Source organism: Portunus trituberculatus, chromosome 22, assembly GCF_017591435.1.
Source record: "Portunus trituberculatus isolate SZX2019 chromosome 22, ASM1759143v1, whole genome shotgun sequence".
NCBI lineage: Eukaryota > Metazoa > Arthropoda > Malacostraca > Decapoda > Portunidae > Portunus > Portunus trituberculatus.
This window is the reverse complement of record NC_059276.1, coordinates 6,920,276-7,027,775: the sequence shown is the minus strand read 5'-3', so window position 1 is coordinate 7,027,775 and position 107,500 is coordinate 6,920,276. Positions and strand designations below refer to the sequence as shown.

The window sequence follows — 107,500 nt, the reverse complement described above, 5'->3', positions numbered from 1 at the left end:
ATGGTGTGGTGGTGGTGGTGGTGGTGGTGGTAGCGGCGGCGGTGTGCGTGCCAGGAACAACTCTCCGTGGCTGGTAATTACAGATTCCCTGGTGCCCGACCCGCCTCCGCCTGGACCGGTCCGCAGCCTTCCTACCGACACAGCCGCGGCTCCGGCAGGCTGCTCCAGGCCGCCCGCCGCTGCGGTAATGTGGTCGTGTCGGGAGGGAGGGGCGGCCACGCTAATGTCGGAGGGCGTGCGGGAGGCAGGGAGGGCGCGGGCGTGCTTGCAGGGCGGGCCCGGGAGCCAGGTCGTGCGCGTGGGCGGGGAGGGCGTGCAGGTCTGGACTGGAGAGTAAATCCAGTAGCCGGCGTGCATTCCTCCCACGGGGCGGGTGTATTTATCCCCGCCATGGCAGCGCCCCGCGTCCCTCGCCCTCGCCCCTCGCCCCGCCGCCCCCCAATCTTCCTGGGACACTCAGCGTCCACCTGACGCCCGACTCTCAGGTTCTCGCAGGAATGAAAACAGCAATTACATTTTCCAGCACAGGCGATGACGCTTCTTGCCCTCGCAGCCTCAAAACTCTCGCGTGCTTCAATACTTCATTTCCATTCAACTTTTTTTTTTTTTTTTTTTTTACTTGATGCGCCAGTACTCGTGCTGCGGCGGTGGCTGGAAGGCTAGGTGGCTGGACGCGTGCCAGCCTATCGCGCCGTGTGTCGTGCTGAGGACGTTGAGTGAAAGTTAGTTCCAATCGACGACGCTGCGCAAAGAAATGTCGTAAAAAATCAATTGCCTGTAAGGAATAACACTGGTACTGCAACCTCACACATCACAGGAACATCTGCCGCGCGGCGCAGGGACGAGGCGACACACGGCGGCAGATGAAGCAAGGGAGGGAGAGTGAGAAGAGAGGAGAGGGAAGTGGAGATGAAAGCGGAGAGGTGTCAAAGTAATAACACGACAGCACCATGAAATGAACGAGGTGACACAGAAAGAGAGAAGGAAAGAAGAGAAAATTTCAAAATAATAAATAAAAAATAAATAAATAAACCCAACAAACTGACACTACGAAGGAAGAAGAGATAAGGAGAAGAAAAAGCAAAATAAAGGAGGAAAAGTCGGAGAGAAAGAGAACCACATTACAAGACAGAAAGAGACACACGGATGAAAAAAAAAAATGGAAAGTTACTGAAAAAAAAAAAACAAGGAAAAAGGAAAATGAGAAAGAAAGGAGTAGAAAAAAAACGGAAAATACGAGAAGGCAAAAGAGGAAATAAAAACACCGACAAGAAAAACGAAAGAGAAAACACAAAAAGAGAAGAATAAAAAAAAAACTGAAAAAAGTAGAGAAGGAGGAAAGAGAGCGAGAGAAGTGAAAAAAAGACCAACAACAACAGCAACTCAAAAAGCAACACAAGAAGAAAAGAAGAAAAAAAAACAGGAAAAAGAAGACGAGGAAAGAGAGAAGAGGAAAAAAAGACGAACACAGCAACAACTCAAAAAAGAAACAAGAAGAGAAGAAGAAGGATAAAAAGCTGAAAAAAGAGGCGAAGGAAAAAGAGAAATGGAAAAAAGAGAACACAAAAACTCAAAAAGAAACACAGAAAAAGAAGAATGGAAAAAGAAGTGGAGAAAAGAGAGAAGTGAAAGAACAACGACACCGCCTGAGAGTGTCGGCGCCCTGGTGTCGTGGCGTCGTGTGCAAAACTCCAGCGGGACAATCTTTCGAGTCATCGCAAAACTGACCCTTTGACTCCCGCCCCGGACACAGAGATAATGGAGTCTGGGCCAAAAGAGGAGCGAAATTACAAGGGTAGAGCCACAGTTACCAGTGACCATCATTACTCTCTGCAAGAACCCAAGGACCAGGGGTGACTCAGGTGCTGGTGAGGACTACATATTAACCTGAGGGTGTGAGGTATGATGCCTGACGGAGGTAGCCTGGAATAGATGTGTGTGTGTGTGTGTGTGTGTGTGTGTGTGTGTGTGTGTGTGTGTGTGTGTGTGTGTGTGTGTGTGTGTGTGTGTGTTTGCAGGTTCGGGAAGGTGTAGGTGTGAAAAGTGTGAGTAGACTGGGAGATGATAATTAGAAAGGTGTTAAAATCTCTCTCTCTCTCTCTCTCTCTCTCTCTCTCTCTCTCTCTCTCTCTCTCTCTCTCTCTCTATTGCCAAGACAAGCCAGCATCACCCTTCCTACACACACACACACACACACACACACATATAAAAAATTCTCTCTCTCTCTCTCTCTCTCTCTCTCTCTCTCTCTCTCTCTCTCTCTCTCTCTCTCTCTACTGCCAAGACAAGCCAGCATCGCCCTTCCTACACACACACACACACACACACACACACACACACACACACACACACACACACACACACACACACACACACACACACACACCGGGGGGAAGGAACAGCAGGACAAGAGGGAAGCAACAAGGACACATAAGTACTGACTCACTCTACACAGCGGACATGAAGCCCCGTGTCCATCAGATCTCCTCCTCTCCCCTCCCCTCTCTCTCTCTCCCTCTCTCTCTCGCCCTCTCCCTCTTACGTGCTAAGTGGTGTGGCGGGTATCACTTTATTGTATTGCTGCGTGAAGTGTGTGTCTCCTCGCGTTGCCTCAGACGGGATGACTTTTTACGTTTCTGATTTAGAGCTGTATTCTGGAGCACTTCACCACAAACGTCACTACTTTCCTTGGGTGTAGAGGTGATGCAGGTTCCTTAGTGCTTTCTTACGGTTCCAGTGAAAGGTTAACAAGATTTCTACATAATGAACGCGAGAAATGTATATTCAGAAACTCCTTCCCTTCTCACCACGACTATTTTCCAAGGCCACAGACATCTAGCTGAGTTTTCAAGACAGTTCCTTCTTATGATAAACTAGAACTCTTGCCAATCCATCACCATAACCATAAAAATACCTTTAAAAACACGAGTATCTTCAACTGGAAAATTGAAAAGTAGTGATGGTGACAGCAAAGCGTTTCAGAATACAGGCCATAGTCTTGAGAGCGTGGTTAAGGCCATCTGTGGTTTTTAAAATAGTCGTAGCGAGAGGCTGTTTTCTTATGGTTCTAGTGGAAGGTTAGCAAGATTTCTACGTTATGAACACGAGAAATAGTCTTGAGAAAGTGGTTAATGTTATCTGTGTGTTTTTTAAATAGTCGTAGCGAGAGAGCAAAGTGTTCAGTGACGTGGGTGTGTTTTTATTATGGTTCTAGTGGAAGATTAACAAGATTTCTACGTTATGAATAGGATAAATAGTTTTGGGAACGTGGTTAGCTCTGTATGAGAGCAAAATGTTTAATACTACACAAGACGTGACTCGGGTTTCTTTGTGTGTTTAAATACTGCTCTAGTGACAGGTTAACAAGATTTATATGTCATGAACCGGGTAAATTGTTTTGAAAATGTGGTTAGCTCTTCATGTGGTCTTTGAAAACAGTCGTAACGAGACAGCAAAGCGTTTAGGGGCAGATAAGTGACGCAGGTTTCTTAGTGTTTTCTTATGGTTCTAGTGACAAGATTTCCTCGTTATAAACTTGAGAAATAGTTTTGAGGACGTGGTTAGCTCTGTATGTGGCCTTCGAAAATAATCGCAGCGAGAGAGTGAAGCGTTTAGAGAGCAATATCTGTAGTGACGCGGGTTCCTTAGTGTTTTCTTATGGTTCTAGTGGAAGGTTAACAAGATTTCTACGTTATGAACAGGAGAAATAGTCTTGAGAACGTGGTAAGCCTCTCTGTGGCTTTTGAAAATAGTCGTAACGAGACAGCAAGGTGTTTAGGAGCACATAACTGACGTAGGTGTTTCTTAATGTGATTTCTTATGGTTCTAGTGACACGTTAATAAGATTTCTACGTCATGAACAGGAGAAATAGTCTTGAGAACGTGGTAAGCCTCTCTGTGGCTCTTCAAAACAGTCGTAACGAGACAGCAAAGTGTTTAGGAGCACATAAGTATCGCAGGTTTTTTAATGTGTTTCTACGTCATGAACAGGGAAATAATCTTGAGAACGTGGTTAGCCATCTATGCATTTCAAGTGGGCCTTCTTTTTTTTTTCTGTTGTCCTTACCTAGTTTCCCTCTTGCATAAAAAAAAATGTAGCCTTTGAAAATAGTAGTAGCGAGAGAGCAAACCGTTTATGAGCACACGTGTCATAATCACTCAAAACAAAGTACAGTGAAGTAATGGTAGTGATAATGTAACTTTTCCCATAATTCCTCACTTTTTTTAGGCAGCAAAATTTTAGAGAGAGAAAATACATATTCCTTGATGCTTTTTGAAATATACAGTAGCATTTTCAGGAATATCAAGAGTACTATTAGGTTTTTTTCCCCCTTTTTTTTATTCTATCAACTCTGTATATCTTTCTGCAGTTTTACAAAGTCCCGTTCACTCGCATTTTTATAACAAACAATGGACGAGAATCTTAACTTTAGACAGAAAGTGTAAAAAAGAATGAAAAATTGAAAGAATAGCGGAGTAATATCAGCAATCTTCTGTCGTGGATCTTGTTGCATAAATACTTCATTCTTTTCAATCTCTCTCTCTCTCTCTCTCTCTCTCTCTCTCTCTCTCTCTCTCTCTCTCTCTCTCTCTCTCTCTCTTGTTTTGCTGTGGCGGTATAACTCATTCATCAAGTTCCGTTATTCATTCTGTCCTTGTGATTCATCTCTACAACACTCGCAGTAAAACATGTACACGAGAATCTCAACTCTTAATCCATTCAATCCTGGGACACATTTTTACCTTGAGAGTTGTGTACGATTGGACCATTTCATTGACATTAGGAAGGTCTATGGATGTCAGAAGATTAATGGTCCAGATTCTTCACTATTTCAATCCCCACATAAGTGCCTGAAGCTGTATAAAATTGCCAAATAGTAAGCAGAATGAATATGGAAACGCGTCATGGTACTGAAGGGGGTTAAACAGCACGTGTACAAAAATTAATAAAAAAAACTAAGAAAAGCGAGGTGATTCTTCTGACGTGAATCTTGTTGCGTAAACACTTCTTTTCAATTTCCTAAGCTACGTCCAGTTCTCCACCTCCACTCAACACCACACTAAAACTTGAAACACTAAACGATATGAACAACAAAGCAAAAGTGACGCAACATTACTCATCTCGACTCAAGCACTGTTCTTATTGCATCCTTTTTAATCGTTGTTTCCTTTGCCTTCATTTCTTGCGTTCTTTTAACACTAGAATAAGGTAAAGATGATGTAGAGAATAGCGGTGTAATATTAGCAATCTTGTCTCTCCTGTTGCATCAAGTATATATATTTTTGTCACTTCACTACCTCGTGTTCATACGCACTGTACCAAAACTTGAATTCTTGAGGGAATGAAAACGAAGCAAAAATGAGAAGCAGTATTGATAATTCAGTCTCGCAGATCTTGTTAGACATTTTTTTCCCCTTCACTTGCTCTCATACAAAACACGAAAACTCAAATTCTACACGGTATATAAGAAAAAGAAGATCATAGTAATATTAGTAATCTTACCTCTCAAATCTTGCTGCAAAATTACCCTCTACATATATATTTACCACTGGCATTCATAGAGCAAAAGAAAATGTGAAAGTCTAGATGGTAAAGAGTATAGGAGAGGAAGTCAAGCAATATCACTGGTACCCTCTGAACTCCCCACTTGCTTCTGTATTTCTAACTTCCTATGACTTGACTTCATCCCTTTCAGTACTGGGACGCATTTTTACCTTGAGTTTTGGGTGTGATTAGACGATTTTATTGACATTACGAAGGGTCTATGGAGGTCAGAATATTAATGGCCAGAGTCTTCACTATTCAAATCCCACACATGAGTTTCTAAAGCTGTATAAAATCACCAAATAGCAAACAGAATGAATATGAAAACACGTCATGGTACTGAAGACGTTAAAGGGAAGTTTCAAAACATTCTATCTCTATTTTTCTGGCTCTTGGACCTGCAAGGGAACTGGAAACTAAGTGGGCATTTTTTTTTTCCCTTCAATATTGCCCTTTGCCAGTTTTTCCCCTCTTACAAAAAAAAAAAGAACAGAGTGTCCTTCGCGGGTCTCGTAGCACATAACACTTCATAACAACTCACTGCTGCTCTTCACTCCAGCAGCTGCAGGCGGGAACTCTAAACCCTAAGACAATATTAACCCTTACGCTGTCCTGGTCGCCTCTACGTAACATTCAGAGTGTGATTTGCACATGCACAGAGGAAGAGTATTAGGTTGATCTTCCGTTTTTCTATGCTGCAGAACTGAATGATATAGTGAACCTTTAGAATGAAAAAAAAAATGGCTGATACTGAAAGGGTTAAAAGGAGGAAAGTAGAAAAGATCTGTATATAAATTCTATTGCAGGATTCTTCTTTTTTTTTATCAATTTTCTTCGTTTCATTCACATTTATTCAGCACCAAACGGGAACTTTAGACTCTATATTACGAAAAGAAGCAAGAAAGATATCAGAAAGCTTTGTATGACTTAGTTTTATGATATTCCACACTTTCCACGCTTTTCACCCGCTGGCAAACACTAACCAACGAAACCAAAGATGAGAGAACACTAACGATAACAAAGTGATTAAAGCAATTATAAAGATAAAGAAAACTAGCAAAGAAAGAGGTAACAAACTTCACTGTTCTATCCGGATTCAGAAACGCTTTTGCTCTCTCACCACTATTATTTTCAACGGCCATAGAGATGATCAGCGGGGTTTTCAAGAGTATTTATCTAGTTAATAATGTAGATATTTTGTCAATCTGCCTCTAGAACCATAAAAACACCTTAAAAAACGCGTGTAAATTTAGATAAAGCTTTTTGAAACGATGGAGGTGGAGCACAGATTCTAATGTTTGAGAATACCAGCTAAAATGAACCTGTACTCTGAAACTCTTTGCTCACTCACCATCACTGCTTTCCAGGAGCTGCAGTTAAAGATACTCGTGTTTTTTAAGAGTACTTTTATGATTCATGTGATAGATTGGCAAGATTTCTAGTTTGTTTAAGGTAGATACTGTCTTGAAAACCCTGTGGCCTTGGAAAATTGTCTTGGTGAGAAGGGAAGGCTTTTTGGAATAGCGTATCTTTCTCTTTCTCACACACACACACTCACTCTCTCCCCAAGCTCTCCGCACTTCATTCAAGCATCCCCTGGCAGGACGCTCGGCCCCGCTAAGCCCCGGACAGGAGAGTATCAGAGTAATATTAGCAGGAGTAATAACAATTGTTCCTCTGACGGCAGCCTATCTCCCTGTCTATCACTTGAACCTGTTCCCGCGCTTCTTGTCAGCCTGGAAGGGTCGTGATAAGGAGCCCACGGTTACTCCTTCAGAAATAATCTCTATAATAACGCGAGATTGAGGAGAACCGGAAAGGAGAATGGACGGAGGGAGGAGATAGGAGAAAGAGATAAATAGATAAGAATTGTACGTCATATGTTGCTCTTAATTGTGATGGGAAGGAGAAGTAAAGGTAATAATTGAGTCTAGCCTTGAAATTAAAGAGGGAAAATGGGAAACGTCTGCGGTATTAGCTGAGGGAAAAACGTGAATGTCTTTATTGTAATTACTCACATTGTTTGTTTCCTTGGCAGATCTTCTCAAAATATAATAAAAAATAAATAAGAGGGAAAGAAAATTAGATAAAGCAAACAGGAAATACTAGATATGGATGGATGAACAAAAAAAAAAAAGAAGAAAAGCGAGTGAAGAAAACGAAATAAAACAAAATATGAGTGAAGGAAACGGAAAAATAAGAATGGAGTGAGTAAAAACGAAAAAAAAAGAAAGGAAACGAAGAAAAAAGATAAAGGTCAGGATAAGCAAAAAAAAAATATAAGAAATGTAAAGAAAATGAGAAATGTAAAGAAATGTAAAATATAAAAACAATATTAAAAAAGGAAGAGAAAATAGAAAAAAAAGGAAAAGGAGCAGTTATGACACAAATCCTTATCCTCGACAAAGAAAATGAGAAAAAGCAAAAAAAAAACAAGTACAAAATATAAAAGTGATATGGAGCAAAGAAAATGGGCAAAAATGCAGTTATGAAAAAGAAAATGGAAAAGGAAATGAGAGAAAGTAGAAAATAAATGTAAAATATAAAACAAGATAATACGAAGCAAAGAAAATGGAAAAAACGAAAAAATGAAGTTATGAGACAAAGAAAATGGGAAATTAAATGAGAGAAAGTAGGAAAATAAATGTGAATATATAAAAATGATAACACGAAGCAAAGAAAATAAAAAAAAAATAGGAAAAACACGAAAAAAAAAGGCAGCAATGAAAGATACTTATCCTTCAACATCAAATCCGAACAAATGAAAGTAGCAGTATTAATCAACATGAATTTTTCGGTATCTGAATGAATATATTTATCACTAAACCACCCCCGAGGTCACGCCACCATAGTTTGACCTTAATCACCCCTCACCCCTCTCCGTCACCTCACCCCGACACCTGCTACTTAACAGAGGACGTCACCTGTAATTAACGAGATGAAAAGACCAGGTGTTATTTCCTACCTGTTAAGCCACGAAATAAATCACGGTATCATTAATTTACACCTTCTAAAAGACTCCACACGGTATTGAAGTCTGATAGATTAAATGTTTATATTAGTACAATACTTTTTTTTTTTCTTTTTCATGTGGGTACGGTTTTTTTTTTATATTTTGTGGTGTTCCGGTTGATGTACGATAATTAACTTCCTATATACAATTCCTTGTGTTTTCTTTCTATTAGATTAGATGTTTATATTAGTACGATACCATTTTTGTCTCTATTTTCATGTGGGTACGATGTTTTTTTTTACATTCGGTGGTGTTCCGGTATACGTACGATAATTAAGTGCCTATCTAGAATTGCGTGTGTTTTTCTTGTAGATGTACGATAATTGTGTTCCTTTCTAGAATTACGTGTTTTCCTTCTAGTCAGACAGTCATTATTTCAATCTTTAAATATTTATCTACATTCGTTCAGTGTCAAATCATCCAGCCAGTCAGATAGTATATAGTTTAAACAGTCAGTCACCGAAACAGTCATCCGGTCAGTCAGTCAGTCAGTCACCTAGTCACATTCACATACTTCACCCACACCACCAGACAGTCAGCCAGTAAAGACACACTCACTTAACCAACCATCTACCCAGCCAGTCACATTACCACACAGTCACGTATAACCGCACTGTTCGCTACCTAGCCGCTGCCCAACTGTCACCTTAAGTTTTCTCCCACTTAGGCAAAATATTCCAAAACGCTTCACTCTCTCGCCACGACTATACGAAGGCCATGGAGACGATTAGCCGGGTTTCCAAGTGCGTTTCTCCTATCAATATTGCAGGAATAGTGTCTACCTGTCGCTGTAATCATAAAAACCACCTTTAAAAATCCATGCACGTATTCTAAAACGCTTATCTCTTCACGACAATTTACGAAGGCCATAGGGATGAATAACCGAGTTTCCAAATGCTTATCTCGTGTTAATATTGCAGGAATAGTGTCTACCTGTCACTGTAATCATAAAACCACCTTTAAAAATCTATGCACGTATTCTAAAACGTTTCTCTCTCTCTCGCCACCACTATTTACGAAGGCCACAGAGATGAATAACCAGGTTTCCAAGTGTATTTCTCGTGTCAATAGTGCAGCAATAGTGTCCGACTGTCGCTGCAACCATAAAAACCACCTTTAAAAATCTATGCACTATTAAAGTATTCTAAAACGCTTCACTTTCTCGCCATGAGTATTTACGAAGGCCATAAAGATGATTAGCCGGGTTTTCAAATGCGTTTCTTGTATCAAAAGTGCGGGAATACTGTCTATCTGTCACTGTAATCATAAAAAACAGCTTTAGAAAACCGTGCAGCTTCAACTAGATCACTTTTTTTAATGTAGTGAAGATGTGGCACGCTAGCCTTCACGATAAGGTTCCAAACGCTTTCAACTTTCATCGCCAGAGTGAAAAACGCGACAGAAAAATTAATTACAGTAAAAGGTGTCAACCCTGTGTCCGTGCGTCCGTGCGTCCGTGTGTCCCTTTCCCCCTTTATCCCTCCTTTCCTCTCTCAATCTCAATCTCCCTCTCCCTCTCTCTCTCTCTCTCTCTCTCTCTCTCTCTCTCTTACAGTGAATCAGCCTAAAAGGAAAACGTGAAATTAAGAGACATTAAGAGAGAGAGAGAGAGAGAGAGAGAGAGAGAGAGAGAGAGAGAGAGAGAGAGAGAGAGAGAGAGAGAGAGAGAGAGAGAGAGAGAGAGAGAGAGAGAGAGAGACGAGGCAATAAAGAAATCAGAAAAAAAAAACGTAACAAAAGAATTAAAAAAAAGATGCGAGAAAAGAAAAGAATAATAACTTGGGCTTTATCATCACTGTGTGTGTGTGTGTGTGTGTGTGTGTGTGTGTGTGTGTGTGTGTGTGTGTGTGTGTGTGTGTGTGTGTGTGTGTGTGTGTAATAACCTGCGTAATGTTACACGCTGAGTGGCCAGAGGGTCGGTACACGCCGCAGCGGAAACACTCCAACATTTAATATCTGTCAACACCCCGAGGCGAGACCAGCTGCGTGTTGGGTGTCATAGGCTGCCTGTCTGTCCCTCTCTTCCTCTGTCCCTCCCTCTGTCTGTCCGTCTGTCTGTCTGTCTGTCCGTCTGTCTGTCCGTCTACCTCCTGTTTGTCTTTATCTAGCTATCTGTCTCTTTTCTAATCTCTCTCTCTCTCTCTCTCTCTCTCTCTCTCTCTCTCTACATATTTATCTATCTATCTATCTGTTTACCTCAAGTCTAATTAATACGTCTTTTATTTTCGTCTATCTGTCTGTATTCCTGTCTCATATTTTGACTTTCTTCTATAAGTCTAACTACCTCTCCATCTTTCCCTTATAATCAATCTCTGTCTGTCTGTGAGTCTTTCTGTCTGTGAGTCCGTCTATCTCCCTGTCTGCCCTTATTTCCGTCTACCATCATGTATTCAGCCTATCTGTTTCTGTCTTGCCTCCCTGTCTGCTTCTATTAAGACTTCCTCTCTTTCCTGTCTCTGTAAGGAAGGAATGGTTTATCAATCTGTCTGTCTATAATGTCTATCTGTCTATATGTGTCTCCATCTACACGCTATCGTCGATTTTATTGTCAATCTGTCTATGTTTTAATCTAGAATGAGTTTATATCTGCCTATCTACCTGTAGCTGTCTATTGTCTGTCTGTCTGTCTATCTATCTGTCTGTTTGTCTGAGTTCCTTTCATCACTATCCGTTGTTCTTTTAATTCACTGCCTCGCTCATTTAATTTTCACCCAAGGGAGAGCAAAACAAAAAGGTTCGCTAGATTAAGGTGTTACGTTGTACTGCATCATATTAATCTCTCTCTCTCTCTCTCTCTCTCTCTCTCTCTCTCTCTCTCTCTCATAACTGTGCACCCAGACAAGTTTACATTAACACACACAAGCTGCTCCTGTTTTTCCCCTCCCACTTAGCTTTTTCTTCCCCTTCAGTTGTAATCTAATGGCAGGAAGGTTTCTCGAGCTGACACATTCGAAAGTGAAGGAAAAAATAAATAAATAAATAAATAAACAATAATAATAATGATAATAATAATAATAATAATAATAATAATGGTGATGGAAGGAAGAAGACAATGGTTGCTACGTTAATGGCAAAGAAAATGGGATATAAATCACTATTATAATGAATGTTAAATGGCTGACCCAACGCCTTATGGGAGGAGGAGGAGGAGGAGGAGGAGGAGGAGGAGGAGGAGGAGGAGGAGGAGGAGGAGCCAGGTAGGTGGGGTAGAAGAGACCAGATGCTATTACTCGCTTCCCACCTGTTGTGTGTGTGTGTGTGTGTGTGTGTGTGTGTGTGTGTGTGTGTGTGTGTGTGTGTGTGTGTGTGTGTTAATCTCGCTCAAACATTTAATCCTCACGTGGCTCTTTTAAAATATTAACACATCTACTAACTGAGAGCACACACACACACACACACACACACACACACACACACACACACACACACACACACACACACACACACATACAGTAACATTACCAATAACAGCATTTTCACGGTATTTACAACCACAAATACTTAAAAAATAACTCAATAAATAAACAAAACTCATTCAAACATTTCTAAACACATTCCTATACACACATTCACTCATTCCTCAGTTTCTTCAAAGGTTAAGTGTCCACCAACATTCCTTTCACTTCCCACCGCTTTACATTCCCTCCCGCCACTCTACGGTAGATTAACCCCTTCAGTACTGGGACGCATTTTTACCTGAGTTTTGGGTGTGATTAAACGATTTTATTTACATTATGAACCGTCTATGGAGGTCAGAAGATTAATGGCCACAGTCTTCACTATTTTAATCCCCCACACAAGTTTCTCAAGCTGTATAAAGTCATCAAATAGTATAAGCAATAGGAAACACGTCATGGGATTATAAGAGCACCAACCTCAAAACAGAGTACACTAAAACGTTGTCAATATTCCATTTCATACTGTCATTCCGTATATAGCAATACAGGTTTTCTCTTAGAAGTGTTGGTGTTTTTAGCAAGTGGAATATTGAAAAGATAAATGTTTTAGTGTTTTTAGTAAGTGGAATATTATAACGATAAAGAAGAAAGGAATTTTTTTGTGTGTGTTAAATTTGATAATGTAACTGAAAGATGAAGGAAAATATTCATTGAAACTTGAATGCAACTTTTCAATAAACTTAGAAGTGTTAGTGTTTTTAGTAAGTGGAATACTGTAACGATAAATGTTAACTAGAATATATTAGATGGAAGAAAGGAATTATGCTTTGTGTTAAATTTCATAATGTAAGTGAAAGGTGAAGGAAAATATTTATTGAAACTCTAATGCAACTTTTCAATAAACACAAGAATGGAAGAGAAAAGAATATATCAAGATTTTTTTTTTTTTTTATTATCAAGAGGGAAAAGATGTCCAAGGCAACATCAAATTAATAAAAATATGACCATTTTGTTACCAGTTCCCTTGATCTGATTATCTTTGTTTATATTACTCTTATTTCTACACTTTTTTTCCATTTTCTATCAATATTTCTCATGCAAACTGAAAACATGACATTTTTTTTCATCTACACACACTAATGAACGCTAAAACACTCCTATTACGCCAAACTAGGCCTAAAACATCAACCATTATTCTATTTCTACACTCGCATTTCTATATATTCTTCACGTAGGACTAAACTTTCAAATTATTATCAACTCATCCCTATTTTCTTTTTCATCTACGCACTCTAAACACTAACACACTCCAATAAAATCAGATTAGACAAAGAACATCAACCATTTATTCCATTTGTACACTTCCTTGCATTTCTTATCTTCGCGTACGACTAAACAACCTTTAAATTATTATCAACTAACCTTTTTTTTTCATTTACATACACTAATGAACGCTAAAATACTCAATCAAACCAAACTATACAAAGAAACATTAATTATTAGTCCATTTCTACACTTCCTTGCATTCTCTATCTTCATTCTTCTTGTAGGACTAAACAATCTTTATTCTTTTATTAATTCACACACTGATAAAACACTAAAACACTCCAATTATATCAAACTAGACAAAGGGCATCAACCATTACTCCATTTCTACATTTCTTTGAGTTTCCTATCTTCACGTGCGACTAAACCTTTATTTTGCACATCCAGTGAAGCTTCCCTTTTCCTGACCGTCATTGTTTTGTTTTCCAGGCGAGGCTATCCACCTGGCGCGGGACTTTGGCTATGTGTGCGAGACTGAGTTCCCAGCACGTCAGATTGCCGAGTACCTCTGCCGCCAGCACTCAGACCCCGCCGAGCAGTACAGACGCAAGGACCTCATTCTTGCCACGAAGTAAGTCACACACACACACACACACACACACACACACACACACACACACACACACACACACACAGTCATGATGGTCAAAGTTATTGTTTTTTTTTTCTTTTCTTGCATCTTTTCTTGTCATTTTCAAGTGTTTAATTTTCTGTTTTCTCTATTGTTCCTTGTACCTCTCTCTCTCTCTCTCTCTCTCTCTCTCTCTCTCTCTCTCTCTCTCTCTCTCTCTCTCTCTCTCTCTCTCTCTCTCTCTCTTCTGACCATAAGCTCCACTCCTTATGACCTCGTCCTGCTCCTCCTCCTCCTCTTCCTCTTTCTGACCCTCTCTTCCCTCTCACTCCCCCATCATTTCCCTCCCCCTTCGTATTAACTTCCACCTTTCTCCCCTAACACAGACCTTCACCTCCCCTGTTTATCCTCCTCCTCCTCCTCCTCCTCCTGTTCCTTCCATCGCATTATCTCCACCTCCTCCCCTTACAACGTCCCTTCCTCGCATCCTACACCCTCTCCCGCTCACCCCACCGACGTCCTACTCATGGCAACCGTTCTTCTCCTGCAGACAAATCACCAAAGAGCTAATGGACCTTCTGAACCAGGACCGGTCGCCTCTGTGCAACACGCGGCCGCAGATTATCCTGGAGCCTTCCATCCAACGACACCTCACCCACTTCTCTCTCATCACCCACGGCTTCGGCTCCCCCGCTATCGTCGCAGCCCTCACAGCCATCCAGGTGAGTCTGTACCCCAGCTCAGCACGCGTTCACTCATGCCCGTCTGTTATTCGTCCATGTTTTCTGAGACACACCCAAGCCGAGTCTCACCTCCCGTTTTCTCTCCCCAGAACTTCTTGACGGAGTCGCTGAAGCATCTCGAGAAGTCCTTCCCTTCTTCTAATTCCCACCTCACCGTCACGCCCTCCATAGACCTCAAGAACAAGGAGATGGAGAAGAAATAACGGCGTGGCCCACCGTCTTTCTCCCTCCCTCCCCCCGCACCCGCACCCGGACGGCCAGCCCCCCTGAGCCGCCGCGAGGGAGCGCCGCGCCCTCACCCCTGCGAGGATGACGCCCGCGCGGTCTTCAATGCCTCACTTCAGTGTCCGAGACTCATATCATATGGAGACCCCGGGCAGGCGGCGGCTCCTGCTCCTGCTGGACCAGCTTTCTCCAGCCCGGCCTGACGCTGCTCCCCTTCTGTACATAGACCCTTGGATAGCCCCTAAGGTTACTGCATGGCCGCCGCGCCGTGCCCTGATGGCAGACAAGTGCAATAGCGCACGGGAATTAGCGCAGAATACTCGGCTTTGTGGGAACGAAACGTAACGAAAGAGACAATAGAAGTGATTTCTGGGAAATTTATTTAAATATCCTCACCTCTTAGTTCTAAGAGGCTTAATGAATCTCACAATCAGTAGAACATTGTAAGTGTAGTTTGCTAAGGTTTGTACAAATGCCATATTGCCATATTTTGATCTTTAAGGATATAAAAGCTCCTTATCCACAGCTTACATAGTTTGCGACCACCAAGACGCGTCGCGCAGCAAAGATACAACATAGATTTGGATACATAGCGAGGCAGTGTTGACGAAGCTTCTCATGTGCCACTCATCATGGTAACCACCAGGAAAGATCAATGATATTGTGATGATATCTACTACCATTTAACAGTATTGTCTACGTACGGAATACGTTGTTTTGTATCTAGCGAGTAGCCAAACTTTGTACGTTATAGTAGTGTTATGGCGGAGGCCCCGTGCCGGTCGCCGCCACCCAAACATATCTGCCAAAACCATGTACCAAGTGCAATCTCTTGGCGATGTGATGTATCGATTAGACAGCCCGGCGGGCGCCCGGGCACCGCTGCGGTGACGGGGCGAGGGCGCCCCCAGCCCTCACAGTTGTAATATTTAGCCACCAGCAGGTGTCCGGGCCGCCCCGCCTCTTGTACAGTGTAGAAAGGACCTACAAACTTTATCTCTCTCTGGACGGGATTCTCTCACCTAACCTCCTGGCTGGGAGTAGCGTAGTGTTAATCTTACCTAGGTGATAGGAGCCACCCTCTCACTCAGGCGCCAAGTGTCAGGCGTCCTCCAGGCATGACAGAAACAAAACAATATTGCATACCACAATTTCCCACTTGCAATTTGAACATATCTTACTGTTAGTCTCTCTAATCTCTCTCTCTCTCTCTCTCTCTCTCTCTCTCTCTCTCTCTCTCTCTCTCCTCGTTACGTCTCCTCAAACGTTTTCATTACCTTGCAAGTCTTCCCTTCACTACGTTTTGCATATCAACTTCTTCTATAACCTTCCTCTTCTACTCTGTTCCTCTACTTACTCACTCGCCTCCCCGTCTCCCCTATTTCCCCTGTCTCTCCTGTCTCCCCCTGTCTCTCCGCTCAGTCGTTGCCTTTCGTTGTCCCATCATTGTGATCCTCGTAGTGTGCGATCTCTCTAAAGTGATCTGTACCTTCCCACAAGTACAATCAAGGGCGTGATTACCTTGCTCGCCTCTATTTATATAAGCTGCTTCTGTATATGTATCTCTCTCTCTCTCTCTCTCTCTCTCTCTCTCTCTCTCTCTCTCTCTCTCTCTCTCTCTCATTCAGCATATCACTGCTTGGTATCAGTATTTTTTTCATCTAGCTAGTCTTGCATTCACTCTGTATTTCCTCGGTAAGTGTATGGAAATTCTCTCTCTCTCTCTCTCTCTCTCTCTCTCTCTCTCTCTCTCTCTCTCTATGCAACAGCTAATAAGTTGCAAAAACTTCCTAACAAAGTCTCTCTCTCTCTCTCTCTCTCTCTCTCTCTCTCTCTCTCTCTCTCTCTCTCTTCTGCTCTCTCTCCTCACGTCCAGGAGGCGCCAGCAGTCCCCCCTTCACCCCCTCTGTGATCCTGCGGGACTTCCTTCAGTGGTCGTCTAACTCACCCCCTCAAGACTATCAAACTACTATTTTTCTATCATTATTATTTTATTATTGTGAACATAATGAGCAATGTGATGTATGTGATTAGTTGGTCTGATGTGAGATAAACATGATGTGACAATGGGTGTGAAGAAGCTGGGATGTGCGCACCGGCCATTTTCTTTCTTTTTTTAAGCTTCGGGAGGTTTATATAAGTTTTTTTTCGTATTTAACCAAGGGTAGGGGGCGATGCTCCCCTCCGAGGCTTTCCCGCCGGCGCGCGCATCCCACCGCTCCCCTTTGGACTTTGTTGTGAGGGACCCGCGCTAAGTTTTCGGCACGGTCCTGATGTCTTGTTGATTTTTCTCTCTTATTTTTTTATACCTTTTGCTTGTAAGACTCCGATTCTCAGTAAAGACAGCTGGGGCTCTGTTTGAGACGCAGCCGCCCCCCCAACTCCTGCGCCCTTGTCTCAGCCTCACTCTGGCACACTGATTCTCTCGCCTCGTTCTCACCTCCTTACTTGACACGCACTCATCACCCTCACACCAAACACTCACAAACACCGCACCGCCTCAGCTCATTTTTACTCATCTTTCTATCTTTTCCTCATGTTTCCCACATCCACATTCTCTCACTAACTTCTTCGTCATCCATTTCATTTATTTTCTTTCTTTCATTCAATCGAGACTTCTTTTTTTTTTTTTTTTCCTTCATGCCATTTGTCTATCATTCTCTACTCTCTTCCCTGTCACGGCTACACACAACACTTCATTAGTGTGGCCTCGTGGCTCTTTGGTTCAACACTCGACTCGCGGTCTGAAGGTTGCGAGTTCCATTCTGCCTCACGGTGACTGGTTTGGCTGAAGTAACTCGCTCTTTTCTGTCATAAAATATATATCTCTCTATCTCCTGTTTTGCTGTGGTGGTATAACTCATTCATTCATCATGTTCCCTTATTCATTCTGTCCTGTAATTCATCTCTACAACACTCACAGTAACACACGTACACTGACACACACTGATACACCACAACACACCACACCACACTCCGACACTGTCCCCTTGCCCTTCCAAATCTCTGCAATTAAGGCGTTGCTCAGACACCTTTATTTTCTGCAAAGGAAAGACTCTTTTTTGTTGCCCAATTCCAATGTAATGTTATATTATTAAATAAGGTATTTTATACTGTGTTTCCCCGCCACTTGGACGGGCGTGGTTGTTTTTTGTGTGTTCCTCCATAATGGAAGGTACCAACGTGTTGTATAGTTTATCTGTCAACTTGAAATAATTTTAATGCTAAAGGATGCCATATGTAGATTAATAATAAAAATCTTAACAAGACTCATTACTGGTCTTCTTCATCTTCGTGTGTGTGTGTGTGTGTGTGTGTGTGTGTGTGTGTGTGTGTGTGTGTGTGTGTGTGTGTGTGTGCAGTTCACGTATCACCTCCAAGGCTATAAGATCGCCATACCTACATACTAAAAGACGAGGTTATACTATTTAATGCCTCGCCACACAATAGACTGGTAAGTGAGGTGATCCAGTACAAGAGTTGAGACAGCCTGGACACTGATCACGCATACGAGGGTAACTGACGCACATCCTTATTGCTTCTCCAATGACATTAACCCTTCAGTACCATGGCGCCTTTCATTCTGCTTACTATTTGGTGATTTTATACAGCTCCAGAAACTTTTATGGGGGGATTGAAATACTAGTGAAGTCTGACCATTAATCTTCTGACCTCCATACACACTTCCTAATGTCAATAAAATGGTCTAATCGTAAACAAATCTCAAGGTAAAAATGTGTCCTAGTATTGAAGAGGTTAAACTCCACTTAAACTGCGTACGTAAGAGGCACCAGTGAGACGCGTGCCAGGCCAACACACCCCCTTAAACCCCTCAGTACCATAACATATCTTTATATTAATCTATTTACTATTTGACGATTTTATACAGCTTCAGAAACTCATGTGATCAAACTAGTGAAGACTCTGGACTATTAATTTCCAGAACTCCATCCTTGCTAATGTAAATAGAATCGTCTAATCGCATCCAAACTCATAGTAAAAATATGACCCAGTATTGAAGGGGTTAATCACCACCGCTAACCAGTAACCACATCCCGTTAATTGCACTCACACCACACACTATACCTGCATTTATTCTTCAGAGAGCAGCTAAAGGAATACCAATGGTAGAAAGAAAAACTGCCACATGTTAATAGCCGTGGTACAGCTGAACCATGCGTGCTTTGGGGTCCGAGGGATCTCCAAGCACACGGGTTCGAATCCTGTCCACGGTCCGAGTGTAGGTTGGGCTTCCTCACTCGGGGCAACGGTTTCCTAGCGGGTGGGCTTTGAGATAGGAGGTACCTCAAAAAAGTACCCCTTTTAGCCCATAAATTCCCGTGAAAACCTCACATAGTATAAATAAAAAATGAAAATAAAAAAAAAATCGTCAATCCATAAGAAGCTGCCGAGCGTGTACGTGTGAGTTGCTCTGCCTGGGAAAACTACTATCATTTCTCAGTTTCCTCCTTTCGCGTTAAAATAAGCACAAATATCAGGTAACAAGTACTAATATGCACCGGTGTAAGGAGGATATACAATCGCCACCCCCAGTGTTCGTTGATTGGTTTCTGACAGACTTTATAAAACTAATAGTTGTGGGAGGTGTCACGTGAGTAGTCTTGGCTGCACTTCCCCGCTCTGCCTCGCGTCATGATGCACGTAACTTCAATAAACTTTCTTCCCTCTTAGTATTCACGTATCACATCAATCTACCAAATATTTTCAAGAAGTAGCAAAGAAAATACACAAATACACATGGATCAGCTTCACTCGTCCTATGCACAAGCTAAGAGAAATGTCAGTCACCAAAATTTAATGTCCTGCAGTTCCCCGCCAGCCCAGCTCCTCGTGGCCCGCCTCTGAATACCACCCCGTGTTTGTTAATCGTGGAAATATCAGCACATCCTACCCCGAACACCCTACACACTCCTGCACAGTAAAGCTACATCACTCAGATACACGTGAAGCAAGAGGGAATATCATGATAGCAACGTAATCAATAAATAAAATGAGTTTAAATAAGGTGACATTTCGTGAACTGATGTTAATATGAGTTACCTTTCTCTCTCGTCTCCTGTCCGTACCTTCAAGCTTTTCAATGTTTTCCTTCTCTCCTTCACACGTGCACTCTTCTGTAACGCACCAAGTCAATATTACTGAACGAGAGTCTCAGGTGTCTTAAAAGTGCTTGAGAAAAGATTACGTAGAGAAGGCGGTAAGTGGTGACGACTCTGACTCACTCTCTCTCTCTCTCTCAGGAGTGTCAGTTTTGATCTTTACGGGTTATAGGAAACGCGGAAGAATTGGCATTGTCGTGATTGTAATCTGAACCAAAAGCTCAGTTTAATTCCCTCTAGTTATAGTGTACTCGACAACGGCTTTGTTTTCAATTATATATATATTTTAGCAGTAATCCGTATGCTTAACCAGGATTATGATGTTTGAGTACGATAATTATGACACGGATATCAACTCCTCATTAAAGTATTGTGATTTTAGCGCTATGGATAATGCCTCAGTAATAAGTGATTTTTTTTTTCTTTTAATTATAACTGTATATGCGTTTTCTGAGCACCAATAATGATTTACTAGAATATTTAGTACATTAAACGATAGTTATTGATTGCATCTCTCCTTCATTCCCTCACTCTCCCTTTCCGGTGCTTCATGGGCAGTGTTTCGAGGCGTGAGTGAGGCAGACACGAAGCTTCATCCCTAACTAGTGATTAAATTAAAAAAGTGGAGTTATTCTTTCCTCTAACCACTAATGATTCACAACGTCTTTTGTTGCCTAACCTTCCTGTAGTCTGTGAATCAAAGGGAATAGCGCCTCAAATACAGAAGAATGAAGCATACCCACATCTCAAACTATGCTTCGAATATTCACTGTTTTGTTTCAAGCAGGAATCCTTGACTCGACTCACTCCTATAAATCTTTGCTATAATTCTCTCAATATCAATTTTAAGTTACACACTGCCCTCTTCTGCCTTCACTCTAGTCTGTCTACTCTAAACTGGTGTGAGGAAGTGGACAATTGGGTTACTGATCAAAATATAATGTAGCTTTTTGATGTAGTTCATAATAATTGTTTTCAAGACATAACAACAGGCATTTTCATTCCACACTAAAACCCAGCAGCCAGTTTAGAACACAGACTATATATATATATATATATATATATATATATATATATATATATATATATATATATATATATATATATATATATATATTTCCTTATTTTCACATAATAAGGGCAGGTTTCTTTCGTCTTTAGTCTCTCTCTCTCTCTCTCTCTCTCTCTGCAGTGAGCTAGAACATACCAGACAAGCTGCTGACCACACGCCAGCAGGTCCCCGGGTAGAACATGATGAAATAAACCAAACAATTCCTTTACCTGTGATATTTATAATTGCATTTTACCTAAAAAAATTTTTACAAAAAAGTTGTACAGAGACAATACCCTGAATACTGACTCGTCCATGTCTTCTTCATGTGCTGCGTGTCTGTCACTACACCTTTGTTTATATGAACAGACTTGATGGTTAGTACTATATGTATGTACACATCAGGTATGTATAAATAGTTAACACTCGTGCCTCTACATACACATCAGGTATGTATAAATAGTCAACACTAGTGCCTCTACACTCTCCATAGTGCAAGACTGCATAACAATAAAAGACTAGAAAAGAAATGACAGCACAATCAAATAATTTCTTGTCCGAGCAATGAGGGATGAGACAGGAGGTAGGTTTACGACTGAAAGATTAAGATACAGACAGAACTCGACGAAATACTTTCATTACCACTTAACTCCTCAAATAAATTAATAAAACTGTAGAAATCACTTCATAACAGAAAAGAAATAATGATACTGTCAACAAGAGTTACTTCACACTGAATTGGTTATAATATCTCTCCGTAGGGATAATTAAGTTAGACTATGCCATGAAGGAGCAGAGCATTGAGTGTACACCGGGTGACACTTTCCACTCACACAGCAGCAAGACAACAGAGGGAATGAAAGCCTCAATATACACGAGTACAAGTTGACTAATAACATAACATGCATAACACTAAGATGGAATGAGCTGAACTGGAATGAATAAAAGACGTAGAATATGAAAAGTTAAACAAAGAACCTGTAAAACTCCCTCTCAAGAAGCACACTAATAAGAGCACTGCCAAACAAGATGAGGACGGTAACGACTGATTCATGATTATTGCCCCGTTAATAGAGACAAGATTTTTGCTACTCGATCATTATTCTAGTCCCTTACTAGTGTCACCCCATAATTTCATCTACCCTATTTTGTTTTCCTTTATTTTTCCTCAATAAAATCACACAATATTCAACATCCCCCTGAGTTTTCATAATCTTTCACAGCATCCCCTCTTTTTTTTTATGTTAGAGAAGCACCGGCCAACAGCAACTGAATAGCAATATACAAAAAGGCCCACTGAGGTGCCGGTCCCCAAACAGAATCAAAAGCCAAGTCAAAAATTACACAAAAACTTTTTACTTTCATAAGCCTCTGATTTTTATTTCTATTTTTTTTCTTATTATTTTCAGAATTACTCTGTATAAAGTGTATGGTACCCAAAAATTCTAAAGCACTGCATCTCCTTACTATGATGTCTTTCTTTTCTGAAAAGATTTCCCAGAATTCTAGGATCCCATTCTTGTCTTTTAGAATTCGACAACATATCCCCAAGCTCTAATAATCTCTTGATTTCTTGACATAAATAGTTTCTTTTCCTGAATATGAATATCCCCTTTGCTCATTAGCTGCCAAGTCTTCACATCCTGATCCTCCCTCTGCTCTGTGTTCCCTGCCACAGCATCACTGCCTGACACCATCACTTAAGCACTGAGGCAGGTGGGGAAGTGTTTGATTCAGAGCACACCAGAGAGGTGGAAGCCACTTCTGGATAACAATCAGCACATCTTTCACTCATACAACATTGCTGGTGGTGAGAAGCCTGTTTCTTCTTCCCTCTTAATCCAAATACTCAGCAAAATAGTTAACATAAAAAATGCAATAAGAAATTAACCAATCATCTGGATAAAACTCATTCGCACACATTCAAGAGACTAGATTTCAACAGAACACACTATAATTTATCAACATTTAACTAGGATCAGGTATCAATTGCACTTGATAAATATATACATCAGTGTCAACAATAACAAGCTGGTGGGTGAGTGTGGGTGTGGCAGGGACTACTCATAGTCATTAACAAGGAAGTGGTGGATAAAAATCTGCTTCTTTCTATCAATGGCTTCACTGGAGATGCGTCTATCAATGGGCTGATTGGGCGGCTTCCTCAGCAAGATACTTCCAAACACAAGTGCTGCGGTGGAAGAATTAAACATTGAACCATACATAGCAGAAACAAAGACTTACACTTAACCAATACCCATATGGATCAAACCAAATCAAATTCAACAGTCTAACCAGCAAACAAAAGTGACCAATCTTCAATGTGACTATCCCCTCCATAAGAGGATTACAGACTTCAGGCATCCTGAGGCTCCAGAAAGGTAACCAGGTTTCACATGGGTTACCAATCCCCTCACTCCATCCTTCTGGTGGCCTTTGGTAGTGTGCACCATACTCATGGGTTCAGGCAGTGGGCCTGGAACCCCCACCACACCCCAGCATTCACCATGTGATGCAGAGTGGTCTGTTCCTTTCTCTACCTTTGACACACTCAGTCACTGGTGACTGGTACACATTCGAGGCTGATTGAACCAATGACTGGACAACCACCTGAGAAAAATTTGACCAGTAAATCTGGTTTTGAGCCTAGAACTTCTCTACCTTAAAGGCAGATGTACTGTCAGCTCAATCATGTTAGTTTCTTTACACAAGGAATACAGAGCCAGTGTTCCCTCAAAGTGGCCATGTGGTATGCAGCCCAATAGATGGTACTCCCTTTACACAGGGAATACAGAGACAGTGCTGTCTCAAAGTGGCCATGCAGTAAGCAGCCAGGCTGCCTCACTTCCCATAAGAACAAATAGCAATGAAAAAATCACCAATCAATTGATTCTTTTCAAAATATAAGATGAAATATAAAATGAAAAGTAACAGAAAAAAATAATATAATCAATAAAATATGTATGTCATGATAATGAGCAATGAATTAGGTAACAATATAATGCATATGCCAGCACCTTATGCACGGATAATTGCATTTGAAGTCATACTCTTGTGTTTCATGATGGTTTATAAAAATTTCTATTATCACAAAAAAGTTAATAATCATAGTTTTCAGAATACAGAGCAAAAAGAAACAAAGGAAACCCAACATGGCCACATACCGAGTGTCTTGGCGTCCAGCTCATTCTGTGCCGAGTGGTTGAGGAGCTCCTTGAGGAAGGCCATCAGGTAGGTGAACACTGTGCGGTGGTGGTCTGGCAGCTTGGACACAATCTGCAGGCAAGACTCAGGCAATAACAACTAACTAAAGAATATGTCACACAATCTAAATTTTCAGATCCAATACCATGACAATCTGATCCTCTAATGTAAATACACTAAATTAAATACACTAAATTACTGTCTGTTATGTTACTAAATGCAACATTGATAAATTAATAAGTAAAATGTTTTACCTTTTCAAAAAATATACGAGATAATAAGCAAAAAGTAGGATGTATTGAAACACACATAAATAGGTATAAAAACTTAAAGAGTAGCTTAGGCCCTGTATACTACTGGGTAAACATATCTACACACACAAACAGTTCCCCATCTCACCTCCTTGCACAGAGAGAAGTTAGGAGTGGCTTCCAGAGCTGCTTGGTACAGGCTGTAAGGGATGACAGGTTCTGGTAAAGCCTCCAGGAAGAGAAGCAATGCCTCCGCCACCGAGTGCACACTTCCTGGCAGCACATCATTCAGCACTCCTTCATCCAGGCTGGTTCTGGGGGACACAAGATGCCACGTCACCAGTAACACAACTGCTGCTGACACTAGGACACTTGTTACTTCAGTGACCAGAAATAGAAGTACAGCCACTGAGAAGTTTGCACTCTTTAGTCACTTTTTGTTGTAAATTGTTTCTTTCAAAATTGTATTCTCAACTTGCACCACAATACTGTATCATTATCATTCATGTGTTGTTTTTCCTTGTCTGTGTGAGGAGCACCATACAAAGAAGGTTCCCAGTACCCTCAATGTAGGCTGGTATTTAAATAAGACATTAGATAGATCTTTTCAGCAGATCATTACATATCAAGAGTCAAGGTTCATTGTGAGAGTGGAGAGTGAATGGTACTGGTAATGATAATGAATGCCTCAACTCCTACCTGATTTCAATGATTTCCTTCTGAAGGCCACGGTAGTTGAAGATTCCCTTTACTTCGAGAGCATGGGAATGGAGGTGGTTCACGAGGTACCACAACTCCTTGGGGACGGCATAAGGCATCTCACTCAGCTCCTTGGGGTAGGTGCTCTCCTATGTACAAAAATACACAATATTAAAATAACACTCAGCTACCTACTAAGAAATTACCTCATACACCTCACTGCTCAAAATACAGTTAGATTCTCCTACTGATACTACTGATACACAAGTAAATACATCGCCTTGTACACAAAACTGTTTCTTTTACTAGCACTGTCAACATTACCTTGCTGATCTAACAGGTAAAAAACATCACGTCATACTTAAGCTACTGCTGAAGAAAAAGCTGGCTATTACCTAGAGCATTGACAAGGAAAAGGTTACCTGTCCACAAGTTGGCTGAAATGAGCACAGGATAACAATGTAAACAATAAGACATGACGTCACTGAGTCTAGAAACACACAAAGTATTCCAGTAACCATGATCTACAATGAGACCCTGGCATTACTGGACTTCTCAGGTAACTCTATAAAATATATCAGAACTGAACACAACGATGACACAGAGGAGAAACATTACAAGAATTACAACACCAATGAAGTTTAAGAGAGTGGTATGAATGAGTGAAGGTAAAAACTGTGTGCCTTGTCTTAATTAGCCACTCTTTATGCAAGCAATACCCTTGTTATATGTGTATGCACAATTCTGCAGCTGACATTTGCTATGTGTGAGTGTGATGTATCTCAGCATGTGTGGTGTGTCCCAGCAAGACAGTGACACAACTCACCAGGTCAATGAGTCTGGCCACCGGCACCTCCTTGAAGGGCTTGTTCATGTGCACCAGAGCATTGATGGACGACCCAAAGCAGCTCCTCTCATATGTTCCTGTAGGATGAACAACTTCCTTACATCTTGAATCCCTCCACTCAGTTCAGGAAAACAAATTTTCTATCCTCCCTTTAAGGTTCATTGATAAATCCCTCCCAGCTGAGAAAAGCAAATAATACATAAATATACTGGTATACACACATATACAAAGAGCTGTACAGACCTGTGACAGTAATGAACAGGTCCTTGCCACCATCCAGATGCAGCACCAGGATGTCATACAGCTTGTCAGCACCAGAGTTGAGCAGCGAGGCCGTCTGCTTGTCCACCAGCACCTCAAGGGACACATCACACTTGTCACCTGGAACAATGCACCAGCTTGTCACTCCTGTTCTACCATACAAACCTCTGCACTGCTACATCATCATCATTAGTAATAAGAACAGTAATGAATGAAACTATGAAGGCAGGCACTACAAGTCGTCACGGAACAAGCATCAGCAACACAAAAGATCCAGCCAGCAACAGCCATTCCTCACCTGGCACAATGAAGCCCATGTACGGCCTCACTGTGAGCCATGGTTTGCAGTAACTCTGGTCATTAAGCTTCTTGATGAACTCAAATTCAACAGGCACCTGCAGGCACAACCATCACCATTAGGAACAAATGATAACAATTACAAAGGCCTCTAGAGACAAAAACATATGTAATATATAAACAAAGGTTACTATTTCACACATGAAACATACAGCACAAAAAACTGGCACATGCAAATTGATAAAAATTCCATATTTCTGAAAACCTCTTTCAGTAACAATAATTCAATCTGACTGACTTTCTCCTTGATGAGGAAATACAAAAGAGAAATCCATATCCCTTTAGCTTCTTCCCTTTTACAACACACAAAGAATGCACCAGCAGTGTTCTTCCAACCAAGCCATGTCAATACATATAAAGCCTCAGAGACTGACAACTGAATCACTTGGACAGAAAGAAACAAGCTGCCTCACCTGCCCAGTATTAGCGATGGTCAGGTACTTGGTTTGTGGCTGAAGGAACTTGACAGAACCAAATATGATTTCAGTGGTGTCGATGGTGACCTGCGGCAGGAACTCATTCTCAAGCTTGTCTAGTTTCTTCATCACATCCTCATAGATACGGCGATATCTCCTGGTGTCAATTACCTTAACCTGCAGGGAAAGACTGACTTGTGACTCAAACCACCAGAATGCACAAAGCAGCAGAGACAAGCCAGACTAACAACACACTCGGGAAGATGAACTCATTAACCAAACCCTCGTTATTTAAACCACCAGAAAGTACAAAGCAGCAGAGAAAAGTCAGACTGACCACACACTCACCCCAGCCGTGAACAAGGCACTGACAGGCTTGTGGTCACTGATCTGCAGCTCCTGGTGGGACCGGTACACGTGCTGCGTGATGCCCTCCCCAAACCACAGAATTCTGTCACACCACGCCGGCTGCCGTGCTTTCTCACTATAAACAAAACATTCAACTTACTACAAACCTTCCTCTGTTCATAAAAATGCCTTCTCATTGAAAAAATAAACATAGATCCTGCCATGACGATGAAAATTACTTAACATTGTTTCAGTGCAATATATGAATCTTTTAAACATGACTATCAGAATTCAATATTTCACACACATAATCACTATATACAAAAACCCAAACTACAACACTGATAGACAAATTGTGCAGAAAGAACATCATTACTTCATCCCAGATTTACCATTAACTCCTGGCACAATTAACACATACACCAGCAAAGAGAACACATCACCGGTTGACTGACCTTGAATCCCACTCGTCGCTGTCCACATCATACTTGAAGGTGGGCTTGAAGGTGATGTCTCCCTCCTTGAATTTGTGGAAGATTCGTTTCTGCTTCTTCTGCTGAGTGAGCTGGTCATACTCCAGGAGAGTCTTGAAGTCTGCACTGCTGGCCACCTCTCGGATATTCATGTCACAAGGGTTTATCCTGTAGTTCATGTCTCCCAGGAAGTAAATGTGACTGAAATGAAGTTTACAATCAAATACTTTATAAATACACAGACTGAAAGAACATGATCTAGCTTCTCTTAATGTCTTTGTCTGTACATACAAAGAGAAGCCTGTAAGTATAGAAATGTATACTAAATGAGCCTTTACTAGTTTCTCAATACCCATAAAAAGAAAAAAAATACAATTATAGTTTGCAGAATCATCAATAAATCTCTAGTCAGTTTAATTGAACACTGTGATCTTACTCTAATCTAACTCATATTACATAACAAGAATGGCTCACTCCTCTACATCCTCCACCTGTCACTCACTCATGGTCCCGGATGGCCTTGGGTGGACTGTTGACATTCATGTTCATCTGGAAGCAAGTTCGCTGGAATATGCAGTCGTGGTCTTCATTGCGTCGCTCCAGCTCCTCCTGGTGTGCTGCCAGATGGGCGTTGACGAAGCAGATGGAGGTGCTGTGCAGGTCCAGCCTCACTGACACTGCCCCCTTGTTGCCCTATCAAGATGCAGTACAAGTCACATCACACTGCTGCTGTTCCATGACTTGTTAACTACTAGAAGAGAGAGTTAAGTCTGGACTGTCAACTATCCATTACATTTAGTTTTATTTTTAAGCATATCCTTGAAGTAACCCACAACAGCAGAAGGGAACATTACCATTGGTAGCTGCCTTTCTGTCAGTCTGCTATTCATTGCCACATATGTGCGAATGTTACAAATGTTTATTTAATGTTGCATACATTTTGAATAGATGGCTGTTCCACAGAGCAATGTTTTAAACTTTTAACAAATTCTACATGAACCATTTTAAGTACACCATTATCATGAACATTACAATCTATCACTCATCATCAACCTATAAGAGTCAACACAGCAAACTGTCATGTCTCCTGCTGTGCCTCACACAAGACCTGGCTCAATCACAAGCAGACTGTCCCTCTAAGCCAGTCCTCACCATCTTGTTCATGATGCCGGTGCCCACAGTGTCCACAGCAACATTCCGGACATATGCCAGGTGCTTCTCCTGCACCAGCACCAGCAGCATCATGCCCACCAGACGCACCAGCCGCACCTTCTGGTACTTGGCCTTGGGGTGGATCCCATTCAGCACAGCATTTCTGGGTAAATCAAAAGAGGAGAGTGTCTGTCTGTATGCTGCACTAACTTCACCAAGGAGTGTAGCCATAATAAAGCCTCAACAGTGACACTTCTAATTTTAGATAACATTTCTGACTTTGCTTTTGGGACTGTTGCCTCCATTTGTTCTCCTAAACCAGTGCCCCCCTTGTATAAAAATTAATAAAAACTAAAAAAACATCACACTCACCATGGAGACTCCTTTACAATATATGGAAGTGAAAGGCAAGACATAAAATAAAAATAAAAACAAAAATAAGCCTAATCAGCTATCATGACTGTCAGGAGGTGCACTCACAGCCACTCCATCTCCTTGGGTGTGTTGTTGAAGAGAAAGGCCTCCGTGTTCAGGTCAAGCTCCTGGAAGCCAATGCCATACACGTCTGGCGGTTCCTCGTCCACTGAGAGCCACTGCGCCAACCCCACTACTGGCGACCTGCCATTCACATTCCAGGTCCCCACAAACACCCTGAAAGAAAACACTTGCTACAGCACCACCACCACCACTCACTTCCTTGCACCATGTCCCTAGTGGCAGGAGTTGGTGCCATGCAAGACAATCCTCCACTTACTCCCATCCATTGCATCTCCTATCACACACATTGTTATTTCTATCTCCTCCATTTCCCTCAGTCTTCTAAGTGATCTCCAAATTCTTTACACAAATTTCTCATTTTCTCCAATATTTATAACCAATCATAATCTCAAGACTATCTATCCATGAATGACTCCCTGGTAAGCATATGAATAAACCGATGACATTACTTACATTCTCCTGACAAAATAACAGATGGCATTTAAAACAAAAGATCAAGACAATAACACTCAAATAAACATATCCACCTATCTATCGTCAACATATACACAAACACACAAACACACAACTACATAAATCAACTAGGTAAAAACACACACAGTTTCCATGCAGCTAAATAAAAATCCAGCTTCAACACCCAGACATGAAAAGCTTCCCGTTGGAGTTTAAGTGACATACGAAAAGTCATTGATGTCCGTGTAGCTGTCCTCCCTCAGGATCATGTGGTGCTTGATGTGGCTCTCCCGGGCAGCGATGGGTGTTGGGGACAGTCCTGTGGCGATGCTGTGCCGGTTGACTCCCAGCTCAGGGCTCTTCTCATCCTCATTCTGAAAGGATGTGTGGTGATAAAGGCACTCTCACTCTCACTCTCTATCTCTCTCTCTCACAGCTAATTTATATCGTAAAAGAAACATTTCAGCATAAAAGACAAGATCTGATAAATTTGCAATACAGATATGTCTTTGCAGTGTTCAAAATCACTGAATGGGGAAGTTATGTTCTCTAAAGGGAATTCAGTTTGATTTGTTAAATATCTCTTACTGTGGACATTTATTTTAAAGAGATCACAAAAAATACTTTCACAACAATCTCTTAGTGTGAACATATATTCTAAAGAGATTACTAAAAAAACTTTTGTAACAATCTCATCTTCCTTCCATTTCAATTTACAATCCAATACTCTGACAATGCCTCGTAAGTTTACAGTGTGGCAGAACAGATGTCAGTGGAGAATGCGACTTCCAAATACAGAGCTGTTATATTTAGCAACACAAATGTTCCAGTAATAAGTAAACTTTGGACATTATTAGGGAGGGAATAGTGTGAGAGTTCCAATGCTGAGGGAGGGTTATGACATAAAGCAAGGCAAGTTAGTCACAGAGAGTCCACAGAGACCAAGGGAGGGTGAGGTGCCTAGAAGTGTTATCAAAGGAGGTGCAATGATCCTCTATCACAACTAGGGGGAAGTAATAGAATAAAGCAATATCAACAGATCAAGTTTCCTATCAAGAGCCAACTGTGCCTGCAGGAATGCTTGTGCAGGGTTGGATGACTGGTCGCCAGGCTTATACGTATAATCTTCCTTATCATAGCTATCAATACTTGCTGTAAACAAACTGTATCTAATAAACTGTGAACATTTAGATTACAGAATACTAATGGAGTACTTGTTAAAAATCTATAAAAACACTTGTCTATTATGTGAGTTTAGGATTAGCATTAAATTAAAATGTTACAAGAAAATGTAAAACAGCTGACAGTATCTACCACCTTGTACTGAAACTCTGCTGGTTACTTTGTTAATTACAAGAAAAATGTAGCATGCAAGGCAACGTACATGCAGACTACTGGTCTCTGCATTACTGACAGCAGGGTGAGGGGAAGGTGAGGGTGGGGTCTGGGCTACATCCACACTAACATCACCCAGGCTGTGGGAATCGGGAGCCAGGCTGTCCACATCACCCGCCAGCACCGTGGAGGCCGTGCTGCAGGTGTCCTTCTCCTGCTGGGGGCCGTTGCTGCAGCTCTTCTGGTATGGCTGTAGCCACGTGAACTCAGGGGGAGGTCCGCGCCGCTTGCCTATCACTGCACAGGTGACAGAGTGGTTAATGCTTGGCACCACAGCACTGCCATGTGGTAACACTAACAATGGGAAACAATAATGCAATCACAAGTGAATGGGTGGAATAATTCTACCATAGACCACTCATACCACTGGTTTTCCTAGAGAGCTTCAATAAATCAGTCCAAACTCAATAACATACAGAACATTTCTTTCACATTCCTTTTCCATCCCCAGCAACATCTTAAGTTCACAGCTCATGACTCACTCACACATTCACAGTTAGCATTTTCTTCAGCTTTCTCACAAATTAGGAAGCACTGACATTCGTACCTTCCGCGGCTCTCAGGATATCCGAGACAAAGCCGTTAGTTTTCTGGCTGAAGGGCATTTCAAACAGAATCCGAAGCTTGCCAGACGTGATATTCACCAGGACATCAGTGTCCACGTCTGTGCTCGACGTGTCTGGAAGCAGAGTCTAGTAAGGCTCTGAGGAGACTTCATAAGCACAGCTTTATGCATCACATTGCAGCTTTACACACAAAACATGTAAACATCTTTCTATTCAACTTACCTAACTTGCATGCTACATTACAAGCAGTATTATGGAATCTGTACTGGTTTACATTTAACTAATAGGTAACTTCATAAGCTGAGTACATGAGCTATTCAGGGGAAGGCATTATACAAAGCACTGTCTGGTATCTAAATCATTTTTCTTTAGAATACACCAGTGGTTCTCAGACTGGAGTATGCAAATTTCTCAAAAATGGTTTTCTTGTAGTAATGCAAAACCTCGTATAAAAATTTCATAATGCTTTATTCAAATTTATCAGAAAAGAAAAAATGGACAAAAGAAAAAAATGGTTATTTCTATCAAGTTTAAAGAGTGGAGGTGGCTGTGGGACAAGTAAAGATGTCTCAAAATTATTAGTAATTAAGAAAAGATGTAATGAATAGTAGGCAACAGGATAATCCATACCAAAGCAAATCAACATGAAAAGTGATAGTTACCCTATTACTCAGGATTCAAGGTCACATCAGTTGAGGAAAACCTTTTACTGGTGCAGCAGAGCAACACACCGCTCACCTCCACCACATTCACTATTTTTCCTCAGTATCAAGTCCTCTAATCATGTACCAAGTTATATAAGGACTAGACAAAGGAAAAAAAACTAAGACCATATAAGTGAGAGCAGGTAACTAAACTCTTGGTCATGAGTGTACATAGGTATTAGACAGTTGAGAACCACTGACAGAAGCATAACTAGCACATCCACTCAGCACCTCAACACAAGCCTAACTATTCCTCCTAAATGGCAACATCTGTCTATCTCCCAACACAGGAAGCCTTGCAAGTGTCATAATCTCCTCAGACTCCTCCTCCTCTGTTATCCTGAGCCAGTGAAGCACGTGTGGCATTGCATCACGCTCTACTGACCTACTATGTCAACTCAAATCTTTCATATCACACATATCACCTCTTGCTTTATCACTGTGGTCTTTCACTTAAAAAATGTTTGGATATATACAAAGCTACTCTTGCAAATATTAAAGTACTGTAAAATTTGACCTTTCAAGAGTACTTTTATCAAGGTGGACTTCTAAGATCAAATATACTAGCACAAGTAAGGACATGTAGCTACGTTTACACAAATATTTAAGTCTTCTATGAGGTGAGGACTTTACACACTTCAAACTCTTGCAAATATTAAAGTATGTACTGTAATATTTTACCTTTCATAGCGAGTACTTTTATCAAGATGGACTTCTAGAATCAAGATATATTAGTACAAGTAAGGACATGTAGCTACGTTTACAAATATTCAGGTCTTCTATGAGGTGAGGACTTTACATACTTCAAACTGCTACACTGCAAATTCACGTCTACTCACCAGTTTTCACATTTGAGATTAAGAATTTAGAGTAAACACATTAATACAAGTGACAATATACAAATCCTTCACAATCATCAATAGTCTTGTATGAGAGGGGCAATTAACAAAGAGAGGAGTTAACAGGTATCACATTGACACACTCGACACTCTACTCACCAATTTCACATTTGAGATTAGTGTCAATGGGAATGATCTGCTCAATACTGAGATCTATTGAACTGTGTACAGGGACCCGCGCTGTTTGGAAGATAAGGAGAGCCTGTTCCCCGCCTTGCTTGCACTCACTGGCTGCCACCTCAATCAGCGCTATCACCCGAGTCGTCTTAATAAACTCCTCCACCAAACCTGCTTCCACAACCTGAGATTTGGGGTTAAGGACTCACTTTGTTTGGTTTTCTTATGTAAGACGGGAAATCTGGCCAAGGGAAACAAAGACCATTACACAAAAAGACCCCACTTAGATGTCAGTTCCCCGAGCAGATCTGAGAGTTAGCCAAAAGAATGGGATAAATGTCTTGAAACCTCCCTCTTAGATTAGTTCATGTCATGCTATTCCAATCAAAGGGTGTTACTACCTGTGCCATAATACACCAATATACCTGTACATCTAACTACCTTAGCAATAAACAATGAGCATACAGACAAGACACAAAGATAAGGGACAAGGCCTTCAATGAACAAGCCTCTAGCAATGATCATCTACTTGCTACCCCTCCACTATTAACCCCTTCAATACTGAGACACATTTTTACCATGATTTTTTGGGTACAATTAGACAATTTTATTTACATTATGAACAGTCTATGGAGGTCAGAATATTAATGGCCTGAGTCTTCACTATTCTAATCCCTACATAAGTTCCTGAAACTGTATAAAATTGCCAAATAGTAACCAAAATGAGAATGAAAATGCATCATAGCTCTGAAGGGGTTAAAGGCCTCCACCACTAAAGATCCTACGCTACTCATTTCCTACACCTTCATTTGGCTTTGTAACTATAAAATGAAGGGGATTATGAATTGTTTGGGTGGTGGTACTGCAATGAGGTTCTCTAGATGGAATTAAATGTTCTCTTTCACTTTTTTTCTCCTTATAATGATCCAAAATACACTGCTCATGGGTTAATTTGTGTGTGTGTGAATAAGAAATAGACAAAATTCCAGCTGTTCTTTTCTTTTTTAATAAATACACTTCAGATTCCACTTTTTTCCCTTAATGACTTAAAATGATCCAAAATATACTGTCTATGGGTTAATTTGTGTGTATGTGAGTGTGTGAATAAGAAATAGACAAAATTCCAGCTGTTGTTTTCTTTTTTGAATGAATACACTTAAGATTTTTAACTATGGCACTAAAGACAAGTTCTCAAGCTAAATAAAGTCCCCCAGCACCTAATACAGAATATATACTATCATTTATTTGCTGTTAACCAAAACTGGCATCATTAAACATTCAAAAGCATCAAAGAAAAACTACAAGAATATAAAAAAAAGCAATGGTGCAATTTTTTATAGCTAAAACAAAATAAAATCATGAAAATAATCTGCAACACAAATGGAAAACTAGAGAACACAACAAACCAAAGTAAATAAGACCAGGGTAAGCAGTGTCGTGACCACCATGACCTGCAACACAACACTAACACAACACAACAAGAGCAAGGTGCGGCGGTGCATAATAAGGATACATCTGTGAGTTTGTGTCCGGGGAGGAGCTTTTCCTGCACAAAGGGGTAAAGCTCCATGCTGGTGGTGGTGAGATGCAACACTGACCACTCCTTTACATCTGACAGGGAAAGGAAAAAAAGTAAGCTCAGTGAGTAATTCCATGACTAGTGATACATAAAAACATGACTCGCTTTCCTTTGTGGTCAGTCAGTGGTGGTGTGAAGGGATAATGAGCTGTGATGCATCCTCCTTTCATATAATACTGAGTTCACTGGTTATTTTTGTGTCCATAAGAAAGATACATCAAATAGAGTAGGTTTGGAGAAAGGGATTGTCAGTGTCTAAATGAATGCTTAACTAAAAGTACCCATATTGTTTTCCTATCAAATTGTTCGCTGTTTTCATGTTCCATCAGAAAAGCATGATCAAATAGAGAAGTGTTTGAATGAATTTTTTAAAGTAGTACCCCCATGTTGTTTCCTGATCACATAAGGGTTAGTTTGAAGAAAGAGAGTGCCAGTGTCTAAATGAATGCATTATTAAAGCACCCATTTTGTTTTCTGACCATCAAATTGTACACTGTTTTCACTTTTCATCATAAAGGCACTGCCAAATAGAGAAGGTTTGGAGAAAGAAATTGTCTCTGTTTGAACTAAATTATTAAAGTACCAGCATGTTGTTTTCTGCCATCAAAGTGTATGTTGTTTTCACATCCCTTGAGAATATCCTGCCAAGTGAACAGGAGATGGGAGGCACAGGAAGTATAAGAGATTGATATTGTGAAAATTCTCTAATAAATTCTGTTACTTTACATAATACCAATAGTGACAAATGTTTAACTATGTGACTGAATATGTGGTTCTCTTTACAATGCAATAACATTAATGAATCTAAAGGTTTTATTTATTTAATTTACTTATATTCATTTATTATATATATGAGGCTATCTGACCGAGTTACAGGGAAATATTGAGGTTTAAAGATATATTAAGAACTGTTATTATACTTTTCCACTAGTGTGCCTCCCATAACACCAGCAACATACATGAAAGAAGGAGCAAGCACCAAAGCAGTACTTGAGTCAGATGTGTGTGTGTTTGGTTGTCACTGAAGTGTTTGTGTCACATCTCAGGTGCAGCCTTGGCAGGTGCATCATTACCTTGCTGACTTATCAATCTTTGTCTTACTATACATGACATCCGTCCCTTGCTGACTCTTTCCTGGTAAGTAACTGTGTCTTTCCTCTTACTACTATTTTTGAAGAACAAGGCACAATAGTTATTTACCGGAAAGCATGTCAATCAACAAATTAATCTCTACTTACTACATGTGACATCCATTCTTTGTTATATCATTCCTGGCAAGTAACTGTGTCTTTCCTGTTGCTAGTATTTTTAGAAGACAAGACACAAGAGTTATTTACCAGAAAACATGTGATTCAGTAAATTAATCTCTACCGACTACATGTGACATCCACCCTTTGCTGAATCTTTCCTGCTAAGCAACTCTGTGTCTTTCCTCTTACTAGTATTTTTAGAGGACGAGCCACGTGAGTTATTTACCAGAAAGCAAGTCATTCAGTTAATTAATCTCTACCTACATACCAGGCTAACATCCTTCACATAGGAGTAGCCTGGATAAGACATATACATACATACTTACATATACTTACTCTCCAATGCTGAAACACTCATGCACTATTGTACTGTAAAAAATACACCACCACTGTTTTCTCTACCACATGACCAGTACACCACTAGAATCAACCGTACAGTACAAGTAGCAAAATTCAGGTTCTCTTTTTAGTACAAGTAGCAAATTTCAGGTTCTTTTTTACTATCTTGTATTCTCTCTCATCATTTTGTCCTCTTATGAGCTGACAATCCTAGAGGCCCTAACTGACAGACTTTGTGCTATATGAAAGCCTAAAAACTCAGGAAAAACACTAAAAATATTATTGATTACTTGACTACCAAAATGAACACAAAACAAGAGGAAGGTAGACAACCAGGCTGATTAGAGAGACACACACAGACACGCCGACATACAGACGCCTACAATAACAGGAATTAAGGTTATCAACACCATGCTGTGATAGTCTCAGACCGAACACAACAAGTAACAAAACAGAAGTATATTTTTGGTACTTTACTAATTTTAGAATGAATGCATATTTCCTTATTCCAGTCTAGTATATTCTGATATCCTTTCAATTGATCTCACTAGTTATACATTATTTTTTATTCAATTTATTCTTCAACCCCTTCAGTACTGAGACACATTTTTACCAAGAGTTTTGGTACAATTAGGCGATTTAATATACATTAGGAAGCATCTATGGAGGTCAGAAGATTAATGACCAGAGTCTTTACTATCTTAATCTCCACAAAGTATCTGAAGCTGTATAAAAGTGCCAAATAGTAAGCAGAATGAACACGGCATGGTACTGAAAGGGTTAATGATGGAGAACCTAACATCAATGCACCACACATACACACAGTTCTTGCTGGGGCTTCACTCGGCTAAATTTTTGCTAAACACTGACGATTTACAAGCTGGAGTGAAAACCTTTGTTCTATCAATTGTAATATATCAGCACATTCACAAATATTTTGCATCAAGGAATAAAGAGAGAGAATAGGAAGTCTTTTGGACCATAGTGGGTGCAGCGGCAACATTCTGTGGTGGCTGGTGGGAGTTTGCGGGGTGGCTAAATGAGTCTTATTATTGAAAGACACAACAAAGGGTGAAAACAGGAAATCACAGCCAGCAACCGTAATGCACTGCTATCAAAGGTTCAAGCAATGAGAAGCATATCAAGAGTAAAGGTCCAGTGAACGAAGTTAGTTTAACCCAATCAGTATCATGATACGTTCTCATACTCATTCTGCTTACTATTTGGTCATTTTATACAGCTTCAGAAACTTATGTAGGGGATTAAAATAGTGAAGACTCTGGGCATTAATCTTTTAACTTCTAAGCACCCTTCCTAATGTAAATAAAATTGTATAATCATGCCCAAAACTCAAGGTAAAAATATGTTCCAGTACTGAAGACCTTCACCTTACGAAGAGATTAATAATTTTCACTGTATTACAATGGCCAATGTAAATGTTAGGCCACTTATATATCACACAACAGAGAGAGAACGTCAAGCGCATGCCATTACAGACACACCCACCTGCCACGCCTCTCTCTCACACACACACACCAGATAATTATAAATGCACACCTACCCACACAGGCACACACCAGAACCAAAAAAATAAACACACACACACACACAACAGAAAATTATAAATGCATGATGTTGATAATTTTCTGGTGGCATAGTGGATAAGGTGGTGAGCGTGGGATTGCACACACACCAAAGCAAACCAGAAACACACACACACACACACACACACACCAGAACAAGCCAAAAAATCATAAACCACTCTCAATATTTTCAGGTTCCGTTGATGAAAGACACATAGAACCAGTTAGTAACCATCATCTGGGGACTAACGAACCTTCCCTTCCCGTGCCCTACCAGGTGAGGCGAGTGTCACTTACCCACACTGCACCAAGAATCGTGAAACATGACACCTTTACACTCTGACACACCCAGCAACCACGCCCCCCCCGGATAACCAACACACACACACACACACACACTAGAATACCTCTTATCATATAAATCTAACTACTAATACCTTAATACTACAAAAAAAAAAAACGATTCACACTTACTACACTCCCTGATACACCGAGATAATGACACGACACACACACCTCACTACACTAGGTTTTGACACTCTGAGCACCACACATAACACTGTCTTGCACCCCCACGACAAACTGGCACCGTGTCTGTAAATCTTGGTATAATTAACTGCCTACTAACTGTTTAAATAGGAGAGCCAGTCATTAAGTAAACAAACTGTAATTAAGTGACTTCTCTCCCTCTCACACTCTCTCTTCTCCCTCCAGACACTCTCCCACGGTAATAGTAAGTGTTCTATAAGCGTGTCTAGTGTGTGGTGTGGTAAATAAGTATGGTTTCTTACTTAAATGAGGGAAATATTTGCTGGTGTGTCTGAGGCTTTCCTTCTCTCGCCGCTATGACAACACCGGCGCTGCTCTCACTCTCTCTCTCTCTCTCTCTCTCTCTCTCTCTCTCTCTGCCACGGTCACGCCCTCTCCTAACGCATAAGCAGCAAAAATAACTCTAAATGACTCTCCCTCACGCTCTTTCTCTCTTTCTTTAACTTGTCACTGTTCTCTAACACACATAAATAATGAAAATAGCTCTCTCTCTCTCTCTCTCTCTCTCTCTCTCTCTCTCTCTCTCTCTCTCTCTCTCTCTCTCTCTCTCTCTCTCTCTCTCTCTCTCTCTCTCTCTCTCTCTCTCTTTAATTTGGCACTATTCTCTCTATAAAGGCAGCAAAAGTAATTCTAAAAGATTCTCTCTCTCTCTCTCTCTCTCTCTCTCTCTCTCTCTCTCTCTCTCTCTCTCTCTCTCTCTCTTTAATTTGGCACTATTCTCTCTGTAAAGGCAGCAAAAGTAACTCTAAAGATTCTCTCACTCTCTTTCTATCTTTAATTTGGCCTATTCTCTCTCCCAGACACTTTCTAACGCTCTTTTTCTCTCCAATCAGCTGATTGTAGCTCTCTCTCTCTCTCTCTCTCTCTCTCTCTCTCTCTCTCTCTCTCTCTCTCTCTCTCTCTCTCTCTCTCTATCTATCTATCTATCTATCTATCTATCTCTCTCTCTCTCTCTCTTCCTTAGATTTGACACTATTCTCTCTCTCCCATGCACTCTCTTCTGCTCTCTTTCTCTGCCATCGTGACTGTAACCCGTCTATTTAATTGTTTCTACTGGCACGTACGCACACCAGAATGGCAAAAATACTTAAGAATCTTGTGTAACGCTTTGCTCTCTCACCACGAATATTTTGCAAGGCCACAGAGATTATTAGCGTTGTTTTCAAGTATTTCTCCAGTTAATAATGTAGAAATTTTGTCACTCTGCCTCTAGAACCGTAAAAAAAACACCTTAAAAAGACTCGTGTAAATTGAAATAAAGCCTTTTGAAATAGTGGAGGTGAAGCATAGAAGTACAAATGTTGCTAATCTATCACTATATAGCGAGTGTATTCAAAGTCCTTGGAATGAATGAATAAAATGCGCAAATTTCTCTTGTTATTTATTGTTGCCCACTCTACGACAAAGGAGTGAATTGGACAGATCTCTTTAACAATACTTAATTAATTCACAAGAGAAACTGAACATGTAGCAAAACACAAATAAAATAACATGCAAAAATACAAAAACAATACAACACTTACTACCTTCTACAGTGTGTTAGTGTTTACTTATCCCAGACACTCGTGATGATGATGATGACGATGATGAAGGTGCGATAATGATGGGTATGATGGCGCTTAGTCCCGTGTCACCGCCTCACTCACTGCTGGTTGAGGAAGAACACCCTGACACAGCCATCAGTGATCGAGGCGTACGGCAGATCCTCACTCGGGGGATACACGGGAAGCGAGTTAGTTTCCTCTGAGTGATGGTTGTGCACTGGTTTGTAGGTGCGCTGCAGGCTGGCGGGTTGGCTGTCGTGCACCAGGATGGAAGGAGAGGACTTGAGCAGGCCATTGGAGCCATTGGAGCGGCGTAGAGTTTCGTGCTGCACCGGGGCGACCTTCATCTCGTTGTAGCCGAGGTGCGTTACTTTGCATCCATTCTGCGGGTTGTAATGCGAGGCGTCGGCGTGGTGTGGCTGGCCCGGCTCGTCAGGGGCGTCAGGCTGCTTATCTTTGCGGTGAGTACGGGCGGCGATCTCCTCCAGTGACGCGCCTCGAGTTTCCCGCAGCGCAAGGCCGCCAAGGACGGCCAGGATGAAGTTGAAGACGCTGTACAGCCAGAAGACGCCGTGCTGGCCCAGGGCGGCCACCACGTGGAAGTAAGTCTGCATGGCGAGGAAGGAACCCACGAAAAAAAGGCAGGACAGGAAGCTCACTGCTGTAGAGCGCACGGACGTGGATAGAATCTCCTCCCGCAGCAGCTCCAGCACGGACAAGCCACTGTTTGAGAAGAAGGAGTAGGTAGCGAGGGAGGCGAGAGGTAGCCAGGACTGCAGCGGGAGGTTTGAGGTGTGCGCCTGGTCGTATAGGGACGAGCCGAGCAGCGCCATGGTCCCAGAACACAGCAGGAAGGCGCCAATCAACAGAAACTTTCGGCTGAGGTGCTCCACTACGATGAGGTGGAACACTGCCCCCATGAGGCGTATGGCGCTCACCACCACGGCGCTCAGGCCCGGGCTCAGCTCACCCTTGGCGTAATGGAAGATCTGCAGGCTGTACAGACTCGTCACAAAGCTGCCTGAGAACTGTGACGCCATGACGAGGAAGGTGAACAGCAGCATGAAGCACAGCACCTCGGGCTTCTCCAAGGCGCGGAGCTGATCCCGCGGCGTCACCCTCCTCTTGTCCAGCTGCTCCATGACGCCCGCCAGCTCCTGCCGTGACTCGTACCTCGGTCCCCTGAACACCATCATGGACTTGAGAGCCTCGGTGTGCCTGTCCCTGGAGGCAAGCCAGCGCGGGGAGTCTGGGAGGAGGATAAGGCCGATGAAGGGAAGGATAGTGGCCAGACAGCCGCACACCAGCACTGCCACACGCCAGGACACGCCCCAGTACCCCGTGGCGTACATAAACAGGTACCCAAGCTGCTGAGCAACATTAACCCCGGCGAACAGGACTCCACGGAGGTTGGTGTGCGCCAGCTCCACCAGATAGTTGCTGGAGGGCCCCACGATGAAGCCCAAGGTGAGGCCCTGCACTGCCCTGGCGGCGATGAGGACCCACACGCTGTGCGAGGTGGCCAGCAGGACCCACGCGGCCAGGGCCAGTGGAAGGCTCAGCAGCAGAGTCACGCGTTGACCCACCCACACCTGAGGCGGCCCTGTCCCTGCGCTCCCCACGGCGGCCCCGAGGACTACCATGTTCTCTGCAACGATACATTAGGATCACGTAACGAGCAGGAAAAGTATAGTGATAAGTAGTAGTAGTAGTAGTAGTAGTAGTGAGGATGACAACTTTTGCAAGGAAGTAACATGATCAATTCACAGAGAGAGTCATCGTTCCTTGAGGCAGTGGTGGCAGTCAGCGGGCCTGGCTGTGACTGTGCTTGTGAGAGCGGCCTTCACGCTGTCCCTGAGTCCCTGAGCCACTGACGCGTATGATGCTTCACTGGACCTGAAGACTGACACACTCAAGTGGCGCCGTGTGTCCCGAATCTAGCAACCCTCTTCCTCCTCCTGACGCGGATGGAACCTGACAGAGTGAGAAACCATAACGCCAGGCAGGTCCTTTCTATCACGCCTTCAGGAGGAATCTCGATCAGGGGGTCCTCATCCTGCCCCGAGAGGTAGTCCTGTAAAGAGCCTGGGACGCCTCTGCCCCAATGGTCTCCCGTCCTATAGCTTGGTCTCTATTGGGCAGCTCTGGAGAAGGAGGACCCCCCATCCCACCAGGTTTCCTACATTCAGGAAAGCCTGCCCTCGAGAGAGAGAGAGAGAGAGAGAGAGAGAGAGAGAGAGAGAGAGAGAGAGAGAGAGAGAGAGAGAGAGAGAGAGAGAGAGAGAGAGAGAGAGAGAGAGAGAGAGAGAGAGAGAGAGAGAGAGAGAGAGAGAGAGAAAACAATAACAATAACTATAATTACTACTACTATTACTACTACTACTACTACGTGCCTCTACTACTACTACTACTACTACGTGCTTCTACTACTACTACTACTACTACTACTACTATTGCTGCTGCTGCTGCTAATGCAAGAGCTACACACAACATATCAAGTAGTGAGTTGCATAGGGCACGCGGGAAGTCAAGGGCAAGGGGTGAGGGGGTGAGGGGGTGAGGGGGCGACGGGGAACCTTACCAAACATCGTGGCGTAGAAAGGATCCGTGAAGAGATCGTCACCCGGTGCTGGATGTGTTCGGTTCGGCAGCATCACTCCTGACACCCCGAAGGCACAGCCGACGCCCAGGTGTGTGGCAGCGACTGTCACGCCCGCCACCACCTGCAGACAGGCACACCACGTCACCACACTGCACTTCCACCCAGATATATTCAAACCCGGTATTGGAGGACAGTGTTCTATCATACAACGAAATTTTTTATAAGGTATAGAGATTAGTAGAGTTTTCATTGGTCTCTCTCTCTCTCTCTCTCTCTCTCTCTCTCTCTCTCTCTCTCTCTCTCTCTCTCATGTACATTCCATTGCAGTTTAAGCTTGGCAGCGATCAAGTGCAATCATGAAGCGATTACTCAAATGTCAAGGATTATATTAAAGGGTGAAACTTGTAAATTCCTTGGCTCTTTAGATATTCAATTGTAGCTCTTTTTTTTTCCCTCAGTGTTGGCTCAGGAAATCTCTACGTTACTTATTCATTTTTTTTTCTTCTTTTTTATTATCATGGTAGTGAAGACAAACACACTACCGTAAACTCCTTTCCTGGACAGCACAATACACGGCCATGAAGGAAACAATCTGGCGGTAATTGGCCGGAACAATTACGTGAATAACACCCAATAATGGTAATGACACACACAAGAGAGAGAGAGAGAGAGAGAGAGTGTGTAGTGAGTGTATATGTGGTGTAACTGTAAAGTGTGTCGCAGCAACGCACCACACTACACCACACCATCATACACTACACCCAGCCTCGCCAACACATACCAAACATCGTCAACACACACCACATGTCGTTAGCACATACCACACCTCACCAACACACACTACCGCGCCACCAAACACCACCACACACGCTACCACACACACTACCATAACATACCACCACAAACTACCACAACACACTACCACACACCACTAAGCTACTACGGCACACCACCACACACCACCACGCACCACACCACATTACCACACACCACAACGCATCACCACACCATCACTCACCGCTACACCCCACTACACCACAACACACACCATACACCACCACACACCAAGAGACAGCGAGACTCACCTGAAACAGTCTGCGAGGCTTCACTTCCTGTTCGAAAAGCTCACTGAATCTTTTCCTCGCTTCATCTGAGACCTGCTGCTGGCGGGGTTCTTCTGCCTCGCCTCCCTTCCTGACATCAGCGCTATTGCCCTCCACGCCATCCATCTCCGGGGGGCATGCTGGTGGGGTAGGGGTCGTCGTGTCGTAGCTCCCATCGTCCTCGTCCTCGTCATCAAGCGGGGGCGGCGGCGGGAAATCATCAGGGTCGTGCTGCGGTTCCTCGTCGCCAAACACAACACTCTGTCCCTCCTCGTCCTCCTTCGACCACTCCGGCTTGAGGAACCACTTCTTCATGGTGATGCGAAAGCTGCTTCAGGACATGTTCACGAGGAGCGCGGCCATCACAATTAGTCTTTTCACCGTGTTACTTCTTCGCTTGGCTTTCACGATTCATTGGGTGGGTTTTCCAAGTCACCACACACGAAGGTTCCGTAGTCCCTTTCGTCTTCGTTACGTGGCTCCTCGTACACACAGCCCCTCAACAGCTACACTTTACAACGTGTTCCTGACTCTGTTTTCAAGATGTATTGGAATTTCCCCTATCACGAGACACGCTTGTCCTTTGGTTTATTTCTATTTCTTTAACTTCACTCCAGCACTCGCTCGCTCTGACTCTATTCTCACAACACACTGGACTTTTTTCTTCAAGCTCTAAGGCACGAAGGAGATTCTCTAGTTTATTTCTACTTCGTCAGGTTGTTCCTCATAAGCATCACGAATCCCTTAAAGAGTTTCCCGTCTGAGTTCGTGGCGTGATGGAGAACGTGAGTTTCTTAGATCACGAAACTCAAAGAAAGTCCTCTAGTTCTTTTCTTCGTCACCAGAAGGCCAGACATAAGCACCATAAGACCTATTTATCTCTTCAAAGTCTATCTAAGTCTTCTCTTCGAGGTGCGATTGAGAGTATGTGAGTTCATCTGATTAAAAACACGAAGAAAGCCCTAGAGTCCTTTTCTTCTTCAAGAGGTTCCTCGGCATCACAAGTTCTAGACGGACACTTTCCCTTCCGAGGCGTTATGGAGGGAGACAAGAAGACGCGAAGAAAGTCTGAGTACCTTTCTTCTACAAGTGTGTTCTCGCCATCACAAATCCAAAGGCGCTTTCCCTTCCTTCTTCAGGTGGTTCCTCGCCATCACAAGAGATACAGAAGTGCTGCCCCTTTCGAGACACAAATGGAGGAAGATAAGAACACAAGAATAAACTCCTAATATCCCTTCTTCAAGCAATTCCTCTAACGATGTAGCGAGGAGGGAGAAGAACACACGAGTAACATTCTCCTGCTTCTTCTTCAGGCGGCTCCTCTCAAGTTCCAGCGAGAAGAAACACAGGAATGCACAAATAACCTCAAGTTCCTTCTTCAGGTAGTTCCTCTCAAGTCCTGGCGGGGAGAGAGAAAAGAGCACACGAGTAATCTCCACCAGCTCCTTCTTCAGGCAGTTCCTCTCAAGTTCCAGAGCACACAAGTAACCTCCACCAGTTCCTTCTTCAGGCAGTTCCTCTCAAGTCTCGGCAAGGTGCTTCCCCGTTGGAGGCGCAGGAGTGAATGTGCAGGAAGGAATCCGAGCCACCTTGGGCCGGTGCCGCAATTAGAAGGCAAATTACCTGTCATCTTTGCTATCCTTCCTGTGAGAGACAATGATGGTGCCAAGGTCTGACGTCATTATCACCACCAATCCTGCATCCTCGCCGCGTGTCGACACCAAGTATTGTCAGTCCAGATTCAAAGGAGATGTTGATGGTGTTTATATATAGAGAGACACACACAGAGAGAGAGAGAGAAAGAGAGTATAGACTGTCTTTTGTTGTGGAGTGAAAGACGCAAGAGAGAGAGAGAGAGAGAGAGAGAGAGAGAGAGAGAGAGAGAGAGAGAGAGAGAGAGAGAGAGAGAGAGAGAGAGAGAGAGAGAGAATTAGGATAGAACAATACATCTTCTTTCTCTTCCTTTCCTCCACCCTCCTTTAGAACTTCCCTTCCGTAATATATCCTCCTCCCCCTCCTCCTCCTCCTCCTCCTCCTCCTACGTGACACAAGAATTTGAGCAGCGTCGCCTAATTAACAGGTACTGACCACTAATATTGTTCACCTGTCCAGCTTCAAAACAAGGAGTGAATACTGTTTTGAGTGTAAAGGATTATGATTAAGAATGAATAAAAGTACTATTTAAAATGTAAAAAAAAATGTAAAAAGAAGAAAGAAAAAAGATTATGATGAAGAATGAGTAAAATGTAAAAGATTGTGATGAAGAATGATTAAAATGTAAAAGATTGTGAAGAATGAGTAAGATGTAAAAGATTATAATGAAGAATACGATGATACAGTGGAGTAAATGTAAGGATTAATATGAACAAAGATACAATAGAAAGATAATGACGGGGATGAGGAAACGACTCTCTCTCTCTCTCTCTCTCTCTCTCTCTCTCTCTCTCTCTCTCTCTCTCTCTCTCTCTCTCATTTACGCTTCAGCTATTAGAGAAAGGAAGAGAATCGCCACGTGTGTGTGTGTGTGTGTGTGTGTGTGTGTGTGTGTGTGTGTGTGTGTGTGTGGAGATGATTTATAACCTAATATAACGTATATGTTATTCCCTTAGACATTTCTATTTATTCTTCTCTCTCTCCCTCCTTCCCTCCCTTTCCCCATCCCTTTCTCCTTCCCTCCCTGCCATTCTCCATCCTTCCCTCCCTACCTCCCATTCTCCATCCTTCCCTCCTTCCCTCCCTGCCATTCTCTATCCTTCCCTCCCTCCCTGCCATTCTCCATCCTTCCCTCCCTCCCTTCCTCCCATTCTCCACCCCTCCCCTTCTCTCCCTCCTCACAGCGAAGACACGAATCAATATCTTTCATTTCTTTCCGCTGTGATTCCGTTTGTCTTCATTACACTACTGGTTTGTTTGATGGCCAGTACTCGATGAATATTCTACAGCACTGATAAATTTAACTCCTTCTGTACCGTGACGCGTTTTCATATTCATTCCGCTTACTGTTTAGTGACTGCAGCTTCGGAAACTCATGTTGGGATTAGAATAGTAAAGACTTTAGCCATTAATCTTCTGACCTCCATAGACCCTTCTTAGTCTAAATAAAATCGTCCAATCATACCCAAAACTCATGGTAAAAAAATGCGTTCCGGTACTGAAGGGGTTAAGGTACAGTTGAGGTGAGAAATAACACTTCCTTCCATCTTCAGCTTGGACTTTCACTCTCCCTTGATCTCCCACATTCAGTTACGTAAAACAGTGTGGTATGTGTTGATCTTGGTATTGGCAGTCTCAGTTGATAGGAAAGCTATTATTTTTTCTCACGTAAGAGGGAAAAACAGGCCAAAGGCAACAAAAAGGATTAAACAAAAATACCCACGGAGAAGCCAGCAAAGAGTCAAGAGCGTTAGCCAAAAGAACGTAATGTCTTGAAATAGTCCTCTTAAATGAGTTCAAGTCATAGAAAGATGCAGAAGCAAACAGTGAGTCACAGAGTTCACCAGAGAAAGGGATGAATGACATAGAGTACAGTGGAACCATGCGTGGTTTGGGCTCCGAGGGGTCTCCAAGCGCACGGGTTCGAATCCTGTCCACGGTCCGAGTGTAGGTTGGGCTTCCTCACTCGGGGCAACGGTTTCCTAGCGGATGGGCTTTGAGATAGGAGGTACCTCAAAAAGTATCCCCTTTAGCCCATAAATTCCCGTGAAAAGCCACATGGTATAAATAAAAAAAATAAAAAAAAAAGATGGAGAGGGCACATCAACAAAGCCACCTAACTTCACCTTTTTAACGCCTTCATAACGCACTTTTTTATCTTGAGTTTTGGGCAAGACTAGACGATTTTATTGACATTAGGAATGGTCTATGGGGTCAGAAGATTAATGAGCTAAGTCTTCACTATTTTTACCCTCCACGTAAGTTTCTGAAGGTGTATAAAATCACCAAATAGTAACCAGAATTAGTGTGAAAACGCGTCATGGTAGTGAAGGGGTTAATCATGATCGTTCCTCAACAAAAATAGTAGAAAAATAAACCAGATGAAAATAAAGGTAAATGAATTAATAATAGCCAATAATAATGAATGCAAGAGAAGATTGTTCATTTCATCAGCCATAACGGGGAAACAAAAAACATTAAATGAAAACCAAATGCAACGTAGTAAACAAAATCAAAATAGAACGAAAATAGATGACATAAACTAATAAGTGATAATAAAGATAATGAATGCGAGGGAAGATTATCCACTCCAGATAAAGCGACGAAAACAATGAATGACAAAACAAAAAACAGCGTAATAAACAAAATAAAAATAGAACGAAAATAAATGTATATAAGCTAATAAGTGATAACAGAAATAATCAATGCGAGGGAAGATTATCCACTCCAGTTGAAGCGACAAAAACAATGAATGACAAAACAAAAGCATCGAATCCCGTTCAGTGCCAGAAACAGGAAAGGGAAATGACGAGAGAGAGAGAGAGAGAGAGAGAGAGAGAGAGAGAGAGAGAGAGAGAGAGAGAGAGAGAGAGAACAAACGAAAAAAAAAACCAGCTAACAGGTAAACAATATAAAACAACACACAATTGTAAACACCATGATAAGAATAAAGACTTGAATATTATAAACGTGTGAAATGAAGAAGTGGAGGAAATTAATCTCTTCCTGCTCAACCTCCCGCCAAAGTCCCGCCCCAGTGTTTGTTTAGCGGTCTGTAAAGCCAGCCAGTCAGTCATTAACCCCTTCAATTGCATATCGCGTTTTCGTATTAATTCTGGTTATTATTTGGTGATTTTATACAACTTCAGAAACTTGTGTAGGGATTGAAATAGTGTAGACTGTGGCTATTAATCTTCTGACCTCCATAGACTCTTCCCAATGTTTTCATATTCATTCTGATTACTATTTGTGATTTTATACAACTTCATAAACTTGTATGGGGATTAAAATAGTGAAGACTGTGGTCATTATTCTTCTGACATCCATAGACCCTTCCTAAAGTTAATAAAATGGCCTAATCGTACATAAATTTGAACTCTCAAGGTAGAAATGCGTCCCAGTACTGAAGGGATTAAGCTTGGTGAAGTTATGTATTGCTAATCTAAATAAAGGTACAACTGTTACTCATGATAAACATTCAGTGCTACTCTACACGAATTAAAGAAGAAAAGACCAAATGAATGAGATCTTAATGAATGTGAGTTACGTATTGTTAATCTAAGTAAAGGTACAATTGTTACTCTACACGAATTAAAAAAGACCAAATGAATGCTATCTTAATGAAAGTGGGTTACGTATTGTTAATCTAAGTAAAAATATAACTGTTGCTCATGATAAATATTTAAAACTACTGTACAAGAATTAAAGAAGAAAAAAGAGCACATCAATGACAAAATCTTACTAAAAAAAATCATTTACGTATTGTTGATAACGCTACACCACTATCGTCATGTTCATCTCAATTAACGCGTCTCGGGAATCACTTATGTGTCACTTCAATGAGTCAAACGTCATTACGGCAGACTCGTGCGTGGCGGCGGAAACAACAGAGCGCAAGAACACGCCGCGGTAATCCCAAGGTTGCAGCGAGGTCGTGTGGTTATGAAGGTTAATCCATGCTCGCTCGCTCTCCTTGCCCTCCCTCTCCTCCACTCCCTTCCTCCAGCCAGTTACCTCGTTTTCTTTGCTGGCTCTCCCTTCACTTGCTTGCTTGCTCTCTCTCTCTCTCTCTCTCTCTCTCTCTCTCTCTCCCTTTCATTTGCTGCTCTCAATCTTCTCATTTCCCTCCCTTATTCTTCATCAGACATCTCTACATTTCTCTTTCTCCCTTTCATTTGCTCCTCTTAATCTTCTCATTTCTCTCCCTTATTCTTCATTAAACACATACTCCTTCTCTCTCTCCCTCTCCCCATAGTCACCCGTTCACTCTTCATCGCCCCGTGCCACCATCATCACAAGCGCGTAGTGAACCCCACACAGTCACGATCACCAGTCCCGCCAGCCAGCATGTTCCCGCGAGGTTCACAGTGGCACCTTCTGCTTCCACTCACCCTGTGCTGCCTTGCCTCGCCTGCCTCACAAATCACTGGTAGCTTGTTTGAAAAGGTATATTGCGTTGAGGGATGGGGAAGTAGAGAGGTTAACTGAATTAGACGTAGTAGTTTATGTTTTCTGAAGGTAATAAGGAGTTGATTGCTAGATTATGCCTATCTTATGTGGTAAAAAGATGGAGAGACACTAATTCATGTTTCCTGGAATGTTTTAAAGGTGAAGTTTAGTTGAGCGATCGTTTAACTCACTCCCTGCAACACGAAACAATCAGTAATACCAGAAGCAATGCGTGAAGTCTCTGTTATCACGAAAGAAGAAAAACACAAGTGATGAAAAATAGATATAGCATTTTTTTTCAAAGTTTAAAGATGGAATGTGGCTGTAGAACAAGTAAAGATGCCCCAGTGATAGGTAAGAAAGGTGTACCAGGTGGCAATCAAAGGGTTAACTAATAAAGCGATCAAGGAAACTCAAAATAATACTCGCTTTTAATGTTTATGTAATAGAAGAGCACGTGGTTAGACAAGCTTTATTTTCTTCATCGTTTTCATCTTACTCTTGCTTCGATGCTTCCAAGTTCACCCTCGTCACGTCACCTCTGCTCTTTCATAGATGGACTTGCCAGCTGAGGTGCTAAACAACTGCCTCCTGACCGTCGTGCCTCAGATCCCAGCCTCGCAACACTCCAGCACCTACTTTTGCGCCATCCAGTGCCTTCACGAACCCAACTGCACCACCTTCTGCATCTCAGGTGAATGTTGAGGGAGCTTTGGCCACGCTAGTATAAAATGACCATCTCCATCGTGTGTGTAATGTCTGAAGCGATTTCTTTAGCGACACCAGTTTTTTTGAGGTACTAGCAACTGTTCAGCGGTGTTTTGTATTTGTTCAGCATTTCCTCCTTTTCTGTCAAGCAGTTGTGATGTTTCTTCACCTCTATTTGAATGTAATGATGTTTTTGTCAGCGGTAACTATTTTGTACGTTTTCAGCGGTACAGCCATCTCTTCAGTGAGCAGTGACGCTCTTTTAGGATATTTTCATCTCAGTTACTCTTTCAATTACGTACAATGGTAAAACATATGACTAGACAACATTCTGCCACGTTGAATTATAAAGATCATAATTAACCACTTTAGTACTGAGACACATTTTCACCTTGAGATTTGCATACAATTAGACTATTTCATTGACATTAGGAAGGATCTATGGAGATCAGAAAATTAACCCCTTCAGTACCATGACTCGTTTCCATATTCGTTCTGCTTACTATTTGATGATCTTATAACAGCTTCAGAAATAGTGAAGACTGTGGCCATTAATTTTCTGACCTCCATAGACTTGCTAATGTCAATAAAATCGTCTAATCTTACCCAAAATATCGTGGTAAAAATGCGTCTCAGTATTGAAGGGGTTAACGGCCAGTCTTCACTATTTCAACCCTGACATAAGTTTCTGAAGGTGTAGAGAATCATCAACTAGTAACCAGAATGAATATGGAAACGCGTCATGGTTCTTAAGGGATTAATAATATTTTCGAATCTAAAGACGGAGATTTTAAAAGACACCTCGCTTTCCTTCCAGACAACACCACACAGTCAGGCGGCGCTGCGTGTGAGCTGGTGAACGCCACGGTAGTGCCCAGCGGATCAAGGGCACAACAGGCAAATGGTTCCTGCTTCGCTCGCTTCCGCTCACCTTGGCCACGGGGCGCTGATCTGGCAAGGGGCAAGGCGGTGAAGGTGCCCGGGGCCTGGGATGACTACGCTGACAAGCAGACGGTGGTGAGGAGGAGGAGGAGGAGGAGGAGGAGGAGGAGGAGGAGGAGGAGGAGGAGGAGGCGAAGAAGAAGAAGAAGAAAAAAAAAAAAAAAAAAGAGGAGGAAGAGGAGGTAGAGGAGGAGGATTCTGCTTAACTTTTTATTTTCAAGTTAAGGATGTTTTTAAAAGTGCCTTATTGACATACTAACAAGACCTGTACTTATCAACAGGTGAAACGCTCTTGACAACCCAAAAACACAGGTGGCGAGAGATGAGAGCGTTTCAGAATAGGGAAGCACTGTCAGTATGAATAAACACACACGCCTCACAGCTGCTGCTTCCCACGTCCTCACCAATGCCCGTGATATATTGCCACCACCACCACCACCACTCCATTGCCGCCTCACAATTAATAACCCTCGCTATATATTATTCCCCCAGCCACACGTCTTACTATTATGAGCTCCTGGTGGTTGAGTGTTATATTTCACTGGGTCCCAATTGTGGTGCGTGGCAGGCGTTAATTCCCTACAGTGGGGTTCTCAAGGGTTCTCAAGGGTTTGCAAGGGCTTCCAAGGGTTCACAAAGGCTCCTAAGGGCTCAAGGGTTTCAAGGTGCGCTACACGTTTATAGTTCATGAAGGTATTTATAAGAGACGAATAGTTACGATGAATCAAGTGTCGCGCCTGGCTAATCTTTATTCTATTGACAGTGTTAAGTTTATTGAGCTGTTTATTCCTTTGTTTAACCCTAAAGCCACAAAATCACTCTTGAAAACTCAGGTTGATAGAATTTTTACTAGTTCTCATAAGGAAATATCTCGCTCTAATGGTACTGATCTTTTTTTCACTGAGTTACATTTATCGATCTATTTATTCCTTTGTTAAACTCTACGACCAAAAAATCACTCTTGAAAAACCCCGATGAATAAAGTTTTTACTATTTCACACCAGGAAACGTCTCACTATAATGGAGCTAATATTTATTTCACCGAGTTACATTTACCAACCTATTTATTCCTTTGTTAAACTCTAAAACCACAAAATCATTCTTGAAAACCCCGATGGATAGAATTTTTACTATTTCACCCCAGGAAAGGTCTCACTATAATGGCGCTAATCTTCATTTCACTGAGTTACATTTACCAACCTATTTATTCCTCTAAAACCACAAAACCACTCTTGAAAAACCCCGAGGAATAGAATTTTTTACTAGTTGTCAATAAGGAAACGCCCCATATTACGATACCAGACAACTTAGAAGTATTGCAACACCACTTTCTGCAGCCTCTTAGATTCTTTCACAAGGCTTTCCCCGACTTTCACTCACACACGGCAGCTGCTCCTTTACCCGCTAACACTATGGCATCAAGTACCACCCCTCTGTTATGGGAATAATTAACTTGCTATTATTTAAACTAGGAATTGCATATGTTCTTACACCATCCACTTATACGTTGTTAAAATCCTCTCTCTATCTCTCTCTGCATCATATTTTCTCTTCTAATCCACATATCTTTTATTTTTCTTCTTTTTTTCATCATTATACCTTCTCTTCTTATTATTGTACATTTTATTCCCTTTATTTTTCATCCTCGTATATTATCTTTTCTCATTCTATCTTCTCTTCCCTTTTTCAACATTATCTTCTCTCCCTTCTCTTTTCCTCTTCATCTCAGCATTATCTTCCTTTCCCTTTCTCATCCCCCTACATGGCCTGTATTCTGAAACGCTTTGCTCTTTTACTATCACTGCTTTCCAAAGGTACCACTTGAAGATACTCGTGTTTTTAAGTGTATTTTATGGTTCTGGTGATAGATCGGCAAGATTTCTAGTTTATTAAAAAGAGAAACTGTCTTGAAAACCCAGTTAGTTGTCTCTGTGGCTTCGGGAAATTGTCTTAGTGAGAGGGAAAGGCGTTTTTTTAATACGGGCAATCTCTCACTGCATGTTCTTTCCCGCCCTTTTGCAGGTAAGCGGCTACAAATGTGAGGTCTCCCAGTATGACTGCTTTTGCTCCTCCTTCAAACTCATCTCCTCTTCCTATTTCACGGTGGATTTGGGTGCCAGTCAGCCAGTCGGCGCCGTGGTCGTCACTGTGTCATCCTACTTCCCAGAATACTTCAAGAACGTTGAAATCAGAGTGAGGATTAGAAGTATAAGGATGTTTTGAAGCGTGTGGGTATTTAGAAACGTGGTGGATGACTTTTGAAGCGTGAGAATGAGTTTGGAAGCGTGATAGATGTGTTTGGAAGCGTTAGGATGAGTTTCGAAGCGTGAGGATGAGTTTTGAAGCGTAATGGAAGTGTCTAGAAGCGTGATGGGGTGTTTGAAAGCGTGTGGGTGGGTTTTGAAGCGTGACGATGTGTTTGGAAGCGTTTGGGTGTGTTTTGAAGTGTGTGTGTGTGTGTGTGTGTGTGTGTGTGTGTGTGTGTGTGTGTGTGTGTGTGTGTGTGTTTTGAAGCGTTTGGGTGCGTTTTGAAACGTAAGGATGTGTTTGGAAGCGTGATGGATGTATTTGGAAGCGTGTTGGTATGTTTTGAAGCGTGTGGGTGTGTTAGGAAGTGTGGGAATGTGTTTGGAAGAGACGGGATATGTTTTGAAGCGTGATGGAAGTGTTTGGAAGCGTGAGGACGTGTTTGGAAGTGTGAAAATGTGTTTGTAAGATGCAGGATACGTTTTGAAGCGTGATGGATGTTCTGAAGAGTCAGGATGTGTTATGAAGAGTGAAGATGTGTTTGCAAGTGTGTAATTCCTCCTTATTGTTTCTAAAGGGCACTGGGATAATATGTTCGGGTGTTCATTGATATATTTTGCAAGCTGTTATGCAGAATCGTTACTTCACTATCATGACGACCATTAAACTCTTTGAAACCAACAACTTTCACTAGAACATGTTAGTTGTCAATTTCATTCATAGTTCCTTTATCATCATTACAATCGTCAGAGCTCCTGGACACTAACAACTTCCATTAAGGCCTGTTAGAAGTGAATTTTAGACCAAAGACGTTTAAAAACAACACTTTGAAACGTTTAAAAGTAAAAACACTACTTTGATTTCTTGTCTTATTTCGCGTCGTATGTCTTCATTTATTTAATCTGTGTTGTGTGTTTATTCCACCTAATTTGTATGAGTGTGCTCTAATTGCCACTCTGAAAGCTGAATAACCTAACTTTCATCTCTCTATAGGTTGGTGATAGGGGCGATGGTGATGACCCCTGTTTGACGAGTACTATGAAACACCATACAGCGGGGAGGTTATCGTGTTTGAGGGGGACTCCACACTCACTGGCCGCTACGTATCGCTTATCAGGAGGGACTACAGCCTGTGTCTCTGCCTCCTTCATGTGTACAGCTGGCAAGGATGCTGCAACTCTACCAGTGGCCTGTACACCTAAACGTTTCTGGTTCTCATTAAGGTTGTTTTCAAAGGCTACAGAAGTGGTTAGTGTGTGATTTCTTTCCCGTATGATACTGAATTCTGAAATGTGTGAGTTTAAGTTCGAGTCAAGCCAAGACTATTTAACCTCCGCACTTTTAAACGCTTCTGGCTTTCACTCTGACTGTTTTCAAGGACTAGAGGTGCTTAGTGTTATGTCATTTGCTTTTCCGTATGCTTAATTTTGAAATGCGTGAGTATAGATTAGAGTCAAGCCAAGATACTTAAGCCCCGCACTTTTAAACGCTTCTGGCTCTCACTAAGACTGTTTTCAAGGACTACAGAAGTATAATATCTTTTAAAGCACTGCCACCACCATAAAAAACATCCTTGGAACCCTCAAATGGCGCCATGAAGCTGAAGCGTTAAGGAAAAGTGTCACAAGGCTATAATTATTCTCTCCACTGTCCTGTCAATCTCATCAGTGTGGAGTGTAGCCAGACTGTCAAGAGGAGGCTTAGGTCTGCTGCTGCTCATCCTGTCTCTCCGTACGTAGCATGGCGCAATCAAGGCCATGGTATTATACGCAAGGTCTTATCTCATCCTGCTGGAGTGAATTATGAGACAATAGTTGTTTACGTCCATTCCTATTATCACAGTTTATATTTTCGTCATCATAAAGGCTCCTCCGTCGATACACAAGTGCAGTGAACTTTATTACAAGTCAGCAGGGTTGCCGCATTGACTGTATACAATAAAAAGTGCAGCCAGTTCCTCATTGTTTATTCATCCTTCTAAAACTAAAGCTCTATTATAATGCGCACAGAAGGAGACATTAGCGCCATCTGTGACTAACTTGAGATACCAAGTCTGAAAGGCAAGGGAAACCTAACAGTAGCGCGTTTGTATTTCCCGACTATGCAAGATTTGAAGTAGACACGTACAGTGCTTGCAACACTATTGAGGAGGAGACTGTAAGGGAGATACATGTAAACAGAGGAAGGAAAAGATAACAGAAATAAAGTGAGAGCGGCGACTGATATGAAGGCGGCGGGCAGGACGGAGGAGTGGGAGGGGAGGGGTGAGCGTGCCCGTCTCAGTCTGAGAGGGAACAGAGTAGCGCCACACCTCGCAGCACCCAGTGGTCCTCGCTGAGGTGTGTGGGCAAGCTGACGGAGATGACATAGTTGGTGCAGTGGCCCGTGGTGGTGAGGTTGCCGCGTCTCTCACTCGTCTTGTACACGGGGCATGAGTAACTCTGCTCCTTCGGGATTTCACTGCGCGCCATCGGCCGCAGCCAGATCTGTCAACACACCGACAGTAGCCGCACGTTATCATATCATTACAGAATTATTACTGATATAGTTACGGTGTAAAAACATGCTCTTATAACAACTACTTTATCCAGAGGAAACAGAATAATCCGTGTACCGGCGACATGTTCTCGTGCAGCCTCCTGGGCAGAGCCTCCTCCAGGCGGTCGTTTGCGGCGTCCCAGCGAGCCCCCTCAAGGTACAGGCCCCGGATGTATGTGCCAGCCTCAGGGACGGGGCTGTCCTCGTCCACGTCCATCACCTGCGGCGGGAGGCTGTCACCAGGCACGATTACACCACACCACGCACCAGGTGGTCTGAACTGCCTGGTTTATTCAGACGATAGGTAGCATTGTGACACAGTGCTTCATGTCATTGCCGATCAAGTTTTGTACTGCACTGCACTGATCTCTTTCATGCAGGGATGAGTGTGCTGGGAGGAAAGTGAAAACAATGAAGTGACATGCAGATCAACGACCTTCCATCCACACCAACAACACCTGGATGGTTGTATACAGACCGTGTCATCAGTCATCTGCGGGAGTACTGGAGCCATATTGAATAAATCCCCATGCACTGGAGTCTTGTTTGTGATGGTGAATATTGGCGTAGTAATGATACGCCACCTGATGGACGCGTCCTGACCACACCACACCACACGCCACACATCACGCACCACGCACCACGCACCACACACCACACAGCCGCACGCCTTCCCTCATACACACACACACACACACACACACACAAGACCAACAATCACTTCCTCAGACATACTCGTACATTTTCCATTCTGAAGCGGCCCCATAAAGCATCACCCAATGGAGACGGTGCGACACTCCAGCAGGATAATCAGCAGCCTAACTATGTGCTGCGCGACACACTCATCCCTCACCACGGCCGCTGCTCATGCCAAAGCCTTGCCGAGCCGCGCCAAAACACACGGGGCTACACCATCACGCCACACCCACTAAATCAACACAAATACAAGCCCTCACTACTCTTTATACCGCGGGGAAGGTGTTTGATAGTCCAGTATACCTAGAAAACATTAATCTTTGTATAATGAAAGGGAAGCGTGGTTAAAGAAGCTTGAATGAAAGGATAACTAATAATATTCTGTCTGGTGATTTTAAAGGTATTATCTAAACTATCACAGCAACGTATTAATGAAAGCAGACACCAGTAACAGTTAATAGAAAGTGCTACCTCTCCCACTTAGAAAAACACCTTGAGCCATCATTAAACCTTTGCCATGAGCACTACACCACTTCATCGTGACAGTCCTGTAACATACTAAACAAAACTGTACCAGAAACAAGTCTTAGCCCCTTCCATACTAGGACACACTTTTCTTGAGACTTGTGTACAATTAGACCATCTTACTAACATTAGGAAGAGTCTATGGAGGTGTCAAAAGATTAATAACCACAGTCTTCACAATTTTAACCCCCCACATAAGTTTCTAAAGCTTCATAAAATCACCAAATAGTAACCAGAATATGAAAATACTGAAGGGGTTAAGGAAACAAGGTAGTGGAAGACAGAGCAAGATATTCCACCCAACACCAAAACTACAAGAAATTAGCCACACAGAAAACAAGTGTTGGGTGTGCACGTACTCTGAAGTGAAAGGCGAGCTGGTCAATGGCAAGAGAGTGTGCCCTGGCGTGGTTCTGCAGCACCGCCGTCAGGAAGGACTGTGTGAAGAAGAACCCGCTCAGCCAGAACACTTTGGGCTGCCCCTTGTCATACCAGCCCTGAGGAGTGAGAAAGATAGGTGTTATGTGATTAGAGTGTGATTTATGCCTCAGTGAGTACAAAGAGAAGATTATAGATTGAGTACTTAGAAAAAACTGTTGAAGAAATATAAGAAAATAGAGAGAGAGAGAGAGAGAGAGAGAGAGAGAGAGAGAGAGAGAGAGAGAGAGAGAGAGAGAGAGAGAGAGAGAGAGAGAGAGAGAGAGAGAGAGAGAGAGAGAGAGAGAGAGAGAGGAGTCATATTTTTAAGAGGATCAATTATACACAACGGACCTTCTTATTCCATGACCTCACTGTAAATACTAAATGAAAAACTAGACTGAGAAATCAACACAACTAAGGATTTGAACATGAGAGGCTAATTGAACAAGCCTTACCCAACCATAAAGCACCTCTTGTATACTCCTCCTTCACCTTGTTTCCACACACTGTCACAGCAACACTCCCCACCCACTCATACATACACCTACAATAAGGAAAACTATGACACCACTGTACCTGGAGAAACTGTAGTCGCTGTAAGAGGTCCGTGATGTAGGAGCCAAGTCCCTTAAGGGTTGGATAAGACTTTGCACGCCAGATTGAAGGGACGCGGCCTGTTCTCACCCCAACCAGCACCTCCTCCACCTCCTCAGTCAACCTCTCCGTCCCTGGAATACATCAGTTACCCATGGAATCCCACCAAACCCAATAATTGAGATCTCTATTCTGAAATGCTTTACTCTCTCACCACCTCTGCTTTCCAAAGGCTTTATTTGAAGATACTCTTGTTTTTAAGGATATTTTTATGGTTCTGGTGATGGATTGGCAAGATTTCTCATTGATTGAAAGGAGAAACTGTCTTAAAAGTATGGTTAGTTACGTCTGTGGCCTTGGAAAGTTGTTGTAGTGAGAGAGGAAGGCGTTTCTTCTTAAATACGAGCATTGAAGTCCAGTGTCTATATTTGAAACATATTATAAGCCTCTGAAACCTACAGTGACTCACCTTCTATAGCTCTGAGGACAGCATGCAATGTGGTGGTAATGGTGGTGATGAGGGTGTTGTAGCGACTCATCTCCTGCACCAGCACTGTGTTGAGGCTCTGCTCCCGCCGTGTTGGGTATTTGGCAAGGGCAGCATCCACGTGGAAGGGAGGTGGTATGCGTCCCAGGATCTCCTCACAGGTTCTGCCCACTGTCTCCCCCTCCCCACTCCCGCCCTCACCGCCTGATAGTGAGGTTGCCTGAGAATGTTCAAGAGTTAATATAAAAGACAGATTGCTTCAGTATTCCCTTGCAAAGAAACAGATATTTACTATAGGGAAGAGTGAAGCAGACTAAGAGTATTCCAGTAAAATATTGCAAGGGTAAAGACAGAATATGGAAACAAATTAATTATGGTAAGAAACTATGTACTCAAGTGTTCTGTCTGTGTCCCTCCATAACTTCCCTTGTAATGGGTTAAAATAAAGAATAAAAAGAGAAAATGAAAGAACATGCTTACTTCAGAGAAAACAAGACTCAATAAAGACTACAACAAATACAAAATAAGACATTGCTTGACTGAATGAACAGAACAGCAATATATAATATAAAAAAAAAAAAAAATAAGGCAAAGAAAAGAGGACACAAGGTTCAACACTGCTTACCTGAGTGAGAAGAACAGCAGCAAAGAGTTTGTTGGTCTCCGCCTGGTCCTTGTTAATACTTGCATTGCTGTTCATGCCAAACACGTAAGGAGGAGCATCACGGGGCAGCTCAGAGATGTGCTCCAGGAAGTGGCCGTGGTCCCCATCAGAGGGTGTGGTATATACTCCTGCAGGGGAGCAGAGGAAGAATCAGGGGCAGTGGTGTGACTAGCATTTACATTTATTTTTTCTTTTCTTTTTTTAAAGCTAAATCAAATTAGCTGATTTTTTTCTATTTATTTGAATAAAGAAGCCTCTATTGTGAGTATCAAGAATATGGGACTAGGCCACTACATAAAACTACATAAAAAAGTCTTCTGAAAGTATGTAGAATTGAGGTGGTGCAGTCTTCTGCTTAGTGTAGTGGTTAGCACACTCGGCTCACAACCAAGAGGGTCTGGGTTTGAATCCAGGGAAGAGGCAAGGCAAATGGGCAAGCCTCTTATAATGTGTAGCCCCTGTTCACCTAACAGTAAATAAGTACAGGATGTAACTCGAGAGGCTGTGGCCTTGCTTCTCCAGTGTGTGTAGTGTGTGATGGTCCCTCCGCCCTCCCTTAGTTACGTCACTTGGAAAAGAGTTTAGAAATTTAGATCCTTTAGGTGCCAAAAGAATACAGTGAAATGGATTTATGTACTGTCCCTCACAAAAGTGTATGTAGTGACAAACATATCATTGAAGGGTTTTATTATAAAGAAGAACAGGAGGAAATTAATAAAAAAAAAAAAAAAAGGAAGAAAAAAAGTCATGAAAGAACAATGTACATATTGAAATGTTAATCAGAGACACTTGTAAGAAGAAAAAGAGTTTACTAAGATGGAAGAACGAAACAAAGTACAGAAGGGGAGATCATGAAGCACTGAAGCAAAACATGAACAACATACCATGAGGATCAAAGGCATGAGGGTCTTCTTTCACCACCTCAGGGTTGTAGAAGAGCCTTAGAATGGTGCTAAGGGTCCTTCTGTCTCGCTCATCAGTCACCTTCCCACCGTAGTTGCACTCTGCTGTGAGGTAGTGCAGGGCCTCCCAGGGGATCTCCTGCAGGGGGTGGGTCAGGATGGGGAGCAGGAGGTGGCAGGGAGTGTGTGAAGGCAGGGAGGGGGGGAGAGGAAATATTGATAGTATGGAGGGTAAAGGAGAGGATAGTTGAGAAGAGAGGTTGGTGGTGGTGTGAAAGGGGAGTGAGGACAGGCCAAGAGGTGTGGAGGGAAGATGTTGAAGGAAGGGAAAGAGAAAAAGGTATATGTTAGATAACTGACACAGGATGCATTACCACTGCCGTCTCTAATCATTGGTATCAACAGTTTATTATTTTATTATTTAACAATTGGTTTATCTTCATATTTAAAAGTTATTTATATTTAAATGATTAGCTGCAACATTTAGTATTAATTAACAACATAATTAATTACTTTTGTTTTTTATTTATTCATGATATAATTGATTTACTTATATACACAGTAGTATTGTTTAATAGAATAGTGAGCCTTACTTAACAATTACAGTAACAGGGATGAAAGTAATAAGAGAAAGAGAGGATAACAAGAAATATAGAAAGCTTGAAGTGACCCACCCATGGCCTGCAGGACCACAGCCGTCCCGCCACACACTCACCACTGTGGTCCTCAGGGGGGCAGGAACAATGCGGATTGTTGTATTCAAATCCGTATTAGCGAAAGACAGACAAACCAAGACAGTTGCTCTTGTATGGTATCTTACAAAAAAACAAGAAACAAAAAGAGTAGTACAGTAAATCCAAGGAGTTACTGATCCAGGTCAGACTCTCAGACTCAGCTACACGGAGAGCTGTACAGGTAACATATGACAGAAACTTGAGATGGACATGGAAGTAAGCAAGAGACTAAAGCCCAGAGACATGCTGAGGGCACGTTGCAAGGATCCAACAGGAGACACACAGCATCACCACTCTCTGCCAGTCCACCGAGTCACTGGAGGAGTCTGAGAAGCAAGCCACACACGACTCATGGCCAAAGGGGATTGTGCTCACCATCGCGGGAATGGTCCGGCAGGGAGGCGAGAGTAGACCGGGTTATTAAGCGAGTTTTCACAAGAAATGGAAAGCGATTACACACTGGATGTTGCTGTGAGAAGCTGCTGGTGTGTTGTGGCAAAGATGAATCCTAAAACCCTGTTCCATTCTAACATGACATGAGAAAGGTCATAAGTGTTAAGCCTCCAGGCAGTCCACTTCCACTGAAATGTATCTTTAAAGCCTGTTGCATCTTATGAGTGGAGAAAAGAACCAAGAAAAGCTAATGTCTGCCAGCAAACCAATAAACCAATAAAATGTTATATAAGCTCTGGTGTAAAATGTGTACAAATGTGTTGTCAAAATTCAATACTGCTTGGTGATACTAAGAGTGTTCTATACATAATATTGTAGGAAATGTGTTGAAATATATAAGCTGTGGTGTAAAAGTATGACAATATACATATATATATATATATATACATAGTATAGTATACTATATACTGTAAATTAAACTATCACCTAGTTCACAGGAAAAAAGGAATGAGTGTAAAGTGATAAAAATGTGAATGTTATTGTCTTCCTATCTAGTTTGATGGCTGGTCCTGGGAGCTTCCTGCATGATGTGACCATGGCTTCAACTCTTTCATCAGTCAAGTTTCAAGACACATCCTGTTTTTCATCTTTCTATCTGACATCTCAATGGGAACTGACATTAACCAGACATTTTTTTTTTCACTCCAAGTTTTTGTTGCCCTTGGACAGTAGTCCTCTTACAATAAATAAATAAATAAACAAGACAATTTCTCCATTCCCTTCCAGCATGAATGAAGGATCTGTATGAGCAGCACACTGAGCACTGACATGTTTCTGCCACGGCCACCCTATGCATGAGCCTCCCACAGAAGACTAGCACATCAGAAATATGTAATATGGATACTGTACATCTCTGAAAAAAATACTTATATAGTCATTCATGGAAACACTAAATTAGGTATTACTTATCAACAGCTAAACTTGGATATGAATTCAATATATACAAGTATTTCCAATGTGTATTTCACCAAACGCCATGAGAACTTTCACTCACCACATAGTTATCGAGGAGGTTCCGGAGCTGCTGTGCCGATATCCTCAGGTCAGTGTCGGAGAAGGAGTAAGGGACATTCCAGCCCAGCGGACCAAAGAGGCGACGCTCCTGCACGACAGCGTGGAAGAAACACAAGGAGAAAAGCATGCGGCGGAACCTTTCTGAAGAGCCCGACCCCAGCAGGAAGTCTTGCTCAGAGAGTGGGTCAGCAAGGTACAGGCTGGAGGAACAGTAGGTTTTTATAAGCACATACATAATTAAGATGCCTGTCACTGCCTCATATACTGCCACTTTCTTTACATTATCCCTCTTTTTCTATTCCATTTTCCATCTCATTCACCATCTCTGTCTCCAAACTTATTGCTTTTCTTCTTAAATTCTTTCACTTTTTCAGACTCTTCTTGTTAATTTTTACCTACAACCTGTTTTCTTCATTCTCTATACCTCTCTCTTTTCTTTGTCTATTTTATTTACTGCCTCTGTTCTCCTCTGCTTCTCCACCCCTCTCCTTAACATCACTTATCTGTTACATCTTATTTCTTTCTACAGTCCCTCTCTTTCTCTATACCTCTCCATCCTTTTTCTTGTCTATTTCATCTACTGCCTCTATTCTCCTCTGCTTCTCCACCCGTCTCTTTCACATCATTTATCTGTTGCCCCTTATCACTTTCTACAGTTCTTCTATTTCTCTTCTTCAACCCACAACCTTTACTATCCCCCACCACATACTACCCCCTCACCGCTTCAGGTTAGCTCTGAGTCCCTTGGGAGGCTCTGTGACCATCTTGATGCTGGATTGAAGGACAGAGACTGGGAAGTGAGCCGATGGGTAGCTGGTGAGCCACAGCCGGAAATCAGAGTGAGTTGCTTCAGGGTTCAGATCTTCACACAGCTGTTCAGAAAAGTGTGCAAGGTTGTCAAGCACTTTAACCCCTTCAGGACCATGACGTGTTTTCATATTCATCCTGCTTACTATTCTGGAGATTTTATACAGCTTCAGAAACTTTTGTGTGGATTAAAATAGTGAAGACTGTGTACATTTATCTTCTGACCTCCATAGGCCCTTTCTAATATATATGAAATTGTCTAATCATACCCAAAACTCATAGTAAAATAGTTAAAGCTAACCTAACCCAACAGAACTAGTATACTAATTAAGCAGTAAAACACTTCAGAAAAATGTCCAGGAGTGTCAAGATCAGGAATTAGAGAGGAAATGGATCTGAATGCACAGTTTGGTGCAACATAATGAACTGGGGATTCCTTTTCCTTCATCACAGAAATATTGTGAAGGAGTTGAAATATCATTGAGGAACTAAAATTAGATGAAAAAATATAGTGAAAACTCTGTTAATGTTCTCAAAAGGCACAAAGAAACTTAAACCAGCAATATATAAAACAAGGATACAAGATAAAATATAGAACACAAGCAGACAGAATTAGTCCATTAAACTTTACAAACACATCCAGTATCCTTGTCTTACCTTCTCCAGGGACGGCATGAAGGACTTAGCCAGGTGACAGTTCTGCAGCAAGACCCACGTGCCGGTGCGAGCCCCTTCCTCTATCAGCTTCCTGGCCACTGGTCCCTGGCCCTGCCCAAGTGACACACTCTGCAGGCGATCTCCTCCCATACCCTGTCAGGATTAACAATGGGATCTGTGAAGGATTCTGAGCTCTTCCTGTCCTTGTCTTCTTGGTACCAACAGGGCTATCAACCTAACTGAATCTAACTTAACCTAACCTAACCTAACCTAACTGTAATCTAACTTAATCTAAACTAACCTAACCTAACCAAACCAATATATGCAAACAGTAAACCAAACTGAATATACCTCTACTTACAGTGCACAAAACACCCACCTGGTCCTCTGCAAACTTGAGAAGCAGATTGGTCGGGTCAGCACCGGGTGTGAGGAGGAAGATGAGAGGAAGGCAGCAGTTGGAGTCAGCAAAGGTGCGTGCCAGGTCAAAGGGAGGTGGCTCAATGTATGCCTTCCCCAGCAGGTCTATTCAGGATTCAATAATAAAGTCAATATCTCAGTTATTGTTAGCTTTTTATCAGTACTGGATGTTGCCTATAGCTATTATTGTTTGCCTTCCCCAGCTGGTCTATTCAGGATTCAGTAGTCAGTGTCTCAGTTACTGTTAGTTTCTTAATCAGTACTGGATGTTGACTATTATATATGTTTATCTCACAACACACCTGCTACATAGTCCTGCACTGCTGCCACCACCTTGTCTGGCCGCAGGCACCTCAGGACACACAGCAGCTGCATGCGGGTCAGCTCCTCGTCCTCTCCTGTTGGAATGGTCTCCTTCTGGGGGTCCTCTGACTCAAACACAGTGCGCCACTCCTGAATATGGTCCGAGAAGAGGTCCAACCAGGTACTGCAGGGAGGAGGTGGCATGACAGTAGGAATGAGAAACAGCATACAGAAATATTGTATTGTTTAGTGATGTATTGCATCCAGTATTATGATCACTCATGAAAACTTCTTCAGTTAGATGCAAGAAGCTCCTCACTTACTTTGTTAATTTCTCTCTTTCAACTTCATTTAATTCAAGTGTTTAACATGCTGTACTGAAAATACAATTCCTGCTGTATTATCCCCATATGCTATTAAATGCATAAATTGTCATTAATTCAAAGGTGCAGAAAATCAACTAATACAAATTCAATTACACTGACAACTCTTCAAATGGAGTGAACTCATATCTTACATAATAAACAAATGGAGAGAGAGAAAAAAAACCTTCATCTTTTAGGAAACTGTTAACAAAGAAATACCTTGAGTGACGCCAGACAGGAAAGCCGCTGGAACTGCACCCAGGTGGTCTCTGGCAGCCAGTCAGGGGCAGGGTTGGGGGTCGCGTTGCTGGCCAGTGCCACACCCCCCGTCAGGAGGAACAGCCACTCAGCATCCACGATCTTGTTCTCAGACCGCTGCAGGTTGACACACACCAAGAAGGAAAACACCAACTTGTCCTGCGGCAAAGAGAAAGACAAATGAAACAAAGGATACACACATTGTTAACTTCACCTTGAATATCTGAAGAAAACAGCACACTACATTGCACCATTACTCAACATACAGAGACCACTTTAAGAAATTGGCAACCTCATGAGGAATTACATACAGGAATCAAATATCAAATTCTATCCTTATTCCCTGACTTTCATGCTTTCAAAATTACTTTAACAAATATATCTTCAAATCTTACCATTACAAGTAGAACCATTACTCAAACTTACATTAAATAAAACACAAAATTTCCTTAACATTATAAACATAAAATAATAACCCCTTCCAAAACATGAGACAGCCAGACACTAAACCTCAAGAACAGAAATCTAACACACTACCAATTAAACCTGGAAAATCACCAAGACCACAGTGGATTTGGTTAACCTATCCATCCTTCCCTGACATACACACTTACAAAGGAAACAGAGAGGGAAGCTACCTTTTCAAACAGACCAGTGCAGACATTGTTGTACAGACTGAGAGTGAAGTGGTTCCTCAGTGCACTCAGGCGGTCAGGAGCTCACTGGCCTTCTCAGAGTTGTCAATGGAGTTAGAGAACAGATTGACAAACCAGTTAAGGGAGAATTGATACATGGGGTCCAGCGCTGCCAGGTCTCGCAGGGTGAAGAAGAGGATGGAGGCAGTGACGGCAACAGGACGGTAGCCAAGACGAGTGGTGTTGATCTAGAATACATTGATGCAGATAAGAGGAAATACCAAGATGATGAATCACATACTACTATAAGTCAAGAATGAGATGACAAGGCAGAATAAAGAGAGGAGATGGAGAGAAAGATAAAAAGAAAAGGAAAAGAAATGAGGAATTCATTCAAAAAGATAGAAGGAAGTACCAAGAGTAATGGGAATACTTGATGAATTGAATACTACTATAAGTAAATCAAGAGATGACAAGGTACAATAAAGAAGAAAGTGAAGAAAAGAAGATTAAAAAGAGGTGGAAATGAAGAAAGAGGAGTTGGTAAACAAGACTATTCCATAATTTCAGACATTTCAGAACCAATCCATAAAACAAACATTAGACCACAAGGGTGTATATAAGTTCCAAGATACAATATAAACACTTTGGCACCAATAACTTGATGAAGAAAAGGAAAGATAGTCCATTTATTTCCCCATCCATTTGTTTTGTCTTTCATCTCTTTGTGTACTCATCATTGTGTCTGCCTCACCTTCTTCTCTGTCTCCTCAGCAATGGTCTGCTTCTCTTGGGTCTCCTTCACCAGTCTGTTGGCGTCACTCAAGATGTTGATTGCCGTCTCATCCTCAAGAATGCTTCCCTTCGAGGAGGAAAGAGTTGACAGGATCCGATCTTCCAACTCCTTCAGGTTCCTGCAACAGTAAATCTTGTCAAATATTTTTAATACTTACATCAATGTTTTTGGTTATATATTATCTAACAACTGAATTTTGAAGATGAGTCAAGAGGTTCTGATCTTCCAATTTCAGAGTCAAATAAGACTTGCTTTTTGTTCTGTGCTGTCTGAAGCATGAGTGTGACCCTCTCCTCCTCCAGCTCAGGCTTCTCATGTGCCACCACCAGCGCCAGCAGCTGGTCCTCCAGCCCAGCGCCAGTCAGGGCAAAGTTGACGAGGGTGACCTTCACAGACACTTCAGGCACATAGTTTGGGTTGCTCAGCTTGGTGGTCAGGTACATGCTGGCAAGGGGGACTTTGCTGACACATTGTTCCTGTTATGCTTAGGGTTATATTTTTCAAGAATTTATGGAGTTTCTACATGTATCACTGTCAGCTTTTCTCTTATTTTATTGTTTTATTTCAGAAATTATAATCTTATAGTAAAAACTTTATATCTGCTACAGAATCTCAAGATATCAATATCCTTAAAAACATTTCTTCCTTACCGGAAGTCAGCCGAGTACTCAATGGTAGCATCGCCAAGCTTGATGCAGGTGGAGCCACTCTGCTTGAAGGTTTGCTTCAGCAGGAGAGGCTCAAGGATTGGATCCAGCTCCTCACCAACATTCTCAAGCAAAACCTGAGCCACACACAGACACATATATATCAATAATCTTGAAGCTAATATCAATACTGCATCTTATACAATATAACTTAAAATCACTACATGATAATACTCTCTCCCACTCTCTCTCTTGCATTAAGGATGGATACTGACTGGCTGGCCAAACTGGATGCAGTTTTCCAATGTTCTGATGAAGTCTGGGTCTGAGAGCTTCACCACCTGGAGGGAGTTGTCCTTCTCCATGTTCCTGATCCACTTGTTGGCCTGGCCCTGCGGATCAATGAGCAGCGGCCACCGGGTGGTGTTGCTGCAGGCCACAAGAAAAGTTAAGGAAACTTGCACACCAATTTAATGTTCTCATGACCTTATATCAATAAAGAAGTATTTACCTCCACTGTAAAACTTGGAATTAGCATCTATTTCTAAATACATATTCAATAGTTACCCTTACATGGTACCTGGACTGTACTTTCCTTAATCCTTTCCAAATACAAACATTATTAGTCCTACAAAACAAACAGAACAAAAGTATATGCTTATATACATTCTCAAATATTTTCATGATAAGAAATGAAAAGCAACATCACTTTAGGTGAAACTGTTTGGTACCTGATGATGACACCATTATCAATGCTGAATGGATCTGTGGGGAGGCCATTGAGTGTCCAGTCCCTGATGGTGAGAGGGTCTCCAAGCACCTGCATGAAGAAACAATATGTGCAATGAAAGTTAACAGAAAGAAAACACTCCAGCCAGCTGCTGTTCCAGCAACATGTCATTCATACTTCTAAACAGAGACAATGAGTAAGATTCCTTCCCCAATGTCTGGCAGCTCAGCACCAGAGGGGAACTCACTGAGGCCAGAAGGAACTCCCCTGAACAAGGGACACCTCTCTCCCGACATTCCTGCTGCCACCTGGCCGTCTGCTCAGCACGGTACTCTGGTGTGAAGGCCCCCAGGTAGGCAATGACACCTGCTGCCAGCAACATGTCTCCTGTTGGTGTAAGACTGAAGGTTAATGACAATGTTCCTTCCAGGCAAGAATCCTATGCCACACACATGTACCTACACACAAGTAGTAACAAAATGGTCAAGCTGGCCAGTGTGCTTGTAAGGTCACCTGTCAGGTATATGTAGACCTGTGCCAGGTGGTGGGCATTGTCAGTCCAGCGGCTCTTCTCACCACCAAGAGCAGCCAAGAGTTGCTCAGCGCGGTCTTTCTTGATGCTGCACAGCTCCACCTGGTGACACAAACACAACACTTCACTCATCATGGGACCTTATGTACTATACACTTATATTTGGTCTATCTATATGCAAGGAAGTAAAGTAACTACACAAACACTTCATCTCACACTCAGCAGCTCACCGTCTGTTCAAGTTCAAGCTTTTCCTTCTTGACAGTGTCAAGCTCTGCCTGCAGGCCAGCCAGCTCCTCTTGAACACCTCTCAGTGCCTCCTGCTTCTTCCGCAGTTCCCCCATCAGACCCTGGTACTGCTGGTCTGCACGCTGCAATGCCTCACGCTTTGGTGCCACCTTGCGGTCCACCTCCTCGTACCGCTCCATGGCCAGTACCCATTTGCACAGACCTGGTGAGTGAAGCAGCCTTGTAACCAGTATTGCTGGATATGCTACCAACACACACACTGCTAACCAAACTTTAATAATAATTACTTGAATATGCCACCTAGAACATAACAGAGGCAGAGGTGGTGAGAAACACATGGAGACCCTTTGCAATCAGTGGCACTGAATATAGTAAATCCTAGACATTCTTCTATCAGAGGATATGAAGTGCTGACAACAAATACAGAGACAGCCTCCTTAGTTACAGTGATCCATGTCTGCCACAACAGTAACTTGTTGCCACCTACTCTCTGCAGCTTTGGACGCCACCATGATCTTCTCCGGCTTGAACTCCTGGTTGTCCCGGTACTTGGAGCGGATGGTCTGGATGGCCTTCTGACTTATGTTCTCCTTGTCAAAGTTCAGCAAGTTTTCCTGGTGAATGAGATGACGAATCAGTAACAAAGGTGTCAGATCACTTCTCATCTACACGAGACATGTAGTAAGAGAACACAAGAGAAACAATGAAAATTTTGGTATATAATTACAACTACTAGAAATGAATGCCAGACTGACCTTGAATTTAATGTCACCAAGGAGCCTCTTGCTGACAGACCAGTACTCCTCCACCATCTTGCCGGTGCCTTGAGGATCCGGCACTCGGTCTGGCTTCTCCCCCTGTGGAAGTTCAACAGAAGTAAGGAGTTTTCAGCTAGGAAGAAAAGAGTTTAGTCAGATAGTAGGACAGAGGCAAAAGGTCTGTGATAGTAATAGTAATTGTTACAGTATTTCTCACCAGCAGCACACACACAGCCTCCATCACCAGCTTAACACCAGCAGGAGGATTCTTCATAGCTTTGATGAACACAATGTCATCCTGCTTGATGGTGTTGAGTGCAGCAGTGGCCTCCTCCAGCAGTGGCAGTGCCAAGTTCAGCTCAGCTTCACACTCCTTTCTGATCCCATTGGCAGCCTCGGCAGCCTCATTGGCCACCTCCTCGTCCTGCCGCACCACTCGCTCCACCTGGTGATGTGGCAGTGTTAACGCTTCAAGGATGAGAAGATTGCTTCGTATATCATTAAAGAATACCGAACTCAAAATTGCAGTAAGATCAAAATACCTCAAGAATTAACACATTTAGATTTTAACATCCACAAAGCAGCAAATGTACAAATACTTTCTTCCTAAAATACACTTTGTCTTCTATTTCAGTTAAAAGTCATGCAAAACACTCAACCTTAAAATTTTCAGGAATAATAAGATGGGAATCACACACTTTCTTCCACACCTCACCCATATCAACTTTAAAACACTAATCTATCTACCAATCTATGTATAAACCAAGCCACCAATCCCTTACAAAGTGACCCACACAAACCACCCACACACACACACACATACATCATTCACACCATTATAAATTTCTGACACTCTCTCTCATACCTCAGCCACTTCCTGCCTGCGCTTCTCCACAACAGCCATTTTCTCCTCCACCTCACGAGTCTTGGTGAGGAGGATTGGCTGGAGGTTGAGAAGCTCCTGTTGCATGGCCAGGACAGAAGTCTCCGCCTCCTCCAGCCTAGCCAGACCCGTGGTATAGCGACATTCCAACTTCTTCACCTCACTGCCACCACACAAAGCCACATGTTTTTAGTAATTGTATTCTTTCTATGGCCCGTATTCTGAAACGCTTTGTTCTCTCACCATCACTGCTTTCCAAGGACTCCAGTTGAAGATACTTGTGCTTTCAAGAGTATTTTTATGGCTCTAGTGATAGATTGGCAAAATTTCTAGTTTATTAAAAGGTGACACTGTCTTGAAAACCCAGCTAGTTGTCTCTATGGCCTTGGAAAATTGTTATAGTGAGAGGGAGAGGCATTTCTGAATACAAGTGTATGTGCTATTAGTCTATTTACTTAAGCATATGCTAAGCCAGCAGTCACATGTTGGTATTTGCTTCAATTTTAGTAGTGGTATTTAGTACTTTTAGTTTGTAAATCTAGTAAAATACCATACATCATAATTATCACATATATTTGGTGTTTATATTTCTGCTCATCATTTATCACTATTCACTGAGACACAAACTATATAATAAAGCTTCCTCTATTTGAAGCATGACACACTGCTTTCCTGCCAGTGACACTATATTATACTTTCACAATAGAGTAATACATTCCCTCCCTTGCTCCTAATCACAAGTCAACACACTGACCCTCGGCGCCGCTCCAGGATGACCATGTAGGTGTGGAGGAGCTGCAGGTACGAGGTGGGCGTCACATAGTTGTAACGTCGGAGATGCTTCAGAAACCTGCCAAAATTAAGAACCTCTAACTATATACACAAAAATCACAGTAAACAAAGCCACAGTATTTAAATGGCAACTTTTATTCTTGTAAAAAATACTTTGGAACCACTAAAGTATACAGTTAAAGCACATGAACACAAATTACAAAGAATAGTACCATGGAAAGAAATTGTTTGATGACACCTTAACCCTTTCATTACCATGACATGTTTTCATATTCATTCTGCTTACTAACTGGTGATTTTATACAGCTTTAAAAATTTATGTGGAGATTAAAACAGTGAAGACTCTGGCCATTAACCTTCTGACCTCCATAGACCCTTCCTAATGTAAATAAAATTGTCTAATCACACCAAAAATTATGATAAAAATGCATTCCAGTACTGAAGGGGTTAACAGAAACACTCACCTGTCAGAGAGTTCCTGTGTGGAGGTGTGGAAGTACTGGCACAGGGAGACACATCCTTTCAGGGTCTCCTCAGGCAACTCCACACCCTGAAGTAACCGCAAAGCCACTGCCTCTAACGCATCCTCGGGCCAGGCCTGAGGGACGGAGAAACAACTAAAACTCAGTACTATATTTCAAACACAAAGAAAAGGTGAAAGGCACTAGAAATTGTTCCTCTGTATTCATGTTGCTGTAATAAGAAAAAGCTAAATATCTCAATTCAAATGGATATCTCATTGTGTTATATATGTAGACAGACCCAGATGAAGAACAAAGATCCATGAAAATAAAAAAAAAAGGTGAAGGGCACTAGAAACTTCCTTTGTATCTATATTGCTGTAATGAGAAAAGGCAAAATACCTCAGTTGTAATGGGTATCTCACTCTGTTATGTAAGTAGATAAACCCATCACATGAAGAACAAAGGTTGAATAGGTAGAGTCCATGAGAAATAAAAAAAAAAAAGGTAAAGGATAATAGAAACTGTTCTTATGTATTTATATTGACATTATGAGAGAAAGCACAATGTCTCAGTTCTAATGGGAATCTCACACTGTTATACTGATAGCCAGACAGATCAGATGAAGAATAAAGACTGAATAAGGCCAATGAAAATAAAAATGGCAAAAGGGCTTGAAATAAAGAAAAGTAAGAGAAATGGAAAGGCAGCTGATGAGTACCTGGAACCAATCAATAGTGCAGCAGGAGAGCAGTGCCGGGAACTTCCTGAGTCTGTTCCTGAAGGCCTCGCCACATGGGGAGAAGGCAAGTACCACATGGAGTTGCTCCCTCACTCGCTCCACAAACAACATCCACAAAGCTGCAGGACTGCCATCCGTCTACACAGAAAAAACTAAATCTGCATCAAAACTCTTGGAATATATAACCAAATATAAACAGTTTAAAGATCATCCCCTTTTCAATGCCATTTATATATATTTTTTTTTTATTAATTTCTTATTCATCTCCACTGCCATAATTTTCAAGAGTATCATTATCTTTCCTAAACCTTCATTTTCATCCACTGACCTGTTTACTCTTACCTCTATGCCTGTCAATGTTCCCCATCTGGTCACATTTATTTACTATTATCTTTTATCAGCTTCTAATTCATCTCCACTTACACAATTATCAAAATCATTATTATCTTTCCTAAACCTTCATCCACTGACCTGTTTACTTTTGTCTCTCTGCCTGTCAATGTTCCTCATCTTGTCACAAATGGTGTGCTTCTCATCTGAGGGGAACAGACCCGGGATCTCCCCCAGACTCAGAATGCTGCTGATGGCCTCAAGGAAGATTTCATCCTTAATCTGAAGAAGACAAAATGCATCACTTAGCCACTAGTCACACAACCACTGAAGAGTCTCATGCTACAGAAAATGAGTTACACCTGACTTGGATACTTTATGAAGCTCTTGAGATCATCACATGAGATAATATGTAGGTTTTATCTAATTAAATTTGTTACTGCACCATTTCTTAGTGATTTTGTTAATAGAGGGTTTACATTATATCATGAAGACTCAAACTACACTTTACAAACACTGATACTCTAAGTACACTTGCAAACACACAAGCATCCATGCCTGAGACAACAAAATAAAGCAGCATATGTATAAGTGACTTCAACAAGAAAGGGAGGCAAAGACAACCTGAGTGTCACTGAAGAGGAAGACAATGTGTTGCTCCCCTGCCCCTGCCTTCTTCAGTATGGTCTTCAGATCTTCACGCCACTCAGTGATGCCATAGCTACGACTCATTTCAACCTACAGGAGGAAGATTACTGCTTCATCCCAATATCACTTAAACAACTAAGTAAATATACTGTAGATTCGTCTCACTAGTAGAACACGTCATTTCATGCTTTTTTTAGATGAGATTATTTTCCTATACACTTTCACTGATTTGAAATAATATCCCTTGTATTTTTACTTCCTTATCTACCTTTTCTCTCCAACAGTTAACATTTACAGCAACTCGACAAATTGTTCTTTTTTCTTCACCTCGCAAAAACTCAATTCCTCTCTTTCGTTCATCTCACCTCAAACAGCTCATAGTCGGTGATATGGGCAGCAAGGCGTGTGAGGGAGTGCCTGCCACTGCCACCCACTCCAACCAGCATGGCGTGTCCTCTGGGCTGCCGCAGCACTCGGCATATCCTGGCCAGGTGCTCAAGGGCAAACCTAAAACGATGAAGGTTTAAAAATTAGAAAAGGTGATGACGAATGTGACACAGAATTAAGAGAACATATTGTATTGCTTCAGCCTGTTTTCCTGCTATCTCTCTCGGAAAATTACTTGTACCATTGTATTCATTATCATCATTTCTCTGCATTTCTCTTTCCATCTGTTGGTCTTACTTGAACATGACTAGATTCATGGGTTTCTTGCTCATGTTGTTGAATTCATGCAGGTAACCTTCCACAACAGAACGCAGCCCTTCCAAATTGTCCACCTGCAAGATTTAAAAGGTTAAAAGGATGAGAACACATAATAGGTCTAAAATAACATTCCACCATAAACAAATGAAAATTAACCCTTATAAATTTTCCACCAGTGACACTGAAAAGAAGAGCAAAAGATAAAAGCAAAATAAGCACAAGATATTACACCAACATGACCACAGAAAGTTTCCGGATCTTGGCATAGGTTGGTAAGATTTTACTACCTTATCATCTTATCAGCCATGTAGAATCCATCACATACCATTCTTCACACTCACCTGTACATAATGTCGACTCTCACTCTTGGGATCAGCAAAGTCACAGTACACAAGGTTCCTCAGATCTCCCTCTGACACCTGAAGGAGAATGATTTGATAAAGTAAACACTGATCATAACGCCTCTCCAATTATGTCAATCAGTGTCAATAAGAAATAAAAGATCAATGTCCTTATTTTCTATCTAAGTCAAATATCTAAGTCAACACACCTCTTCCTGTCTCACTTCCCCATCTCCATTCTGTCAAGCATTCCTTTCCACTAATGTCAATGAATGTAAATAAGAAATACAAGAAAGATCAATGTCCTTGTTTTTAATCCCTGACTCACCTCCCCATCCCAATCTGGTCCCAATACACCTCTCTGTGACTCACCTCCCCATCCCCATTCTGGTCCAGTTCACCCATCAGCTGGTTGAAGTCTTCATTGAGGTGGTTGGTGCAGGAAGCTGAGATGCGATCCAGCAGCCACTTGCGGTCATTGGCGTCCACCAGGCGGTCATAGAACACTCTCAAGATCTCATGGACCCACAACTTCTTCATGGAGCGTAGATCTTCCATGGTCTCCGGCACAGACAGCAGCACACCCTACCACCACCATATCACCCATAGATACTATATATTTCCAATTCAATCCTAAAAAATTACAACTATGTAGATAATCATTTTTCTGTATTTTTATAGAATTTGTATTTTTTTGGTCAATAAACTATTACAGTTATTACTTTATCATCAATATCAACTAGTTCTTAAAATGAGCCAGGTGTGATTGTATAATGTTATGAGAAAATAAATCAATGACAGTCCAACAGACCAAGACCTCTAAGAATAATCCAAATATGTAAGTATAGAGAGGTAGACAAACACACAAGACTGGCCATCACTTCCACACACAAAGGTGAAGCCACACTTGCCTGGATCACCCTGAAGAAGTCCCTCAGATTAAAGATGTAGTGGGAGCGTGAGGGAGTTGGGCGCAGGTGAATGGCTGCTGAGCGATACACCTCCAGTGTTCCTGCCACTATCTCCCCAATGCACGGATCAAACATCTTGCTGAAGCCCCGAGTGTCCAGGTGCCATAGCAGAATCTGTTCAGGAAAAATGCTGGACTGATCAAAGGTTCAAGAAATGTCCAAGTGTGTAGTAGAAGCAATGTTTTCCTTTTCTTATCAGCCACAAACACTGCAGGTAAGACAACAAAACACACACCTTTGAGAATATGGAGTGGATGGTGGTGTCGTCAAAGTCATTGATGGCCACCACATTGAAGTGGCGCAGCAAGCGAGGGGTGAGGGTTGTCCTGCCACTCTCGCGCAGACTCATTGTTGATACCAGCTGATAGAAAGCAGCTAAATTGATTCAACCTGACAGTTTAATGTATCAAAATATTTACTTCATGATCTGGATATAGTAGTAGAGGATCAAAAGATGCTTCAAAATGCATCTGCATGAAATTAAATATGTTCAACCAAATAACAAAAATAGTATTACAGTACTTATCCCTGACCTGCATGTCTTCCAGCCGTATTGGCTCCACTTCCTTCCTGGTGTCATACCAGGTGGCGTGATCCACAAGCTGACGCAGCAACTCAAGGGGTGGGTGTGTGCCAAAGGCATCTGTCTGTGGCAGGTTGAGGTCATCTACAAAAAGTACACAGCGTTTCCCCACCGGCGGCCCGTACACACCTGCAGGACACAAAGCTTCTGTGACTTCCTTTTAACAACAAGTATCAAATATTTCCTAATTATTTTTCTGCTGGTTCAACAACAACAATGACCACAAAGGTAAAGCATACAGGATGAGTCAACCAACCCTTCTTGCGCTTGTCCAGGCTACCCATGACCAAGTCCTGCACATGAGTGGTGGTGGTGTGTGCTGAGAAGTTAAGGAACATGGGTTTGTACACGTCACTCTTTAACTTGTTACGAAGAAAATCCTGCAAATCAAAGACAAAACACTCAGGAAGTTGGATAAATTATATCATCTCACTGTACTTTGAAGAATACTGGCCACATAACATAAATTTTCAAAAGACTCTTGTTTCAGTCATACGTTATTTTCAAAGGTAATTTGATGGTTCTATTAACAGACTGACATGATATCTACTTTGTGAGCAGAATAAAACCTGTTAGGAAAAAGGTTTCTCATCTCTGTGGACTTTCAAACATAGTGGTCACCCAACCTATATTTCTAAAAAGTTCTTGTTTCACTTACACTGGTTTTAAAGGGTAGTTTGCTAGTTGTATTGACAATTTAAGGTGATTTCTACTTCATATTTAGGAATAACACTCATACGAACTAAGCTCCTCATATCTGTAGACTTTGAAAATTGTGGCAACCTAAGGTATATTCTAAAAAGACTCTTGTTTCATTCACACGCGTTTTTAAGAGAAGTGTGATGGTTCTATTTACAGATTAAATTGATATATACCTAATCAAAAGCAAAAACTCTTTTATGAACAAAGCTCCTCATAACTTGTTTCAGTAACATGGTTTTTTAAGGGTAGTTTCATGGTTCCATTGACAGATTAACATGATTTCTACCTTATTAATAGTAAAAACCCTGCTATGGGTAAATTTTATCATCTCTCTGTACCTTGAAGAATAGTGGCCACATAAAATATACTTTCACAAGACTCTTATTTCAGTCATACGTTTTTGTAAAGGTAATTTGATGGTTCTATTGACAGATTGACATGATATCTACTTTATGAACAGCATAAAACTTCTTAGGAAAAAGGTTTCTCATCTTTGTGGACTTTCAAAAATAGTGTCACCCAACCTATATTTTCAAAAGATTCTTGTTTCAGTTAGACAGGTTTTTAAGGGTAGCTTGATAGCTGTATTGACAATTTAATGTGATTTCTACTTTACATTTAGGAAGAACACTCATATGAACCAAGCTCCTCATATCTGTACACTTTGAAAATTGTGGCAACCTAACGTATATTTTAAAAAGACTCTTGTTTCATTCACACATGTTTTTAAGGGAAGTGTGATGGTTCTATTTACAGATTAAATTGATATATACCTTATCAAATGTAAAAACACTTTTATGAACAAAGTTCCTCATAACTGTACAATTTGAAAATATTGGCCACATAACATATACTTTCAAAAGACTTATTTTTCAGTCATACGTTTTTTTTAAAGGTAATTTGATGGTTCTCTTGACAGATTGACATTATATCTACTTTATCCATGCAAAAAAAAAAATACTAGGAAAAAGGTTTCTCATCTCTGTGAACTTTCAAAAGTGGTGGTCATTTAACCTATATTTTTAAAAGATTCTTGTTTCAGTTAGATGGATTTTTAAGGGTAGTTTGATAGTTGTATTGATAATTTCAGGTGACTTCTACTTTAGATTTCGGAAAAACACTCATACGAACCAAGCTCTTTACATCTGTAGACTTTGAAAATTCTTGCAACATAACGTATATTTCAAAAGACTCTTGTTTCAGTCACACGCATTTTTAAAGGGAGTTTTATGGTTCTATTTACAGATTACATTGATATCTACCTTATCAAAAGCAAAAACACTCTTACGAACAAAGTTCCTCATAACTGTAGATTATGAAAAATATTGGCCACTAAGTCGTACTTCTAAAAGACTCTTGTTTCAGTAACACGGTTTTTTAAGGGTAGATTCATGGTTCCAGTGACAGATTAACATGATTTCTACCTTTTCAATAGCAAAAACCCTGCTATGGATAAATTTTATCATCTCTCTGTACCTTGAAAAATAGTGGCCACATAACATAAATTTTCAAAAGACTCTTGTTTTAGTCATACGTTTTTTCAAAGGTAATTTGATGGTTCTATTGACAGATTGACATGATATCTACTTTATGAATAGCATAAAACCTCTTAGGAAAAAGGTTTCTCATCTCTGTTGGCTTTCAAAATAATGGTCACCTAACCTATATTTTTAAAAGATTCTTGTTTCAGTTAGACAGGTTTTTAAGGGTAGTTTGTTTATTGTATTGACAATTTAATGTGATTTCTACTTTATATATGGCAAAAACACTCATTCGTACCAAGCTCCTCATATCTGTAGACTTCAAAAGTTGTGGTAACATAACGTATATTTTAAAAAGACTCTTGTTTCAGTCACATGCATTTTTAAGGGAAGTGTGATGGTTCTATTTAGAGATTACATTGATATCTACCTTATCAAATGCAAAAACACTTTTACGAACATTTATTTCAAAACCTTCAGAAAGTGACATCAAACCATCAGCATAAGTTTCTATGATCAAACAACAGACTTTAGAAGCCTTCATTAACAAATTAATTTCTCATTCTGACACAAATTGGTATGGTTTACAAATGTGTAACACAAGTTATGATACACAATCCTCCTTCTTACCGCGACATAGACAGACTTCCCTGTAGCAGGCGGCCCCACCAGCAGGAGTGGCTTTGCCTGTGACAGGAGGAGACTCAGGAGGGCTGACACACGGACAGTAGTGACGGTGGGTACAAGGATCTGGTGGGCTGCTACGTCCCGAGGGATGGAGGCAGCGTTGGCGAGATCCTCACTCCACTTCTGCCAGTACCCGCGACCCTGTAGGAAGAGTACAAGTAAGCACCAACAAAACATTCATGAGGTAAATAGTAACAAACAACTATAGACAAAAATAATCTACATAGCAAGCTGCCTCACACACACACACACACACACACACACACAAGCTGCCACACACACACACACACACACACACACACACAGGATCATTCATGCTAGACCCCATAAGCCCCTAATGGCCCACCATACTACAAGAACAATAATACAAAATAATAAACAAGGCAGCAAGCAAACTCAGACCGAAGCTTGGGTACTCTCTTCTCTACACATTGGCTGCAAGTGATGGTCTTCATAAGTACTCATCTGACAGACTCACCTCTTTCACAAACTTGTAATGAAAGACTGTGTCCTCATCAGGGATTGGCAGTTGGTAGTCATGAGGAGGAGGAGGAACTTCACCATACCTGGGGGAGAGAGAGAGAACGGTGATGCTGGATGAGTACAATGCAGGATATGAAGACAAAATGAAGTAAGATACATCCATACAGCTAGAGGGATAAACAGCCACATTACTATAGGTTTATGACTTCACCATACCTGGAGGAGTGAGAGAACAATGACACTGGGTAAGCAAAATGCAAGATATGAAGACAGAATGAAGTACGAAACACCCACATAGCTACAAGGATACAGTCACACAACCAGACATAAACACTATAGGTTCATGACTCACTTCTGTACTGTTTCCTTGCTGGGGTCACCATTGATCAACTCTCTTAGCAGAAGGTCAAACTTTGTTCTTGAAGCCTCGTCTAGCGGTCCACCAAGTGACCAGATGGCAGAGAACAGAAAGATGCTCTGAAAGAAGGCAAGGATCCGTGTGAGGGAAAGATTCAGAGATGAGACAGTAAATAAAGCAGATATCATATTAATCTGTCAATAGATCTATCAAACTACCCTTAAAAACCTGTGTAAATGAAACAATAGACTTTTAAAAATATAAGTTATGTGGCCACTAATTTTCAAAGTCCACAGAGATGAGAAACCTTTTACTTAAAAGTTTTTATGCGATTGATAAGGTAGAAATCATATTAATCTGTCAATAAAACTATCAAACTGCCCTTAAAAACCATATTAATCTGTCAATAAAACTATCAAACTGCCCTTAAAAACCTGAGTGACTGAAACAATAGTATTTTGAAAATATATGTTATGTGGCCACTATTTTTCAAAGCCCAAAGAGATTATAAATTTTAATCATACTAATATTTTTTTCACTTTCCTGTAATTTTTTTTATCTTTTTATTTATTTTTTTTTCTTACTTTATAAAAAATCTAATTCCAAATAAAATGATACAAAATCAAATTTGATTTGAGTTCATACCGATTTTGTGAAAGTTTTGGTGTAAAAAAAACATTTCTCAAAGTATTTGCTCCTAATTTTTTTTCATAATTTCATCTTTGTTTTGCTATTTGTATTGATGTGTTTGACATGAAATTTTCACACATGATTGTGTATATAATAGTAACTTCCTGGAGCAAGATACAATGACAACACATCAGATCCCTGCTTATCTAGATAATATTATTCATCACACATTTGTGAGTGTTGGGAAGGCGCCATCAGCAGCGTCATGGCAATCTACTGTTTTACTACTGAACGGGATACTTTCTGAGTCTTTATTAGTGTGCTGAGGTGAGATAATGATACAATGAAGTATCTATTACTCGTCTGGTCCAGCTTTATACCTTTGTCTCAACATAATCTTCTGTAATAGTGTGAGGAGCAATCTAAATACTCACTATATTTCTTGAAGCACCTAAAAGACAGGGAATTTCAAGGGGAAAATAAGGCTCTATGAAAAATCTCACATACTTTTAAAAGCTTATAAATTATTAAGATGGTTCCATTTTCTACTGGTGGTCTACAAACAAGGAACACTTACCTCAAGATGGGCACGGATGTCAGACTCTGGGTGATGTTTGGTGTAGGCTGGGTCAGTAAACTCATCCAGGAAGCAGTCAAAGATATTCATGAGACTCTGCACCAGGTTAAGATCAGTGGTTGGGGAGACACCCTTCTGTACGTAAGACTCACTCCTCTCCAGCTTGAACCAAAGGAGGTGTTTTCTGACGAAGGAGAGGAGCGGAGGCACAAACCGGTGGAAGAGAGCAGTGAGGACAGCCTTGTGTTGCTGTGTGAGGGTCTGAGGAAGCTTTGCCAGCCAGGTTTCCACTAGAGGTCGCCAGCCCAGTGCTAGAGGCTCCATGTAAACCATCCCACACCGAGACACCTGCACATAAACCCATAAAGTGATTAATAATGTCAAGTAAACAACACAATGAAAAAGTAAAAGGAAGTACATACAATTATTTTTCATATTATTAACTTTGCTATCTCATCAAATCACTTTTCCTATCACTAGCTAATTAAATCAAATCCATAATAAAAGCAAAAAAAAATTTGTCTCCATATTCACAGCTTTCTAGAGTCATTTCACAGCTTAACCTATTCAGTAGTTTGACATGTTTTCATATTTACTCTACTTATCATTCTGTGATTTTAAGCAGCTTCAGAAATTCAAGTGGGGATTAAAATGGTGAAGACTTGGCCATTAATCTTTCAACCTCCATAGACCCTTCCTAATGTAAATAAATCACCAATTCATATCCAAAACTCATGGTAGAAAAGCATCCCAGTACTGAACAGGTTAATAAGAACATTTCCCAGCAGAATTAGATATAAAGTAACATAACAAGGAACAACATGCAAGCATACTGTGGCAGGCGATGCATTCTCAAGGTGGTGGACTTCAAAGATGATGTTGGTGGTGGAGGAGAGACAGATGATCTCACCAGACATGAGACACAGCTTCTTGTTATCATCCAGTACTGAATTAATGTTCTCAATCCACACACTGTCCACTGGTCCATCTAACACAATCCACTTCCTAAGGATAACAAAACTTTAACACACTGCACCACCAAATAAAAAGATAGATAACTTAAAGCTAGTATACCAACATTTAGTGATTAGTTATTCTATTGATGTAAAAACTAAAGTGATTCAACAATAGTATATGAGACTTGATCCTTTTAATATTTCAGACTACAAAAAATAAATGCCTTCCCGAATCCTTTACTAAAACAAACCTGTCAGGCGAGGAAGAGACAGCAAATTTACGGAAGTTGACAGCAAGCACTCCATCAGACCACTCATGGGAGGTGGGATCAAACTGCCCATACAACTGCCCTACTGTCACTGCCTTGGGGTTGATCACACACACCTGCACTCTGTTCTCTCCCTCACCCTGGAGGAGGAAGACAATGAGAGCAAGGAGATGGACAATGAAAACAAGGATGTAGATAAAGAGGACAAGAATAAGGAGGATGACAGAGACAAGGATAAGGAGGAGGAGGAGGAGGAAGAGGACGACAATGAAAACAAAGAAGAGGAGGAGGACAATGAGAAAAAAGAGGAGGAAAAGGACAATGAGAACAAGAGGAGGAGGAGGACAATGAGAAAAAGAATGTTGTTAAAGAGGACAAAGATAAGGAGGATGACAAGGACAAGAATGAGGAGGAAAAGGATGAGAACAAGGAACAAATACTATGATAAAGAATTAACTATGATTACACAAGATAAAAGACAAACATAATTCTGAAATACCTAACAGAATATCATCAACACTTACCCTGTCATTCATAATCCCCAGAGCCTTGGCGAGACACCTCAGGGCAACAGTCTTCCCTCCGATGGGGTTACCAATGAGCATAAACCCGTGCCTCACCCTCATGGTCTCGTACACCTGCTGTATTTTGTCCATGAAGTAATTGTTGGCCCGAAGCCCCGCCACTGCACACACCTCCTTCACCGCCTTGTGCAGGAAGGTGTAGTCTGGCTCAGGCAACACCACACCAGGGAAGAGGTCTGCAATAATGCCCTGGGAATGGTAAAGGGTGTGTTTAGCCTGTGACTAATGGTGATGTGACATTTATCTGAGTAATTCATGTCAAGTGTGTTTAACCTGTGATCAACCCCTTCTATACTGAGACACATATTTACCTTTAGATTTGTATACGATTACACCAATTTATTGACATTAGGAAAGGTTTATGAAGGTCAGAAGATTAATGGACAATGTCTTCACTATTTTAATCTCCACATAAGTTTCTGAAGCTGTATAAAATCACCAAATAGTAAGCAGAATGAATATACACTTATCTGAGCAACTCTTCATGAATGTCAAGTGTTCAGCCTGTGATTAATGGAGATATGACACTTCTGAGCAATCCTTAATGATGTCAAGCATATATAGTGACCAAAAGTTACTAATGATTTCCTCATACTTCTGTCCCTGGCAATGTTAGCTATTGAAGTTATATACAAGGAAAGGTCACTCTATTCTCATCGTTGCCTTACTTACTTCAAACAAGGGAAGATCATGAGCCAGGAACTTTGGAAGATTAACATCACGAATGGATCTGCAAACACAATGTAGGATTAAGCAACCTCACAACTCTTAATTTGCAATAAAAAGATAAGAAAATATACAGAAAAAGGCAAAAGAGAAACAAATAAGTATCTAAGCTACCTACACAACACAACACTTACCTCAGGACTAACACATCTTCAGGCAAGTCAGGGTACTTCAGTTTGAGTGTGCCGGCTGCTATCAGTACAGCCTTCACTGTCCTCATGCCTGCAGGAGTAACAAGAGGAAAATATAATACACATATGGGGGATGTAATAAATGACAAAAAGAAATACTATGAAGATATGGTATACTAAATGATAAAATGAAATATATATAATAACCAATAAGCACTACTTTTATTTTTCTTCTTTTCATAGTTAGCCGGTCTGTCTCTCTTTCATAAATGTAAAGGAAAGGATTACAATACTTCTATCCATTACCTTATCCTTACATATTTCTCTCTCTCTCTCTCACCGTAGTCATAGTGAGGCTGGGCAGAAAGCTGCTCTGAACACAGCCTGTAGGTGGCCACAATCTTGCGTGCCATGCTGCGGGCCGCCACAAACCCAAAGGAGTAGAGGGAGATCTCCGCAATGAGTCCGTAGTCCGGCACCATCATGGCCACCGAGCGGAACAGAGCCTGCAGTGAGTCACAGGAGATAAAGGTAAGAAAACTGAGACAGAAGGAAAATTACTCAGAAACATAGTATACGAGTATCTATGCAGGTAAAAATAATGTTAATGGTTAAATGCATAAGCCTTCCTTTATACACTGCCTGCAGGAAACCTATTCACATTATGCAGTGCTATGTTACCTTGAGGTTGTCAGGGAGCTCTGAGCGGCCAGCATATCCGGGATTCATGGTGATGAAGACAGCACAAGTTGGGTCAAGGCTCACCTGGATAACACAAGATGGATATTGTAATGCATAATTCTCTCACACAGAAAGAAATAGATAAAAAAGTGAGATGACTGGAACATAGAAGAGTTAAGAGCATGGACAAGTGAAAATATAGACTCTTTACCCAAGAAAAGGCACCAGGAACAAGTGTTAAACTATAGTATAAACAGTCGAGCAGCAACAAGATCACAGCTTTTATACAAGTCAAACCTTATCATTACTCACTGCAACACAAACCAGCCACTAATAGAATGACAGACTGCAGAGGACACACAAAATATAAGCACAGTGTAACAAACATCAGGAAGACAAGGGGATGAAGTCTGAAGAGCCACAGAGGTACAGGATTCAGCCTCACCTCAGTGCCCTGCAGGGTGAGTCGTGGTGCCCCGGACTGGAGCCCTCGCTGCAGGGTGAGGATCTGCTGCGCCACCACTGACAGCACTTCCAGCTCTATGCGGTTAAACTCGTCAAAGCAAGTCCAGGCTCCACATGATGCCAAGCCCTGAGGAGCACCATCATTATTATTTGGCATATTTGCATTCAACTCAACACTGTCATTAAAATTTTATTATTACATTTCATTTTCCTCATATCTAAGCTTCCATTTAGACTAACAAATAAAGTAGTGGATGATGAAAAATAGCAAGTGTCCACAAAATACATTCACACTCATTTGGTTCACAAGTGTTCTCTCATCACTAAAACATGAATCTGTTCATGTACGGTGTAATGGATGGTGAAAATAAATAGCAGAGGTGTCAACAAAATATTCACACTCATTAGGTTCACAAGCATTCTCTCATCAATAAAACATGAATCTGCTGAGAATGCTGTTCATACATACAATACCAGAATGCTGTTCATACATACAATAAGTGGTGGTGAAGCCATTTTCTCACTTAAATGATGTGTAACAGAAGATACAATCCATTCCCTTTTTCCATTATTTTCCAAACTTTCAATGATTCAAATACATAGACATGAATCTCAGAGTTCAGCCATAGTCTCTCACCTTGAAGAACTTAGCAAGAGAGATGTAGTCAAGTCCATCTGAGCAGTTGAACACCACACACTGCTTAGCGACAGCCTTGGCCAAGTCCTTTGTGGTCTCGGTCTTGCCTGTTCCTGCTGGACCCTCTGGTGCTCCTCCTAGACACAACACCAGAACCAAAGAGAAGTGTGCAGTAAGTGATAGATTACTCCCTTCCAAAAATGCCAGAAATGGAAAAAAAAGATGACATAACAAAAAAGATACCACCCAGAAGATTCAAACATTAGGTATAAACAAAACAGAACAATATAACACCAAAGTAAAGATGATGATCCTTAAAAAAAATGATTATCGAGTTATTAAAGACCTTACGAATACCATACTTGGAAAATGTAAACCAAAAGAACTTTACTGTTACTCAAGACTGGGTAAAAAAAACCATGATGGGCAAAACACAGCAGCATACCAAGGTTCAGCATGAGAGCTTGGGTGAGGGTGCGGTAACAGCGATCCGTCAGCAGAGTGATCACCAGCCGCCCTGTGTTGCCAAGGTATTCATAGCCGTAGTCCAGCTCAGCATTGATCATCCGTACCTTCAGCATGCTATCCTGATGAGTGAGTACAGAATCAGGGCCGGTGTTTTGTATAGTGTTCATGGCTGTACATAATTACCGTCAGAGCTTATAGAGTTTGTGGTCGTCAGTCTTTTTACCTTCAGACGTCGTTAGTTATATCTTAGTAACTGTCTGTCGCTAGAACACACACTCACAATTTATCAACTTTAGATATATAAAATGAAATAGGTTCTTGATATAATTTTCTTTGATTTAAATTGTTTTGACATCATCTTAATACTTTTGGGATAGTTAGACAGTGTATCCAAACAAAAGAAACAAGATACATTAGGAGAAGATTGCAGCGTACAGCCTGACATATGCAACAACATAAAATCAGGGATATTATCCCATGCCTAATTTAACTCTATTTCACCTATGACACATAATTTCTTGCATGCATAGTCTAAAATTGCAGATATCAACACAACAGGTAGAAATTTCCTAACAAAGTGAAAATATAGAAGTATGTCATTATGTGTTCACCTTCCACTCACACCTATTTCACCTGTGCTCACCTGCCAGTAGTAACGGAGCTGAGAGAGCCAAGTGAAGTCAGTGAGGTCTGTTACCTTCTTCTTCATGATCTCATCCTTCAACACATCCCGAGCATGGACGTCAAGAACCACCAGTGCTCCTGGAAAGGAAGCATTCACACATACCATATCATAATGCATTAATTTATAAATACCAGTAAAGTTTCCCTCAACATCAGTGTACATTAAAGGCAAAAATTAGTGTGTCATATGTTGAAGAGTGTACTAAGATCAAAACAGCATAATCAATCAAAATTCATTTTCTAATGATTTAGTTTGAAAGCACCTTAGGACTGTCTCAATCTAGTATACTTCTTTCCTGCACACTGCCTCCACCTGACCTACCAAGGGTGGTGCGGTTCTGCTTGGAGAGTTGGCCTCGTACAAGGCCCACCACCTTCTCAATCTGGCTGTTACAGAGCTCATAGTACTTCTCCATTTCCTCCGGACCTTCCCTGGTGACAATGACAGTACCATCACTACCATTACTTTCTAACTTGACTTGCTTTCCCTACAAAGGCAATGTAGTACACAAGAAACAAGACAAACTCATGACTCCTGGGAACTCCTTACACCATACAGCGGGAGACGTGAGTGGTCCAGAAGGTCTGAGAGACACACAGGACAGCCTGGCCTGGCCACTCCAGCGCCCAGTCTTCACGCAACTTGGTAGTATATGCCTCCATGCAGGACTCCACCACCTGAGGAAAACTGTACCACTGCCTCACCACCCTCACACATGAATGATGGGCATGACCAATCACTCTATGAATAGCTCATTAATGGGTAACCAAGATAAATTAACTTAATATAAAAGTTATTTGAGATATAGAGACAGAAAATATCCAACATTTCAACTTAGAGTTCTTCAATTCACAAGCATCTTTTAAAGAACATCAGTCATTCACAAATCACTATTCTCCTGTACTTATTTCAGTAACTGTTATGGATACTTTGGCAAGTGAGGCACTGCCCACCTTCTTGATGCTGCACTTGACGCTGGCCTCCAGCTGCACCAGCCACTTTTCCACCTGGCCCCGTGCCTTGGCTGTGCTGATGATCTGAGTCAGGCCAATTACTTCCCCTTCACTGGAGCGCACCGCCACCACCTCCAGGTCGTCACCAAAGTCCAAGGAGTTGACACCCTCAAAGCACTTCTTGAGGTGAGGCTGAACCCTACAATGTCACAGAACTCATGTAGAACAAGTATGCATTCCAACATTTTGTGATACAGAATTACAGATACAAACATGATCTGACATGTAAAAGTTTCTAAACATACAAATTTATGTCTAAAAGACTTATTTGATGGTACCTGCTTGGGTCCTTGGTCTCACTGAGAATCTCCAGCAGCTCCTCATTGGATAGGAAGAAGAACCTTGGGAAGTAGAGTCGCTTCTTCTCCAGGTACTCATTGAGGCCTCGCTGGATCAGCTCCAGCAGTTCAGAGGACTTACGAAGACGCTCCAGGATCTTGTCCACCTCCAGCACCGACAGGACTCGGGTATTCTGCCGCACACTCTTCATGATGTCCTTCCATGTCTTGTCCACTGTGTTAAACCTGCACAAACAGAGACAACCTTCTGCTCACTTCAACAAGTCTGAATGAGAATTATCTGCAAAATCTCAATTGATAACTGAGTTGAAATCAACGTAGTATCTTATCAATTTCTAGTAAACTAAATATTCATAGCCATTACTGCAACAAAACTTGAAATAGCTGAGCCACATCCTTCACCTGCGCCCTTCCTCTGGCATCTGTGCCATGATGTCTGGGGACCCAAAGATAGGCTCCAGGTAGATCCACGTGGCCTGAACCCTCAGCCACTCATCCACCACTTCTTGCAGCTGTGCCAGAGTTGTCTCCCATGCAGCCTGCAACACAATACAACACGTGCACAAGCAACCATTACATGAATAAGGAGAAAATAATGACTAGACACTATGATTATTCTGTGGGAATTAACAATTTCCCAGTCAGACCACTCACTACTTCAGCCTCAATGGGTTTGATGAAGGGAGAGGAGCGCATGGACTGAGTCTTGACAATGTGGTCATCAAGGAGGAACTGAATGTCCTCCACAGCCGAGAGCACCCATGTGTCTGTCTCCCGGTGCGGCTTGAGAACCAGCTCCATCTCCTGCCACTCACTCTGCAGGCACACATCAGATATTTGTGGGATACATAGATCAATTGATAGATTCTTTATATAGGTAACTGCAAAGCTCAATTAACATTCTTGACAAATACTAATTCCAAAATAGAAATCACCTACCTATTCAGTTCCACACCAGCAGGTCAATAGATATCATACTTCTTAAAGCATACCTGGTCAAACGTAAAAATACACATAATTAAAAAAAGGAACACAATTTAATGAGGTTTATAAAAAGAATAAAAGAAATCTGAGAAAAACAAGAATGATAAAGTAAAACAAAAAAATCAGATTAACACATTTTCAATAAGAGAAAACAAGGAATAATTAAATAAACTATATCATAAGCACCACAAAAATAAGAGAAAACTAAACAAACAATTTTAAACAATGAGATGAACCAGCAACACATCACCCACCACCATCACCACCACCACCACATAGCTGACCTTCATCTTCTCCAGGTTCCTCTCAAACACATGCTCCTTGGATGCTGCCTCGGACACTGACTCAAACTTAGACAAATAATCCTCCAGGTTTGAGTCAATGAGGCGCTGGAGTGTTGTGGTGGCATCAGCCCTGCAAATGAAGCATATATTACCTCACACACAAGCTCCTATATGTAAAGTCAAGTTGAAAATATTGACTAAAATCTTAAAGTGATGACAGAACGGTGGAATGTAAAGTTTGTGTTGAGTTGGGAGTGTTGTGGTGGCATCAGCCCTGAAGAAGCATATTACCTCACATAAAAGTTCCTATATGTAAAATTAAGTAAAAAATATGGACTAAAATCTCAAAGTGAGACAGAATAGTGCAGAGTAAAGATTGGGTACAGTTGGACCCGGCTCACCTCAAAGGATATCCCACCACCTCAGATATCTTCTCCCAGTGCCGTTCCTTCAGGCCGGGATTGCCAAGCGTCTGCACCAGTGGTAGGTTCTCCCGGAATGTCTCAATGCGCTGCCTCACCTGACACACGTACATACATAGGAGTATTAGCAAAGAAATTCATGAAACTACATTAAAAGCATTTTCATTTCGGTAAAATAGAAGCAGGTCCATATTCTGTGTTTTTAAGCAAGTTATACCAATAACCTCAGCTATTAATTTTCTTCTCACAAAACTAAATGAAACCAAATAACTTCTAATAGACTTGAATAGAATCAATAAACAAGATGCAAAGTATTTACCGCTAAGACTACATTCTTGGCAGCTGGAATGTCTGAGAAGCCTTTTTCCAGCTTGTACACTGTCCTCCATGTTGCTGCCACTTCCTGGGAGATGATGTCAGGGTCATGAGTGCCGACAGGTGAGTGTAGCCACTCCTCCAGGCGGTCCGACCATTCCACCCCCACCTCATACAGCTTCAGGAAGGGAGCAAGACGGTCTGACACCTGGGGATTAAGAAACAGTTAGGCACTACCTGCATCACATGAATCACTGTATTAAAACTGTGAAAGTGTTGATTCAAGGAAGAAAACCTCAGGGATGGCCATGCCTGCTTCCTGACAGGGTAGTGTGTGGTGTTCCATGACAGCGCCTCCTCCTCCTTATTAATCTGGTCCACGTAATTAGCAGCGTGGTCCAGGCGGGTGTGCAGCGCCCGTGCCCGGCGCAGGTACTCATGGATCTCATTCACATCTCCCAAGGTCTGAAACTCCTCAAGCTGGACTGCATACTCTGCCAGCTCCTCCTGGAACTTCTCTCGACGCTCCTGTCATTTTGGGGATCCAATGGGTATTAAATCTTAAAGTATTAATGTTAAAAATTCTTTGTGAAAACACCTGATATCTTTCATGACTACAACACCTAATGCAGATACTGAAAAAGACAAATCTTGACACTTTAATGCTTTCAGTAATGCTTCATCTCACCCTCAGGTTGGCTTCATACTCCGCTCTCTTCTCCGTGATGATCTGCAAGTGGACTCTGAACACTTCCGGCAGACGGATGAACCAGGCTAGGGGCTGCACTGCGTCACTGCACTCCTCTGAGCTCAGCGACATGTTCTCCGCTAGGTACTGTGGAATACACACCAGATAACTAACTTGTTTGGATTATGATGGGTACTACTTTTATGCGCAGTAATGTAATGTCTACTCTATGGACTGTGGCTGTGTATTGTTACGCAGACACCCCACGCGCCGCACGCCAGTCTGGTCCCAACACAGTTTCGGGATAGACTCACAGCTTACGCTCCGCTTGGCAATCTTGCTTGTCTTCTCTGTCTGACTGGCTATCCTGTCCTGCACAGCCAGTCTACCTTCTACACTGTCAGACTCCAGTTGTCTAGACTGTAATTCTACATCATCACACTTGCTACCAAGTTTCATCTGGCCGCTACTGACTCCAAGTCTCACTCTGGCCGCCGGCAACTTCTCAAGCCTCCTCACGTCTACTCGCTACCAAGCCTCCAAGCTTCAGTACTACTTGTATCTCACAATAAACACAGGGAACTGGTCCCCAGTATTTCTTCTTCAACCACACCAGGACAGGATAATAAAAAGATCTCTACCACAGCTCTCTTCTTGCATGTTGTGACTGTGTGGATGCAAACACACACCTGAAGTTGCTGATGAAGGCACCAGACACGGTTTTCAAGGGTAGTGAGCTGATTCTCCATCACATCTTCCATGTAACGCTTATGCTCCATCAGCTGCAGTGTGTCGCCTGGGGTGCTGAGGGCTCTCTCTGTGATCACCTTCAGCTCCCCACACAGTCTGAAGAGAGAAAAACAGAAATTGAAGTGCTAAGAGAGTAAGAACATTAACTCCTTCAGTAATGGTACTTTTACATTGAGATTTGTGTACGATTAGACCATTTTCTTGACATTATGAAGGGTCTATGGAGGTCAGGAGATTAATGGCCTGAGTCATCACTATTTTAATCCTCACACAAGTTTCTGAAGCTGTACAAAATCACCAAATAGTAAGCAGAATGAATATGGATATGCATCATGGTACTGGAGGAGTTAGAAGTAAAATGGACACAAAATGTAGAATATAATGTTGGACGTTTTGTAAGACATTAGGAGTGGGAAATATTGGATGCTTTATAATTCAGGTAAGCACAGCAGGAAGCAGAACACCCACGTATCAGCAGTAGCACAGTAGCGGCCATGGAGGTGCATCAGTAGCTCCCTCCTGAGATTGGTGACTCGAGTGACCAGCGCTTCCACCAGGGCTTCACAGTGGACCTCATACGGACCAAGCTCCACCACCTGCAGCACACTCCCTGTCACCACCTGAACACTACCTAACACCTACCCATCTCTATTGCTATCTTGATGCATTTTTTCAACTATGAGGGGAAAAATGACCAAGGACAACAAAACAGATCAACAAAAAGGCTCACTTGGATCTTTACTAACAACACTTTTACTACCAAACATCTAATAATACCTATACATTTGGGAACTTCCTAATGGTTCTACTATGAAAAAAAGAGGTAAGGCTCAAATTATCTAGTGCTACCTTAATACTACCAATACTTTTAAATATCAAACATCTAAGTAACAATATCTATACATCTCGGAACTCCCTGATGGTTCTACTGTGAAAAAAAGTCAAGGTCAGATTGTCACTACATGGTCTAAGATTCCTACCAAGATTCTGCCAGCCATGACCCAAGGATGCAGATACCACCACACCACTCAGTCTCAAAGCCAAACTGTATCACCTGCTGGGAGGAGGTGAGGATGTCAGCTCTCAGCATTGTAAATTCTGTCAACTTCTCCTTATAAGTTTCAAATGGATGATCCCCAGACATGAACTCCTGCACTTCCTCCTCTGCCTGGCCACTGATGAGGGCATTGTACTTGGTGTAGTGTGTGGCATGGTGAGTTGGCGCCACATTGGAGTCTGACACCTCCTTCAGGACCTGCTCTCTCAGTCTTGCCACCACCACTTCTTCCACTACTGGCTGTGGTGGAGCAAATAAACCACATACTACATTAATTTCCACCACCAAGAGTCATATGAGTAGTAAAGAAACCTGAGGACAGATGTACCATAATGCACAAGAATTAAAGGTAAGACAAGCCATCCTTTTTCAGGGTGTATGTTTTTTGTTGTCATAGAAGACTTATTTAAGATACTGTTATTTAAGAACATATTAGACTAAAATGGAATATGCAAAAGAAGATCTATGGAAGTCAAGGAAATATTGTAGCTTTGTTAATAAAGAGAAGATCCTGGAGAGTGGGTGTTGATCCTCCTTCTCCTTCCCTCACCGTGATGCTTCCCTGCCGCCCCTCCCACTCAGCAAAGAGCTTTGTCTCCAGGCGTGGTATTGACATGCACAGCTCAATCATCTTGTCATACAGTGACAGAAGAGATGCTTCCACTTCACCGAAGGTCGGCTTGATCACCACCTGGTCGACATACATATATGCAAATATTAGACTAGTACATACTAAAAGACTAATAAACTCCATACTTTCCCAACCATGAACCTGAGACAAGGTAAAGTTATTCCATCTCTATCTATTGTAATGTATACCAGCAAACAAGCCTGTATCATTCCACAACAGTACCTGTACAACTTTCATGCAGAGTGCATGATGCAGGGCTACTGCACCCACCTGCTTCCCATTGAGAAGGAGGTGAAGCTTGAGCACCATAGGCTTGTCAGGGTGCCCACTGGAACCTGCCTGAGCAGGGATACCACTGTCATCACCCTCATTGGAGCCCACGTCACTCTCACCAGTTGCCTCGGTGCTGTTCTGGTGGGCGCTGTCACCCACCGACTCACCAAGGCCTTCATCTGTTGTGTTTGTGTGGTCATCGTGAGAGATCTGGGGTTCCTTCACAGGCATAGGTGGTGGCTCAACTGAGGACAGAAAGCAAGGTACCTTGATAATGGAAGTTCAAAAGTATATATATGAATGTCTGTCATTTTAGTTTCAAATTTCACTTATATTGGATTACAGTTTAATTTGCATATCTTTTCTAACTTGAGGAATCTACTATGCTGCAAATGATTTGTTCATATAAGGAATTACAGAATGCTTTGAAGGAAATCATTAAACCCACAAATGATTCTACATAAAGAAAAGTGGGTGTTAACTTCTCGGAAACCATATCAGACCAGTGGGTGCCAGAGTGCCAACCTGAAGTGGCTTCTTTGATCCACAGTGCCAGGGAGGCTGGATCACGTAGGTCAGGTTTAGCTCCACACAGTGCAGCCGTTGTGGAGAAGAGCGACAAGAGGCACAAGGACTGCAGGTTGTGAGTCATGATGTTGACGGCAGCATTGCAGAAGGAGGAGAGGCGGGCTGGCTGGCTGAACCCCGGCATCTGTCCTCGCTGGAAACCCTGCACACAACACAAAGGAATCCCTCTTGAACTCTTACATAATACTTAAAAAACACTCATGTTGTTGAATGGCTGAAAAAAAAGGGTCAGGTGTTGAGATAAACTATTTCCTGACTTTTGTTACCCAGGTTCCTTAGGGAAACTAAAATTAATATGGTAGTACCAGGTATGCATCATTGCTCATATCATGCACTTTTCTTTTTCTATTTTTTCAGTAGCACATTTACATTTAGTGACTGCAGTAATCCTGAATTTTCTACCGCACACCAACCACTTGTAATAATGTAATAAGCCAAAGACACAAGGTCAAACAAGACAGGTCATGGAGTACTTTGCCTATCACTCATATAAACTTCCTATATTCATTAACCAATTTCTCAATACTTCAATAGTGAGTGAATAAACATTAGTACCTACATAAATCTATGTTGACATGATGTAGAGTCTGAAAGCTTCTGTTTACCCTCCCTTACCTTGTAGAAAATGGTTTGAATCTGCGTGAACCATTGGCCCAGCGTGTCATTGGTCTGGTCCAGCTGGTCCGCCACGCCCGCCATGAACTCCTCTAACTCCATGCTGTGGTGAGTCTCCATCACCTTCACCACCTCCACCAACCGCAGGGCGCTGAACAAAATAAGTTACAACACGTCAACCCCAAGTACCCTGTCGAACACCACACCCCACACAGCACTCACTACAGCATACAGCAAACACCACACAGCACTCACACCTATAGTCTATGTACTCTAAAATGGCTCCTGGATTTAAAATATATTGTAGCCTATTGATAACTAAATTGATTTGATGTGAATAATACTTTTCTGTTGACCAACGCACTGATTACAAGATAGCTCACGGTTTTCCTAAAGATCTGACAACTATGCATTCCCTGGGACACCATTCAAACATAGACCCAGGCCTCACTCACCTGTATTCCCTATACCACATCTCTAGGGTGGCCAGCATGCAGGGGTTCAGCAGGTGGAGGTTACGTTTGATAGAGTTCTTGGAGGGCCCCCATGACTCCAGTGCCAGGCGATTTGACTTCCCCTGTGGGATATTACATGCTGAGACAAGTGACCAGAAACAAACACTGAAACACAATAATAAACAGAATGCGCCAAAAAAGTGTATGTATTGAGAATCACAAGTAATATTTCGCACCTCGTTAGCTTTCTGTGCCCGCGGTCGAGGCTTGCCAGAGTTGAGAACGAAATCCACCGCTACTTTCCTCATATTGTGTTCGTAGTCCCTCTGGAGCTGGTGCAGGAGGCTCTGGCAGGTCCCCATTTGGTTCCTTGGGTTGAATCATAAGTTAAAGCCTTTAATACTTTGAGATTTGTGTACGATTAGACTATTCTATTGACATTAGGAAGAGTCTATGGAGGTCAGAAAATTAATGGCCTAAGTTTTTACTATTTTAATACCCAAGTAAGTTTCTGAAGCTGTATACAATCACCAAATAGTAACCAGAATGAATGTAGAAACGTGTCATAGTATTGAAGGAGTTAAAGTCATTACCGTATACATACACAATTCATAAATGTTCTGCTCTCTCTCTTTATAACTATTTAAATGCCAAATAGATTACTAGCTGGGTTTTCTAGCATTTCTCCACTTAATAATGTAGAAATTTTGTTAATTTGTGACTATAAACGTACAAGAACATAATGAAAAACACGTGTCACTTCAACTAGAGGTTTTTGTGATACGGCGCAGTTTCAAAGGAACTTCTCCCATGGGATCCTTAATGTAGGTAGAATAATGTAGAAATCTTGTCAATCTATCACTAGAAATGTACCTACAAAAACAGAATTAAAAACACGTGTCACTTCAACTAGACTAAGGCTTGTTACACGGCGGAAGTGTTTCATAGGAACTTCTACCACGGGATACTAAAATGTAGAATAATGTAGAAATCTTGTTAATCTGTCAGTAGAAATGTACAAAAACAATGAAAACACGTATCACTTCAAGTAGAAGCTTATTTGATGCAGCGCAGGTGTTTCAGAGGAACTTCTAGGAATATTATAATGTAGAGTAACGTAGAAATCTTGTTATTCTATCACTAGAAACATACAAAAACAATTGAAAAACACGTGTCACTTTAACTAGAGACTTTTATGACTCGGCGTAGGTGTTTCAAAGAATATTCTCCCTTCTGCACTTGCCTGAGGTGTTTGGGCACGAGGGCGAGGATGGCAGACACCCACGATTTCTGGAAGGGGCTGGTACGCATGGACAAGCCCCGCGTGATGAAGTAATGGTAGCGGCGATCGAGTTGTCCCCGTCCCGGCCCGCCTGCTGCCTCCTCCGTCTTCAAAAGCTTCACCAAGACACGCCGGAACTCCTGACGGTTCTCTAGCATCTCCAAGTAACTCGCCTTCTTCCTAGCCTGAGAGAGAGAGAGAGAGAGAGAGAGAGAGAGAGAGAGAGAGATGATTAAAATATAAAACAAAATGTGAGATGTTTTGTTTTCTAATACACTTTCAAAGGCCACCGAGATTATTAAGCGGTTTTAATGGGTGGTTTTTCTTACAAATAATATAGAAACATTGTAAAATCATCACCTGTATCACTGAAAAATAAGAAAAAAGATAATTAATAATGAAACACAAAAGCATTTTCATCACTTCCATTACAGCCCGTCAAAATCCGCTTGAATATCCCTTAACCTTAGAAACTGGTGATAAATAAGTAAATAAACAGGTTAATAAATAAGCCACACACCGGGGGTCTCTCGGCACCAGCAATGAAGCGGCGCCGCTCCCTCCTGACGGCGGCCTGGTGCTTCTTGATCTTCTTGGTGAGTTCCCGCGTGGTGAGCGGTCGCCGGATCTTGAACTCAGCTGGGTTGTCTGCCTCCGCCGTGGGTTCCGTCATGTAGATCGGGTCCAGCACGCTCTCCACGCCCCCCACCCGCGCCCTGCTGCTGCTGGCACGGAGGGGCTCAGGGCGGGAGGCTCCAGGGCTGCTCAGGGTCAAGTGTGGTGGCTCAGGGATGTCTGAAAGGAAAGATTAGCAGATGTCGCTCATAAACCGTATTGTTACCATGCTCTTGTTGTTGTTACCCAAGAATATCTATCTTTGTGTGAATGTTTATGCATGTGTCCATTGGTTTAAGTAAAAAGGACAAAAATAATAATAATAATAATAAATAAGAAGAAGAAGAAGACGTGTGTGTGTGTCATAGTGGCAAGTAGTGAGAGTGAAAGCATGGCGTTACTTATTTGGCGTACTGTGCACGACGCGAGGCAGTGGTCTGTGGAGGGCAAGATCTGCTGCAGTGTTGAGGCCCAGCTGTGACAAAGCCTCCAGGCGCCGACGGTGACGCTGCTTCTCCTGATCCTGCCCCGAGAGGCGGAGGGCAGCCTGCAGAGAGAGAGAGGGAGGTAATAACGATCGTATCTTCTTAATAAGGAATGAAAGAACCTTGAAGACTAAGCTGGATCTTAAAAAAAAAAATAATAATAAAAAAGCTTTAGAATATTTATAAGATCTGAAACATTTAATAGGACTTTTTTTTTTATGTATAATCAGAAATCTTGCAACTTACCATGCGGGGCCTGCCTGGTAGGAGGCGCCCTGAGTCTCCGAGGTCAGTGTAGCCATCCACTCTCTGCCCCCTGCCCCGCTTCGCACTACCCCGCAGCGCCTCACCAGTGCCCCGCGTCCCTGAGTCACCTACGGCGCCAGTGTACCGCTGGTGGTAGCCCCCGTGGTGCCCCAGGGCGGCATCCTGCGGTAAAAAAAAGAAAAAAAATTAAGAAATAATGTTACCTAAGAAAATAAAGAAGTGCAAATATAATCTAAATGCATAGATGGAAAAAGGAGACTATATAAAGGTTAGCAAGGCAGTTAATAGAATGATGATAAATATGGTACAAAATCAATAAGAAAAGTTGCAAGCACGCTGTCATTTTAAGAAGAGGTATACGTATTTCATATCAGAGAAAAAATCCAAAATTCAGATCAAAGAAATGCGATATGAAATTAAATAAAAGATGCCAGAAGAGTTAGATCTGATAAAATAATGCTGAAAATAGTCAAGAGGAATAAGTTATTTCTTGATAAATTTATCTATATATCTATTTATCTATCTATCTATCTATTTAAATATCTATTTACCTGCTTATCCGTATAAGGAAGGATGGTTTTCTATAAGCCTCACAGGTTCAGTTTGAGAGCGAATGTGACAACGTAAAAATTGTTGAGGAATGTCGTGTTGTGTTGAGACACGCAGTATTGGAGGGAGAAGTGCAGCTCGGGGCACAGACGGGAGAATAAGATAAAGCAATATACACGTGCATAAGAGGTAGTAAAGCAGTCAGTGAGATGACAAGCAGATGGTGAGTGACAAGAACAAATCTTGAAGCATTGGTTGCTCACGCTGAGGTGCAGGGTGAGTGTCGGCGGCTGCTGTCTGGCCGCAGCAGCACCCAAGGACCTGCCAGCAGTGGCGGGCCGGCTCCTGCTGACGGCACCGTCCTTGGAAGCTCGCCGAGGGGCAGGGTTGTGAGGCGCCACGCGTACATCCATCCTGAAGGTTACAAGAAGGATACACTAGTGCTGAAGGGCACCACTAAAATAAATAAATGAATAAATCACACGATCATTGCTTGAAAAAAAATGTTCAATGTCATTCTTGTTGAAGTAAACAGACAGGCAGATGGATGGATGGGCAGCTAGAGACAGACCGACAGACAGGTAAACAAACATACAACGAACAAGCATTTAGACTTACAGATAGATGGACAGGTGGGTAAACATGCATACAGATAGACAGGTAAACAAACAGGCAGACAAATAGACACGCAAATGGACAGACAGACAGAAAGAGAAAACCAGGTAGACAGAACGTGACAGAAGATAAAAAAAAGACATAAGAGAAAAAATGAAAGACTAAACTGTGCATATTGACACTGATGAGAGTGGGAATGTCCTTAAAAAAAAGAAAAAGAAAAAAAAATAAAAATACACATTTTTTCACTCCTGGGTTACATAGAACATAAAAACAAACCATTATCAAAACCAACACATCTGCTGCTGTTTGTCCTTCCTTTGTCTTCCCCTACAAAACAAGCAATATGCACAAAACAACCTGACAAGCCAATAACACACATAACATCACCTCACAACTTAATTAACCAGCACACACCTCAGCCAGGTAAGCCGGGACACCTAGATAGCACTTAGGAATAACATGTGCTGGTATTTCGTTGATTTTTCTTCTAGTTGTGGCCGCCGCGAGAGCAAAGGTTAGCTAGCGCCGCGTGAGTGTTGCTAGGTGTCTCCATGGCAACGGGACGCTAACCTTTTGACGGTGGAAACTGCGCCATCACCTGCCGCTGTCACCTGTGCACGCCACCGCCACCTCATTAAGTGTGCTGTTTATATTGGTTTGTTGTTGTTGTTGTTGTTGTTGCTGTTGTTATGGTGGCGGTGGTGGTAATAGTAGTAGTAGTAGTAGTAGTAGTAGTATCATTTATCATCATCATCATCATCATCATCATCATCATCATCATCACCACCACCATCACCATCACCACCACCACCACCACAACCACCACCACCACCACCATCAAGAACAACAATAATAACAACAAACAACAACAAAAACTATCCCAAAAATTATAAATGGTTATAATCTAAACAATTCTCTCTCTCTCTCTCTCTCTCTCTCTCTCTCTCTCTCTCTCTCTCTTACGCACACACTGACACATTGCTGGCCACGTGATATCCCTCCCTCTCTTCCCTCTCCCTCTCTCTTCCCCCTACTGCCCAAGGCCTACTCTCCTACCAGTTCTTCCACATTTACGTAATCCCTCCACTCCACCTTCATCAGTCTGAATGTATGGGAGTCATCTTGTTTCTTTCATCAACCCCTTCAGTACCATGACGCGTTTCCATATTCTTTCTGCTTACTGTTTGGTGACTTTCTACACCTTCAGAAACTCGTGTGGGGGGATTAAAATAGTGAAGACTGTGGCCATTAATCTTCTTAATGTAAATACAATTGTACACAAATCTCGAGGCACAAATGTGTCCCAGTTTTGAAGAGGTTAAATAGCTCTTTTTTGGGTGAGTCTCGAACTGTTTTGGTTATCTCTTTGGCTTAATATCTCTCTTTCTTGATAAATTTCCCTATATATCTATCTATCTATCATCTACCTACCTATCTATTTATTCATCTATCTATCTATTCGTATACCTAAGCAGGGGTGGTTTCCAATAAGCCTCACAGGTTCAGCTTGAGAGCGAATGGGACAACGTAAAAATGTTTGAACAAGGTCGTGTTGTGGTGAAGAGCGCAGTTGTTGGGAGGCAACGGGGAGCTGCTCGAGGCACACACGGGAAAATGACACCATATTCTCAAACTTCGTATACGTTTTAGTGGAAGTTAGTGAGATTTCCTAGTGTAAATTGAGGGATAAAAGAGATTATATTTTCAAACTTCTGGTATCTTGGCAACTTTGCATTTGTTTAAGTGGCAGTTAGTGAGATTTCCTAGTGTTAGTTTGAGGAATAAAAGAGATTGTGTTTTCAAACTTCTAGTATCTTATCTTGACAATTTTGTATATGTTTTAGTGGAAGTTTAAGATTTTTCAAGGTTGTTTTTATGATTTTTCAGTGGGAATCGTATTTTCAAACTTATCTCTCCTTGACAACTTTCCAGTATGTTCTAGTGGAAGTCTAAGGGTTTTTCAAGGTTTCTCTTATGATTTTTAGTTGTAGTTTGACAATTTAATATAAGTTCTAGTGGATATTTAATATTTTTCAAGGTTGCTGTTATGATTCTTAGTGGTAGAGTATGACAGACGGGAAAATCATATAGTATGTATCTTCAACATCTGGTCTCTATTTTGACTGAGTGTATTTTTTAATGGAAGTTAAGGTTTTTGAAGATTGCTGTTATGATTCTTAGTGGTAGAATATGACAGACGGGAGAACCACATGGTATATTCAACCTTCTGGCCTCTATTTTGACGTGCGTGTAGTTTCTAATGGACGTTAAGGTTTTTCTCAAGATTGCTGTTATGATTCTTAGTGGCAGAGTATGACAGAAGGGAGAACCACAGCATCTTCAACCTTCTGGCCTCTATTTTGACTGGGTGTAGTTTCTAATGAACGTGAAGGGTTTCAAAGGTTACTGTTATTCTTAGTGATAGAGTACGACAAAATTGGGAGAATCATATAGTATCTTCCTGCCTCTATTTTGACGTGCGTGTAGTTTCTAATGGACGTTAAGGGTTTCAGAGGTTATTGTTATGATCTTTAATGGTAGAGTACGACATACGGGAGAACCACATAGCATCTTCAACCTTCTGGCCTCTTATCTTATGCGTATATGTTCTAGTAAAAGTTACGTCCTAATATAGCAAAACCCATCCCCTTCTCTATGTTTACCCGAGCCCCCAGCCATATAGAGTCACGTGGCTTACCATGCTGATTCATTTCTTGCATCCTCGCTTCGTTCCGGCAGTTTTCTGAAAAGCTACAAAGATAATCACTTCTTGTTATCCATTCATTCTTTATTTATTTATTTATCTATTCATTCATTTATTTATTTATTTGATTTGTTCTACCAGTTTTCTGAAAAGCTACAAAGATAATCAGTTCTCGTTATTTATTTATTCATTATTTTTTTCTTTATCTATTTATTGATTTATATATTTATTTGATTTGATTTTTATTTATCTATTTATTTATCTATCTATCTTGCTATTTATGATCTAGATTCCTTGTTAGACTATCACAGGAATCATGAAAAACACTCCTGTGAACGAATAACTCTGATTCAGACGATAGTTTGTGAAATGTGAGAGAAAAGACGAAATGTTACGGAATGCAGTCTCATCTTAAGCAACTTTCCTCCTCTGTGTGGAATGTGGATGTGGCGTTTACTGATGGATGTTTTTTTCTTCTCTCTCTCTCTCTCTCTCTCTCTCTCTCTCTCTCTCTCTCTCTCTCTCTTCCTGTTCCGTCTAGTGTTTTTATTTATTTTTTCATTCTTTCTTTTTTATGTCTTTTTTTTATTTCCGGTGTTTTAGTAAATTTTCTCTTTTCTCTTCTTTTTTATCTCATCTCATTTTCTTCTTCTCTTTCCGGCTAGTGTTTTTTTTATTCTTTCTTTTTCCTGTCTCTTTTTTTGTGTATTTCCGGTCTTTTAGTAAATTTTCTTTTCTTTTTCTTTTCTCTTTGTGTCTCATCTGTTTTTCGTTTTCCCATTCCGGTTATAATGTGGTTTCTTTGTTCTTTCGTTTTTATTTCTTTTCATCTCTGCTCTCTTAGTAAATTCTCTCCTTTCTTCTCCTTTTCTTTTTGTCTCGTCTCTATTTACATATGGAACAATCTATGGAGATCAGAAGTTTAAAGGTCACAGTCTTCACTATTTTAATCCCCCACATAAGTTTCTGAAGCTGTATTAAATCACCAAACAGTAAGGAGAATAGATATGAAAACGTGTCATGGTACTGAAGGGGTTAAAGATATCAAACGTGGGAGTAATTACCAACACAAAATTAACCTGTACTAATATTTACTTACTAATACTAACAGCACCACCACTACTACTACTACTATCACAACAAGAACAACAGTCACCACCACTGCAGCACAAGACCTTCAGCCAACAAAGAAGACCCACCAGACTAGAATTGACGTCCTGGGGTCCTAAGAACGAGGTCATCATCACAGCAATAAGAATGCAACAAGAGACACGTTATAACCAAGTCACTTCCCGGAAATTCAAGCAGAAAGAACGATAGAGTGGGAGAGAAGAGGGTACGTACAATAGATGATGTGGAAGAGGAGTAGAAAAATAAGGTGGAATAGAAGGGAGAAGAATAACAGTAGATGGAATATGGAAGTGGAGCAATAGATGAGATGGAAGAGGAGACGTGCAGATAAGGTAGAAGAAAAAGAGTGAAAAATTAACAGACAGGTGGAAGAAAAGGAATTGAATACACAGAAGAGGAATCAAAATAAGTATATCCGGAGTAGAATAATAGATAAGGTGGAAGAGAAGGATAAGGAGGAATAGGGAAGAGGAGCAATAAATGAAACCAACAGATAAAGTAGAAGAAAAAGTGAAAAATGAATAGATAGTGGAAGAGAAGAAGAGAAGAGGAATTAGAATAAGTATTTCCAGAGTAGAATAATGGATAAGGTGGAAAAGAAGGATGAGGAGGAAGAAGAGAGTGGAGCAATGAATGAAACCAACAGAGAAAGTAGAAGAAAAAGTGAAAAATGAATAGATAGTGGAAGAGAAGGAAATTAATACACTGAAGAGGAATTAAAATAAGTATTCCCATTATTCCAAAAATCAGTTACTTTTCGCCTCTTTCCACGACTCTCAACGGAACTGGAAGAGCAAGTAAAGGAGGATAAAAGTGAAGTAAAATGAAAAAGCAACATAATAATAAAGATGAAAGGATAAAAAAATCTTTCCTTATGTTCTTCTATTTTTTTTTTTTTTTCCTTCCTCTGACATTGTTGCGGCTTTCCTCAATGTTCATTTGTATGTTTATTCACTCCTTTTATCTCTCCTTATCTATCTGTACTTATTTTTCTTTGGCTCCTTGACACACAAACACTTATTCTAAAACCAGTGATAGCCAAGTTAAATCTCTTCCCTACACATCACAACTACGACTGATACAAGCGGAAGGAAGGTGGAGAAATGGAAGAAAAGTACACAGGGGTTAAAGGACTGGTTTCCTTCCCTCCCTCCACCTCCCTCCACCTCCACCCTTCCTCACAGTAGCGTGGTGGAATTTTCCTGCCAGGTACCAGGCATGCACGTTAGTGGAACCCGTTACACCATTGCTAGAAAGTTCAGAGCTGACTGATTAAACAGGGGTGGTGACGAAGGAGGTGGTGGTGGTGGTGGTGGTGGTGACTAACGTATATTCAAGTTATTACATTACAAGGAATTTTATGACTGTTTACAAGAATGGTGATGATAATAGTGATGGTGATGGTGACGATGCATTCTTAGTAAACAAAAGCAGTGACGTGTGTGTGTGTGTGTGTGGTGAGCCGATGCAGCTCAGAGCTCATTATTTCCGATTTTCGGATAGTGAGATCAGGCACACAACACACCGGGACAACAAGGTCACAACTGATTTACGTACCTACTCACTGCTAGGTGAACAGGGGCTACACGTCAAAGGAGACACCCAAATATCTCCACCTGGCCGGGGAATCGAACCCCGGTCCTCTGCTTGTGTGTGTGTGTGTGTGTGTGTGTGTGTGTGTGTGTGTGTGTGTGTGTGTGTGTGTGTGGCAGCAAGAAAACGAGCAATAAAACAATAACAAAAACAGGACGAGGACACGAAGACGAGGAGGAAAAACGAGAACAGGATGAGAAAGATGAAGACAACGAGAATGAGAAACACGAAGAGGATGAAAAAGCAACGAAAACAAAGAAAAAAAATGCCAGTCAAGCAACAAGATAATGTACTGAAAAAAAAAAAAAAATGCAGAGGCCTGATCGCATCGCCCAATGAAAACACGGACAGCGGTGCAGAAACCCTCCTATTGGTTACCTGTTAATGACGTCACTGAGAAGGGAGAGGAAGCAGCAAGCAAACACACACACACACACACACACACACAGAGAGAGAGAGAGAGAGAGAGAGAGAGAGAGTAATATGTTGGGTTTTAAAGATAATGGAAAGAAAATGAGATGAAGAGAAAATGTATGAATATTAATTGTTTCCTTTCTCTCTCTCTCTCTCTCTCTCTCTCTCTCTCTCTCTCTCTCATTCTTTTCATCACTTGAGCGTTTACGAAATCAAAGAAAACAACAAGAAAATGAATAACTCGGGGATAAACAAAACCAAATAACTTAATGAATAAGAGAAGGGAATAAAGTGCTTGACAGGAAGGAAGAGGAGAAAACTAAATGAATAACAGAAGAGAATAAAATAATTGACAGGAAGGAAGAAGAAAACGTAGTATGGGCACCTTCAAGCTCTCATCACCAGCATGTCTAGTGCGTCACCAGTCTTGCACCACACCAGCCACTGCGCCATCCTCCTCCGCCCCCACAACAATCCCCTCTAACCCATTAAGTGCATAAATGAATAAATACCTTCAGTTATTTTATATTACGGTTCTGTTTGTATATTCTTTAATTGCTTCATGTTTGTAGTTGTCATTAGTATTGTTTTTGTGTTGTCTAAGTTCATTATTCTCTCTCTCTCTCTCTCTCTCTCTCTCTCTCTCTCTCGTAGTAGTAGTAGTAGTAGTAGTAGTAATGGTGGTGGTGGTAGTGGTGGTGGTGGTGGTGGTGGTGGTGGTGGTGGTGATGGTAGTAGTAGTAGTAGTAGTAGTAGCAGTAGTTTTTTTTTTTTTTTTTTTTACGTAGGGAAGAGGGCCAGCCAAGGGCAAAAAAAAGAAAGTTAGAAAAAGGCCCACTTGAGCGCTGGCTCTCCAAAGAGTACAAAAAGTGCCAAAACCGTCAGCCAGAATTAGGGGAGCAAATGCCTCGATACCTCCCTTTTAAAAGAAGACAAGTTGTAGGAATTCGGAAATACAGATGCAGGGAGGGAGTTCCAGAGTTTACCAGTGAAAGGGATGAATGATTGAGCGTACTGGTTAACTCTTGCATTAGAGAGTTGGACAGAATAGGGATGAGAGGAAGAAGAAAGCCTTGTGCAGCGTGGCCGCAGGAGGAGGGAGGCATGCAGTTAGCAAGATCAGTAGAACAGTTACCATGAAAATAGCGATAAAATATAGAAAGGGATGCAACATTTCGGCGGTGAGAAAGAGACTGAAGACAGTTAGTCAGAGGAGGGAGTTGATGAGACGAAGAGCTTTCGATTCCACCCTATCAAGCAAAGCTGTGTGACTGGAACCCCCAAACATGCGAAGAGTACTCCATACAGGGACGGATAAGGCCCTTATACAGAGTAAGCAGTTGGAGGGCGAGAAAAACTGTCGGAGACGCCTCAGAACACCTAACTTCATAGAAGCTGTTTTAGCAAGAGATGAGATGTGAAGTTTCCAGTTAAGATTATGAGCAAAGGACAGACCGAGGATATTCATTGTGGAAGAGGGAGACAGTTGAGTGTCATTGAAGAAGAGGGATAGTTGTCTGGAAGGTTGTGTCGAGTTGATAGATGGAGGAATTGAGTTTTGAGGCATTGAAAACTACTAGATTTTCTCTGCCCCAATCGGAAATCTTAGAAAGATCGGAAGTCAGGCGTTCCGTGGCGTCCCAGCGTGATCTGTTAATTTCCTGAAGGGTTGGACGTCTCTGAAAGAACGTGGAAAGATGTAGGGTGGTATCATCAGCGTAGGAGTGGATAGGGCAAGAAGTTTGGTTAAGAAGGTCATTAATGAATAATAGAAAGAGTGGGTGACAGGACAGAACCCTGAGGAACACCACTATTAATAGGTTTAGGAGAAGAACAGTAGCCATCTACCACAGCAGCAATAGAGCGGTCGGAAAGGAAACTTGAGATAAAGTTGCAGAGAGAAGGATAGAAGCCGTAGGAGGGCAGTTTTGAAATCAAAGCTTTATGCCAGACTCTATCAAAAGCTTTTGATATGTCTAACGCAACAGCAAAAGTTTCACCGAAATCTCTAAAAGAGTAGTAGTAGTAGTAGTAGTAGTAGTAGCAGTAGCAGTAGTAGTATATAGCAGTAACAGTAGCTAAGAGTTGTAGTAACGACTGTAACAACAACAACAACAACATTATCATC

General features: G+C 41.6%; 5 protein-coding genes across 20 annotated transcripts in view; 2 read left to right on the top strand and 3 right to left on the bottom strand.

Annotated features, from left to right (window-relative positions):
• Window positions 1-18,094, top strand: part of LOC123507584 (transcription factor AP-2-alpha-like) — a 211,590-nt gene extending 193,496 nt beyond the window's left edge. For all 10 annotated transcript variants that reach the window (XM_045260571.1, XM_045260569.1, XM_045260572.1 and 7 more), the window contains 3 exons: window positions 13,712-13,853; window positions 14,404-14,575; window positions 14,686-18,094. In XM_045260571.1, the coding sequence (XP_045116506.1) occupies window positions 13,712-13,853; window positions 14,404-14,575; window positions 14,686-14,799 (428 nt within the window). In that variant the 3' untranslated portion in view covers window positions 14,800-18,094. The remainder of the gene's footprint in view (window positions 1-13,711; window positions 13,854-14,403; window positions 14,576-14,685) is intronic.
• A 3,119-nt stretch (window positions 18,095-21,213) lies between these two features.
• On the bottom strand, window positions 21,214-39,277 carry LOC123507583 (inositol polyphosphate 5-phosphatase OCRL-like). Of its 5 annotated transcripts, none has more exons than XM_045260559.1 (19): window positions 39,175-39,277; window positions 35,146-35,243; window positions 33,615-33,816; window positions 31,894-32,025; window positions 31,336-31,583; window positions 30,177-30,325; window positions 29,481-29,651; window positions 29,001-29,163; window positions 28,351-28,541; window positions 27,831-28,049; window positions 27,376-27,511; window positions 27,025-27,204; window positions 26,553-26,649; window positions 26,237-26,374; window positions 25,973-26,070; window positions 25,147-25,295; window positions 24,596-24,761; window positions 24,157-24,268; window positions 21,214-23,183 (listed from the first exon to the last, which is right to left on the bottom strand). In XM_045260559.1, the coding sequence occupies exons 2-19, from the start codon at window positions 35,200-35,202 to the stop codon at window positions 23,053-23,055; spliced, it is 2,739 nt and encodes a 912-aa protein (XP_045116494.1). In that variant the 5' UTR covers window positions 35,203-35,243; window positions 39,175-39,277; the 3' UTR covers window positions 21,214-23,052. The 5 variants fall into 5 exon arrangements, with proteins under 5 accessions (XP_045116494.1, XP_045116495.1, XP_045116497.1 ...); XM_045260560.1 differs by having other exon boundaries at window positions 31,366-31,583; XM_045260562.1 differs by having other exon boundaries at window positions 31,417-31,583.
• Window positions 39,278-40,300: 1,023 nt separating this feature from the next.
• On the bottom strand, window positions 40,301-45,745 carry LOC123507562 (facilitated trehalose transporter Tret1-like). Of its 3 annotated transcripts, none has more exons than XM_045260489.1 (3): window positions 44,164-45,745; window positions 43,058-43,199; window positions 40,301-42,124 (listed from the first exon to the last, which is right to left on the bottom strand). In XM_045260489.1, the coding sequence occupies exons 1-3, from the start codon at window positions 44,494-44,496 to the stop codon at window positions 40,575-40,577; spliced, it is 2,025 nt and encodes a 674-aa protein (XP_045116424.1). In that variant the 5' UTR covers window positions 44,497-45,745; the 3' UTR covers window positions 40,301-40,574. The 3 variants fall into 3 exon arrangements, with proteins under 3 accessions (XP_045116424.1, XP_045116425.1, XP_045116426.1); XM_045260490.1 differs by lacking the exon at window positions 44,164-45,745 and adding an exon at window positions 44,097-44,157; XM_045260491.1 differs by lacking the exon at window positions 44,164-45,745 and adding an exon at window positions 44,049-44,097.
• Window positions 45,746-49,969: 4,224 nt separating this feature from the next.
• LOC123507490 lies at window positions 49,970-56,136 on the top strand. Its single transcript, XM_045260399.1, has 5 exons — window positions 49,970-50,280; window positions 50,839-50,977; window positions 51,809-52,008; window positions 53,956-54,126; window positions 55,174-56,136. Exons 1-5 carry the CDS (start codon window positions 50,182-50,184, stop codon window positions 55,438-55,440), a joined length of 876 nt encoding a protein of 291 aa, XP_045116334.1. The 5' UTR covers window positions 49,970-50,181; the 3' UTR covers window positions 55,441-56,136.
• On the bottom strand, window positions 56,130-99,388 carry LOC123507491 (dynein axonemal heavy chain 7-like). The gene is given in 80 exon segments (XM_045260400.1): window positions 56,130-56,666; window positions 56,795-56,938; window positions 58,299-58,436; window positions 58,936-59,087; window positions 59,423-59,660; window positions 60,066-60,232; window positions 60,989-61,145; window positions 63,188-63,407; window positions 63,928-64,079; window positions 64,672-64,824; window positions 65,051-65,196; window positions 65,394-65,578; window positions 65,989-66,176; window positions 66,656-66,732; window positions 66,735-66,900; window positions 67,407-67,566; window positions 67,701-67,892; window positions 68,099-68,232; window positions 68,371-68,524; window positions 68,827-68,915; window positions 69,073-69,212; window positions 69,339-69,459; window positions 69,588-69,808; window positions 70,094-70,220; window positions 70,362-70,463; window positions 70,582-70,809; window positions 71,230-71,410; window positions 72,002-72,097; window positions 72,504-72,637; window positions 73,222-73,380; window positions 73,714-73,854; window positions 74,197-74,310; window positions 74,586-74,727; window positions 74,905-74,999; window positions 75,267-75,344; window positions 75,639-75,851; window positions 76,178-76,351; window positions 76,473-76,598; window positions 76,771-76,949; window positions 77,077-77,200; window positions 79,634-79,831; window positions 80,169-80,256; window positions 80,526-80,650; window positions 81,739-82,086; window positions 82,572-82,743; window positions 82,946-83,103; window positions 83,488-83,736; window positions 84,220-84,277; window positions 84,408-84,495; window positions 84,745-84,910; window positions 85,086-85,169; window positions 85,531-85,677; window positions 86,188-86,324; window positions 86,633-86,774; window positions 87,299-87,417; window positions 87,662-87,771; window positions 87,890-88,017; window positions 88,294-88,492; window positions 88,632-88,877; window positions 89,055-89,191; window positions 89,307-89,468; window positions 89,921-90,050; window positions 90,322-90,440; window positions 90,662-90,865; window positions 90,970-91,185; window positions 91,346-91,492; window positions 92,035-92,191; window positions 92,564-92,691; window positions 93,150-93,392; window positions 93,703-93,843; window positions 94,054-94,301; window positions 94,582-94,786; window positions 95,260-95,410; window positions 95,715-95,836; window positions 95,951-96,083; window positions 96,958-97,181; window positions 97,517-97,791; window positions 98,026-98,158; window positions 98,343-98,525; window positions 99,176-99,388. Coding segments are annotated over 80 exon segments (12,684 nt in total). The 5' UTR covers window positions 99,326-99,388; the 3' UTR covers window positions 56,130-56,459.
• Window positions 99,389-107,500: the final 8,112 nt, after the last annotated feature.

What these genes read in the sequence shown, in the direction of transcription:
- LOC123507583 (XM_045260559.1), bottom strand. Translation starts at nt 35,202, where the DNA reads ATGGAGCTTTACCCCTTTGTGCAGGAAAAGCTCCTCCCCGGACACAAA. An exon ending in CAGAGACCAGTAGTCTGCAT is followed by an intron (nt 30,326 to 31,335) that starts GTACGTTGCCTT and finishes ACATCCTTTCAG; the next exon opens with AATGAGGATGAGAAGAGCCC. An exon ending in GCTGGACGCCAAGACACTCG is followed by an intron (nt 23,184 to 24,156) that starts GTATGTGGCCAT and finishes CTTCCACCGCAG; the next exon opens with CACTTGTGTTTGGAAGTATC.
- LOC123507562 (XM_045260489.1), bottom strand. Translation starts at nt 44,496, where the DNA reads ATGAAGAAGTGGTTCCTCAAGCCGGAGTGGTCGAAGGAGGACGAGGAG. An exon ending in AGCCTCGCAGACTGTTTCAG is followed by an intron (nt 43,200 to 44,163) that starts GTGAGTCTCGCT and finishes GCCTGTCTGCAG; the next exon opens with GTGGTGGCGGGCGTGACAGT. An exon ending in TTTCTACGCCACGATGTTTG is followed by an intron (nt 42,125 to 43,057) that starts GTAAGGTTCCCC and finishes GTATCGTTGCAG; the next exon opens with AGAACATGGTAGTCCTCGGG.
- LOC123507490 (XM_045260399.1), top strand. Translation starts at nt 50,182, where the DNA reads ATGTTCCCGCGAGGTTCACAGTGGCACCTTCTGCTTCCACTCACCCTG. An exon ending in CACCACCTTCTGCATCTCAG is followed by an intron (nt 50,978 to 51,808) that starts GTGAATGTTGAG and finishes CTTTCCTTCCAG; the next exon opens with ACAACACCACACAGTCAGGC. An exon ending in TCAAGAACGTTGAAATCAGA is followed by an intron (nt 54,127 to 55,173) that starts GTGAGGATTAGA and finishes ATCTCTCTATAG; the next exon opens with GTTGGTGATAGGGGCGATGG.